We start from the raw sequence: 144,179 nt of genomic DNA, 5'->3' as shown, positions 1-144,179 counted from the left end.
CACACATGGATCACGTCAACACATTTGTGTGTGTGTGTGTGGAGAGGGGGGGGGGGGTGTTCAAATCACCACAGGGTTTTTATTTCAGCTGTTCAGAACTAAAGTCAAGTAACACATGCACAAAAGGTAATACGGTTGTTTAGCTCTGGGGAAGAGGCGTCCCCGGGGGAGTGAGACTGGGGCTGAACAGGCGGTCCAGTCTGGTCACACAGCCTCTGCCTAGTCTATATTTAGGTAGACCTATGTGGGGGGGGGATTAATCTCTATCCGCAACATTTGCATATCCTTCATTTTTCTGGTGTTCCAACTAGGATATTTGTTTATAGTCACCTTTCCCTGCTAGCTGCTGTATAAGAGATGTGTTAATGTTTTATCAGACAAAACGTGCCATGCTATATCACATTTCAAATGCACGTATTGAATCAAGGCTTGCTTTATTAAAAAAAAAAAGAAGAAAAAGATAATTGATTAAAAAGTTGCTTCTCTGAGTGTAAGGTTGCTCAGTGTAGATTTGTGCCTTCCGAAGATTGCGTTGCCATAATACATGTTCAAAAGTTTTCGAGAGGTGTTTCTTTCTATCAGCTTCAGTGTGATGATGTCAACGTGACCTAATTCAAAGATTGCTTGCTTTGGTAACGATCAATGATCAACAACTGATTTGATTTGGACAGCAACCTGCGATGCACAGTGAATCATTGTATTGCGATCACACCTCTCAGAGGTTTAGGCATACTCATTAATGGCAGCATAGTGAAATAGAGGGAAATGGAACAGAGTGAAGAAAGAACATACCAAAAATGGAGAGTTCAGGCAGAGCACCTGTGTATAAGCTTGGAGGAGGAGAGTGGAGGATAGTATCAACGTCAATGAACAAATGTATAGCTCTGTCAATTTTATGAATAACTCCAGTAAATCTTTTACTTTAGTAGTTTACTTTATTTTAGTACATTGTTTAGCCATCCTGTCATCTGCCAGCATATATTTTGTGTGACTTTGATGGTGTATTTATTTTTATACAGGCAAATATCATTTTCATTCCTAGTCCTCCAATTTTCTGATATACACTACTGGTCAACATTTTTAGAATACCTACTCATTCAAGGGTTTTTCTAGATTTTCTACATAGTAGAATAACAGTGAAGACATCAACACTATGGAATAACACATATGGAATCATGTAGTAACCAAAAAAAGTGTTAAACTAATCTAAATATTTTATATTTGAGATTTTTCAAATAACTACCCTTTGCCTTGATGACAGCTTTGCACATTCTTGGCATTCTCTCAACCAGCATCACCTGGAATACTTTTCCAACAGTCTTAAAGGAGTTCCCACATACACGGAGCAATCATTGGCTGCTTCTCCTTCACTCTGCGGTCCGACTCATCCCAAACCATCTCAATTTGGTTGAAGTCGGGGGATTGTGGAGGTCAGGTCATCTGATGCAGCACTCCATCACTTCCCTTCTTGGACAAATATCCCTTACACAACCTGGAGGTGTGTTGGGTCATTTTCCTGTTGAAAAAGAAATGATTGTCCCACTAAGCCCAAACCAGATGGGATGGCATATCGCTGCTGAAGGTTGTGGTAGCCATGCTGTCTAAGTGTGCCTTGAATTCTAAACAAATCACAGACAGTGTCACCAGAAAAGCACCCCCACACTACAACACCTCCTCCTCCGTGCTTCACAGTGGGAACCACACATGCGGGGATCATCCGTTCGCCCACACCGTATCTCACAAAGACACGGCAGTTGGAACCAAAAATCTCTAATTTGGACTCCAGACCAAAGGACACATTTCCACCAGTCTAATGTCAATTGCTCGTGTTTCTTGACCCAAGCAAGTCTCTTCTTATTATGGGTGTCCTTTAATAACGGTTTCTTAGCAGCAATTCAACCATGAAGGCCTGATTCACGCAGTCTCCTCTGAACAATTGACATTGAGATGTGTCTGTTACTTGAACTCTGTGAAGCATTTACTTGGGCTGTAATTTCTGAGGCTAGTAACTCTAATGAACTTATCCTCTGCAGTAGCGGCAACTCTGGGTCTTCCTTTCCTGTTTAGTTCCTAATGAGAGACAGTTTCATCATAGCGCTTAATGTTTTTTGCAACTGCACAGTTCATGAAATGTTCCGTATTGACTGACCTTCATGTCTTAAAGTAATGATGGACTGTCATTACTTTTTGCTTATTTGAGCTGTTCTTTCCATAATATGGACTTGGTCTTTTACCAAATAGGGCTATCTTCCGTATACCTACCCTACCTTGCCCCCTACCTTGTCACAGCACAACTGATTGGCTCAAATGCATTAAGAAGGAAATAAATTCCATAAATGAACTTTTAAGAAGGCACACCTGTTAATTAACATGCATTCCAGGTGACTACCTCATGAAACTGGTTGAGAAAATGCCAGGAGTTTGCAAAGCTGTCATCAAGGCAAAAGGTGGCTATTTGAAATAAACATTTAAAATACATTTATTTTGATTTGGTTACTTTTTTGGTTACTACATGATTCCATATGTGTTATTTCATAGTTTTGATGTCTTCACTATTATTCCACAATGTAGAAAATAGTAAAAATAAAGAAAAACCCTTGAATGAGTAGGTGTTCCAAAACTTTTGACCGACAGTGTAGACTAACTTTTCTTATTGATCGTGGAACAGATAAGATTGATGCTGGTTTTTAACTACATTGTTTTGTCTGGAAAAGGGAAGTTTCCATTGGAGATGCTGGGGGTGTCTGAATAAAAGAAAAACAGAGAGAGACATGGGATGCATAGTGCACCGCTAAATGTGCATCCCAAATGGCACCCTATTCCCTACATAGTGTTCTACTTTTGAACAGAGCCCTATGGGCCCTGTTCAAAAGGCGTGGACTACATATGGAATAGGGTGCCATTTGGGATGCATCCATACCTATACACTATCTGTGAATACTTGTGCAGACCACATAAAGACTACTAATAGTAGAGAAGGAAAGTGGAGGCTTGTTATGGTACTGACTTCTGCTTTTTCTTTGTTTGCATGTGACCTTTTCTATACTGTACCTTCTCAAGTTATTGACAGCGACTGTGATCTTCTTCAGGAACTTCATAACAACTGGTTTCCTTTTCCATTTGGTTTTGCTGTATTCTGTCGTTCAGCACACACATGCTCCATTTGACTGGATAGACCTGTTAAAACGTACATTTGTGTCAATGCTTGTATATCTTTGCTGGTAATAAAATCCTTATATTCACCAAAAAAAAACTGTCTGGTGGAAATAAGGATATCTTTTCAACAGTACTGTAAAACACCAAAAGTGGGATATGGGTTTGTCTCAGTGCAACAAAAAAAAGTGGAAATTGGTTACAAATCAATATTCAATAATCAATGGCGACAACAATACCACCTGGCCTTAATTATCTAAAAAGGGAAAGCACGTACCACCATTATCTCAAGATCACGGCAAAAAAAGCACTATGATTAAGTGTAAGAAAACTGGGAGAGAACCATAGGTCAAAAGCCCTGGGGCAAGATTACTCTCATTGTATGGATCCTCTCAATACAGCCTACTACCTAAACCCATAAGAAGAGCTAACAATGAGGAGAGTCAATCAACGGCCGTGAATTATTTGAGTATTCATTATGAAACTTCTAAATATTAGAAGGAGGCTATTGTTTAATTGAATCCTTCATGTATTGCTTGAGCCTCACTTCCTCTGGATGGAATTCAATAATTCTGTCTGTCCGTCCGTTTGTCCGCCCCCCCCCTCTCTCTCTCTCCCTCTCCATCCTTCTTTCTCTCTCTCCATCCTTCTTTCTCTCTCTCTCTCTATCAGTCTTTCTTTCTTTCTTTCTCTCTCTCTCTCTCTCTCTCTCTCTCTCTCTCCCCATCCTTCTCTCTCTCTCTCATCCTTCTTTCTTTCTCTCTTACTCACATGCTCACATACTACTGTTTAGTTCGAGCTGCGATGCATTCCCATTCAGGGACCAAATGGTTTTATTTGTCATGCTCCGGCAACGTTGGTGCCCAATGCGCCCGCCGCTCTCTCAAGCCTCACTGACGACAGTTAATGGAGGGCCGCTGTCACTCCTTTGTTTCACGCTGACAGGAGGAAAACAAAGCACTTTCCTTCAAAAACCATCATTGGCCACATCGATATTGATTTCCTGGCAAGGGAACACTTATCTATATATTGCCCTCAGTTATGTAGCCATTGCCCTCTACTCTAAACAGTGGTAGATAGGCCCTGAAATAAAGATGCAATTGGACCTGTGTCCATTTTTTTTGTATTGCTCCTCAATGGGGGCAATAGAGTCAATCGTAAGTAAAAAGCTTTTTCTTTCAAAATATTAACATTTGACCCATAGTCAGCCTCTAAACTTTTAGGAATTGTATTTGTTTGACCATGTGGTGACAGTTTTTATATTTGGATAAAGAGATGTTGAGTTCACAGTTCCATAGCGATACATATTCTGTCATGTGAATACACTTTTTCTCAGTCGCTTTGGTGCATTTTCCACATCATCCCTAACATGTGCAAAATAATAAGTGCATTTCTCAGAACAATTTGTACAAACTGCAATATACAATAGATATGTTTCTAAAGCTAGTCAGTCACTAAAAAGCCTTAGTACATCTCTCAAAAGTAAATATTCATGCCAATGATCATGTCAGTGTCATCAGAATGAGAAGTCATGGAGTCATTGTTCACGAACAAGGCCGTCAAAATGTTTCGGCATGTTGTCAATGTAACTGTGTACTTTGACAGTATTACCTGATGTAAACTTAGGCTACAGTTTGGATGACAGTTACTGTACTGAAAATGCACAAGGCTGCACTTCTATGGCATATGTCAATTTCAACAGTACTATTTACATATTACTGTATGTGGGTTATTGATTGAAAGAGACTGGACAACCCAAGGGGCACAAAGGAAAAAAAACTAAATTAGAAAGAAACACAGGAAACCACCCCTAAGGCACAACTTTGCCCGCAGCACTGTTGTGCTGTCTCTACACATCCAGACGTTCCTGTCTGTCGGCCCACATATTCTCATCCACATCACACCGGATATTTTCCCTTCCAATGCAACGTGGAAAGAATCTTTTGGAATGCCTTATCCATCCTCTGCAGGCGTCTACTGTGATGTCCTCACATGCTGCATCCATTGCAGCCAGCAGGGTCATCTGTGTGTGTGGCTGACGATCGTACACCTTCCACCTCCATGCTGAAAAGAACTCCTCAATTGGGTTAAGGAATGGTGAATAAGATGGGAGGAATTCTATGAGCATCCTCGGGTGGGTCACAAACCATTGCCTTATGATGTTTGATCGATGGAAACTCACATTATCACAAATGACCACATACTTTGGCAAATCCTCTCTAAACAGACCCTTCTCATCATCAGGGATGAGAGCCCTGTAGATCGTCTCTAAAAAGTTGAGTAGATGCTGGGTGTTGTATGGCCCTATAAGGGGGATATGGGTTAGGACACCATGCTCCGAAATAGCAGCACACATGGTGATATTTCCTCTCCGTTGGCCTGGCAAATCCACAGTAGCTCTGTGACCGATGATATTCCGACCCCGCCTTCTGCATTTGGTCAGGTTGAAGCCAGCCTCATCCATGTATACAAAGTTGTGAGAGGGTTCACTTGATTCCAACTTCATTATACGCTATATCCCAGAACACACAGTTGAATTTGTTTTGGTAAGGAAGAGTGACATAAAATGTACATATATTGCATGTTCCTTCCACAGCAATGGAAATGTGTGCAGTTTATGCTTACTGTACTATGTATCACTATAAAATGTTGCTGTAAAGTAGTTACATAGATATATGTTTTACCTGTACATACTGGTACCGTAGCTCCTTAACTCTGTCCTCATTCCTTTGCAATGGTACACGGCACAGCTGTTTCATACTCATCTGGTTTCTATGCAGCACCCTGTCGATGGTTGAGATGCTAACCGTATGGATGTTTTCAAAGACATTGTTGTCTTCTATAATGGTCCTTTGTATTTCCCTGAGTCTCATGGCATTGTTTGCTCGGACCATGGTGCAAATAGCCTCCTCCTGTTGAGGTGTGAAAAGGCGTCCTCTGCCACCGGTTTGAGGTAATCTTGCAGTCCTATGTGGGGAAAAATGCAGTGATGCATCGCACACTTTCACATAGACAAAAACTATGCAAAAATTACTGTAAAACATACAGGTGGGTGCATGTAAGGTGCAGTATGTATCTGTATAGAGTATATTTCTGTATGCTGTGAAATACAAGTGGACTACTGTAATATAAAGCATTGTAGGAAGTATACAGTATACTGCTTATATACAGTAACAGTGCACTGTACATTGGTGGACAGACCTGTTCTCTCTTCGAAACGTTTGAACTATTGAGGACACGGTTGATCTCCCAATATTCAGCTGCACCCTTCGACCCGCCTCAGCCATTGTAAGGCCATGATTGACAACATGGTCTACAATAGTGGCCCTTATGTCATCAGATATGCACCTATGACCTCTTCTGCCTCTTCCTCTGTTTTGCCTTCCACCACGCATCCTTGCTCCTCTTCTTCTTCCTCCTCTTGGCTGTTGACCCTGTTCGTTTCCTGTTCCATCCATTATTGGAAAATTGCAACTCTGTGTTGTGGTCTGTCTATATATGCTTGTCAATTGATTCTTCATGAGATGCACCTTTGAGCAATTTAGACAACTGGTTGATTGTTGGTTGAACTAACACTTTACATTCCTTCATGAGTAAGGGTCAATTTCACCAGCACGATTCATCAATTCACGTTTTTGTACAAAAGGTCTAATAGAAATGTGTAAAACTATGCTTGACAGTTTATGACAAATAGTTCAACAATTTTGCATGTAATGGCTTATGCAAGGAACTAATGCCTAGATGTTTTGAGAGGTAAGACTATTCAACAGAGAACCATCTACTATATTTTGATCAAAATGACATGAGCAATTGATAATGTGGAAAAAAGCTGACACTAGTACATTATCAATTGCAATTTGTTCAAAGTAATAAAAAATTACTTTAATGATGTGCACAAGTGACTAGATGATTTGGAATTTGTACAAGTAGTATCAAGAATTGCACTTTTGATCTAAGAAATGCACCAAAGCGACTGAGAAAAACTGTAAATGACCTGTGTTGAGGTACGACTGCTACCACAGAAACAACTGCATTCACTGTGTATGATACAGTATGCACAGTAGGACTGCGTTTTCAATAGCTAACTGCATTGCGTTGCCATTCACACTAAAACGACACTCATTTGCAAGACGCCTCAAAGCCAGAGTGAGTGGAGGCAAATTAAGATGTCTTACACTTCCATCTGCGCTCCTCAAGATGTACAGGACATATAAGCTGCCCAACCCCTCCTCTTTCCTCTGATGGACGGCAAAAACTGGAGCATTTGGGTTTTGAGCTGTGTGTGTGTGTGCGTGCGTGCGTGCGTCTGTGCGTGCGTGCGTGCGTGCGTGTGTGTGCGTGCGTGCGTCTGTGTGTGCCACAGTCAAGTCCCATTTTCTCTTCAGCTGTTGGGAATTAAAAAGGAGGGATCAAGGGATGAGGGAGGTAATCCACCTGAAAGGGATAGAGCGAGAGAATGAGAGAGGGAGAGCAGAAAAAGAGAGAGAGAGCTAAAGAGAGAGAGGAAGATAAGAGAGAGAGGGCAGAAAAAGGAGAGAAAGTGGCGAGCGAAAGGGGGAGAGAGGGAAAAAGCGAAAGACAGGCAATGACAGGCAATGATAGGCAATGACAGACAGACAGACAGACAGACAGACAGACAGGGATGGAAAGAGACAACACCAATGCACACACCTTGCCTTCCCAGACAAAAGATTATTGTATCTTATTATTTTCCCCTTAATTTCCCAGTCAGATGCTATATGGGAGCCGTTGGCCCAAGATGGCCGTTGCTTCTTCACTCTGCTAGGTCCACAGATGAGGGTGGCTAAACAGAGTATTAGCTTCCCACTCAAAGGCTTTACCCTTATCCTTCAGGTTGCTAATTCGACCCCCTGGCATCTGACCTGGGCCCTTCAGGCCTGTTTTTCAAGGCTTTGGGGCAGATTTAGAAAGAATTGGGGATAATGTGTCTTTAGTGTATTTAGGCTTGAACACATGTGCCCAAAAGCTGGTGGTCTATCAAACAGTGAGTGATCGAGAGCCCTTATGTCTTGGAGCTCCCTTGATGGAGTTGTCGTGGTGATAGAGGGGGTCAGAGGGATTGACGAGAGGAGGAGGTGTAGTGTGTTTACCCGTTTCGAGGGCTAAGCCGTGGAAAGCTGGCACGCTGGTCATCTAGATCGGTGTGCCTGCAACGGTGTGTCTTCGAGTGGCAATTACGTAATGCAAAGAAGCACACATATTCACCGAATATCAAGCAACTTGACCTATCCAAGAAAACTAAACCGACTCATTGTATGATCAAATATCCATATATTTTTTAAATGTTTACATTTGTGAAAATATGTACATAAAAACAAATAAATTAAATTCACACTAAACAGATGCAGAATCAGAGTAGGAGATCGATCATTGAATTTGATAGGGATGGTGTAATAGAGACTGAAATGTCAGTGAAGTATGGACTTCTCAAGGCCAATGAAGCCGATTGTTACCTGAATCTGGGTTATAAGTGTATGTTGTCCAGAAGATGGCGATAGTGGACTACATAAACCTTTACAATTGTTCACAAACTGTTCTCTTTCGATCACTACCATGGTCATGCATATGTTTTCATAGTTATTCTTGTTAGAAACATTTCAATTTGGCCCTATCCATATAGGCCAATTTCCACGAGTGTAAGGGGTTAATACTGATTGGCCAGATGTTGTTACCTCTTGAAGAAGAAACAGGAAGTTGATGCCTATGGCCTCAATGCTTGGATTTATGGACCCTTTGCCTAGCTCACATGAAACAATACTGTAGTGGATGATGGTAAAAAATAGTATTTACTGTAGTATACTGTAATATTTACAGTTAATTATAGTATATATACTGTAGTAAATAAAACTGTAGCATATACTATAGTAATTAATGTATTGTTTTTGCAGTTTTTAATATACTGTAGTATTTACTGTAGTGTTTTTACAGACTGTAGTATTTACTGTAGTGTTTTTGGCAGACAACTGTAGTATTTACTATAGTGTTTTTGCTTTATTGCCTTTGACATAGAAGTGTAGGCTTTGTTCTTGAGGAAACTTACTGGAGAAGTACTAAAACAGCATGTGTTCCATATACTGTAGGTAGGTAGGTAGGTAGGACTGGGGTCTGAACAAATAGATCAGCGATTCTGCTCTCTTCAATAACCTGTAGGGAACACAAAATGGTCTATAATTTTGGCATGTAGGTTTCTTACTTATGGGTGGCACAAATTGTCATATGGGAGAGGGGAATATGCAGAGTATATGCTAATTAAATACTATAGTATTTACTATAGTTCAAAATGTGTAGTGCTTTTGCGGACTGAAGTGTTTTTGTAGACATTACTACAACAATCTACACAGTGTTTCTTTTTTGCGTATGCCGCTGTTGTTTTTACAGTATACTACAACATTCTATAGTAAGTACTACACAGTATCGAAGGATACATATAGTGCGTAGTATAGTATTCTACAGTATACTACAGTTTACTATAGAAATCTATAGTAAGTACTACACAATATCGAAGGATACTACAGTGCGTAGTATAGTATTCTACAGTATACTACAGTTAACTATAGAATTCTATAGTAAGTACTGTAGTATTCTATAGTAAACTGTGGAAGTAAACACATGGAAGCTCTAAGGCTTCCCTGTTTCCCACAGTAAGTATCAGTACATTGGTCCATTTCTACTGTATCTCAGATCAAATGGTGAAATAATTGTAACTCAGTTCATACCTTGGTCAAGTGCCATTTCTTTCTGTCTCCCATGCTGTTTTTTTTTAAAGCCTAAATCTTCTCATTTAGATTTCCTAACTTAACTGGAATTGAAATACACCTCAATGGTGTATACACCCCAATGGTGTAGATAGCCAGCCGTATGTAGTGCCAGTAGCACGGTAACATGTTAGACAAGTACTCACTATTTCACATAAATTCCATTATATTTCATTCATAGTCTTCATATCTTGTATAATTGTACATAGCCCTACTATGTTGGTACATACTGTATGCTACTGCCATGCTGAAGGAAATAGTTCATTTGAAACCTGAAGGGTAAGAGACCCAGTAGTAAATATGCAAACCTCTTGTAGGCTTCTCTTTACATATGGTGTGTGCCGTGAGCGACAGCTACAAGCCAGCATCTCCCCCTTTGAATATGCATTTCCCATTATACGCTTGGATGGTCTTAAAACAGATCGATTCATCTCAAGAGAGATGTTTAAGCAGAGGTGCACGTTTGTGGATGCAAATGCATGGCGAATCTTCCTTTGATTATGCAAAGTGAGAGCCACCATACGCACATCTTTCAGGGAGGTGTTATACCAATGCAAATATGAAGGCCTGTTGCATTACATGGTAATTAAGAGTTGGTGTTGTCAGGCCACTCGGTTATCTCCACTAGTGAATTGGCTTCGGAGCTTCATTGTGAATATTTAATGAAAGTAATGTGAAAGGGCTCATATTGGTTCTTGGTACACCATTGCTATCCCAGTCATGTGAACCGTCACCCTTTTATACTGTCGAATAGGTGCTGTCATTGGTGATGTGTGTGTACGCCTTTGTATCTCCTTCATGTTTTTAGGTGTGGTATTATGAAAGTTCAAGTTAAGAAGTAAAGATACTTTAAAGGTAAGATATAAATAACATAATTCAGCATTGTACTAATCGGATGAATATATTTTAGAATATAAAAACCCAAGTGGCAGTGGGGACATTTCTATAAATTTCTACTTAGTATATTTACGGCTGTGTAAGATGCTCTATCCCCATTGCAGGCAAGGTAATAAGCCAAATGCAACCTTTTTGTCATCAGGTATCAAGTCATTTTGCGTTGATAATGGCGCAATATGCATATTGCGGATAGATTGCATATCGGATGGTCTTATTTAAAATCAGCTTCATGATGCGAATGAGCTTGAATCAATTGACATTGCGGAGCTTGGGAACATGCATTGGTGCAACGTTTAACCATTTGTTAGACCAGCCTAAGTAAACATTTCAAAGACATGAACATAGATTGAACATACACTGACTTCATAGATTTCGTATAACTTCATATTCCTCATCGTAACGTGATCCTTCTCGCCAAAAAAATGAAGCCAATGTGAAGTAGACTTATGCAGAGGAGGTCTATATATGAAAAGGCTGTACTGTATGATACATACTACTAGCAGTGACAGAAATGAGCACTGTAAGCATACACACACACACACACACACACACACACACACACACACACACACAGCCTAATCTCAATTTTGACCAACTCTCTAAAATGGAGTGCCTATGGTAACGGAGATACAGCGGAATAGAAAGGATACTGAGTTTATCTGACAATAACTTGTTTATCTTTTGAAGCGCCTTCAAGTAGATAGTAGCAATAAGTGTTGCATGATTGCTTATCACCCACCTGGACTATAATTGAACCAATTGCATGGTAGATACTCATGTGCGCAGACAAAGTTGACAATGTATTAGCATCTACTGTAAACCTGATTGCTGGGTTTGTGACACTTGTGCAGACAGATACGCTTGTTGCTATCCATTGCAAGGTTGTTCTCTCTCTTTCGTATCTTCTCGCTTAGGAGATCATTCTAGTTTTACTTTTTACCAACATGTTATAGAATAACGTGCGGTGTCAATTATTTTCATTATAATTTGTGAGATGCAGTTACTTCTGCAAGTGGTTTACAAAATTCCCCGCGACCTCAGGTCATTTAATTGCCTTAGCTTTGATGGACCTCATTTGCGTCGTACCTACGAGGCACGTTTCAAATGATGTTCTTTGTGTAGTGTAGCTGTGTGCGAAGTATCCAACAGACACTAGAGACATGATCTACCATGATGTTGTTGTGGGCTTCGGTTTCTCAGCCAAAACTAGCAGGTGGAATCTCTGCTATCTTTTGGCCAGACCATACCCCTGGTATGCAATTTAACCCGTTTATTTTCTTTGTTAAGAAAAATAACAATATGCAAAATAGACGAGGTGCAAAAGGTCACTTCCTCACACGCTCTCACACACGTGCGGCTCTCACACACATGTGCAAGCTGCTTACGGCTGTGGTAATACAAGCTGCTTACGGCTGTGGCATGATTTCCCCTTGATGTGTGCTCTTTGCCTTCACTGACATACAACTAAACCACTAACGACTGACGCCAAGATAGTCGTTGCTGAGAATAAAATAAACAGACATGACACCGTTGGCAGCAAAACACTCCTTTGTTTGCACTCTTGGTTCATACGTTAATATCCCATGAACAATAGCGTGACAGACACCATTAAAAGACACCGGTTACTTAAAGTGTTATAACAGTGAATTTTGACAACTGCATGCTTTTTTCTTAAACAAAAAAATGTCTCAAGGCCTTTTTCCGAGACCCCTTTCTTTCGTTAAACTCTTTGGAAATGTATGGCGTCTCACTTTCCAATGTGGTCGGTGACGTTGTGAGGTCATTACAGGCAGGTGAACAGGTCACTGTCAGACTCCGTTTCCTATCATGACACATAACATCCAGTGTGGTCACGTGCCTTCAGATCAGATGTTTGTATCTAATTAAGCAGCCTTCCCCTTCGATGCCTTTTAGCATCTTTAAGCCCATATCTGATCTTGATCAAGATCTTTATCAAGATGACATGCTTATTTTGTGAAAGAATAGAGAGGAACCTAAGACCTGAGAAAATGTTGTGTTGCAAAGATGGATACAGAAGTTACAGTGTCGTTCACTCCATCGGTACAAGTCGTCCACCGAACATACATCAGCCGTCTTACAAAAGTCTACCTCTCACACACTCCCAGTGTCTAAAACAATTCGACATAGCAAAACAGAAAAACACAGAATGATGAAGAAAAGACATTGACAAAAAACACCTAGATTGGTATCAATCGTAAATTGAAGCCACCTCATTCTTCATAAGTACCAATACACTTCCTATTTATCAAGTAACACCTTTCAGGTAGATGTACTTCATTTATCTGGTATAAATGGAACTGTCCCTTTGATATTATTTTATATTTTTTATAATAAATATGGAGAATCAAGTGGGAGCCAAAGGAACATCAGGTGAAGGACACACTGACTGTTTGTCGCCTTGGTAGGTAGTGCTTCCTTCTACAGTGCAGCTCTCTAGAGATGGCACCTCCATCAAAGCAAAGGATTTGACATTTGCACGTTAGTAGTATTCTAAAGCACAAGCAGACAGCAGCCCGCCTTTTGTTCCTGCATGTTCCACACAACCCCAGCCTACCCTCCCACTTTCATTCCTCCACCCAGCCATCTATCCATCACCCATACATCTCTCCATCCATTCCTAGGATAATTCTCCTCATCTCCTCAGTCATTGTTTACCGCGACTCGAGTACATCCTCTTCTTTCTTTCTTTCTTTTCCTCCCAAACGCGTCTACTGGGTCTTCCTTGCGGCTGCGGCGGCTTCTGCTTTAGCTGCGGCGGCCTTCTTGGTCTTGTCAATGTAGGCCTCGTGGAAGAACTGGCAGAAGAGCACAAAGTAGCTGAGGTACATGAGCGAGGACCACACAATGTTCTGCACGTGCGACGGGCACTCCTGACCCTGCTGCATCCACGAGTACACCAGGTAGTTCACCACGCAGCCCACCAGCATCTGGGTGATCTGCGTGAGCGTGATGAACATGGCGAATTTCCTTGAGACCTTGAAGCCGACCGCCCTCAGGGCGTAGTAAGAGTACATGACGGCGTGGACCAGGTAGTTCATGGTCATGAACCAGCCGCCGCCGGCCACCATGTCCTTGTAAGAATACCAGGAGTACAGCAGAACAGTCATGTGATGGTACCAGTGGAGAAAGATGAGTTTCTGCTTCCGCAGCACGATGAACAGGGTGTCACCTGCATGGTGGGTGTGGAGAGAGAGAGAGAGAGAGAGAGAGAGAGATGGAATAATGAGGGAAGGACAGAGAAAGTATACAAAAAGTGAGAGACATTGAGAGAGAGAAAGAGTTAGAAAAGGGGAAGGAAATTGACATTTCACCGTTACAAATTGAAAGGAACAAAAGCTCAGACCTTCCATTTCAGGTAACACTTATTACTAGCACTGAGTTCTACTTCGGTGTTATCTTCTAATACTCATGTTCTTGGCACATCAATATTGTAAGATCATGATGACAACATTTAGGCGTGATAAGACGAAGTGAGGACTCAAATACATCTTTACTGTGCTCTACAACTTGGCTTTATATTTGTCTTTATAAGTGAATACTGCATATCTGGTCCTGTTTAATACATCTAGGTCCGAATTTAATCACAGATGAAATGCACTGTGGGTTCACTCACAATCTTTATGCTGTAGGTGTACTTTCACGTCAACATATAATAACAATGTCTGCGAACAGATCAGTCTCAAGGGTGTATCGGTTTTAAAGGTTTGGGGAAAAAAATTAAACTTTGCTCTGCAAAACGGGGCCCACCATACCTGACTAATTGGTGAACCCACTGCTTGAAAGTGGAAAACTACCAGAGGATTCAGAGTTAGCTCTGTGCCCCCGTCTGTGTGTGTAAGAGTGTGTGTTTGTACAGCATCTCTCTCTCTCTCTGCTCTCTCTCTCTCTGCTCTCGTTCTCTCTCTGCTCTCTCTCTCTCTGCTCTCTCTCTCTCTCTCTGCTCTCTTTCTCTCTCTGCTCTTTATCTCTCTGCCTCCCATATGCCTCTGTGACAGCAAGCAGTGATTTGGCTAAGTGGCTGCTATGTTCCATTTGCAGGCCTCAATGTGCTGGTCACGGGCCAGCAGGTTTGGCTCCACCCAACCAAAGCTCTAGAACCAAGTTAAGGGTAGGGGCTTCTATCCCCCTCCATGTGCCCCTGAGAGGGAGCTCCTGCTATGGGCTCGTACTCAGAGCTGACAGGGTGTGGAGCCCCAGTGACCGCAGGACTGGGCAAATACAAAAGGGCTACACAGGAATAAAATGTATTCCCAGACAGTCTTTGCGGACGAGTGAAAGGTCATCCAAACTTTCCCCCGTTGGGGTGAGAGGGCACGCCTGTCGCTGAGGCAATTGAGGACAGAAAAGATCATCGAAGACGTCATTTGTTTCTTGTGCTACTGTGTGTGAAATGTCTGACATGGCAGCATTTTCATGCCTACAGATCCGTGTGCCGATCCTCGGGTGGGTTATTTCAGCCACATGGGGGCAGAGATATTTCATGTAAATTATTAACATATTTTCATATGTCTAATACCACAAAGTCTCATAAACCACAATGGACACAAAAAGGCATTCACATGTAAAACACTTTATTACAGATAATGGTAGTAGTAGTAGTAGTAGTATACTAGTAGTAGTAGTAGTATACTAGTATTGGTAGTAGTAGAAGTCAGTCATCTTACCCAATTCTGGTGCTTTACTGAGCACAAAGGCGTAGGCCCAGAACTTGCTGACCGGCCCGTTGTAGAAGCTCTGATCACACACTGACTGCTTGAGCCCTTTAGTCATCAGAATGTATGTCATGTAACTCCCAGTGCGGACAGCACCAAATATGCTGGACATGAGAGAGACAGACAGAGAAAACAGTTAGCAGAATACACTAAGTTAAGCCCAAGAACCCTGGAATACGGTCACTCCTGCCACAGCAAAGTTTGTACAGCATCGTTGTTTACACAACTACTGCCTATGCACACACGTGAACATTTTGCAGCACGAGGACTTCTACACAGTGAGTTCTTTACTCAAAACTATCCGGAACATAACTTTAAAATTGACCTGATAGTTATATATAGCTATTTAATGCTATACAACATGCTTACAGCATGTGCATTGACTGTGTTACGTTCCCCAATAAGAAACCAAAAATCATCACTCAACAGAAATAGGGAACTAACAAATGACCCGACTGACAACCAGAACGAAACAGGTGAGGTTTTAAAATGGGTTCTAAAAGGCATCACTAGGGGTACTTACTGACTGGGTGCTTGCCAAGCCAACTCAAGTAAGGTCCTAACAAACACTCACCATGGACGTCCACTAGATTTGCCTGACAGCAGACAAACTAATGGAAAGGAAAGCCCACAACAACTTAGGTAAGGGAGTGCAAATAAACGTGGAGCAAACCAAACAGGGGAGACACGAGATAAAAACTTAAAGAGGAAGAGCTAAACAGCGGTGTCGCTCTTCCGACGTCGCTCATGCCAAGTTGAGAACTCCGCCAGCCACTCTGCAAGCACAGGTGAAACTACCGACTGACTAATGAGGCGACAGGTGCAACACATCCTGACCAATGAGGACAATTCAAATCAGGGCAAGCCACACCCAAACAGAGCCAACCTCGAAATTGAAATCGAGCAACAACAAAATAACGAAAGCCCATAACAACTGGACCGGTGTTGAAAATATCTGTTGCCTCTTACCTGAATACTGCGAGAGTGAGGGACCACAGTGCCAACGGTTTCCTCAGCTCAAACTTCTCCCTTCGTTTCATCACACGGCGACCGCCTAGTATGAAGGCAGCATAGAGGGCTGAGAAGAGGAAAGACTTCTTCCTGTAAAGGATGGAGTTTTGTGAACATTACACATTCGGCACTCACTGCTACCTGTGGTAAATATTTTCAGAACTCTATGTCTTCAACTGCATTGTTGGTTAAGGGCTTGTAAGTAAGCATTTCACGGTAAGGCCTACACCTGTTGTATTCGGCGAACGTGACGAATAAAATGTGATTTGATGAGATATTTGGGGAAAAACCCTAGGCCTTGCAAAAAAACGTAAATGGCAATAACTCCCCTTCTCCATTCTGCACCATCAGCTTCGTATGGTGGCAACAGCACTGTTTATTGCTCTTTTCAGCTGACGAGGTCTACAAGAACCAGGAGAGAAGTGCACTATTTTGCGTAGCTTCCCTGTGAAAAATGGTTGAAGAGAGGAAAAAGGAGAAAGCTCATTTAGGGTAATTACGATCAAAGTTTAGATTGAGGAAGAAAATGTGGCTTGTCATTATGCTTGAGTTCTCTAACTATGATAGCAAAGGCGTCGCCTCTCAGCTTATCTGCCATCCCCCTAGGCAGATTGGAGTTGTTTTTGGAGTTGTCGATTCAATGCAGGAGAGATATGACCTAAAAAGTCCACCTTCTTTGCTCTGCCCATCCTTATAACACAAGTTCAACACAAGTTCCCAGAACCAATTCCCAGAAGCATTATAACCACGAACATTATAACCACGAACATCCTCTTTCCATGAACCAGATGTACATTTAGGAAGTAGATGGGAAGTTTACCTTTGCGCACTAGCTTTTATGGATTTATGGATAGATCCATTTGCTTTGAAGGGAAGGAAGAACTGTTTCCTGACCAACAAAAAAGGCTCTGTAAACAAAATAAACCTTTATTTAACTAGGCAAGTCAGTTAAGAACAAATTCTTATTTTCAATGACAGCCTAGGAACAGTGGGTTAACTGCCTGTTCAGGGTCAGAATGACAGATTTGTACCTTGTCAGCCCGGGGATTTGAACTTGCAACATTTCAGTTACTAGTCCAACACTCTAACCACTAGGCTACCCTGCCACCCCAACCTAACACTATAGACATGTAATAGATCCTAACTTCCTATAGGGACACTCCCTAACTAGCCTGTGTTGACCATGTGAATAATGTAATACTGACAGAATCACTGTAACACTTCTGAACAATCTTACATCAAAACAATATCCTGAAAGGACATTACTGTTATTGACGACATGTCACTCTTTGTGCAAAATGCAAAAAAATGAAAGCTTACAGGCTTGATAACTGATTGAACAAAGGACAAAGCAGTGCAGTTAAAGTCCAAATGAATCTGCTTTCACACAATGAGCGCAGAATGTCTTCGTTGTTTCGATGTAAATAAACAAGGGTGAAGAACGGAGCGACTCAGAGTAAGCACCCTACTTAGAGAGGCAGAGCCAATTCTAGATGAGCAACAATCCCCACATTCCTCACACGCTGTCTTCAGACTTTAAAAAAAGGGCAAAGGTCACAATGATAAATGGCCTTCAGTGTGATTCCTCATAACAGTACGAAGCTTCAGAGATGTGGATACTAGGAAGTAGAGGACCAAATACCCTTTTCACACTATCACACCGAACTCAAACCAAACTCTGCTGTTTCGGTTATTTCCTTCTCACATTGTCCAATCCAGCACAGTTCCTAGAAACCAGGTAACCAGGTCAGCTCAGTACAGCTTGGTTTGGTTCAGTTCGGTTTGTCTCAGTAGTGTGAAAAGCCCTACAGAGTACGGTGTGAATGAGGTACAATAACATAAGAGGAGGTATTGCTAATCGGAAAAACCCACGAATATCAGAGAAAACCTGAGGCACGGTCAAAGTCTACAAAGTCTCTCTCCTTGCTTGATCAGGTCAGCTGTGGCCAAGCTATGCCTCCAGGAATGGAAATTAATTTGAGATGTCCGTGTGAATTCACATCATGCCTCCACGACTCGTAGTAGCTGCAAGTGGCAAGGGCATTCAAGTCAGAGCTTCCATCAGGGCTGAATGTGTCTCTTGCTGCCTCTCTATACCTCGGTCAGAGTACATTGAAGATTCCCCAGTATGCTTATCACTGGTCAGTTTAGCATTTTCAACATGGTTAAGGTTATGATTGGGGGAGTATAAGCTGATCCTAGATCTGTGCCTCTTAAGCAAATTAGAACAGAGCAGCTCTGTCAGGGGATATGCAAATGCTGTCAGGGATATGCAATCATCTCTGAATGACAACATCAGAGAAGGTGTACTAATCCATCTTCACCTGAAACAAGATGTATGCACTGCACTTCAAACAATTCCCAAAAAATGTCACTTTCTTGGCACTGAACTCATTTCTTCATGACTGATTTATTTGCACTCTACTCCTTTCTGACAATATTGAACCACAAAGCGACATGAGACAGGATATATTTAGATGAAAACTCGTAGAACAACAAAAAAGTCTCTGCTTAAATGTAAATGCAATGCTATTTGGAAATCCCAAATTACAGGAAACTGTACACCATAAATGCTGTTCCTGACTAATAGTGATGGCACAACCCACTGGGCAAAAACTGGCAAAACTGGCAAAAACTGGCAAAAACTGGTTGAATCAACGTAAGTAAATGGTACGTAATGAAGCTGAATCGACGTGGAAAACTGATCCGATTTTTTAAGTCATAAACATAAGGGATTTTTTGTTGTTGTTACATCCAACTTTTAACTTAAATCCAATGACATTGTGAAACGTTTTGTTAATTTCACATTGAATTTCCATTAGTTGACAACTCAACCAGTGGTAGACATTTTTCTTCATTAGTATATTGCACCTCTCACATCCCTGAGAACTATCCAACAGAGCTTCTCTTTTTGCCAGTCATCATCAGAGTCCGTGGAGAGCCAGGCAGCTCCCATGCATTCCCTTATCGCTGGGTGAGACTCGCTGGGCGGTAGCCGAGTCTGTGTATCAAAGCCACTGCTGGAGCGAAGACAACATTAGGGGCTCATCTAATGCATTTCTGATAGAGCGAGCAAAGCAGTGGTGGGGATAGCATTCCGTCGTATGTCTGCATCATGCATCAGGTCATCCTGTCAAACAGAGCTAGCAAGTGGCGTGAACTATATATATATATATATATAAATATATAATAAAACGTTGATGACTTTTAATATTTAGGTCATATTAGAACTAATGACTGAACCTGGTTTTAATCATAATGTAGGATGGCACAACACTGTATCATAACGACAACCACGTACTGCAACTCTGTGCATTTACTTGTGGAAGAATATGTCCACTGGTTTGGGGCTTTATTGAAAAATCGGTGCAATAATGATCTTGTTCTGTGAATATTTAAACAGTATAAGAGGCCTTTTTTCAGAGCGAGAGACTAGCGAAAGTGTGAACAGATTTCGAAACAAATCTTAACTGAAGGCATAAATCACACCTGAGCGAGAGACTAGCGAAAGTGTGAACACATTTCGAAACAAATCTTAACTGAAGACATAAATCACACCTGAGCAAGATACTTCACAATGGCAGAAACTATTTGGCTCAATTTCTATAATACAAAGGAGTCTTTGTATTACGGGCAAGATCTGCACACACGGGCAAGATCTGCATACACCTTCCAAAGCAGTTCACAATAAGTGGCCCTTCCCCTCCCCCTAGCTGTGTTGGTCAAAGCTGCTAGCTAACCTGCTGTGTAACTTAGATCTGTATTAGCTGGAGCAGGAGATTTCTCCCCTTACGTAACACTGACTTTGCAGTGTGAGGATGAGTGTGTGTGTGTGTGTTCAGTCTTGGAGCTGTCCTCACAGTGAGGTGGCTAAGTTTAGGGTGAACTACCTTGTCCCCTGGCTATCTTTGATTGTTTGTAGGTTGGACAGTAGCAGAGCAATCAGTAGTGGTGTCAAGTCAGATCCCTGAGGTACGCCAAACTTTTGGTTCCGTAAACAAACTGATACATAAGGCCAAGCAATAAATAAGTCCTGAATATTACAGATTCAGTATTTCTTGCATTGAATAAAACCGAACCTTGTCCCCAGTATCAAATTTCTGGCCCATAGAGCCTGGTAACAGTGTTGGACTGTCTGGAACTTTGTGGGTGTGGATTTACTGAGTGACATGCTAATCAATTTGTATTCTGAGAAAATCACAGGACTATGAGGTGTGGCTCTAAATCGAGGCGGGAGAGAGTCGTCATTAATCAACACAGACACAAAGTCATAAACCCTGCCTATTTCTAAAATTTCTCTTCATAAAATCTGATTTTAAACCTAACCTTAACCACACTACTAACCTAATGCCTATACCTAAATTAAGCTTAAATTAACCCGTTTTAAATTTGTGGCTATGGAAGCTAGTGGAAACCGAGAGGGAGCGAGCCTCCGACAGTTGTATTAGATTATGAAAATCACATTAGCCATATTATTTTGGGTGAGCCCTATTGATTCTGAGTTCAGGCATATAATGTTGATATTGTATGTGAAATCTAATTCTAAGATGCGTACTTTCAGATTTTCCGAACTCACTTCCTTGCTTGAATTACTTGCACTGCTTGCGCTTTGAAGTCTACAAAGTAGGGGGAAGGTTCTAAAGGTTGCGCTATATAGTGATAGACTGAGACATCATCCAGTTGTTGCCGTTCCTGCCATAGACTCCCATTCAAGTTCCATTCTGTGGCGTTGTGAAACCAGACAGGTTGACAGAGAGAGAGCGATCTGTTGGACGTGATTATACAAAACCCAACACTAAAAAGTGTTACTTTATGTATACGGCAGTGTATTTAATGAAAATGGGAAGAAGAATGAGTTCCAAAATTATACGATTATTTAAAGTTGCACTACGCCGAAATCGCTCCGCCATTTCCTAGTTGCTGAAACTCGAATAGTTCACCTAATTTCAGTTTATGTGACAAAATAAGATAGTACAATGATTCTCTACCTAAACTGCTGTGAAATAAATAATATGCAGTGCCTTGCGAAAGTATTCGGCCCCCTTGAACTTTGCGACCTTTTGCCACATTTCAGGCTTCAAACATAAAGATATAAAACTGTATTTGTTTGTGAAGAATCAACAACAAGTGGGACACAATCATGAAGTGGAACGACATTTATTGGATATTTCAAACTTTTTTAACAAATCAAAAACTGAAAAATTGGGCGTGCAAAATTATTCAGCCCCCTTAAGTTAATACTTTGTAGCGCCACCTTTTGCTGCGATTACAGCTGTAAGTCGCTTGGGGTATGTCTCTATCAGTTTTGCACATCGAGAGACTGAATTTTCTTCCCATTCCTCCTTGCATAACAGCTCGAGCTCAGTGAGGTTGGATGGAGAGCATTTGTGAACAGCAGTTTTCAGTTCTTTCCACAGATTCTCGAATTGGATTCAGGTCTGGACTTTGACTTGAACATTCTAACACCTGGATATGTTTATTTTTGAACCATTCCATTGTAGATTTTGCTTTATGTTTTGGATCATTGTCTTGTTGGAAGACAAATCTCCGTCCCAGTCTCAGGTCTTTTGCAGACTCCATCAGGTTTTCTTCCAGAATGGTCCTGTATTTGGCTCCATCCATCTTCCCATCAATTTTAACCATCTTCCCTGTCCCTGCTGAAGAAAAGCAGGCCCAAACCATGATGCTGCCACCACCATGTTTGACAGTGGGGATGGTGTGTTCAGCTGTGTTGCTTTTACGCTAAACATAACGTTTTGCATTGTTGCCAAAAAGTTTAATTTTGGTTTCATCTGACCAGAGCACCTTCTTCCACATGTTTGGTGTGTCTCCCAGGTGGCTTGTGGCAAACTTTAAACAACACTTTTTATGGATATCTTTAAGAAATGGCTTTCTTCTTGCCACTTTTCCATAAAGGCCAGATTTGTGCAATATACGACTGATTGTTGTCCTATGGACAGAGTCTCCCACCTCAGCTGTAGATCTCTGCAGTTCATCCAGAGTGATCATGGGCCTCTTGGCTGCATCTCTGATCAGTCTTCTCCTTGTATGAGCTGAAAGTTTAGAGGGACGGCCAGGTCTTGGTAGATTTGCAGTGGTCTGATACTCCTTCCATTTCAATATTATCGCTTGCACAGTGCTCCTTGGGATGTTTAAAGCTTGGGAAATCTTTTTGTATCCAAATCCGGCTTTAAACTTCTTCACAACAGTATCTCGGACCTACCTGGTGTGTTCCTTGTTCTTCATGATGCTCTCTGCGCTTTTAACGGACCTCTGAGACTATCACAGTGCAGGTGCATTTATACGGAGACTTGATTACACACAGGTGGATTGTATTTATCATCATTAGTCATTTAGGTCAACATTGGATCATTCAGAGATCCTCACTGAACTTCTGGAGAGAGTTTGCTGCACTGAAAGTAAAGGGGCTGAATAATTTTGCAAGCCCAATTTTTCAGTTTTTGATTTGTTAAAAAAGTTTGAAATATCCAATAAATGTCGTTCCACTTCATGATTGTGTCCCACTTGTTGTTGAGTCTTCACAAAAAAATACAGTTTTCTATCTTTATGTTTGAAGCCTGAAATGTGGCAAAAGGTTGCAAAGTTCAAGGGGGCCGAATACTTTCGCAAGGCACTGTACTCTATCGTTCAAAAGTTTGGGGTCACTTAGAAATGTCCTTGTTTTGGCCCATTATCAGCAACCATCACTCCTGTGTTCCAATGGCACGTCATGGTAGCTAATCCAGGTTTCTCATTTTAAAAAGGCTTTGCAGTGTGATGGCCAGTTTGAGCCTGTAACGAACCCACAAATGCTAATACTCCAGATACTAAAATAGTCTAAATAAGGCCAGTTTTATAGCTTTTTTAATCAGAACAACAGTTCTCAGCTGTGGTAACATAATTGCCAAAGGGTTTTCTTATGATCAATTAGCCTTTTAAAATGATAAATTTAGATTAGCTACCACAATGTGCCATTGGAACACAGGAGTGATGGTTGCTGATAATGGGCCTCTGAACGCCTATATAGATAGTCCATTAAAATCTGACTTTTCCCGCTACAATGATCATTCACAACATTAACAATGTCTACACTGTATTTCTGATCAATTTCAATAAACAAAATGGTTGTTTCAGCTGTTTGAAGCTGGTGTACAAAACCGAAAATAGAAGCCGCAAAAACAAAACTTAAGAATGGGAAGCATAGAAATAGTGCACATAGAAAAGATCTACCGCTTCTTAGACTTGCATTCAAGTAGAATGATAGATCTATAACTAACATTTCTATGTGAATTTGGTTAGGTTGCCCCCAAAGGTTACATATTGCCACTTTAACATTTACACTGTTAGTTTCACTGCCTATTTCTGTTGAGCTGATAATAATTGTACAATAAGGCAAATTATTTACTTTTGCTCTGGCAAATAATAGTTTCAGCTTGTTAAGGGATTAAAGTGTAATGGTGAGTGACTGGTTTATTTATAGTAGGAAGAGAATGAAAGCTCTGCAAAGGTTTGAATTAGACCTATTCCCATTTTGCTTTGCAAAGGTTTGAATGAGACCTATTGCCATTGTGCCAAATGTAGATCACTAGGGAATAGAAGGATGCATGGTAGGTGGTGCAAATTAGATGCACATTGCACCTCATGGCCACTTGCACAAATGCAAAAACACATTTAATGTGACACACTGTTGGAATGAAAAGGGCTATGCCTCTGCAAAAGCTTTTGGTGAAATTGACTTGATGATGAAATGACTGCTCTTTCCTCTGTTAGCATCTTAACTCTCAGCTGGGACTGTGACAAGATGGCAGAGTCAAATTTGAGAGAGGGTTTTTCCCTTGAGAAACATTCACAGGGAGTCACCCAATATCTTCATCTGTCTCCCCAATTCAGATGAGCTGCTGGGTGAATCAACGTCAAGCCAGAGGTGTGCTCTGGGTCGACGCAGTCAGCAGCAATCATCATCTTTGCAGCCTGTCCTTCAGGGAAAAGCAGCATGCAAAACTTTACTCCCAGGAGTCGATACCATAACTCATTGGAGACCAGCTAGCTGGCCTAACCTTAGAGAAAGGTCCAATTCTAACCTTTGTCAGAGAGTCACAATCATTGATGATGTAGTATTAGCTACCGAGGGGAGAGGAGGCCGAATTAGCACATAATGTTCTGAAAACCATATGTTAGAGCTTGGTGAGAGAGTGGTAGTCCTGTAGTTATTTTGCATACAACATTCCCACAACTTTCTGGGAATGGTGCAGGATAGTTGCTTAGCTTTGGAACATTCTCAGCACAGTTCTCCAACTGCTTTGACATTGGGAATGTTCTCAAATTGTTCTAAGAAAGTCAAGAAACAATGATTTTCTGTTGGAATTTCAGTGCTTCAGCATAACATTTCCTACAGGTTTCCTCATGGTTCTATTTAAAGTAATGTTCTCAAATTTTTCAGAGAACGTCAAGAAACAATGTTCTTCTGTGGGAATTTCAGTACTTCCACAGAACATTCCATACAAGTTCCAATGTGGTTCTGATTAATGTCATATTTTAACTACATTCTGGGAATATTAAAACAATTGTCTGACTGAAGCACAGTTCTCAGAACATTCAGAGAATATATGGTTTCTCTTTAATGTCAGTTCCTGGCAATATTCTGAGAATGTTCTAAAAAAATGTAAATCTACACATTAACATCAATAAGCTTCATATTCCGTTCTCAGGACATGACGGAAACATTCCATAAAAATCATAAGGAAACGTTAGCAACGTTCAGACCATGTTTCTAAGAATGTTGTTTGGAAACATATAGTACATTCCGTTCTTAGCGTCAACCAAACTCGCTTTAGGTGTGTTGGCCATGCCCACCTATTGGCCACACCTGACCTTAATGAGTGCTTGTTTCCTTTGAAATAGGGTCTGTTTGAATAGACTAAAATGAACAACTTTGTATGCGTAAAAAAACATGACATGCCAGTTCCATCCTGGAGTTGCAATGGACTAATTCCCGGGATAGAGAACAGAAGATCATACATTTTAATCTCACTGATGCCGAGTCACAATATATATGTGTTTATATGTGTGTTTATATATATGTATGTTCATTACTAATGCCAAAACAAATTCATGTCCATGTTGTCCTACTGATATCTGTGCTTGGAGTTCAGAAAAGTTAATCCCAAGTAAGATAGCAAATAACATTTAAATGTAGTTCTTACAGTGTTAAGAAAACTTTAAATAATAACCATAACAAAACGATCACAACATTTAGAGAATGTTCTTAGAATGTTATTTATTAACCTTAAAATAACCAATCTCAGAGCTTTAATAAAACCTCACAGGAAAACTTTAAGGGAATCAGAGTAAAATGTTCTCAGAACCTCTCTGCAGCCTAAAAATGTACATTCCCAGAACAGGCAACATTTTCACATCTGTTCAGTTTTACGTTCAGTTTTACCGGTCAGTAAACGTATGGCTTTGCTCCCACAACAAATGTGAAAACAAAAACACATGTTCCCACAACTTCCAAGGAACTAAATGTGATAGCTGGGAGGTTCCTTACGAAATTTGAATGTGATGGCAAGATTATACTGGGTAACTGAGGACCAAAGACTTCGGCTGAATTCCAAAAGGAAGCATTGCCTGTTCCCTCTAGGAACTCCTGTAGATCTGAAACAATTGGACAGATAAGCAATACGATGCAAATTCCATCCAGGCTATCAGAAGGCAAGTAGACGCATATTGCTTACACCTACAGTTTCCAATCCCTTCAAATGTATAGGAGTTCCTAGGAGGTAGGGGTCCCTTTCTAATGAACCCATTGGGAGTGCATTTTCCACCCAGTGATTAGAGCTATAGGAATCCATAACAAAAGGCTGCAAATGTTCTTGGCAGCTGCACAAAGATTTAATAAGCAGACAAGTTGGACTGGATCAGTAACATGAGTAACATGAGACTGCAGGGGGAACAGTAATCTTCCTAAGACCTACAAGTCTGTTTTCATTAATGGGCACATCCTCAACAGTACAGCATACAGACAATACCATTTGTCTTGCACATTTAAACCTCAACTAACTTTTAATCAGAGCAACAAATCTATCATCATAATGCTCTGACAGAACCATCCAATATTTGAACAAAGAGCACAATAAATAGTGTATGTCCACGCAACAAGCTAACATAGTATCCCATCATGCTTTGTTGGGGTCTACAGCACTTCCTTCATAATTGCACAAAACAACTGATTCTACAATGACATGCAGTCACCCAAGAGGATGGTATCCAATTGCTTGGAAGCGCATTGAGGGTTTCAACGACTGAATAAACTACACAACTTAAGCAACCATCACTGACGCTGAGCAATTGGGACATCTGTGGGGAACTGAGTGAGAATGACTCAGCAGGTAAATGGAATATATGTGTATTTCAGTGGCAGGCAGCCACAGTGTGCTGGACATTGAGACCAGGCTTAATCTTAAAATGATCTGTAAGGTTGTTGTTTGGACACTTGCTGGCACAGAGCCGTACACTCATGTTTACAATTATGCTTATCCTATTGCAATTGAACGGTGATCTCGTGAAAATAATGTTTAATGTCATCATCTAAATGTCACAGTGCCAATTTGTTGGCTCACTGCAAGAGAAAACGTTCCTTAATCCATGAAATGTCTATATACTGTATTCCTGAGAAAGAATTATGCAAACAAAATATGACACCAGGGGCAGTTTACTTAGCCGGCCCAGAAGCCGTTGCAGTGATGCAAGCCTGGATTGGCCAGATGCCATTTTCAGAAATGCTGAGTCAACCATTACTCTTCTCTCCTGTTTGTATAATTGAGCACCCCAATAGCTGAGAGGCAGCAGAGAACAACCCTTGTTACAACATTGAGGCAAGGTTTGCATTAGCCTGATTGTTCGCAGTTGTTCACAAAAGAGCTTATCATCTGTCCTCCCTTTCCCCAGGGGTTTTGTTCTCGCTGGACTCAGGTGCACTTTCCATAAGTCCATATTAGTACTGGCTGCTACAGAGTCCATCCCTGCAACCATTTCATCACACAGTAGTCAATAGCCAGCTACTACAGCAGCCTAGCAGCCTACCATTAAACATTTCCTCTTTCCCATTGGTGTTTGGTAGGCCTCAACATACCGTGGCCCATTCAAGAAATGTGATGCGAGAAAATGTTTTTTTCCCACATAGTGAGAACACATTTCAATTACAGTGCCACAGAGTTGGAAAGTGTTGTTTTGAAGAGAACATGGATCAGAGCGTGTAATTAAGGTATTTGGTTTGATTGAATAGGGCCCCAAAGATTGATGGCAGTTCAAATGTGCCAAAAAGTCTATCACACATGCAGCAATGCATTGTTATTGTATCTGTATGGCAGAGAAAGAAACAGGTTGGTTAACATTAAATGCTTATTTTCCTCTCTATGAGTTTATGTTGAAGGGTTGCAACTATTACAACTACTTTTCCTACTCTAAAATCTCTCTCAAACCATGTTACATGTTCATAAACCTATTGTAGGCCTCTTTCTATTTAATTTTCTTTTGGGTGAATATGACTAACCACTCATGAATGATTATTTCCTCTTAGAACCATGCAATATTGTCTTGCCAGAGCAGACATCCCTGCTCCAAAGGCTTCCCAGAAGAGTCGGCACAGATCAGCTGCGATGTGATTGGCTAGCACTTTGTCAGCAGACATCATTCTATTGGTCAGTTGGTAGTACCAACTCATGGACAGCTCCTGCACAAATGTTTCCACTATTGGTCAGTTGGTAGTACCAACTCATGGACAGCTCCTGCACAAATGTTTCCACAAGCTTGATTCTGACAAGGATCACATTTGGACTCACCCAGGAACATTTCCATTTTAAATGAAGTGTCTCATTGCAACATAAATGTTTCTACTATAACAAATTACCACACATTATTTGAGCTACTTTATAGTTGTGTAGCCTACCCATAAACCAGCATGTGGCATTAGTGTCGGTTGCTGCTGTTGCTACGTTACAACTTTGATTTCTCCCTGTCCATTGAAGGTTTTTCAAACGGTATAAATACTATGAGCATCTGTTTGAAAGTCAATTTATAACCCATGCTCGCCCATTAAACTCAACTCCACGATTTACGATGGAGTTGAACAAAATAAAACACGACTGATTTCAGCACCCAAAGACCAGCAATTACACACAACATTGTTCTGTGTAATTGCGGGCTATTCTTTGGGTGCTGAAAAGGTTTTAATAAAACGCTCCGCCCACACTAGTCGCCGCTCAACTCCATCATAAATTGTGGAGCTGAGTTTATTCGGCTAAACCAAAGCATGAGTGGTAACCTCTTACAGGCTACAACACTGGTAAACTCAGTGGACGAATTGGACACTGGTGGCTATAAAAATGATCAATATGCATAATGGGGATTTATTTCCTGAAGTCACTTACCAATATTAAGAGGGTGGTGTGATTGCAGATTGAGCATAACCTGCTTATAAGATAAGGGATAAGATCTTAAACCATTTTTGGTGAGCATATGTCCAGAACATGAACATATAGCCGATCCAGGCAGTGCCATTATGTTTCATGTTTGGCTATAATTTGATCACCTTTTTTTTAGGAATGTGGTTGTAATGGTGAGCATCATAGACGTATCGCTCTGTTTCAAAGAATTAACACGTTTGTTTAGTTATTCTGACCGTTTGGAGAAACGTGCCTACCGACTCCAAGCCGGAGCGCGACGGACGGTAGGCTAAATATAATAGTAATAAAATAACCGTCTACCTCTGTCAGTACCCCGCCTACCAATGTCGGGTTTCTTTCATTCATAGCCTGCCAGTTGTCACACGAGCAACAGTATTGGGCAGCAGTGAACGTAAGATGCCTAAAAGCCTAATACTACTTCTCTTCACTGACAAATCACTGAGAGTCACATCAGAAGATGCTATGATCAGTCAGTTCACTGACACCAAGGGACCCTTCCTAGATTCATTGTAACTAATGCACAGCAGGCATATATGCATCATAGCAATGCTGTGAATATGGTAAACTACTGTGTGCGGACGATACTCGTAACTTCATAGGAGCTTTTATTATAGGATAGCCTATAAGCAGACCATAAACTATTTGCAAACTTGAAGTTAGCAGCATCCAGAAACATAGGCTATATTATTCTTATTGATGAAATTCCTGTTTCTACTTATAAGATTATGAGGATATTATGCTACATATACACCAACAATCATTCCAACATCAATATGATATTTCATTTAGCCTACCAGTTTTCTTGCATCCATCGTATGGCTTCGTCCTCGTTGAACTGTTTCTCAAATTCGTACTCTTGCAGAGCCAACACCGACATGTTCTCTGTGAGCTTTCCTATAAACGGAGACAAATGTATATTCTGACGATGTGTTATATTCAACTGAATTCTCTCTATCTCAGCAACACCCCTTTTCTCGCATTGCGCTTGCCACTGCCAGAAACTCCCAACTTAATGTGAATGTCCGGCTATATGCCTTCCACCTAGAGCCGGCATACGCCCTCTCCCACAAGGAGTTGGATTCAAGGTCCTAAAGCCCGTTGTAAGTTATCTTCTCCAAGTACAGTAGATCGTCACTGTAAGGCCTATATGGTCAGTCACTGAGACTGCACATCCTTTCTACAGCCTATTGGGAAATGTGCAGCAAAAATAAGTCTTCACATGAATCCAAGTTTCCATTCCTTCTAATAGTGCATCAACATTTGGTAACACTCCATATTCTGCATTAGAACACATTCCTAATGCTTTCTAATCCATGCATAACAGGTGCTAATAACACTGCATCTAAACATACATTACAACATCCAAAGAGCATTATTGCCAGTAAATTATAACAGTATGCTTCATAAGGTATTAAGCTTGACCGTAACTGTGGATGTTATAATACCCCGAATGAAATGCTCCACAGGGGTGTAACGACATCAGAATGCACACATGAGTTCTGTATTTTTGCAAGGTCTGCAACTTATAATGCCAGTGTTATACTGCCCTGTATGGAATGCTCCATAGGGATGTAACAACTTCACCAGTCCATGCAGGAACTCCGTATTCAGGTTCGGTCACCAAGGCAGAGTGTGGATGAGACCTTTACCACTTAACGAGCAAATGCACATTATGCCATCATAAGTGGTACAGTCTCATTCCACCCAACTCTGCCTTGAGGGCCAAACCTGAATAAGGAACTCCTGCATGGATTCCCAAGACGTTACACCCGTGTGGATAATTTCACACTGGGCATTTTAACACTCGCTTCATAAGTTGCCGGTTCTATTCTGCTCCTGGATGTCCCCTGAATTCGCTACATGAGTTGGAGTTATGTCCTATTAGCAGGGTGGTAGGCTGTGGAAAGAAGGCCGAAGGTTGCTGGAGTATCATTATGTATTGCTCCATCGGTTTGCACCTGCGTATGTTCGCAGTGGGCTGAACCTCTCTGAACTCGTGCAATCAAAGAGCGATGTTTCCCAAGACAAGAGTTGGCAGATCACTGGAGAGCAGCCTAATCAGAGTGTACCCTGGCAGCTATTATCTTGCCAATAAGTGGGCATGATTCTTTGGCCGGACTGGGTTTAACCTTAGCCTGGAAATAGGCCTGTCGATGTATTATCCGTTCCTATTGTAATACAATGATACTCACTCTTGATTTTCTTTCTTGAAGTGTAGCTTCACCCTTCACCAACCATATGAAAAGAAACACACACAGAGACAGAGGCACACATTCAGACATGCGGACTGAGCTTGAGTTGTCTACAGTACCTTTGACTTGATGATGTGACTGAATGGTTGCATTCGGACTTACCTCATCCAGTCATCCAATATGGAGTGGACTCCCACAACCTTGTCCTAGATTTGACAGGGGGAGGAAATATCACCTGATGTAGAAATAAATACTTTCATCATCAGTGTGTGATACAGAAGTACTATTTCTGTCTGCACATATTGCATTATCGTGTCTGTGTAACAGAGGGGGTTTCGTGAACCAAGCTCGCCTGATGAGTAACCTCACCTGAGACCTGAAGACTTGCATTAGCTTCCTGAGCTAATCCCTAGGCTTTGGTTCTGTGGGCTAACACAGTTTTGTGATCCGTATGATCCATACTATATTCTGGGATTCAGCGTGGTGTACTGATGCGCCTTCCCGCAACTGTGAAAATTGTCATTGTAAGTTTGAAGGATAGATGCGACCACAGGTGGCAGAGCTAAACCATACTCTTTTAATCCTAACGTCAACTGAACAATACAGATCCTGGAGGGTAGGGTATAACATAAACCCAGGGTCAAACACTGTAACAATAACATAACTGTTCTACTGTACAGCAGGCTGAGGCAGAGGTGGCAGAGCCGCTGAGGTGTCCAGCCAGGCGGCTGGTAGTGCTGCGGGGTTGGGCTTGTTAACCCCTGGGCCGGGAGGTGTTTGCACTTTGTGAAGACTGCTAGCATGTCAGCGTGAACCGTCTGAGAGATGGAATGTGACTGGTACAAGCTGCCGTCTCACCTGAACAGGGTTTGACCAGAAGGACTGGAGCTTGTTGATGAGGTTGGGCCATCTGATCCAGACCAAGTCAGAGGCGGCTATGACTGGTGGCCTAACCCACCGTGTTTTGTCAAAACGGTCTTTCATCCACTGCTGGTGGATGAATAGCTCCTGATAGCAAACATTCACCCTTGTGCGAGGTGGGCCCTGATGCCATTCTTGAGCGTCTGGTTGAAGAGCTCTACCTGGGCAGCAGCGGCTGGATTTAGGATCTGGTGGATCGGTTCAGTGTTGGAGTGGAGTGGGGAAATGACCTTGACTGAGAGGCGAAATCCCACAAAGTCAATGGCGGGACGAAGAAGAAACACTTTTCTCCATTGAGAGCGAGGTGGTGTTTTGTCAGTGCAGTGAACACACTGTTAAGGTGCTCATTATGGACCCTGGTGATGGGCCCGTGGACAACGATGTCATCTATTGTATGCAGTAATCATGCACATATAAACCTGAGTTATATTGTTAGCACTAAGGCGGTTTGCCCTAGTAGGATGTTCACCCTGCACTTCAGCTCAAACATAAATATTACTGGCTACCTCTGTCTACCTTTGTCTACCTCTGTTACACCTCCCAGTAAAGCAATAGAAACAATCAAGAACCCAATAGCATTTTCTAAAAATAGCCCAAATGAATATATGGTTCATGAAATTGGTGCATGAAATCGATATCTTGCTAGTAACAGATAGCATTCATATACTGACTATCTCTAAAACTCACTTAGATGTTACATTTGCTGATACAGTAGTAGCAATACATGGTTTCATCATCTTCAGAAGAGAGTGCCGGTGGTGAAAGTGTAAGCATTTATGTTCAGAGTCATATTTCTATAAATCTTATAGAGGATGTCACGTCAAATGCTGTGGAAGTAAAATGGCTACAGGTTCACCTGCATCACCTTACGCCCATTCTTGTGGGAAACTGCTATAGACCACCAAGTGCTGACAGTCAGTATCTGGATAATATGTGTGAAATGCTTGATAATGTATGTGATATCAGTTAATGATGGCACCGGAGGGGAGGGCTGCCGTCTTATCGGCGCCCAACCAACCATTACATTTTTTTTTTCATGTTGTTCGTAACTTGTTTTGTACATAATGTTGCTGTTACCGTCTCTTATAACCAAAAAGAGCTTCTGGACATGAGAACTGTGATTGCTCACCTCAAACTGGACTAAGAGTTCTTCTTCAATGAGTCGGACGGGAGGGATTACTACTACAGACACCCGACCAGGTCCAGATGATGATTCGCTGTAGAAGGAAACAGAGATTTTGTGGAAAAAGATCTGGGTGCCTTGTGAGGATCAGGCGACGAGTGGCTAATCTGCCCTTGCTTTCCGTCCTCCTAGCTAATGTTCAATCCCTGGAAAATAAATGGGACAAGCTGAAAGCACGTACATCCTACCAACGGGACATTAAAAACTGTAATATCTTATGTTTCACCGAGTCGTGGCTGAACGACGACATTGAGAACATACAGCTGGCAGGTTATACACTCCATCAGCAGGACAGAACAGCAAGCAGCAACTGGTAAGACACGGGGCGGGGGCCTATGCATATATGTGAATAACAGCTGGTGCATGATATATAAGGAAGTCTCAAGGTTTTGCTCTCCTGAAGTAGAATATCTCACGATAAGCTGTAGACCACACTATCTGCTTAGAGAGTTTTCATCTGTATTTTTCATAGCTGTCTACATACCACCACAGACTGATTCTGGCACTAAAACCGCACTCAATGAGCTGTACTCAGCCATAAGCAAACAGGAAAACGCTCATCTAGAGGCGGCGCTCCTAGTGGCTGGGACTTTAATGCAAGGAAACTTAAATCAGTTTTACCTCATTTCTATCAGCATGTTAAATGTGCAACCAGAGAAAAAAAATCTAGACACCTTGTCGTACAAAGCTCTCACGCACCCTTCATTTGGCCAATCTGTCCATAATTCTATCCTCCTGATTCCTGCTTACAAGCAAAAATTTAAGCAGGAAGCACCAGTGACTCCTCCTCTATACAAAAGTGGTCAGATGAAGCAGATGCTAAACTACAGGACTGCTTTGCTAGCACAGACTAGAACATGTTCTGGGATTCTTCCGATGGCATAGAGGAGTACACCACATCAGTCACTGGCTTTATCAATTAGTGCATTGAAGGACGTCGTCACCGCAATGACTGTACTTACAGTACATACCTCAAACCAGAAGCAATGCATTACAGGCAACATCCACACTGAGCTAAATGCTAGAGCTGCCGCTTTCAAGGAGCGGGACACTAACCCGGAAGCATATAAGAAATCCCGCTACGCCCTCCGACGAACCATCAAACAGGCAAAGTGTCAAAACAGGACTAAGATTGAATCGTACTTTACCGACTCCAACGCTTGTCGGATGTGGCAGGGCTTGCAAACTATTACCGACTAGAAAGGGAAGCACAGCCGAGAGCTGTCCAGTGACACAAGCCTATCAGACAAGCTAAATAACTCGCTTCGAGGCAAGTAACACTGAAATATGCATGAGAGCATCAGCTGTTCCGGACAACTGTATGATCATGCTTTCTGCAGCCGATGTGAACAAGACTTTCAAACAGCTCAACATTCACAAGGCTGCAGGGCCAGACGGATTACCAGGACCTGTACTCCGAGGATGTGCTAACCAACTGGCAAGTGTCTTCACTGACATTTTCAACCTCTCCCTGTCTGACTCTGTAATACCAACATGTTTCAAGCAGACCACCAAAGTCTCTGTGCCCAAGAACACTAAGGTAACCTGCCTAAATGACTACTGACCCGTAGCACTCACGTCTATAGCCATGAAATGCTTTGAAAGGCTGGTCATGGCTCAAATCAACACCATTATCCCAGAAACACTAGACCCACTCCAATTTGCATACCGCACCAACAGATCCACAGATGACGCAATCTCTATTGCACTCCACACTGCCCTTTCCCACCTGGACAAAAGGAACACCTATGTGAGAAGGCTATTCATTGACTACAGCTCAGCGTTCAACAGCATAGTGCCCTGAAAGCTCATCACTAAGCTAAGGACCCTGGGACTAAACACCTCCCTCTGTAACTGGATCCTGAACTTCCTGATGGGCCGCACCCAGGTGGTACGAGTAGGTAACAACTCATCTGTCCCTCAGGGGTGCGTGCTTAGTCCCCTTCTGTACTCCCTGCTCACTCATGACTGCATATCCAGGCACGACTCCTACACCATCATTAAGTTTGCTGATGACACATCACTCGTAGGCCTGATCACCGACAATGATGAGAGCCTATAGGGAGGAGGTCAGAGACCAGACCGTGTGGTGTAAGGACAACAACCTCTCCCTCAACGTGATCAAGACAAAGGAGCTGATTGTGGACTACAGGAAAAGGAGGACCAAGCACACCCCCATTCTCATCGATGGGGCTGTAGAGGCGCAGGTTGAGAGCTTCATGTTCCTTGGCGTCCACATCACCAACAAACTAACATAGTCCATACACACCGAGGAAGTTGTGAAGAGTGCACGACAAAACCTATTCCCCCTCAGGAGACTGAAAAGATTTGGCATTGGACCTCAGATCCTCAAAAGGTTTTACAGCTGCACCATCGAGAGCTTCCTGACAGGTTGCATCACTGCCTGGTATGGCAACTGCTCAGCCTTCGACCACAGGGCATTACAGAGGGTAGTGCGTACGGCCCACTACATCACCGCGGCCAAGCTTCCTGCCATCCAGGATCTCTATTCCAGGCGGTGTCAGAGGAAGGCCCTAAAATTTGTCAAAGACTCCATCCACCATAGACTGTTCTTTCTGCTATGGCACGGCAAGTGGTACCGGAGCGCCAAGTCTAGGTCCAGGAGGCTTCTAAAAAGCTTCTACCCCCAAGCTATAAGACTCCCGAACAGCTAATCAAATGTCTACGCAGACTATTTGCATTGCCCCTCCCCCCACCTCTGGAACTCTGCTACTCCTCTCTGTTATTATCTGTGCATAGTCACTTTAATAACTCTACCTGCATGTACATATTACCTCAATTACCTTGACACCGGTCCCCCTTCTAATTGACATTGACTCTGTATCGGTTCCCCCTGTATATAGCCATGCTATTGTTATTTACTGCTGCTTTTAATTTTTTTGTTATTCATACTTTTTTTGTGGTATTTTCTTAAAACTGCATTGTTGGTTAATGGCTTGTAAGTAAGCATTTCACTGTAAGGTCTACAACTGTTGTATTCAGTGCACGTGACAAATACAATTTGATTTGATCTTGATTTGATCAACATAGAGACATATTTATTGGCTTCATCAAACTGCCCACTCAAGAAAAACTTCAAACTGTAACCATTACCTGTAACCATTAACCGTAACCATTACTATTATCAGTCGACCTACAAGGGTATTTTCAAACAGCACCGGAATTAAATCATCCAATTCTATTGATCACATCTTTACTAATGCTGCAGAAATCTGCTCTAAAGCAGTATCAAAATCCATCGGATTGTAATGATCATAACATAGTAACCATATCTAGGAAAACCAAAGTTCCAAAGGCTAGGGCTAATATAGTGTATAAGAGGTCGTATAAGAAGTTTTGTCGTGATTCCCATGTTGAATATGTAACAATATTTGCTGGTTTGTTTTGTGTATTGAGTAGCAACCAGGCGCTGCACTTGACACATTTATGAAATTGCTTACTCCAGTTACTAATAAGCGTGCAACCATTGACTGTAAAAACGGTTAAATCCCCTTTGATTGATGAAAATGTAACATTTTACTGTTTAGGGAGGAGGCAAAAGGAATGACAAATAAGTCTGGCTGCACAGCCACTTGGTAAACGTACTGTAAATTGAGAAATCATTTGACTAAACTGAAGACAAAGATAAATCATACAAAGAATGATAGTAAAAAACTTTGGAGCAGCTTAAATGAAAATTTGGGAAAATAGGCAAACTCGGCTCCATCATTCATTGAATCAGATGGCTCATTCATCACAAAACCCACTGATATTGCCAACTACTTGAATGATTTTTTCATTGGCAAGATTAGCAAACTTAGGCATGACATGCCAACAACAAATTCTGTACCTACACGTCCATGCATGCCTTACGAAATTATGCAAGATCAGCATTGTAATGTTAAATTCCGTGAAGTGAGTGTGGAAGAGGTGAAATAATTATTGTTGTCTATCAACAATGACAAGTCACCTGGGTCTGACAACTCGGATAGAAAATGACTGAGGATGATAGCTGACGATATTGCCTCTCCTGTTTACCGTCTCTTCAATATAAGCCTACAGGAAAGTGTGTGCCCTCAGGCCTGGAGGGAAGAAAAATGAAAGTAGAAAATAATAGCAAAGCACCCTTTACTGGCTCAAGCAGCTGACCTGGGCTTGCTGTTGAGCTAGCTGTTGAGCGTAGTTTCCAGTCACAACTTGTGGACTTGCTTACGTGCTGCTATGCGGTTTGTTTCAAACGCTACTTTGCTACCTGGCAACTTTGCGGTTTTTACTTTTCAATTACCATTTTATTTTTTATTCCCTCGCTCAACTTTTTTCATTTAACTTTTTCACTCCGGACGCCTCATCTGGACATGGTTCTACAGGACCTCCACAAGCCGAAGCTAAGTAGTAACATTAACATTATGCCTTCTAATCGCAGTCACCGTGCTCATAATATACAGGAGAACGACCGCCTTATGGTGAGGATAGCCGTGCTGCAAGACCAGCTTCAGACGCAATCGTTAGGCAAGGGTAATTTAAGTGTAGGAAAGGACGAAACAGCATCTGTGCCACCAATAAGTACAGATAGTAGTATAAATCCCCTTGCACAGTTCGCCCACAATTTTCTCATGGCTTCTGGAAGGAAATGCTGTAGGAATGCTCAACCGGTGTCTCTCATTCAACCGACAGAAACCTTCAAACGGTTCTCCCCATTAAGCAACGAGTCGGAGTCAGAGACTGTGCCTTCTCTGCTCTCTCCTCCACCCATTACGGGGTCTGAGACGCCGAAGCCTCCCACCATTAGCTCTGACAAATTGAAAACCCTAGTCATTGGCGACTCCATTACCTGCAGTATTAAACTTAAAACGAATCATCCAGCGATCATGCACTGTTTACCAGGGGGCAGGGCTACCGACGTTAAGGCTCATCTGAAGATGGTGCTGGCTAAAGCTAAAACTGGCGAGTTTATAGAGATATTGTTATCCACGTCAGCACCAACGATGTTAGGATGAAACAGTCAGAGGTCACAAAGTGCAACATAGCTTCAGCGTGTAAATCATCTAGAAAAATGTGTTGCTTTCGAGTAATTGTCTCTGGCCCCCTCCCAGTTATGGGGAGTGATGAGCTCTACAGCAGTCTCTCACAACTCAATCGCTGGTTGAAAACTGTTTTCTGCCCCTTCCAAAAGATAGAATTTGTAGAAAATTGGCCCTCTTTCTGGGACACCCACAAACAGGATAAGTCTGGCCTGCTGAGAAGTGATGGACTCCATCCTAGCTGGAGGGATGCTCTCATCTTATCTATGAACATAGACAGGGCTCTAACTTCTTGCTCCACAATGAGATAGGGTGCAGGCCAGGCAGCAAGCTGTTAGCCAGCCTGCCAGCTTAGTAGAGAAACTAGCACTGTCAGTGTAGTCAGCTCAGCTATTCCCATTGAGACCGTGTCTGTGCCTCGATCTAGGTTGGGCAAAACTAAACATGGGGGTTTTCGCCTTAGCAATCTCACTGGAATAATTCCAGTCATTATTTAAAGAGATTTTGATATCTCACATCTCAAAATAGGGCTACTTAATGTTTGATCCCTCACTTCCAAGGCAGTTATAGTCAATTAACTAATCACTGATCATAATCTTGATGTGATTGGCCTGACTGAAACATAGCTTAAGCCTGATGAATGTACTGAGTTAAATGAGGCCTCTGCTCCTGGTTACACTAGTGACCATATCCCCTGCGCATCCCACAAAAGCAGAGGTGTTTCCAGGCCTCCTGGGCCATATACAGCGTTCCTCACGGAGTTCCCTGAATTTCTATCAGATCTTGTAGTCATGGCAGATAATATTCACATTTTTGGTGACTTTAATATTCACATGGAAAAGTCCACAGACCCACTCCAAAAGGCTTTCTGAGCCATCATTGACACATCATCACTTCAGCAGTGATAAATTCATGAAATTCTTTGACGAAAAGATCATGATAATTGGAAAGCAAATGACAGATTCCTCTTTAAAACTGGCAAACTCCCCATCTAATAAAAAAATATTTGAAACATACCTAACCTCTCTCTCGCCACAAAACAAAAGCCTGGTCGAGTTTGGAGGGTAAAAATAGGTGGTTGTTAGAAAACAGGGCTTAGATGAGAAGGGGCAGAAAGTCTAAAATGTTGACGAAATTGTCTCCAAATCTTCAAAGTAGAGAGCAAAATGGGGTTTACAGTATACTTTGAAGGACACAAGGAGAGTGGGGCACAAGTAAGAGCAGAAATAGAGGATGATTGGCAGGATATGTGCTTCTAATGAGGACCAGAGCATTACACCAGACCATAATACAGCAGTACATTTGGAAGTGCCAATCCTTCATCTTATCTCCTTCTTTAAAGTATTGCTCTACGTATCCTAGGTGATTGTGATTTGCCTGCCCAGATAAAATGACTGATGAGCCTATCCAACTTGGTAAAAAAAATGATTGCGGCAGAAAGATCAGAAGACATTGAAAAAGGTTTTCAAATTTAAGTTGTCTAAAAAGTGGCCCATAGTCGTATTATCTGATGGGGGTTCGGATTTGTAGAGGTTAGAATAAAATGACACAAAAGTTTGATTAATATTAGACTAATCACTTGTGAGATTACGGGAAGAGTCAAATACCTGAGAGAGAAGGTGGCTGGCCTTGTCACCATATTCGTAGTACGTCCCCGTTGTTCATTGCAAGCAACAGAAACTCTGCTTTATCAGTGGAAAACAGATTAAATTGAGTTAAATTTCAGCTTCTCTTTATATAATTCAGGGGATGGTGAAGTTGAATATTGGCGGTCTACTCTGACCTGTATTGAGTCCACCAGTTCTTGACGTTTCAGTTTAGTTTGACATAATGAGCAATGTAAGAAATTATTTGAAAGTCTCCCAAATAAGAGAGGGGAAGGTATTGTCATTTTTATTTATCTATGTTGGTTGAAATAAAGTCACAGAATTCTTTGTGACAATAGGTGTTAACTCTCCAATTCTACTATTTTTGCATTCGGAGTAAACGCTAATGTGGGGGAATGGTCCGAAATTACCATAACACAATATTCTGTAGTTTTAACTGAGGGGAGAAGGAGTCCATCTAAAAAAGAAAAAGTAGTAGTCTATGTGTGAGTAGGCTTGATGAACAAGAAAAAAGTAGGAGAATTCCTTTGTGACCAGGTGGAAGAAGCGCCATGGATCGACACAACCCATTTGGGACATGAATGTAGAAAGAGCTTGACATCCAGGAAAGAGTAAGTGTTCTGGGATTAGACTAGTCGAGTCTTGGCTTAATAACACAGTTAAAGTCCCGCTGAAGATGAGGCGGTGGGTGTCAAGATTAGGGAGAGACTAAAAAAGATATCATAAATCTAGTGTCATCCCAGTTAGGGGCGTAAACATTCGCAAGTGCTACAGGGGTCTGGAAAAAGGTGCCACTAACTATTGCATAAACGTCCTCCATGATCTAAAATGATCTGGTGAAAACTATACTTGTTTGTGAATCACTACTGTTGTGCCCCTGGCTTTGCCAGTAAAATTAGAATGAAAACCTGTCCAACCCATGCTCTTTGCGATCTAGTATGGTCGTTATCACGTACTGTAGGTGCGTTTATTGAAGAAATGCGAAATCAGTATTTAGGCTCTACAGATGTGAAAGTACTCTGGCGCCCTTAAATTTGTCACAACCGCGAATGTTCCACGTCGCCAGTCTGACTGGAAGCCCCAAAATACCATCCTGTCTTGTTGTTGAACTAGACATGAATACTTATAAGAGGAGGAGAGCGCAACGAGTGCGCTGAGAGTCGGGAAGCAAGTTCAGGGAGCGAGTGTTTTAATAAATGAAATCAACTAAATACAAAACAAGAAACACACATGACACTGAAACATAATCAATAACGCCTGGGGGAAGGAACCGAAGGGAATGACATGTATATCAAATACAATTGTATTTGTCACATGCAACAACAACCTTAAAGAGAAATGCTTACTTGCAAGCCCTTAACCAACGATGCAGTTTTAAGAAAATAACAAAACAGCGTTGCAGAAAAAACAAGAGATAAGAAAAGCAAATAATGAAAGAGCAGCAGTGAATAACAATAGCAGGGCTTTATACAGGGAAGGTAATCAGAGAGGTGATGGAGTCCAGGTGAGTCGGATGATGCACAGGTGCGCGTGACGATGGTGACAGGTGTGCGCCATAACGAGCAGCCTGGTGACCTAGAGGCCGGAGAGGGAGCACACGTGACATTGAGAGAGGAACAGCATGAAAAAAAAAACATCTGAATAAAAAAAATCTAATCCCTTAGAGAAACAGACACAGAGCACACAAATCTTTTGATAATGCCACATAACCCCAACCCCTAACATACTCAAAAATTAAAAATACAAGTGATAGTACAATACCATTTAAAGAAAACAAAAGGAAACGAGACAAGCAGCAGGAATTCTCTCTTACTCAGCATCAGTTTATTACCCTAACATGTGCAGGGTAATAAACTGATCTAGGAAAGAAGTTACATACACACTTGAAATTAAAAAATAAAATATGGCAGTAGGCAAGTCTACATTTTGGGTTTCGGTCACACTTTAAACAAAGAGCATAAACCTTCAGCTTCAGTTATTTAAAAATGTTAACAGCGATCTGTCATTTCAATGGCTGTAATATGAATGTAGTCCACTAGGTGTCACCACAGGCCTGAGTAATGAAAAACATTTGAAATTAACCAGCAGGCAATGAAAGGGGTTAGCCCCTGTCTTGGTAAATTGTTACAGACGTCCTTAGGGGGCTCTATCAGTGACCAACATCACCGATTAAGGCCAATGTAAACCACGGTAGTTCAGAATGTCCATAAAAAAAGGAGAATAAATAAATGGTATACATCAAGCAGACCCCCAATGAAAAATTTGCATATATATATACACACATACACACACACACACACACAGTTGAATTCGGAAGTTTACACCTTAGCCAAATACATTTCAACTCAATTTTTCACAATTCCTGACATTTAATCCTACTAAAAATTCCGTCTTAGGTCAGTTAGGATCACCACTTTATATTTACAATCTGAAATATCAGGAATAATAGTAGAAAGAATTATTTATTTCAGTGTTTATTTCTTTCATCACATTCCCAGTGGGTCAGAAGTTTACATACAATCAATTAGTATTTGGTAGCATTGCCTTTAAATAGTTTAACTTGGGTCAAACGTGTCGGGTAGCCTTCCACAAGCTTCCCACAATAAGTTGGGTGAATTTTGGACCAATCCTCCTGACAGAGCTGGTGTAACTGAGTCAGGTTTCTAGGCCTCCTTGCGCACACATGCTTTTTCAGTTCTGCCCACAAATTTTCTATAGTATTGAGGTCAGGGCTTTGTGATGCCACTCCAATACTTTGACTTTGTTGTTCTTAAGCCATTATGCCACAACTTTGGAAGTATGATTGGGGTGATTGTCCATTTGGAAGACGCATTTGCTACCAAGCTTTAACTTCCTGACTGATGTCTTGAGATGTTGCTTCAATATATGCACATAATTTTTCATCCTCATGATGCCATCTATTTTGTGAAGTGCACCAATCCCTCCAGCAGCAAAGCACCCTCACAACATGATGCTGCCACCCCCGCTCTTCACAGGTGTGATGGTGTTCTTCAGCTTGCAAGCCTTCCCCTTTTTCCTCCAAACATAACGATGGTCATTATGGCCAAACAGTTATATTTTTGTTTCATCAGAACAGATGAAAGTATGACCTTTGTCCCCATCTGCAGTTGTAAACCATAGTCTGTTTTTTTATGGTGTGTTTGTGGCAGTGGATTCTTCCTTGCTGAGCGGACTTTCAGGTTATGTCGATATAGGACTCGTTTTACTGTGGATATAGATACATTTGTACCTGTTTCCTCCAGTATCTTCACAAGGTCCTTTGTTGTTGTTCTGGGATTGATTTGCACTTTTTGCACCTAAGAACGCATCTCCTTCCTGAGCGGAAATATGGCTGCGTGGTTCCATGGTGTTTATACTTGCGTACTGTTGTTTGTACAGATGAACGTGGTACCTTCAGGCGTTTGGAAATTGCTCCCAAGGATGAACCAGACTTGTGGAGGTCTACAATTGTTTTTATGAGGTCTTGGCTGATTTCTTTTGATTTTCCCATGATGTCAAACAAAGAGGCACTGAGTTTGAAGGTAGGCCTCGAAATACATCCACAGGTACACCGCCAATTGACTCAAATGATGTCAATTAGACTAGCAGAAGCTTCTAAAGCCATGACATCATTTTCTGGAATTTTCCAAGCTGTTTAAAGGCACAGTCAACTTAGTGAATGTAAACTTCTGACCAACTGGAATTGTGATACAGTGAATATAAGTGAAATAATCTGTCTGTAAACAGTTGTTGGAAAAATGACTTGTGTCATGCACAAAGTAGATGTCCTAACCGACTTGCCAAAACTATAGTTTAAGAAGACATTTTTGGAGTGGTTGAAAAACGAGTTTTAATGACTCCAACCTAAAGTGTATGTAAACTTCCGACTTCAACTGTATATATCAGCAAAGTGTATCATTGTCAACAACACAAACTAGTTATCTGCTGCCTCAAACATACCTACTGTAGCCAGCAATATTTAATATAGGATTAATTCATTAGAAATGCATGTAGCCCAGTGTCCACACGGTCGCTAGGACTAACGTTACTCACATAATACAGGCAGGTCAAAAATCATCCCAATCCAGGCATTCAATATACTGTTGAAGTCAGAAGTTTACATACACTTAGGTTGGAGTCCTTAAAACTCGCTTTTCAACCACTCCATAAGGACGAGCTCATTTTCTTTGTATCGATGGAACCGCGCTATGATGGGACGCTGTTGGCCGCCTGGCTAAGGTTTTGGTGCAAGGCTGCGGTGGGCTCTATCGAGTTCAGGAAGATTGGGAAAAGCCTCATCGCCCAAATCCTCCTTGAACAGCTCCGACATGAGCAGGGTTGGAGATCCTGTCTCAGATCCCTCTTGGCAGTCCAATCACGTGGAAATTCTGGCATTTTGAACATGAAATCAAGTCCTCCACTTGTAGCTGCAGCGACTTGTTGGCGGCGGCCACATTGTCAATCCTGGTTTCCAGCGTAGTGAGTTGGTCGCTGTGGCCTGACAGCCCGATCTCAACTTCGGGCCGGTGTGGTAGTGTGAGATGCCACAGAAGTTCAGATGGTTCTCACGGTTGCCTGAATGGAAGCCAGAGCAGCCGCCAGTGAGTTATTCAGCAATTCGGTGAGTTCTTCTGCCAAACATTCACGTGATTTGTTATCGCCCGGATTGGCTATTGAAGCCTTCAATGAAGGTGGCATGCGAGCCATTTTAGCTGAAGTTGATTTGGTTGAGTTTTAATTTTTTCCCGTCGATATTCCAAAGCGTGTGACTGGTAATATAAATTAATTGTGTAAATGTTTATTTTATTTTTTTACTTTAGTTTATGTAGTAAATATTTTCTTAACTCTATTTCTTGAACTTCATTGTTGGTTACGGGCTTGTAAGTAATGTCACGTCCTGACCTTAGTTCCTTTTGTATGTCTCTGTTTTAGGTTGGTCAGGGCGTGAGTTGGGGTGGGCATTCTCTGTTTTGTGTTCTATGTTTTCTGTTGTGTGTCTGCACCAGCAAGAACTGTTTCGGTCGTTCTCTTTGTTATTTTGTTATTTCAGTGTTCATTTAATAAATATGGACACATACCAAGCTGCACCTTGGTCCTCTCCTTCCAACAGCCGTTACAAGTAAGCATTTCACGATAAGGCTATATTCGCCGCATGTGACAAATACATTTTTATTTAATTTTATTTCAATGTCACTATCTTCATGGTGATGTATCCTGAATAGGTTCACAAATGTAATATCCTCCTTTGCATGTTTTGGTGTTATTCTACACACTGGCTATTATTTTAATGAGCTACACACCCAAACATGACCAAATTTGGAAAATTGTTTTAAAAATGTGTATGTGCCTTAATTAAAAAATATATAGACTCTTACCTTTCATTTGACACCAAATTTGATGTGCTCCTATGAACTTCACATGTTAAGGGGCCTTTCCATGGAAATGCCCGTAACCATATCATCAGACCCCGGCCTTAAGAATAATCATGACCTAGCCTGCAACCTATATGACCCTCTGCCTGAGCTCATTACATTAAGGACCATGCAAAACTTGTTCTACGTGGTTTGTGTTTATTCTTTCCTTCGGGATAATATAAGTGCAAAGCACGCTTTTGCTTCAAGTGATCCTTAAAATGCTATTTTTTTTTAAAGAACAAGCTTTAGGGTCAACTCAAATGGGGAGAATCAAAAAGGCATTAAGTTGTGTTCATTTTGCTAGAGTCCAGGGGAGGATGAACTGATTGTGTGTGTGTGTGTGTGTGTGTGTGTGTGTGTGTGTGTGTGTGTGTGTGTGTGTGTGTGTGTGTGTGGCCCTTGACTCAGTTGAGTAGCCAGCTACTCTGGTTAGACATGCCAGGCATCTGATACTTTTTCTGTACAGCTGGGACAGGGGAACCCTCAAAGTTACTCTGGGGATAAGGAATTCATCAGGGTGTGAGAGAGGAGCTGTAGAAGGAAACATCAGCTAACACAAATGTATTCAGTTATTTTCTGATATCAAGAGAGAGCAAGAGAGAGAGAGGGTCAGGAGTGGATGGGGATGACACGAAAGAGAGAGGGGGAGAGAAAAAGGGAAAGATAAACGGAGAGAGAAAGGTCCCTTGATTTTCCAGCAAAAAGCGAGGGAAGGAAAAACTAAATAATGTGAGGTCGTATTACACTTGATGTGTTGCTTTTTCCCGCTCTGCTCGTGACCTGAACCATGATGGATGCTCAAGTGGACCACAGGGGAATCTACATGCAGTGTTTCCGTTATGCACTTGCGTTTGTTTGTTCTGAGCACCTCTTTGTGGATACTTGAGGTGGCACTAAAGATGGAATTGTACAGAGATCGTGCAGAACCGAAGATGTCATACTCAAAATGAGGGATAGGTTGAAAATTAGAGATTCAAGATTACACATTACTCAAACATGGAGAGTCAGAGAGAATTAATGTGATTGGTGTTATCTAATTTTAGAATCTTCTCCTGGATGTACAGAATATTGTTACTTAGCAGAATAATTCAAGTGCTGCCTTGACCACCCTCATAGCAACATGATTTACTTACTCCCCTCCAAAATATGTACTTAGGGTTAAGATGAGTCTTATTTTAATTGAATTTAGTATTTACTTTTTTGTGCCTTTTAATGTGTGGCCTTCAGAAAAAAAAAAAAACTAGCTATAAGTCAGCCTAGGTAGTGATTAGACATTACGGGCTTGTTTCTCAGACACAGGCCAAGCATCCAGTTCTTGAAGCGCTTTCAATGGACATTCTCTTTTGAATTCTTATAACAAATCTATGACACTCTACTATAACACACGTTTGTGTTGAATTTTTGTTCTAGGAAAACAAACCAGAACAGGAAATAAACCTTGACACGATGTGGATCCAACTCAGATTGAAACTAAAATGTAATATCTGCCTCCATCTAGCACCCTTTAAAGAAAAAGTTAAAACACTCCAAAACCTTCTGCGGTCCACATTAACTATGCCTGGGCGGATAGATGGGGTAGCACTTAGCTAGCTCAGCGGGGTTGCTTTTGGAAATCCTGCAGTCGTGTGAACTTTACTGAATAGTCTTTTATATGGACTCCAAATGGGTGCTTTATGTGTACTTTGGTTAGACCCTGTAATTGTGCAATCCCAGCTAAACTCCTCCAAGAAGATCCCCTTCCCAAGTCTGCAAGGCAATGAATGAATGGTATACAGCTTGTCTGCCTGTTCCATACGGCCATTGGTTTTTTTTCCAGTACAGTGCCATCTGCTGGTTGTAAATTAGCAGGGAACTTCAGGGAGCATAACAGGACTATTTACTCACCACAAACAGGATGGATAATATGGCCTTGTTCTCTATACAATTTACACAGTAAACTCTGCCATACGTCACAGAATTACTCTACTCCAAGTAAAATGTTCAGAATAAGGGGGACATTTTCAATAAACATGAGAACATGGTGTGTGATTGAACAAGGTAAACGACCGTGATCATTTCTCGTCGAGTTGAGCTTCAACCAAAAGACATCAGGTGCTGTCACGGGGTTGTGCTGTGTGAAAGTGGCAATATAATGTATCGGTTTAGAGAGGATAAAATACATTTTGCCTGACCTTTCTGCTTCACTACCCCGAAGGATACGAGATAAATTGCCAGAATGCATGTCCAACCGAGTGAGGCAACGTTTTCTGTGACCATGGCACACTGTTGTGACTCTGTAGATGAAATAGCCCGTAACATGAACAACATAGAAATGGTCATTTTACAATGTTGACAACGTGTGTGTATAATGCAAATCATTGATGGTGATTATGTGGTTGAATTCATTTCAAGGACAGTTAACTAAGGTATTTTCAAATGACCCATACACTGAAGCTCGCCGAACTTCTCAAATGACACGACTCATTACCCTGTTTTAATTGGTTTGACTAGTTTTGCTGCCCTCTTCTGGCTATATGAGTTCATCAACAGACTGAGCATGCTCCTCAAGGACGGGGGTTGTGTGTGTAGCTACTCCTAGTAATAAAAGTGGCCATATACATTTTTAAAGCATACAACCCTACTAAGAATGGAACTTTTTGCCCAACTTTTCTTCACAGCTCCAGAAAAAGGAAGGTTGGCGAAGTCATGGAGAAGGACGAGTGAGGAAAGAGAAGAAGAAAGCGGGAACCAACTCGAATGATGTCAAGGAAACCGGCCAGACCAATGTTTTCTGGAGCCCTTTGCTCCACTAGGAATAAGTCAAGTAGGCAAAGTGAAGTCCAGAAATGGGTCACAGACATACTTGGTTCAGCAATGAACATGTTAATGGGAAATGTCATAATAGGCCTAGGTAGGCCTGCCATAATAGGTAGGCCTGCCTACACCCATGTTAAGAGAACGCGTCTTTGTTAGGCCATTTCAGGAGAACCACATCGTTTTCTCCCTCGGAGAACACCAAAGCATTTGATCTGCGATTATGTGTTGTGTGTTGTGAGTTACATCCGTCTTCCATCCTTCCAATCCCGTGTGTCTCGCCTTACCTTTCTATTAATGACAGTGTGATCGTGACGCCTTCCATCCTGGATTACCGTGTCGCACACAGTGGTTCTCCCACTGCGCCCGGTAATGAGCAGGGATGTTGGAATGGAAGCGTGGGCAGATTACTTTTCGCCAGAGTTTATTAGAGTGAGAACGGGTTTGAACGTGCCTTCCTTATTAAAGATTATAATTGGCAGAGGAAGGGAGGTTGGAGGTGGCCAGTTGGCTGTTAAATGTTGTATGGTTGTATGGACATAAAACGGAATGCAAGGTACATTTACACTGATTATACAAAACATTAAGAACAACTGCTCTTTCCACGACATAGACTGACCAGGTGAATCCGGGTGAAAGGGGGGGGTGGGGGGGTGCAAATCAATATCTGGAAGGTGTTCCTAATGTTTTGTATAATCAGTGTATATGCTTGATATCTCAACCTGTCCGGCTCGTAGGTCTACCCGGGGATGGCCCTTTCACCAGTGTGCAATTTCACAGTAAACAATTAAAGGGAGTCATGTCAAGCTGGCCAGTTTAGGAGAGACTGCTATTCGTGGTTTAGTATTGCTGAGTGAGGAACTGTAGGGTGTCAATTGTTGGACCACAAAACTCACCTTTCAGCCACTTCAGAAAGTATAGACACCCCTTGACTTTTGCCCACTTTGTGTTACATTGTTTGATTGTCATTTTTTGTCAATGACATTTGTAAAAAATAAAACAAAAAACACTAATATCTTTATTACATAAGTATTCAAACCCATGAGTCAATAAATGTTAGAATCACCTTTGGCAGTGAATACAGCTGTGAGTCTAGAAAAAGCAGAAGGTGAGCCACAAAACGCTGGTTGACACGAACAAACAAGATAAACTAGCAACAGGCCAACAGAGAACAAAGGTATAAATACACAGGGGATAATGGGGGAAGATAGGTGACACCTGGAGGTGGGTGGAGACAATCACAAAGACAGGTGAAACAAATCCGGGTGTGACAGCAGCCACCACTGTGCTTGAAAATGTGGAGAGTGGTACTCAGTAATGTGTTGTATTGGCGTTGCCCCAAACATAACACTTTGTAGTCAGCACAAAAATGTAATTGCTTTGCCAGTTTTTGCAGTATTACTTTAGTGCCTTGTTGCAAACAGGATGGATGTTTTGGAGTATTTTTTATTCTGTACAAGCTTCCTTCTTTTCACTCTGTCAATTAGGTTAGCATTGTGAAGTACCTACGTGTTATTGACCCATCCTCACGTTTCTCCTATCACAGCCATTATTATCTGTAACTGTTTTAAAGTCACTATTGGCCTGGTGGTGAAATCGCTGAGTGGTTTCCTTTCTCTCCAGCATTGGAGTAAGGAAGGACGCCTGTATCTTTGTAGTGACTGGGTGTATTTATACACCATCCAAAGTGTAATTAATAACTTCACCATGCTCAAAGGGATATTACATTTCTGCTTTTTTTTTTTACCCATCTACCTATAGGTGACCTTCTTTGTGAGCCATTGGAACACCTCCCTGGTCTTTGTGGTTAAATCTGTGTTTGAAATGTACTACTCAACTGAGGGACCTTATAGATAATTGTATGTGTGGGGTACAGAGATGAGGTAGTCATGTTAAACACTGTTTCACACAGTGAGTCAATACAACTTATGTTGTGACATGTTAAGCACATTTTTACTCCTGAATTTATTTAGGCTTGCCAAAACAAAGAGGTTGAATACTACTGAAGACATTTCATCTTTTCATTTTTAATACATTTGTAAAAAAAAAAAAATCAACAAACAAAAAAACATTTCCACTTTGACATTATGGGGTATTGTGTGTAGGCCAGTGATAAAAAAAAAAAAACTATGTTTACTCCATTTTAAATCCAGCCTGTAACACCACAAAATGTGGAAAAAGTCAAGGGGTGTGAATACTTTTTGAAGGCACTGTCGTCCAGGTGTGATCATGTTAAGCGGGTTGAAATTATGTTTGCTTGTGAAAAGATGAACTATCCTTTAATAGTTGTGAGACAAACTCTCTGTAACGCTCCGATTTTGCACTTCCTGCTTTTCATAGAGCTGGGCAATAATGTAGGGGAAACTGAGACATGGGTTGGTTGTCACAGTTCTCCAGACCTGTGTCAAATACATTCAAGTACTCGAGGTGCAATTGATTTATGTTCACAATAAAACCAATGGAATACTGGAGTGCATACTCCAAGCTAAATCAAGCTTGCCTTAAATAATTTGAAGTATTTTAAAGTCACTTCAAGATTTTCTTTATCTCAATAGTTGTCTGATAGTACATCTGACAGTTGCTATATCTGAATTACCAAGTGGTCTAAACCAATATTAAGCCATATACACACCCTGTCGCGTTAATTGTTTTTAAACACATTTTTTAATGGAAATCTTTATTTATTGAGATAATCATCATCCTTACTAATAACAATCTAATCTAATTGCGTACATCATGCCATGACAAACCGTATACATTTTTGCATATGCATACTTTAATATACTGGTATAAAAACAGCAAAACATTTCTATATGATTAGATTAGTTATGCAGTATCACCAGACATTGTGTTTCACTGCAGTACGACCATGCTGTAGCGTAGAATCTAGATGGAGAGATGTGGAGCTGTGGTCCACGTAGCAGGTGTCTGTCAGAGGGCAGTGGGTACTATTGGAAATCCCAGTAGCTATGTCTCACTGCAGCCCCCGGTGGTAGTGGACATCCTGTGGATATCAGGCATAGAGAGGATGTTTCCACAGATCAATATTACTCAGTGGATTTCCTACATCAACTCCCTGAGATCCTACCATCTGTGACATATAGCTCGAGCACATAAGTCCCTGCTGGGCTGGGTTCCAATACTATCCATTGCTCCCTTCCCTCTCTCCTTGTTGATTCCCCTTGTTCTGATGATCGTAAAGATCTGGGTAGGTCTTTTCATTGACGGGGTGTAGTTTCTGACATGTAGCTTACAGTGATTTTCAGATCTGCAAGGGTAAGTAAACAATGTCAGGGCCTGGGGCAAGGGAACATGTTTTTGGTTTGGAATTGAGCCATAGACATAGAACACCACTCAACGCCTGTCAACCTCAACTGACTAAAGTGAGTGGGTCTGGTATGTCTCAGTTCAAATAAGGGTTGTATTTGAATTGTCTTCGAATTTCTCTAATGTATGTTTTTACCATTTATTTGTTGAAAGTAATAACATTAAAGGCAAGCTCGTGCATAGTTGATAATTACTTTTTAAAATCAATTTTACAATATTAGATTTTTGTCCTTCTAGGAAATGTATCCTTGATAAAATTCTAAATCACCATGTAAGTATGCCCTGTATTAAGGTAGTTGTCAGAGAATCTTTGGGCGGCTGACAGTAGGGGTAGAGGTAATAGCCAATGATATAATGTTACAGTAGGTGACAGAAAAAGGAACATTGAGGAGTGACGCGAGTGACACTGTTTGAAAAGAAAGCAGACAGACAGTGTAAAGTAAAGGTGCCTGAACATGACTCAGATGAGGCTGAGACTCAAGGCTTGTCAGGTTAACATGAAAGGACATGAAGAGGAAGATATTGCTAGTTACAGTAGGAGATGTGTTCATTGGACAATATGGCTCTAAGATAGGTTTTTTAGGCTTCTTATGGAGGGACACAACCGTTTTTTGTTCATAATGCATTGCTAATAAAGGCACTATAAATGTGCTTATAATGCATTATGAAACGGATATTCAAAGGAAGTGTGACCAGCTTTCTCACCTCAACCTCTATGCAAAATGTGTCTTTAAAAGTTTGTTTCGGGTTTAAAAACTCCTCACACCGTAAAGGCATAACTCCTCCCATCCACCAGCAAAGTCAATGTAATGTTATCCTTTTCCTGCTCGTCTGAACTGCTTAAATAATGTATGGATTACCATTTGTTTGGTCTTATCATGTACAGCAGACGTTAAAACATTCCCATGACATGTTAAACAAGTCTTTCTGTCTCTGTTTTCCCCCCCAGTGAAATGGATCACAGGTCATATAGCAACTACAGTACATCACGCTGACATAAGAAATACACATCTATCCATTCAGGCATTTATTCAGACGTTACCGTTGTTGTTTGAAGCCCCTGCTGTGGCCTGTATCAATCACACGGAAGCAGAGTGACACCACACGAGCAGGGTCCCTTTGTTTCAAGTGTCACAGGTCCTGTCTGGCCATGCAGTCCTATTTATGTTGATCTAAAAGGAAAAACGAAACCCAAATCAGCAATCTGAGACGCTTGATACGACAACTACTTCTCACAGTCTCACGTCAGAATTAGATGTTAATCCATGTTTCTCAAACATCACATTTCGAAGTTGTTCCAAACATCACATTTCGAAGTGGTTAAATTTAAATATAGGCATTAAATCAATTTTTTTAAAGTAAGGGTTACGTTTAGGCATTAACTCCAAAATTTTACGCTTAGGCATTAACTTTGAAGTGTTAAGGTAAAGGTTAAGGTTTGGGATAGGCTTAAAACAGCAATATCTAAAACAACTTTTTAACGCTGGATTCAAACTTGCAACCTTTTGAATCAGAGAAGCAGATGCTTACTCCCATTCACCATCCCCACCCACAACGCCCGAGGAAAACCAAAACCTGGTTGAAGGTAACATCGCTCACTGTTGCCCCGAGTGGCCGGTTTCCACGTCCTCTCCCGACGTCCTCAGACATGGATGGACGTTGAATACTGACTTCTATCACGGTGACCTGGCTGGTTACATATGGCCGGCCCAATGGCACCCAAAAGACACTTAGTGCACATTCCTAATAGGCAATTGCACATTACAATAGACGGGTTAGCTGACAAAGTCACCGAAATTATGAGCGTGTTTTGATGTGGCTGGAAGACGTTCCTTGTTTTGATTCTGAATGGTCAGATAGCCAGTAACAATGACAAGAAGCTGCCAAGTGGGGAATCGTAGGTGGCTCGTTTCAGCTCGTTGTATCTTGTAATTGATTCCATGTCTTGTTTTGGCGGATGTCATGTCTATGCTAATTTGGCTAAAATTCGCTAGCTAGCTAACCAACAACTGTAACAATGTATTTGAGAGAAAGCAAGTGCTCATTGTGCAAACATATTTATGTTTTCAAGAATCATTTGGGGACTAAATATAGTTTACATGTTGTCAACAGTCTAAGCCAACCCCATCTGTTTTACCTCACAGTTGCACACGCGTCGGTTTTGTTGCTAAACAACCAACCCGTCCATATATTTGTGACAAGACTGCTATAAAACCGAATACTCAATATAACAACACATGGCTGAAGAAAAGACTGTTAGAAAACAGGGCTGTTTATTTAAGTAATCCAGCCACGGATCATATCATGTTTCTATTCCAGGCACATTAGGGCCGTGGTACCGATCCTTTGAACACTTTCAAGGGTGAAGCCAACATGCTCAATGTGTAGCAATCGATTTGGAGCCAAAACATCAGAGATGTGGTGTTTTTTCTGCAGCCTTTAATATAACTTCACAGAGCAGGAAGTGTGTGAGTCATGAAATTTGCCCTGGTTATCTGCTTTCACACGCTCCGGCCAGCCGGCCAACGGCCCTCGGAAAAGGGACGCCTAGAGCTGTTTCAGCGTCACACAAACTTGCACGCTCCCAGCCTTCAAAGCATGAGCCTGTGACTGACACAAGCAGACTTATATACACACGCAAGCACACTCATATACACATGCACACACACAGGCGTGCACACACACAACACCACAGACACACACATACACATGCACATGCAAGCTAACAGACAGGCATACACACACACATCTAGGCATACACAGGCGCACACACACACAGGCGTGCACACACACACACAAGCACGCACGCAAACAGACAGACAGACACCAAGTGACTTTAGAACTCCTTCATAGTAAGGTTCTCACTTGTAAGGGGGGGGAATGTGTGGGGTCAGCTCATATGACCTCTTGCTGCAGCCCCTGTGTCAGGATTGGTCAGAAGCCTCCCACTGGCTCAAAGTGGTTTGGTCAACGTTTTTTTTGTGTGAGAAAGGAGAATAATTGGAATTGATCTGAATGAACAAGTTTGTCTGAGATTATTCATTGTCTATTCCTACTATCCAGACAATTCAAGAGGGCTTGCCATTCTCTTTGACATTTAACTGTTTATGACAATAGCAGCATGACTTGTATAATATACAGTAGAGCCATCAAAAGGAAGGTATGCACCTTTACATTGCTGAATGGGAATGCAGGACTGCTCAATAGTTATCTGTTTATTGTTAGCCAATTGAATTTATGGGAATATTGTATTTTACCAAAAAGTAGGCCTACTAATGTTAAGTAAGGTCGTCAATTACGCTATTGTAACATGCTAATTAATAGCCTTGACTTCAATGTAACAGTGTTGAAAGTGTTAATACATTCGTAGCTTTTTAAATACTGTAATTCAAATTGACACGTTGGTAAAAATCTAGGGAAGAATTGAAGTATTTTAATTCGCCACCGTTCCCTGTTCAAAATAGAATATTCGTCCGCTATAACTGGTTTGCACCCATATGAAAACATGCATTTCTAATTTGAAAACATAGGCTGTTGGTCATGAATTATTAATAATTATCCATTAATATGACAAAAACTATGCTTGATTTGTTTGGGAGGGTGGACAATTTCCTCCAATATCTCTGTGAAATCAGAAACGTTTGAAAACAAATTTCATTTAATATGAAATTGCTAAGCATGCATTTATTTAAACTTGTGCACCCGTGTATATGAAATGAAAAATTGCAAGGATATTTCGAGCATATTTGCACAGAACAGAAAGGCCTAAACAAGTTGACATGCATAACACATTCGTTAGAAAATAGCTTTCAGAAGATCCGAGTTGCATGTAATTGGTGTGTGTAATTGGACAATAAATAGACACCATATTGGTAAAATGCCTCACATGTTTGGCACACCATGACATGAATATTGAGAGCTTGTTAATTATTTAGATTAGAGTCAACGAGACAGGCACGGATGTGTGCTCTCACTTGCTTAATTTGAATTCCCAGTGGTGGAACAGAGGCGATTGGCTCTCTGCATTTTCTGTAACATCCTTATCATAAGGAACCCAACATGAGTTGATTATTTTAGATAAACGAATTGAATCAGCATTCCAATTATGTTTCGTGATAAGTAGGCTAAAATCACAATGGCAATAAAATAGGAGAACCACAAATAAACGGAAACATTTGCAAGGGTGTAACAAATCTTTGAAAAAAGGTAAAGAAAATGTTGCTTATTCTCTAAAGTCTATTCGAAGTTATTATATTGTTGCTGTTTGTGGTTGCCAGATAAACTTTGAAGTGGTGCTATAATAGGATCATAGGCCCAGCACAGTGGAAGGTGGAAGATGAGCTCTTGAAATAACAGTAACTTCATGAAACAAGTCGAGTTTATTTTTGAATGATTATCTACAACGATATAAAATGAATCTCAATCAAGACGGCAATCAAACGGAAGAGTTTTTAATATTATTTAGGACGATAGCTTCGCAGGAGGTAAAATTGGGCTGCATCAAAAGAAATGTGGTCAATTGATTTCCTTCCAAAATAAATAGAATCTTAAAAATGTTGCATAATTTTCACTTAAAAAATGTGGAATCTTTCGGTCACCGAAAACAAAATGCAAGAGGAAAGCAAGCACTTGTGTTCAATTAATCAAAATATAGGCATGTTGACCCTGTTAGAATTTCGTTATTTAGAAAACATTGAAATATATTTCTTACCGGGTAGTCCATGCTTTACAGAAGGAGAGGTCCGAAGTGTTGGGCGGATTCTTTGCAAGTGAGATGTCTCCCCCTGAAGACTTGTCTCTTCAGGCCCTCAGCGCCCAAATGTTGATTGGGTTGTGTATTGAGACGTAGACTGCGTATTCGCAAAGCTGCCAAGACTTATCCTTGTTACCCTATTGCTGTTTCACGTTACCTACTCAATCAAGCCCGAGATGATCTGAAATAGAAAATGTATGGCCTCCAGGTCTCTAGAAACACATTAGGTGGGCTCTTTTTATGGAAAAGTGTGTTTGCTGTGGCGCTCCAGCTGTTGGATTATGCTATTAGGGCAACATTTTCACCAGGCCTGTTAGGATCAACAAGAGGTCCATTATAGCATGCAATTTTAGATCATTTATTTTCCCCAATATTTTTTTCTGACTAGAATCATTTTCATAGCATGGGCCCATGAAAATCAATTTTCCCTCCAAAATTAGGTAAATTGTTTTTTTCTTTCATTGCATGGGCATGATGAATAACAAGTAAGTAAGTAACAAGTATAAACGTAACAATAGCTCACCTGAAAATATGAAATAATCCCACAAGCCTAAATAAAACTACCCCACACATTCCATTTGATTTAGAACGGAAGGCTATTTCCCTCGACATCTGCTGAAAGTTTTAAGGGGGATTTGTATTCTTAGTCAATGTGGCCAACAGTGATAACGTTTCAATTTTTCATCTGCGCCCTAAAATGAGCTTGAGCTCTGCCCTGAAGTCATGAAATCACACGTACCCGCCTCCTCCGTCCCCTAGCTATATACCTCTCTTTGTTTGTTTGTTCAAACTTGTGAATTATATTTTCTCGGTGCTGTGGAGTTGTTCTGATTTTCTATAAACGCACTGGTGCATTTGATGACGGACCACAGCACATCTTAAACGGGACTGTCTAGACAAAACTACAATTGTGGATCAAACGTGTCAACACAATGTATAAAAGAGGGTTGGCTATCTGAAAAAAAAATAGTAGGCTCGGCCACATAAAAAAAAACAAATGTAGGCACTTTTCAGCAAGGTATAACACTGTTATTGTCGTAGTCATAGTTGTCAAATTGTTATTGATATAATGATGATTATTGTTGTTATTGTTATCTAATTGAAAAGACAGGTTGTTGTGCATCTGCCCAACAAATAAGGTATAGTAAAAGTGCACATATTTACCATATTTACGCCTACGCCTAGAACATGACGTCATAGGCCTAGCTCTCAACGCTCAATAGGCTACAGAATAGTTTTGCAATAGTTTATCGTTGTGTTTATGAGAGATTCGTAGAACATTGCGCTGGTCAAAATACAATAGCCTAACCTTGTATTGGTATTATTGATTATGGTAATGTATTATGTATAATTACTGACATAGACGAATATGTTATGTAGGCCTACATCACATGATGTATCAAGAAACCCATCTTAAACTTCCAGTGCTAGGCTATATTTTGCATCTCTTTTCAGGAGTCGTGCCCTCGTGATTAGTATACGTCAGAGGTTAATGAGCTCGTGCCTTTGTTGTTCGTTCCAATTCCTGTTTGTTGATTCCAGTGTTATTTCAAGCACCAGTGATCACTCGGAGGCCTTGGCTAAGAGGCAGACATGTATTCAGCGGTTAATCTGACGGGGCATCTTGACTCATATGTGTATTGGAGAGGGCCATTGTTTTCGCTATAGATTAGCCGGGTTAGTAGCTCGCATAATCGAAACCCAACAGACACATAGACTCGACAAAACTCACACGAATACTTGGATCGGCACAAAATTCCTCAACAAAAGTTTTGAACAATGTATTTACTTCCATTAAATAAAACACAATAGTTTATTTTTTTGATGTTGAAAAAAACGAAACAAAATTCCATACCAAATAGTATACACAGAGCAAAACCAATGTCATTTTGCAGGAACCTTTGATGCGTCTTTTTATACCCAGGATTGCTACTCTAAATCGATATTCACACAGACATTTAATAATAAATTTATATGTTAGAAACACACAACTGGTGCGTTTAGTATGTACATTCCCTTGTTTGCAAGCAAAACATTATTCCTTTAGGGTTTTCCACATGCTTTGTTAAATTGAACCTTGAGAAGAGAGCAAGAGCATTCGCCTCAATAAACTGGAGATGATATTTAGATATATATACAACCTTTCAGTCAATTAACGTCCAAAATTCGAAACTTTCAAATAAACACGCTTCGAAAATAAAGTAGGTCTATCCTAAATTCTGCACTCGCGGGTGAAGAACAAAATTCTCATTAGCAAAAAAATGCCTAATAACTTCCGTTTAAATGTAAAGCTCCATCGCAGGGTTTAGCTCATTTCAGTGGTTTAGTCTTCTCGTGCCCTTTTGAAAAAGAAAAAAGGTAGTCTATCGTTCCTGTGACTGGGGTTTATGTATTCTCAGGTATTAGACTGGTCTATCCACGGCGTACTGGCAAGCGCTCAGATTTGAGGCCGGATTCTGAACACTGGTGTATCCAAAACTCGAGTGCTGCTTGGCTTTCAGTCTCAGGCTAGCCAGACTGGAGTTGCAAGTGTCCCTGTACACATAAGGGGGAGTCGGCGGGGCGTACGGGCAGGTTGGCGTGGGAACTCCCGAATTAAGAGAGGGGTTGCTGAGGTTGTTCAAGTTATTGAGGCTGTTAAGGCTTGAACCGGGCACGCCAGTGACCGCGGACGGCACCATGCTAGAGGTCATGCTCATTGAAGAAATTGAGTTCGGCGGGGAGAACATCGTCTGCGATGACAAAGGGTTGACATTCATGGAATTGAAAAAAGGGAAGCTTTTGGTCGACAGGGAAGCCGACGTTAGCCCTTTGGCGGCCCAGTTGTTATACGTGTAGCTGGGGTACATATCATCGTAGGGCTGCATAAGTCCATTGAACTGAGGACCGAAGCCGTTCTTGCATAGCTCAGCTTGTTGATTCCTTTCCCTTTTCCTCCATTTTGCTCGCCGGTTCTTGAACCAAACCTACAACAAACAAAAAGAGGAGTTCAGAATTTGATAATTATGTAGGCCTTTAGGCTACATGTAGGCCCCATGTGCTTTATTTTATAGCCAACGTAAATACGACTTGTTGGCTATCCTGTGCAATTCAGAAGAATTGATGGGTAGCCTAATTGGTCAGCAACCAAATGTCGTATTTTTTTTGTTCATGTGTGGCCATTAGATGTGTCTTAAATCAAAATCAGACATAGAACTGTAAATCAATTATATTCATTTTTCACAAATGACAAATCTTGACCTTGTCAGTTTGCAAAAATATACCCACAACTAAAAGTGTAAACACAGGATATGCTTTAAATATATAGAGTTGTTCTCAAACTTGTAATTACTTGACGTTATCAAAACAACTATTGTAACGTAATTTATTTCAAAGCGCAACGCTCCTTGTGATACAAGCCTATGTTGGATTGCAACAGGGCGCAATTGATTCCCTTTCTCTCATGCAAAACAATCCGGGTTGACTCCAATATAACCCCAACTACACATCCAGCGTTCCTAGCTGTCATTGAACCATCTTAATTTCGGAAGGTGTGTAAGCCTATTCCTCCATAGGCAAAGACAAACACGTCAGTGACCTTATATATACATCACGTGAGTGACAAACACAAAATACAAGCTTTGCACCTCTTCACATGAACGTAGTAACACGATTGGTGTCTGTCTGGGGCTAATGTCAAACCTAACCGCTAACAGTTTAGCCTGTAGTTATTATTTGTTTTCTACAACTAATAAACAACCGTGCTTGTCTTGTTATCGGGAATGTTAGATATCTAACAATACTGTGATGTTATTCGTAAATATAGTAAATGTGTGACATTGTTATATTTCAACCATTTCCATCGTATCCACTTCATTGATATTGACAGTAAAATCGTACTATTTTACAGTAAAACATATTTGTGTAAAGTGGATGGCCTATCATTTAACTTTTTATAAATAACAATAAATTATAGGCTTAGCCATCTAATGTTTGGTGTTTGGTGACTTGTTAATTTAGTCATATAATTTTAAAGAATAACCAGTCTGAGTATTTGCTTTAGGCAACCTATTATGTCCCAAGAAAACATGTTCTGGCCGCGCGCAATTAACGTTATGCTTGTATAATAATTGACGTCCTTGCCTCCACTCAATATGAGTGGCACAAATCACCCGAAACGATGCACATAAATAGTGTTGGTTTATTCCCAGGGGCCTTACCCGGACACGGGCCTCGGTGAGGTTGGTCCACACGGCTATCTCCTCTCTTGTAGACATGTCCGGATAGCGATTCCGCTGGAACGTGGCCTCCAGTTCCTGAAGTTGCTGGCTGGTAAAGTGAGTCCTCTGTCGGCGCTGTCGCTTCTTTTTAGAAGGGTCGTCTGAAGAGTCGTCATTTTTGCTCTGACCCTTTGAGTCTTTCTCTGTGGAGAGAGTAAACAAATACATCATATGGTCGGGTCAGTCACAGGCCGTGAAGTATCCTCGGTGATATCATCCTGGTGAAACTTGAACCCATTTTAAATCCTTTGAATCAAAAATCGAATCAAACTTGATTTGTCACATGCGCCGAATACTACAACCCTGAAATGTTTACTTTACAAGCCCTTAACCAACAGTTACTCTTATGCTAATACTACTCATAATGTTAGGATTCCTTATTTTGGAATGTTTATGCAGATACATTACAAAAAGGTCATATAAAACGTGACTCCAAAACAATGTCAGTAGGACATTGATTGTTTTGTTTTATTTGCACAATGTGCCAATGGTAATACTGTACAAATGGTTATTTAAAACGTGTATCTGTTTTGTCTTTCATCGAATAAAGGCTTACATTTCACACTTTAAAAGTATTACACGTATAAAGGTATGCGTAAAGACATTAAACATGATCACAACAAAAATAGAACTTCACCAGAGTCAAAGGTTATGTGAGTAATGAGAGCGTCAAGTTCGGTGACACTTATAACACAAATAAACCAATTACTGGCACAATCACAATCCGAATATCTGCATAGTCAAACAAAGTGACCCTCTGTCAGTCTTATATGTCCAATGACTATTTGCACTAGTAAAATAACATCTTCCTCGGTCTCAAAATGCCTTTGTTGAGAGGGGCTGTAATCAACAAAAAAACGACCATCCCCTCCTCTCAAAGTCATGTGCTGACAGTATGCACCACGGGATGATTCTTACCTACGGACTCTGGACTGGAGGTGTCCGATACCGTGTGTACCTCTAACCGGTGTTTGGAGTCCACAGACCGCTGCAACGGCTGCAAACTAGAGGCCATTGCTAGTGCCTTGTGTTGCGTGGAAGAGAGTTTATTCCCGGTTTGGTGGTGGTGGTGGTGGTGATGGTCTAAATTCAATGGATCCTTCATAGAGTTCATATGGATAGGAAAGCGCACGACTCACTGTCAGAGGCGGATTAAATTCTCTCAGTGCAAGCAAAAAAAAAGAGAGACGTCCGACGGATAGGAAAAAGTGGGAATCAGTGGTGTCAAGATTTATATCAACGCTTCTCCCTCGCAAATTAAAGTAAAACAAAAAAAAAACACCTTTGTTTGAATTGCTTAAAATCTATTTAGTAGAAACAGCATAATTCGCGTCGGAGAAAAAACCCCACAGCGTTTTGATTGAAGCAGGGGCAAATAGATAAATCGGGCTGATACTGCTTGCTGCGCGGAGAATCAGAGTGACAAGGACAGGTAGGTGATATTAGATCCAGAGGCATACACACACTACGCCGCTCGCTCTTCATTTCAGCTGTTCGCTGCGCCCTGGCTGTACCACTGTGCCTCTCTCCGATGCCTTTGACGTCACCGAGAGCACTCCCATTTTCTGACAGGCCGTCAATGTGGACATGAAGGTTTGCCCAGCCAACCCGCGCACGGGGAAATAAAATACGTCTGCCAATGTGTTCATGCGGGGTACATAGCTTTTTTTTCTTCCAAATAAAACCATGTCAAGAGAGACGGGACGCATGGGGTAGTGTACCGACGATGCACCGAATGCCCATTCTGCAGACCCCCAAGATGAAAACATATACAGTCTTCCTTCTTTCAATGAAAAGTCTATAGTACACCGTTATAAAACACCAGTATTGAAACGCACGTCACTCGCGTCGTGTGCATTATACTCTCAGACATTTACACGAGGATTTTAATGGAAAACATACCCAACTAGGGAAATTGCATCTAACATTCAAGTCATACCAACAGGGGGTCATGATGCATTTATTTGGTCAAAATTATGTTCTCCCCATTGAAGAAACCTTGCAACAGAGATCACCTGATGAACTGACCTTTCATAAACAGTCATCTCCGAGCAATGCGCAAAAGAGCAAGGCTATATTTATATGATGGGGAAACCAGGATGCGCTGACCCCACTGCCGATAGTTCACAGAACGGATGTTGACATTTTTCAAGTTGTTGGCCATTTCGAGCATAACAGATAAATGATGACCAGACAAATCAATCGTATCAGAAGTCAAGTGACACAATCTAGTCACACATTCAACCTTATTAGTCACCAAACAATTGGGCAAAAATGCAAGGTCCTTGGTTACCAAAAGTCGGTCCTGGGGACCCCAAGGGGTGCACGTTATGTTTTTTGCCCTAGCACTACACAGCTGATTCAAAAACTCAACTCATCATTAGGCTTTGGTTGTTTGAATCAGCTGTGTAGAGCTAGGGCAAACAAAATTGCACCGATTCGGGTCCCCATGACCGAGTTTTGGGAAACACCGGTTTAGGTCATTCGATTTCCTCGAAATTACTCATTTTTATCTCGGTGCTTAGCTGGGTATCCTGTGCGCTTAGACCTTTCAGCTGTTCTCAGGAAGTCGACTTGTAGTGCTTTTTAATCTAATAAAATTCTCATTTGCCTAATAATTTGGAATAAGGACTTTTAATGACTTCGAGCTGATTTCCCATTGCAGATAAATGGCCGTATGCATGGGGGATATTCTCTATGCAGGCGTTTGACAGTAGTTGATATGGGACTAGTATTCTTCCCCTTAGGCATGTGCGTTAATACTGTAAATGCCAACAGCATTCAAATGTCCATGGAATAAAAATTAAATTAATATGTAACATGATAGAAAATTATTTGATTGTCAGCCTCCACATATCATATAATAGATTAAATGTATTATAGTCCGTTGAATGCATTGTTAATGGCAATACTAATAATACAAATAACTTTCTTCATAACTACAAAAAATGTATTCTAATTATTGCATGCATACTTTGTCTTTAATCTGAATGTAAACTGCATAATATATAGACATCACGCATCTTTTCTTCCCAATCTCCTGGATATCAGGATATGGGCGCTGCTAATACATTATTGGGCTAATCCCGTGAAAGCCCTTGATATACACCTCATTTGCACTCTTGTGGGAGAGCCGCGCGCGGACCATGGAGCGAGGGAGAGAGAGCTGTCAAAACCACGGGCATGGTTATGCCTCCATCCTCCCTATAGAGTTATAAAGAATAACCCTGCGCTGTGTGTTTAGCCACCCCACTGTACACAGCTGGACAATAATATATGCAGTCCTTGAATGAAGATGTGAATTTAGCCTGCATGTCTTCCTTACATCATGTATTTATTCAGTTTAGGTGAGTATTCTCACGCCTGTCTTTTCCTGGGCCCGAGTCAGGCATATCAGGTGGATTTTATTTGTTTAAATCCCCCTCATATGATTAGGTCAGAGGTTGGGTCTATCACAGGTCATTTGGTGCAATGCAATTCGCTTGGGTGTTATACGTTGTGATCTACAAGTGGTAAACTCATTTTATTTGAATGATGATGTAGTCTCGGGCCTTATTAAGCAATAACCTGCATTCTGTGTGTTAGCAAGGATTTTGTGAACAATTTAACTATTAGAATTCCCATTGGGCACAGAAGTCAACATCTATTCCGCGTTGGTTCAACGTAATTTCATTGAAATTAGGTAGAAACAACGTTTATGTACCCAGTATCTGCCCAGTGGGATATTACCCTGAATTACAGATTGTTTTAATGATACTACTACCACCACTACTAATACTACTAATACTACTACTTCTACTACTACTACTACTAATAATAATAATAATAATAATAATAACAATATACTATAAAAATAAAAATATTTAAATGGCATTGAAGACGACATTTTTCTGTAGGCTCTGCAAGCCAAGAAATGTTGATTGCTCAATTATTTGGCTGAAAGTAATACTAGATTTGCAGTGGATTATCGGTTTCCTCTTCATTTTTACCTTCAGAATGCGTTATCTCTCTTCTGTGGATTATCGCGCGCGATACGCCATAGAGGGCCATTAATTAGCAATTCAGTCAATATAAGGGAGACGACCAGGCTTTTTACATAGGATTAAGGGGACATCAGATTCCTCCATTAGTATATTCCTCCTCACGAATAAGCTTTCATTATACATTTAGTTTTCCCTGGAGTCAATCTGACAAGACCTGAATATATTAAGGCCGTTGTAAAACAGTTGAAAGGGATCGCCAATAATCAGGTGGCTCGAGTGTCTCTTCACTCCGGTGCCTACATGTGCAAGCCTCGTTGGCTCGTCTTTGCATTACCTCATATAATTATGTGTTTCTATTTATCTTATTACTGTTCATCAATGAGGGATCACAACGCCGTCCTTGCTCAAGTTGCTGCTATGGAGAAAAGTAGCCCCACGGGCTGATGCCTGCTTTGCCACTTGATTAGATCCAATATATCATGAATGAAAATAAAATGAGCTAAATTAAGAGTTGCCAAACTGGCAATTCGTTTTAGCACTTCAACAATATTCGTTTTATGTTATTCCCTAATTACACAATAAATGAAATCCACTCCAACCTTACTGACTTGGCCCAGAAAATACACTGTATTTTTCGTTATATGCAATGTAGCCTATGTGACTGTTGTTTATGTGAATATTGCTGTGTATGGATTTAAATGCTTCATCATATTTTGACATAACTGATATGAGCCACAACTTGATGCAAGATGCATTGATAGCCACACGAGTTGCAATAGAAATTACACTATGACACTTTTTAATGGTAGGTGGGGTATTGGACTACTTGGTAGGCCCTACTTCAAATGAAGAGGACAACATGACAACAACAAAAAAGTAGTCCATATATATTGCCGCGTGTTGTCTGTAACCCTTGGCAGCTTAACGAAAGCTGGATGCATGAAGATAGAATATATGCGTAGGTCTTTCCCTACTCTCTTTCCCAGTGGCGCACTACTGCACATCAATACTCGGCCACCAGGTGGCAATCTAAGACCGTATAAAAACCAATTTTCCTCAAAAGAACTGGACTGGTCATACACCTACATAGGCCTAGACGAGCGTTTCCCAAACTGGGTCCTCGAGATTAGTTGATTATTTGAATCCGCGGTGTAGTGCTAGTGCAAAAAAATTAAATAAAACGTGCAGCCTTTGAGGTCCCGAGGACCGAGTTTGGGAAACGCTGGCCTAGACAGATCTATGATATTTTAGGAACGAAAATTCATCTAATTTTCTGATATGCAAAGGAACCAAAACATTAAATGATGCTGTTATAATCTCAGCATCTGTTTTCTGCAGTGGGCGAAATTTCCCATTGAAGTGTTGTGGCACAGTAGTTACACATATATGCTCACCTATTTGTCCACAAGTTGACGCAAGCTTGCGGCAGTGGGAGTCCATTATCGCAATTAGGGGAACCGCTTCTGGAAAAGAAAAGAGACTGGATTTAGTATGATAATGCTGAACCGGTTGCATCGAATACACACAACCCCGTGTGCTCAAAATCACAACATTTTTCTTAATGTACAATCAAGACATTGCAGTATAGGGTTAAACACAATTGTCACATCTGTATGTTTCAATTGTAACACAATTGTCATACCTGTATCATTGTTGATAAGGCCTATAAGCACTCCGCTATTTTCCTCAAGTTTTGTCAAATGTCGAGCATTTGAATAGGCCTACTGATCATTGGTTTTGAACCCTATAACACAAGGAGCTCTTTAAATGCAGTTCCGACAGAAAAGCAATGCAACGGTTTACTGGGTGCTCTGTGACGGGGGGTTGGTGTAAATTGTTCCGGCGGCATGCAGCAGTTTGGGGCACTGGAAGTTGAGTGATTCCGCAGTAAAATCACGGGATTAGTGTCTGATTGAGATGTCTGTCGGTGGGATATTAAAAAATTCATTATCGCAGCTCTATACTAACTCGATATGAAGTAACACAGATGGGATTTTATTAGGCCAGGCTTCCCGACTGTTTGCTTATGATAATTTAAGATGGGAAATTTGCATGCAATCATGCTGTTAACCGTTTTCCCCATTCGTTCTCTTTCACTTTGGACCCGCCAGCGCCACACATAACTCCTACTCGCCTCACCTGCTACATAGTCTACATCTGTGATTTTATTCAAAAGGGTTAGACACTGGAGGTTAAGTTTTACATGGTGTGTACCTGGAGAACCCTGGTTTGAGTGGAGCAGGTTCTTGTGTATTTCGAAGTAAAATGAAAGATAGGGTGTCAGGTTGTAAGGTTACTGCAAATCCCTCATGTCATCTAATCAGCGGCAGTAATGAGCTTTCATTCAATATTTCAGGGGGCTCCCCCTCGCCCCTGACCCATCACATTGGGTTTGGAAATGGCATTGACAGGGAATAGCCATTTCCAAGAAGTCTCACATAGAAATATGCGGCAAGTGGCCTAGCAGGCCTAGCCTTTGGCCAGTAACCGAAAGGTCTAGGTGAAAAAGTCGATGTGCCCTTGAGCAAGGCACTTAACTTAAGCTAATTGCTCCTCTAAGTTGCTCTGGACAAGAGTGTCCACTAAGTGACAAAAATTTAAGAAATGTACATTTCGAAAATCCAAATAATATTCACTTGAATTTGGAATTTCCTGTACATTTTTTTTGCCTGAATAAAACGACATTGCCCTAAAAAGCAGCAATAGCTTTGTAAGCTCATAGACCTGTATGTGAGACATTTTAGAATTGATTGATACTATTCATTCGATTACTTTTACTTCCAAATAAATTACAACGTAATAACCGAGTAATAATTCAAATAGCCATGTAATACACGATTAGGGGGTCTAGTTACCTGGTTGTAGAAGTTGATATTCTACTAATTCCAATTGAACTTGCATGCATAGTTAGTGCACATTTGAGCTCCACCATTACAAATAATATAAATGACTATGTAAGTTTCTCGTTATGGCAAACACTTCACTAATACTAGGCACACTGCTCCTGCCTCTATTAGGCCTAATACTACCACCATAGACTAACACTACCACCATCAAGGAAAGCATAATAATAATAATAATAAATAGGTCAATTTAAAGTGGTTTATTGTGATACCATGAGTGTCTAATTATTTGAATGCTATTATTACATTCTGTCTATATTCGTTGTTAGCATAGTTGTGAGCCTAAATGATCCGTATTTGGGTATGTCATTAACGTGCCTTTTATTTGTGTAAAGGATGCATGCAAAATAAAAAACGGAACTAAAGAATCATTTTTTGGACTATTAGCCTACTATTATAGACATGGAAAGATAATATAAATAGCCCATAATATGTTTTATTGAAATCTGATCCAGTTTGAGATTTAGAGTTCAATCATAGCAATATCCGCAACGCAATTGATATGTAATCAGTCCAGTAGACCACAACAAATTGTTGAATGATAGTCAACAATAATCTTTATTAATACATTCTTTATTTCTTAAGGTTGCACCGTTCAATTCAACAGCACGAATTCAACAGCCTGTCTGTATTATGAAAATTAATAGCCATATATTTCGGCATTAATTTGAGGCGCGAGACCATGAAGTCAAATCCATTCCATGTTCCATTCAGTGCTAACGTTACATCATTATCATCAAGCGGACTTACAAGGTGAAACCTGCCACGAACTCACTTATCATGTCCCTTTATCTTACTGCGGTGCTGATGAAATTCACATCAGACTCTCACAGATTACGCCAAAAAGGCTAACCCGAGGTGGAACGAATTCCTTCACTTGCATTAACTCTCCGCAAAGAGTGGCCTTCGCACTTACCGTAGTCGAAGACACCAGCGCCTTACGCCCTTTCTTGTTTTATTCTTGTCTGGTTAAGAGGTAAATTCCACACCGATGGTTCTGCTTATCACCCTTCAGATAAGAACCTGAGACATCGAACTTCCAGGTCCAAAATATTAAAGTTTGCTGTCCGCCTCCCGAAGGAAAAAGTCTCAGCGCTACATAGATATCTTATCTTTCCCGCTTATCTGATCAAAACGCGATGCCACGTATGATTGTGTATTATATAAGCGCATACAACCATCTAGCTACAGTGCTTTTAGAAATTGCGAAGCAGGCGCTGTCATTTCAATAGGTCATTCTCTCTCCTTGGATCGTCTTCAGCCTCAACAACTTTTTTCTCCAGACAGACAGCCTAAGAGTGGCGCATTTTTTTTTCTCTCTCTCGAGCTTTGACAGAGTGCGTGGGTGTGTGTCTGCGTGAGTGTGTGTGTGTGTGTGTGTGTGTGCCTCAGTGGGTGTGTTCGTCTGCGTTTACGTGCATGTGTAGTTAAAGACAGTGTAAACTAAGAAACGCTCCATTTAGAACAACAACGAAATAAAAACTCGAATAAACGAATTGTAATATAATTGAGTAAAACGTCATTCATAACACATAGCCTACCATTTGTATGTTCTTGTTTTTAGGCCTACATTAATTAAGATACTAGAATATGGAAGGAATTCACAGTCTATATATGCTTGCATAGGCAAATAGATCTACATTTTTTTTACTCTAAAATTTCCATAAAAAATAATAACTATTTATATCCGTCGGTAAGATTAGTGCATTTGAAGCCTATGTTTATTTTTAGCACTATGTTATTTCAAAGTTAATATTTTATTTGCAGCCTACATAGGCTACAGGAAATTTGCTGGAAGAGAGCCTTAAACATGTTGAAATTGACCAGAAACCACTCTCAAACGCTATATATTCATGAGTTGATTAGATTTACTAACCAGCATCACAACAATACATTATACAAGTAGAATTTAGTTGAAAGGTGCAAATAAGATGATTGTGAATGTTCATATCATGATACAAAAAAAGAACTGCAATTTGAAACAGATTTACAGCGTCAGTGTTCACATTTCCTTGTGATGTCTTCAATGTTAATTTAAAACATTGACAAACTATTTGGCAGTTCAAAGTTACAATTTCTGATTCTTGGGAGTAACGTGAGTAATATTAGGCCTGCGTTTGAATTTACACATTTGTTTTGGGATATACTTATTTTTTATTCTTTGGAGAAGCGAACAGCTGGCTGGGATGCAAATGCTCTTTATAGATCCGTAAGATCCAGACTGATTTTCTATTCGCATCTTAAGTGAGCCAAGCGGACCGGACGTAGGCTACATTTCATGTGCCTAATCCTTCTTTTACATTTTTAGTCATACTCCCATTAAACAAGTAATTAATGCACACAACCACATGGGAATTTCGCTGCAACGAGGCATTAAAGCAAAACATGCACACGACAACGGCCTTATATCTGTTTTCCCACATTGTCCCTTTAATTTAGTAATGCGCGCAGAATACCATTACCCATAACATTTGAAACACTTTCCTAAAATGTAGGCCTATAGGCCTTGTGGGTAAAGTATGCATTCGACGTGCATGTCTGATGGAATATTGTAAATATATGATTATACCGATGCTATCTATCATTTGCGTGTTCTAAGGCGCCTGAGAATTGTGATAACAACGCAATCGGCAATTGGAGGAGGTTTATATGATCTATGGACACAGGAAATCAATTAGCCTCATTTATGAGAGTTGCATCCCTGATTTCTTCTGCGTCCAGTCATAGGCCCCAAAACATGTCTATAGATAAATTACGAGCACATTCGCAGAATAGTATGTACTAAGCCTGTAATGCATAATTGATAAGCAGATACATTTTCTGGTCTGTGACGCCCTATGTTAATATCAGGTCACTCAATTATCTGAAGATGACCTATACACACCGATTACATTTGATCTCCGTGTACAACGAACGCGCATGATTTCAAATCCCCCAACGCTGTTATCAAATATCAACCTGGCATGCATCCCTTTGGTACAGCAAGCCCAACCCCGCCTGTCATATCAGAAGGGGGAAAAACGGTGGCGTCTTGAGAGGCACGTTGTTCTACTAACCACGCTTACCTTCATCTGGAGAATAAAGATGTGAGCCTGCCTTCTCTTTCTCACGAAGAGAGGTGCATAGGAATGCCTGAAGTTCAGTAAAAAAGGCTGCTGCTAGTGCTATGAAATCGTTTGCCTCCGGGGCAACCCGGCGGCTTCTTTTCATTTCGAGCACTTATCGATTCGCTGTTGTCGTCTTTGGCGACGCAGAAGGACACTTGAAAGAATTTCTAATGGGGCTGTGATGTGAGAAGGGAGGTGACCTGACCAAGCGCGCTCTTCTGATTCTTAACGAGGACATCAACCACTTTGCACACATTCAGCTGCCGACAGCAATACTAGACCTATTGGACATTTCAAGGATTTACATGTGCACAGGCCTATTCTATGAAACTTGTAGACTTGCTCTCCATTTCATGTAGCGTATATGCATGCATTTTATATTCCACTAAATGCATGTCTAATATAGCTGCCATATAACCAAATAGTGGTCAAATAATATGGGATTGACAAGCAATCGCTGCACTAATCAAGTCCATTATAGTCTATTAATTGTGAATAAGGTATAATAAACATTGCAGTGCAAATTACATTTGTACAATCCTATTTTCTTTGTTGGATTTAGTTATAGCCTACATCAAACTGGTATCTTCCTAAATTATTTATGATTTGCTGTATGTTAGTAAATGCTTCCTTGACTGTGTTGTACTAGAGCAGAACAGACCTATCTCCCTATAGGCCTTGTTGCTGTGAGCCCAATAACTAGATTGTTCAGTGGGGTGGGGGTATAGAGGGTGAGTGATCACTGTCTATAGCACACATTTGTTACAGATAATTTATCACTTATTAAATTATCATTCATCTGTACTAGTATAGGCCTACAAAAACTCTTGCACCAAAATCAGAAGAGTTGAGATATTGACATATTTGGCATTGGATCACACATTTCCCTCCACAGTGTAATTAAAATTATGCCCCTGACACAAAGTGTGTATATTTCGAGAACACTTTCTTTCTTCTGACATGTTGGATAAATAGTTTGCCATAACCAATTATTTTTCTTGCCCCAGTTTCGAGTCATTAAAGTCAAATCCAGCGTAGACCACGAGGAATCAATTAAAGTACAGTTAAATTGGACTGAAAATGCCCCAAAGCTGAACTTTATTCAAATGTTTCTCAAAGTGAATACCTCTACCACTACCACTACCCTCACCTAAACCAATCAGATCTCTACTGTCAATGCATTCCATTCCAGGTTGACATAAACTTCTAAAATGTTCATTCCATCTCACACCAAAGAATCAAAAACACTAGACTATGCATGATGACAAACATATGGTCCACTATCAATCTATCTTGCAGCTTTAAATCTCTCTTTCAGTGGCAGGCTTTGGTAATGTGGACGTGAAGTCGATTACTCAGGAGTGTACGTCTGCCTGAGAAACTGGGCTGGCTTGTTTTCTGCATCAGCCCTCAAAACCACAAGCGATTGTCGCCTAACGCTATGTCTGGCCGGCGCTCTGTGGCCATGTAATAAAATTTGGAGTCAAATTGGTCTTTCAAAGCCACAAATCTTTAAACAAATCAGTTTATGTACTGCTAATACGTTAGACAGAAAGTAATGGCTTGGAAGTCACTTCAAGTCAGCTTTATTGTGGGTGTAACTCCTCGACCATCGCTACATTCGAGCGAGGGGAAGGAGGCAGGGACAGAGAGAGAGAGAGATAAAGGGAGAGAGAGAAAAATAGAGGGAGGGAGGGAGAGAGAAAGAGGGAGAAAGATAGATTAGAGACACTACTGTCAACCCCTTCAGCAGAAAAAAAAAACGATTTGTGTATCCATCAGTATTCTAAGACGCATTAATAACAAAAAGCCGCCTGTAAATTAACTAAATTAAAAGGATGACTCTTGGATAGCTCTTGAGCTTGTTGAACGGCTTTCTGCCTGATCCTTATTATAGCCAGGCTGTGTCACAACACCCAAAGGGGAAAGATCCAGCACGACAGTAGGCTAGGCTACTACTCAGTCCAGCTAAACACGAGTCTGTGGTTTGACTTTAATAGAGCTGGCCCATATAATAATTTACATGGTTGCCTGCACTCCCTCCTGCCTACAAGCTAATGCAGTGTATATTTAAAAAGTACTCAGCTGTTTTGCCTATACTACCTTCCTTGTAATTATCCTAGCCTTGAGTTCCCAGAGAAAATGCATCACTGATGTCATGGTGGTTTTGGACTTCAAATGGCTTCCAATGCCATCTCTGGTCAGGTTTAACAGGTATGGATTCCCCTTGACATCGGTCAGGCGGGAGTTCAAAGGTTCCAAAGAACAACGAAGAAGACACTAGCAAGTCAACCCATGCTTATAGAACACAGTGCAACATTTTCAGTCTAGCAAAATAATGATTGACACATAAAACACGGGCCTCGAGCATGGTGATCTTAATCACAGATACAAAGGGACCAATAAATTGCTCAAGCAGTTCACTGATCAATTCCAGGAAGAATCAATGGCGAACTACCGCTAACCTGCCGAAGGGGGAAATCGGCCAATAATTAAGTTGGTGTAATAAAATGGCCATGATGCTTCCATCTCATCAATAACATGTAAAACAGATCAACTACACAATAACTCCCCTGACCGTGTACCCAGGTGGATCGCAGGGCGCAATCGGAATCAGCTTAGCCTTAATTGGTCTACTGCGGCAGAGAGAGAGACTGTGAGCGTAAGAGAGAGAGAGAGAGAGAGAGAGAGAGATAATGGCAAGACAGATGTCAACAGTAGTAGAGGAGAGGGTAGGTCGAGAACGCTGATAGATAACAATAAATGTTAAATGTTCCGTATTGGGGTAGAATTGGTCTCCTTTTCATGGTACTACTCACCTGTGTTACATTGCATATGTGTGTACACAAACTAGTACAACAGAACCACCAAACATCAGAACCGCCTGATGCCCCATTGGCCCGCACTGATAAACATGATAACCGTCATGTTGATCATGCGTCGTCTTGGCGATGATCTCCACTCTGACTCTGTTGATCTGTCGATGAGCTATGTTTTCATCAGTACTGTATTCAAATGATAGTCAGTGAGACACAAATACAATTGATGTATAATTTATTTATTTATTTATTTACTCATTTAGCCCATATTTGACCAGGTACATTGACTGAGAACACATTCTCATTTACAGCAACGACCTGGGGAATAGTTACAGGGGACGGGGGGACGGGGGGACGGGGGGGTGATGAAACAATGGTAAAACAGTTCATATTAACATGGGATGAACAACACAGATCTATGTAGCGTTGTGGCCCTTTCCTCAAGTCAACGGAAGAAAAACTAATCCATGGGTGACGGACTGTCAGGGAAACGCGTGTGTGTGTTTGTTTGTGTGTGTGTGTGTGTGTGTGTGTGTGTGAGCGAGTGAGCGAAAGGGGCGCCTATAATCCAGTCCCTGTGTGAAACTGTTGACATTTGTGCTTTTTTTCCCCCTTCATTATGTGACTGAGGCTGTTTTGCGCTGGATTAGCTACAAATCTCCCATGCAGCACATTCAGCATGCCACTAGTAGTTTAACTTCATTAATAATGGATGAAGAGATTGTAATCCTCAAGCTAAAGGAGCAGGAGTAGCAAGACACTAGGAGACAGGAGCGGGTAGAGACTGAGGGAGTCACAGTTTTTCATCACCCAACACTATTCCGAATCGTTGACAAGCTGATAACCTTCCCAATCATCGTTGTCCACTTGTAATATCCAATCTCAAATCAATAACACTGTTTAGGGTGGAGTTTGCCGGGAACTCACAAAGGTTGGGGTGTTTAAGCCAATCCCGGGAGAGGGGAAAAAACAAAATAGGGGGTCGAGACTTTGGAAATCTCGGTGGTGCATATCCCGGTGTTTTCCATTGATTGTGTTTACTCAAGCTTCTCATTGACGACTATTATGGAAGACTGAGGAACTACCCTGCCCTAACAGCAGGATAAAGGGGATTAGCGTGCAACGCATTCACAATCTCTCCACAACCAGCAATGCTTTATATCAACATAATGGGATATACATGAGCCATGTAGCTGCGTATTGCACTTAAGGATGAGTATGTAATGGGGAATCACCCCAGACCTCAGTATCTGAAATGACGACATATCAATTATTGAGACGTGTTGTTGTCGCTGTGTTGTTTGGATGGGGGTTGGTTTGAGGTAGAATAGTTTGTTCTCCAACTATAGCTTTGTGTTGCTGGTGAACTCGCTGGCTACCAGGCCATCTGCACTGGTTCCTTATTGAGGGCTTTGCTTTGTGTTGCGGCTGCTGCCTCATTTGGACGCCTGTGGGCATCAAAGGGGAGAGGTTGGTAATCCCGAGGAGACTCTCCACAACCACCATCTTTAGTAATTATGTCACATTCTGCTTTAATGGAATAATTCTAGTAAAAGAGAGGAGAAAAGAGAGAAAAAAGAAGAACAGAGGCTTTGATCTTTTTTTCTAAACCTTTTCCCAGAGGAATCTGAAGAGTTAGAGATACTGCCGTTCCAGTACCTGATGTGCTTCTTCTTCACTTCTTTCTTTCTCTTAGTAACTAAGATGAGCTGTATGATATTATACCATGGGAATCTCATACAGTATCCATTAGATACATCAGACAAACGTATTTAACCTTTATTTAACCTTTATTTAACTAGGCAAGTCAGTTAAGAACAAAACCTTATTTACAATGATGGTCTACCAGGAAAAAAGTGTGTTAACTGCCCTGTTCAGGAGTAGAACGACAGATTCTTACTTTGTCAGCTCAGGGATTTGATCTAGCATCCTTTTGGTTACTGGCACAATGCTCTAACCACTAGGCTACCTCCCGCACCATATATAGAGTGGAATGAGGAGTAGATTAACGTTCCTTCTCTGTACCAAATAGGTATGGACTACTTTTTAAAAGGGACAAGGGTTAATCACCCAATGGCATAAATCTAACAGGGCAAGTTGTAACGAAGTGAATGCTGAATGCTTGACAGGGGCTCCAGTATGCCTTTGCTGTTTATAAACAGCTCTACGATTGCCATTGTCTACAATTAGAAGAGTAGAAAAGTACTACTGTAGCAAGTTTGGTCCAACATGTTAGTCATTATGCTATGAGGCCTAGACCTTTTGAGGACACAAGTAGCATCTTCCACTTTACACTAATTCATGTCCATATTCAAAAGTGTCATGGGTCTCCAGTTTGGGAGATTTATCTAAAATTATTATTGTTTATCACTTCCATTCAAACTGTTTTTAATGAAACATTACCTTTAAATCTACTAGGTCTTGCGTATCTGCTGTAGAGAACACGTCGAGAAATTAAAGGGAGGTTGCGCCTAGCGTGGAAGCTGCTTTCAAAGCTTCTACAAATGCCAGAGATAGAGAGGTTTTCCTTGGCACATCAAATGGACTTCACCAAAGACACAAACTTGCCCCTGGAACGCTTCTCGTTTTGAACATGTTCATGTCTATGTATAACCACATATGGGTAATCCTGTTTGTTCATGTCATTCTAAATGGAGCTCGATTGCACAGCGAGGCAACCTGTACCACTCTTGACGACTCGCAATGAAAAATAAAATCCTCTCCCCATGAGATTTCAAAACAAGCTTGCTGACCCATACTTTGTATTTGCATGTTGTTTGATCAAAATAATAGCAGAGAGGGAAGTTTGGCTTTGAATGAATGCCTGTGCTAAGGTAAACACAATCTATACTTCATGAAGAACATTGAAATTGTGACCTTGCAACAATGTTTCTATTAGGAAACAGCTCTGAAGCTAACAATACATTTAAAGAGGTATCTAACAAGGAACTTAGTGCAATGAAGGCTCTAGGAAACCTGGCCCACCCTGGTCAACTTATTAAAATTGCTCAGAATTTTAGTACAGCTCTTCATGTGCTAACCTTGAACCATTACAATTTTGCATCTACTGTCTGTATTAAGTTCTAGTATCTAATCAAACACTGTGAGAGCCAAGTGAGTCATATAAAATATCACACTATAGGCATCCACCACCTGTCTATTTTCAGGTTATCAAACTACATCAGAGTGGAAACAAGCCATTTCCAATTGCCCTGTCTTTGTTCAGCATCCAATGTCATGTATGCCCATTGCTGTTCCTTGCATTTTTTTTCCCAATGTCGTGCAATGCATTGTTACAGCTTGGATATTTTCCTACATTTTGCTATGAGCCTGTACAGGGCATAGTAAATACCAACAGGACAGCTTTGATATGTGAGGTGCCACATTGTGACAAATAAATGTGTAGTAGACTAAGCTTAGGCATTATCGTCACTTAATGGCAGATGCGTGTCTCGTAAATATTGCTTCAAATAAAGTTTCTGAGGACACGTTTTGACTGACACCTTGGTTTGCCACAGGGTTCGTGACCCTGGCATGCTTTGGAGGCTACGGGACAATACTAGAGTTTCATTGTAAACCCCCCATTAGCTTGTTTCAGCCCTGATGCCTCTGTGAACACCATTTTGTCATCCTGGTAGGTCTATAAAGCCTAAAGGAGGTGGTGGTGTCAGTAATGATGGCCCCCAGAGATGCTTTCCTGTCTACATACTTGCTATTGAAATACCAATGGGGTTAAGAATGGGAAGTTCATGAACACAGCTAGAACATTGGTCACTTAATTCTATGCTCCCCTTGATGACCGCTGCCTCCACCTTTTCCATTCAAGGTCAGTTACGTAAACAAAAACACATCGTAAGTTATGATAATGGGTTTCCGCTACAAACGCCAACGCAACTTTGTTTAGACTAATTATTAAAATATAGATTGTGTCGCTCTTTTGATTATTACATTACACAGTGACTAGGTTTTGTGTCATTGGAAGGCATTGGAAGGGCACTGCATTTTCCCAGAGCTATATTGGCATATCCCTTCACCTCTTCATATTTCTCACCCCTTGCTTCCTTCCTGGTAGTGCTTGAACAAGTCAGTAAATCAACCGTAAACAAAATGGTGTCCCCATTTCATGTCAGATACATCTCCCAATAGTCCCCTCCAAAATAAGCCACACCAAAGCAACAGCTTTGTCACGAATGGGGACATTTCTGTGGCCACGGTCTCTATATGATGCGAGTGCTAAGACAGAGAAGGCTGAGTACAAAGTTACATCTGGACCCCCTGGTTGGAGGGAAAGCCAGCTGATTGACTTGAGCTAAGCTGCCGCTGGACACCTTGTTGCTTTCCGTGTCTACGGGTCTATGTATCCTATCGCATGGCGATGTGTCAGCCAAGGCCACATGAGCCCTGGGCACATTCCACCCTTCTAGCGTTACAATTAATTGCAGGGCTGTCACGAACAATGTTTAGCTAACAGGAAACACATTGGGCCACAACGCAAAGTCCTAGATTGTTGACTGATGTCATTAGAAGTGTTAAATCTTGTTCCAGGTTGTTTCACTCCCCACCCCTCCCCTTCTGTCTGTAGGGTATGTTTCATAAGGAATAAAGCAGAGTCATGTCTGAAGACATTAGCGTTGTGTAATTCCAGGAGACACTCTGATGTTCCTTTAGATGGGTACACATACAGTATAGTTGCCGAATGGCATTTCATTAAAAATAGAATGATAATTGTTATCACTTGTGATATCAAATCTTGTACCTTAGACACCACAGGAATCGAAGCCAAAGACCAGGAAGACTTGTGAAGGGAGGGAGGAGATTGTTAATTACCAAAGTGGGGGTTACTGAGTTGATAAAAAAGCCTGAGAGCAGAGAGTGGTGAAGTGAAGCTGAAGCCTTTGCTCTATAACTGATAATAGCTGCTTGATAGATCATTTAAATTAGATCATCCTTCCTCCCTATGCACATGACTTCATTTTGCATGTCTGAGAGAGTAGACGTTTTCGGCTTGGCCATTTGTGGCCCTCCGAGGAACTCCTTTATGCATCCTCTTCCATCTATGTGTAATTAATAGGAAACGTGTCACAAAATAAATTTGATTATCACAATGAATCGCGTATTATTATTACATCACATTCCATTTGAATGAGTCTCAACTCCAGACGAACCTTTTGAAAGAACCTTCTATCTTGAAAAAAGTTATCTGAAGTTTACAGTGAGGAATATATGAAAGTCTCTACCCTGATGTTGTAGGCCAAATTGCGGAGAGGTTATATTGCTGATAAATATGGCTCAAGTGGTTTCCTTTAGGAAAATCAATCCCAAAGCCAGACAATGCATAGACAAACTAACTCATAGTTTCTGTACGTTGCCCAAGGGACTGCCCTAAATGAACCTAAAGTTATGTTCTATCATCCTGAAGTAAATGTAGCATGAATAATGAATGACCTAAAATTACCTGGTGACCCTCGCTATCCTGTTCTACCATCAATAGTGAGATGCTTTTCTTCAGCCATGGAAGGATAGCGGTGCATGGAGAAGGCTGCCTTTGAAGAATTGGAGATCACACTTTACATTCAGATACCCTTCATAGGGAGATTATACAGTTGAAGTCGGAAGTTTACATACACCTCAGCCGAATACATTTAAACTCAGTCTTTCACAATTTCTGACATTTATTCATAGTAAAAATTCTGTGTCTTAGGTCAGTTAGGATCACCACTTTTTTAAGAATGTGAAATGTCAGAATAATAGTAGAGAGAATTATTTACTTCAGCTTTTATTTATTTGATCACATTCCCAATGGATCAGAAAATTACATACACTCCATTAGTATTTGGTAGCATTGCCTTTAAATTGATTAACTTGGGTCAAACATTTCGGGTAGCCTTCCACAAGCTTCTCGCAATAAGTTGGGTGAATTTTGGCCTATTCCTTTGTGATGGCCACTCCAATACCTTGACTTTGTTGTCCTTAAGCCATTTTGCCACAACTTTGTAAGTATGCTTGGGGTCATTGTCCATTTGGAAGACCCATTTGCGACCAAGCTTTAACAAGACTGATGTTTTGAGATGCTGCTTCAATATATCCACATACTTTTCCCTACCCATGATGCCATCTATTTTGTGAAGTGCACCAGTCCCTCCTGCAGCAAAGCATCCCCACAACATGATGCTGACACCCCCGTGCTTCACAGTTGGGATGGTGTTCTTAGGCTTGCAAGCCTCCCCTTTTTCCTCCAAACATAACGATGGTCATTATGGCCAAACAGTTCTATTTTTGTTTCATCAGACCAGAGGACATTTATCTAAAAAGTACATTCTTTGTCCCCATGTGCAGTTGCCAACTTTATTCTGGCTTTTTTATGGTGGTTTTGGAGCAGTGGCTTCTTCCTTGCTGAGCGGCCTTTCAGGTTATGTCAGTATAGGACTCGTTTCACTGTGGGTATAGATACTTGTACCTGTTTCCTCCAGCATCTTCACAAGGGACTTCGCTATTGTTCTGGGATTGATTTTCACTTTTCGCAGCAAAGTACGTTCATCTCTAGGAGACAGAATGAGTCTCCTTCCAGAGCAGTATGATGGCTGCATGGTCCCATGGTGTTTATACTTGCACACTATTGTTTGTACAAGGTGAACTTGTCTCCCAGTGTCTGGTGGAAAGCCTGTGGTTAGCTCTATTCTTTTTTTTCTTCTGAAAAACTTCCCAGTCCCTATCTCCCATCATTGTAACACTTCTACTGCACTTATTATCCAGTAGAAGTGTTACAATGATGGGAGATAGGGACTAGGAAGTTTTTCTGACAATAACCTTAAACCTTAAACATAAGGCCAAATCTACACTGCAGTTGCTCACCAAGAAGAGAATGAATGTTCCTGAGTGGCCTAGTTACAATTTTGACTTAAATCTGCTTGAAAATGGCTGTATAGCAATGATCAACAACCAACTTGACAGAGCTTGAAGAATTTAAAAAATAATAATGAGCAAATATTATACAATCCAGATGGGCAAAACTCTTAGAGACTTACAACAAGTAGACTCACAGCTCTTAACACTGCCAAAGGTGTTTCTAACATGTTTAGACTGAGGGGGGTGAATACTTATCAAATCAAGATATATTAGTGTTTCACTTTTACATCAAAAAAGTATTTTGTATAGATTATGGACAAAAAATGTAATTATACACATACATTTGAAGACAACTTTGTAACACAATAAAATCTGAAGAAATCCCAGGGGGTTGACTACTTATGATATGCACTGTATTTCACCTTTGGGGGGGAAAAAAAGGGAATTCATTGATGTGTCCTTTTGACAAATTGACCTTTTCTGTAAAAATAAAAATTGGGATAGGTGAAAAGGAGTGTGTGCTAAGCCCGCCCCGAATGAGAAATGAGCTCCCCTAAATGCAACAAAAATCTAAATTTGGGGGGATTTCTAATTTAGCTGTTCTCATATTTGTTTAAAATGCAATGTTGTACTGCTATACTGCTAAATATGAAAATACATGTCATCCAAATTAAACTAACACCCCCGCCTCCCTGTCATGGTGTAAACCAGTGACAGTTGGTTCAGGTTCTTTCAATCTCATTCATTTCTCTGCTCCACCTGTCTGCCTCGCTCTCTGGCTGTCTGTCTTGAGCTTTCAATACCAAATTTGTAACATTGTATCAACTGGGTCCAGCCTGCTAGGGAACTGGCAACATTGTTTCAACTGCGCCCTCACAGTTTCCTGCACAAATGAGCTCGGGACAGACAGCTACATTTGCGTCCCATATATCAGCTCGGAATAGAGTTAATCATCTCTGTAAACAATGACTGTGGCACCATACTGTAAGTGACTTACACTGTATACCCCATGTGCGATGCTGGTGCCGTAGTGTGCTTACAGAAGTTGACATGGCCTAGGTCCAAGATCCCAGCAGAGAGAAGTGACTATCCTCCAGTGTGTTCAAGGCTTGGCCCCTACGAACCATCCCAGCCTTAACCTCCTCCTTGGTGCTCATGGGTACAACACCAGGCCTCCTGATGACTGAACTTGGAGGGCAGTTCAAATACCGACAGGTCACTGAAGGGGGCAATGTTAAGAGGTTCAAGGCTTTGCAGTCAATCCCACTCAACTTCTAGGATCTTTAAGGGAAATCGATCAACTCCTACAGTATATGACTCCATGACAGCTCCATGACAGTGGAGAGAAACACATCACAAAAGGGACAGCCGAAGCTTTGGAACTTGACCGTTTACAATAATTTACAATTATGTACAAAATGTGAAGACCAACAAGAAGGACGGTAACACTATCACTATTATTGAAGACAAAGAAATGGTAGGAATGACTGCACTAGATTAAGAATACACTCTGAAGAATTTGCCAGAAAGCCTCATAGAAAATGGCTGCCTTTTTTGTGTGCCTCAAATTAAATGAAGTGGGAACAGCTGCATGTATCAGTCTCTCCTGACACCCAATTAAATATCCATCCAATTACCTCACCACGCACGCACGCACGCACGCACGCACACACACACACACACACACACACACACACACACAGTCTTGCGCCGCTAACCTTGTGGGGACATACAATTCAGTCCCATTCAAAATCCTATTTTCCTTAACCCCTAACCCTAACCTTGCGGAACCTTCCGCCCGACGCATCAGAAGGTCACGAATGGGAGGGTGCAGAACTCACTAGGTCGCCAGCCAGCTCTGCTGCCCAGGACCAACAGTTTCCTGCTGACCCACTCCGTCACGGCTCCAGAACTCCAGAGCTTTGAGCTTCGAGAGCAGAGGCTACAGCCTTGCAACTCACAGCAGGGCAGAACAGTGGAGAGGAGCAGGGAGAGGGGCAGTGATAGTTGGGGGAGGGTGGCAGCTGTTCACCTCAGCCACACGTCAACTCCACTGTCCTCCCTCCCTCCATTGCTCAAAGTTCCCTCAAAGCACTTTAGAAGGTGAGAATTGCCAGCCCCACAACAATTGAAAACAGAGCTGGCGGATCAGCTGTAGCCATCAATCATACTTCAATCAATCACTGTCAACCCCCTCCTCACCACCAACCACGCGTTGCCCTCCACCCTCAGGCACGCAGCCCTCTAGAATGCTGGGTAATGAGGGATGGCACGGGCATCCAGGCATACTATTTATCCTCGTATTTGAGAGGGAAGGGACACCCTCAGTGTCTATATTTATATATATATGTATGTGTGTGTGTGTGTGTGTGTGTGTGTATGTGTGTGTGTGTGTGTGTGTGTGTGTGTGTGTGTGTGTGTGTGTGTGTGTGTGTGTGTGTGTGTGTGTGTGTGTGTGTGTGTGTGTGTGTGTGTGTGTGTGTGTATGTGCGTGTGCGTGTGCGTGTGCGTGTGCGTGTGCGTGTGTGCACTCCCAAGAGACTCTGCCAGTGTCATTCAGACGGGGAAATAAATCTAATCTGTGTGTAACGAAGGCACATGTCAAGTGCTTAGGAAATGTCACCAAAGACTTGACCATGAAGGAAGGCACTGCTGTATAAATCATTGCTATGAAAAATAATTCTAGTAACAGACTGGGGTATTTTGATTTGTGATAGAAGTGATGGAAGCATATACTTGAATCATAATGCTCCCTACCATGAATGACATATTCACATATACTGCATTTCTCACGGAGTTATGACAGTGTGCTATCTTTCTGCTTGGTTAGGATAAACAATTTTGCCCATGTGGGGACATGATAGAGTGGAGACACGTCTTCCATAGTGGTTTGGAAAAATGGACAATTAAGATGTACTTAAGATGATCCCAACTCTTTGTGTATTTGGAGGTTTTCATGGATTACTGGGTTGTAATTCTAAGGAGTGTCACTCTAATTCTAGAGCCTAAGAGAGTTCTATCTGAATGTGCACTTGGGGTGAATCTGCATCCACTAAAATGCAGGCGGCACATATCATCTTATGTCACAAAACGTTGGCGTTAATCTAATTGACAAACAGCAACTGCTGAAAGAGGGCCCGGTGTGGAATTGACGGTGAAGCTTCATTCTTGAAAATTGTACACAGCACAAATGGAAATTCCATCAGAAATGTCTAACCAACGTATGATTTATTGTGTCCCTATGCAGATGCCTTGCTACCAGGTGATGAAAACCGATGGCGATGGAGGAAACTCAAGTATATCATGTGGGACTTTGACATACTGCTATTGAGATCAGTGAACAGGAAAATACTATATAATATAGCATCTGCTAATTCAATAATGTTATGCTTAAGATTTATTAGACATCATTCGATTTAAGCATAAATACATTAGCCCGGTACATTTCCAAGCTGTGGCACATGTAGTCCAAGGTGAATGTTGTTCAAGAGTTACAGAAAGGTGTGCTGGTGCTACGACTGTGTGCACTGGGACCAGGTTCAAATGACCTGTTCAATCTTTTCAATACAAAGATGTGCTTGATTGGGCTTGCCTGGCAAAGTGGAATAAAGGGAATAGTCCTGCACGTGCAAGCCCACTGTCCTGGAACTCCAGGGAAACTGAAGCAAATGCTGAAGGTATCTGAACGTTTTTAAATTCTGCCATAGCCAAGGGAAATAGGGGTGCCGAGGGTGCTGCAGAACCCCCTGAAGTTAAATACATGATTTTTTAAAATAAGCGGTGCAATGGTGTTTAATATGCCTGTGTTATCGGACCTATATATCCATCTGCAGCACGGCAAAAACATTTTTCCGCCCCACTCTCTCCCGCCGTTCAAGAAAAGAAATCGCAGCACCCCACTCCCAAACTACTTCCTGTGGCTATGAATACTGCAGTTTCTGTGAAACATAAGAACATAAACAATGCAACAGACTATAATACCAGCTATTCATTGAATGACTGAACCAATGTTTCACCACAGTGCCCTTGTTGGGTCTGTGTAGTCTCTAAGATTGCAGTAGTGTCTACATGAGTAGCTCCAACATTGCCTTTATTTGAGTGTCATCCGTACCCTGCTAGTTCGGGGGATGATGATGTTCTGCCGTTACACCACTCCCAGTCACCCCCTGTACCATTACTAACCTCATTATCAAGGAATGCGTTTTAGTTCCTACCCGTTGCCTTTAGTTCCCTACCCATTGTATTCTCCCACTCTGCTATCACTTGTTGCCAGGACATGGAGCGCTAGCTATCTTTTTAATGAAATGAAATGGAATGGAAATGGATTCCTCTTATCTTTAATATGTTCTCCTTTCCAACCTCTTATTGTTGTCAACTTTTAAAAGGTACACGGGATGAGTTTCAGAGGCACATTTGATAGCCAGACAATCTTCTCTCCTGGAATCCATTAAGGAGCATATTAAATGGCTTCCTAGCAGTTTGATTTGTAGTTTGAGCGTTAACCGCCGAATATCGGTCTGAGATCCTTGTGAATTTAAAACCCCCAGAAGTGAGGGATTGTTTCAATGTAAATGGGGCATGAAAGCCGTTTTTATTAACTTTTGTTTGTGGTCTTGTCATGCTTGATTACAAATCCCCAGTCGCCTCTACATGTACTAGGTTGCTCCATGTGGTTTGCGGCATTGAAGTACACCCTGTATTCTATGAACAGTCAGACAAACACATATCACAATCCCCACATAGAACATTTGACATGTTTTCTTTGCAGGCGAAGTGCAATCTGTTCACTTCCAATTCCATCCTGGTTTGTTCGTCGATTTGTTGCAACAAAAAAAAAAGAAAAAAAGAAGAGGTGTAGTCTTTCCTTCGTACAGAAACGGGAGGCTCCGCGTCAACATGGGATCTATGTGTTGTGACAGGGGGATGACTATGTGCACAAACACAGGGCTAGTTTTTGTGGGGAGGTAACTAAGGCCGGCATGGTGTTGACACCTCCAGCTGTCTCCAGGGTGGAATAAAGATCTGACACCAGCAGCAGTATAGAGCTACAGACACCAGCTGGGCCTGGAGCCAGAGGAACGAGGAACTGTCTCTCTTCTCTCCCCTGTTCTTCTCCCATCCATCCCTCCCTCCCTCCTCTCTTTTATTCTCTTTGGTTCTTGGTCTCCTGTATACTCTGCTCCAGTCTTACCTCCTCCAAACTCTCTCCAGTCTTCTCTGTTATTTTCTCTTCTCCCTCCCTCTTCCCTCCTGTCCTTTCTTCCCATCTGCGTTTCGTTCTCCCTTTTCTCTTACTCCAGTGGTACCTGATCCAAACTCTCTCGACTCTGCTCTGCTATTTTCTCTCCTTCCTCCCTCCTTCTTCCCTCTGCTCCCTTCTCTCCTTCCTCTCTGCTTTTCAGTCTGCCTTCTCCTTCCTTAATCCTACTGTACCTCCTCCAATTCTCAAGACACACACAGACTCGGCCAACTTTACTTCACTCCTCTAACATTGCTATCAGTGATATGGTAGCTCTTTACTCCAGTGACCACTAAATTCCACCCTTCTCTTGGCCCATGTGACAGTCTGAGAACTTGACCAGTGAATGAGGAATCATATATAATACCGCTTTCAGTAGCCTAGTGTTATGGAAGTTTGAAACAGTGATGATAGGACATTTCAGTGGTACGAAACAGGAATTATGGGAGATATACCTACTGCAGATATGATTTTCTGCGCCCTCTGAACTTATGTTTCCAAGCTATCTTAATTTTGCTTCGCTCAAATGTATCTCCATTTATTGTTCCTCTGTAGTAGCTAGTTAGAAAGTGCATCATGCCACTAGGATTTAAAACGTCTACACTCTTAGAAAAAAAGGTGCTATCTAGAACCTAAAAGGGTTCTTTGGGTGTCCCCATAGGATAATATTTTTGAAGAACCATTTTGGTTCCAGGTAGAACCCTTTTGGTTCCAGGTAGAACCCTATTGGTTCCAGGTAGAACCCTTTTGAGTTCCATGTAGAACCCTTAACACATAGGGTTCTGCATGGAACCCAAAATAGTTCTACTTGGAACAGAAAAGGGTTCTCCTATGGGGACAGCCAAAGAACGCTTTCGGAACACTTTTTTCTAAGAGTGTACACAGTTAGCATACTGTTATGGAAAAGTACAGCATAACTCATGCATACTCTATGCTTTAGCCAAATGCACCATTACAACCTCTTCAGGAATGACTATTCTTTCAGCCTGAACCCACTTTGACACTGAAGAGTACAGCCAAATTAATATGTTAATTTGTCTTAAAATGTCTTAAGTACTTTGGCCCTTTTGACTTGCATATTAAAATATATTTCCAAGTTCCAATTCATGCTTTTGTAAGAAAAAAGGTTCAATGCAGAAGAAAACTCCAACTTAGCTGTGCTTTGTACATTCCCTTCCCGCAGTCGAAAGCTGCCAAAATAAACTGGTATAACACTGACATGTAACATATCAAATTGGACCAAAAATATCCTGTAACTTTTGCAGCCTGTAAGCAGTGGTGGAAAAAGCCCCCGACTGCCATACTTAAGTCAAATTAAAGATACCTTAATAGAAAATTACTCAAGTGAAAGTAACCCAGTTCAATAATACTTAAGTAAAGTGTTTGATTTTAAATATACTGAAGTATCAAAAGTAATTGCAATTTCAAAAGTTAATGCAAAAGTATAAATCGGTTCAAATTCCTTATATTAGGCAAACCAGACGACATGTCACGATTTTCTAGTTTTTAATTAAAAAAAAAAGATATTCATGGGCACACTCCAAAACGTAGGCATAATTTACAAATTAAACATTTGTGTTTAGTGAATCCGCCAGATCAGAGGCAGTACGGTTGACCAGGGATGTTCTCCTGATAAGTGCGTGAATTGGACCATTTTCCTGTCCTGTCAAGCATTCAAAATGTAACAAGTACTTTTGGGTGTCAGGGAAAATATATGGATCAAAAAGTACATCATTTTCTTTAGGAATGTAGTGAAGTAGAAGTAAAAATTGTATAGTAATAGTCAATATAAATAGTAAAGTAAAGTACAGATACCCCAAAAAACAACTTACTTTACTTAAAAAAAAAAACTTAAGTTGTACTTTAATTAAGTATTTCACACAGATGGCGGCTACCAACAAAAAGAGCAACTGTTTGAAACTGAAGAAAAACCTGTCAATTAGAAGCATTCACTCACAAACGATGCTAAGCATTTTCAAAAGTGTTGTAGAGTTGTAGCCATGTTTAAACTTGAGATGTCTGTAATTCTTGCCTTGAAACTGTGCGTTGCAAACCAGCACTCTCGCCGCGTGAAATTAGCCTTTGTGTCTTGCCGGGGAACATTCACGTTCCGGCAAAGAAAATGGTGTCACCACTGTTTGATTATAACCGAAAAACTGAACACAGCTATACTGCATGTGATAAATCATGCAGACAGAAAGAAAATACTGTATGGGCACATGTGCAGCCACACAGGTACACAATTCAAGACAATAACAGCATGTTTGTTACCTATATACTTTAAGCACTAATGTCCCAGGAAATAAATGATCAACCACATAGTTCATGGCCCTAGTTTATACAGCTAAAATGAAAAAGATGAAGATAAAAACAGAAACACATTTCACAGTTAAATGGGTGTCATAGGTAGGCCTACTGCACAAGTAGGCCCAGTCAATTTACTGCAGTGCCACGACCCACAAACTATAAAAGATGATTGTTATTTTAAGAATTTTAATTGAGAGAATCACTAGCCCAGTTTTGCTGGAATGTAAATCAACCCAGAAGAGTCTAGATGTGCAAGGAAAAGGGCAACATTTGCATTTACTCTTAACTGGTGCACCAAATAGTCCAATTAATTAGTCGTCTTTGGTGTGGTCACTGAAACCACATACAAGAAACATCCGATTTACTGACAGAGCTTTCGACACAAGGAATTTCCCCTCAGCTCTGTCTGTCTCTTACTTTACTCTCCCACTCTCCGCCCTTTACTCTCTGACAGATTAAATTACACATATGAAGACTGTATCAATGTAATGGGGAAAAAGTCAAACAACTTCATTTGAGGGGGTACTTTTACTTTTCTTGCTATAAAATGAAGGGGGAAAGGATTGCCTTCAGATGTCATTTGTTAGGGAAAATGCAGATGCTGTGGTAAACGATTGCAGAAGAAAAGAAGGACTAAGAGAGAGAAAAAGGAAAATAATGATAACAGACTGACGCGGTTCACAGCCAAATTTTTGTGGTCACTCGGCAGAATTACAGAAGCAAGAAATGTACCGTTTTTCAGCTCTTTTCCCCAATGTTTTCCCTTCCCTGGTCTTACACTCTTTTTTGGGGCCCCATATCCTCCTCTATCGCTGGTAGAGAACTCTGTGTTATGGTATAAACGGGGAATGAAGTAGGTGGAATTTCTTGCCGCTCTGATTCATTCGAGTTGGACGCTTTGTCGTCGGGATTTAGGCTGCGTTTGTCTTCCGAGGTGATGATCGCATTGTAACCCTACCAATATCCCAGCATGCTGTTGGGCTTTCTAGGAACAGAGGGATGTTTTCCCAACATGGCACCCTCTAGCCATAAAGTCACTACCTCGTTGACAATGGATGGAAAATTGTGTCAAATAATTTCAGAACCTTTTGACCTGCTTTGGTTTTATGTGCATTAGGGAGATGATTCTTTGATTTAAACCTCTTGGTGACGAGAAAGATGGGCCGTGGGCAAATGTTGGTAACCAATGGAGCGGGTTGCCTCTTCAGCTGCCTCCTAGCCCAGTGAGAGAGCAGCCCAGAGAGGTAGAAACCAAATACAGAAGGTTATCTCTCACCAGGGGTGGGTGGATAACTACCAAGTGAAATAATGTACACAAGGGTAACAATGTGGTAACAACACATGCAAAGTTATGACATGTATTCATTCAGCATTTATTGTCTTATAAGGAAACTGTGCTTTTGGAAGTACCATGATTTAACATGTTAAAATAGACTTGTCTGTTCATTCACCTGTGAATGAATAATAGACAAACCTGTTTCTTTATCTCCTAATTTTCCTGTCATTATTTTACTCATGGCTAACTCTCCATTTACATCTGCGGCCAGAGAGAGAGACAGAGATGACATGATGAGACTGAGGGATATGACTGTTGGCAATATGGACCTGGCTGGAGGAGCATCGAGACAAAATTAATAAATATAGTAAAGATTTGGCAACACGGACTTTAGACACAACAAAGTCTACAGTTCACTGGAGCTAAGTCAGGAAAAACTTGGAGAAATACTCCAACGTAACCCAACCAACGCGTCCACAAACGAAAACTCAAAACACATGGGTGGGGCACTTGCTGAAATTCCTTATGAAGATTTCAATTTCATTATTCATTAAAAGCACCATCTGTGGCTGAATACAACTTAGTAAAAAAAAAAGATATCAAATAAAAAAACTGGAAGTGCAAATGGAGTCTAGACTGGAAGCTACTGTAACAAAGATGGTGCCATTTGTTTTGAAGGGTGTCTGCACTCTTTCTAGAGTCCTTTGTTCTCAGCTGGGTTTGTGTTCTTTGGAGAGCGGCCCAACACCCAGATGTTTCTCTTTGAGCCACTGAAACTGATACTATTTTTCAAACCCACTCCGACTGCTCCACTCAACACCCACATAATGCTTCATTTTTATAAGTGGAATCAATATGGTCTTTGAGGTAATATTCTCCGGCATAATTTAGTTGGTGCTAGAATGGCATCTTTAAACTTGCTGAAAATTATATTTCCAAAGCAAAGCTATGCGTGGGAGGATCTGGTTTCCGAGAGGAAAAAATGCAACAAAAAAAAGAAGATCAATATGATTGAGAAACAAACAACATATCATTAATTCCTGTGCTTTGTTTGGCAAGCAAACACAAAAACACATTTCTCATTTGGGGCAGGATTTTCCCCCTTTCCGTTCTCATATTGCCTTGTGCCTTGGTGTTTTCCTCCTCTGCAATAGTAAATTAGTGCTGGGGCTAGAGGAGGTTTGCTCAGGGAGTGTAGTGATTCACTGACCTTGGTAATTAAAAGAGAAAGGCTGCTCATGGACAGGGTTGAACTTTACCACATTGTATTTACACAATTATTAGTTGGAAATAAGTAACAACTTCCACAGTGATGCACAGAGATAGCGAAGATCAAAACTCAATGAAAAAGAGGTGCATCAAAGACAAAAAGAATAATATACTACTCGATTAGTTTGGATCGTTAAACTTTAGGAACTTCCTACTTTCGCTATTCAATGCTCTCATGGTATGTTTGCATCCTTTCAACACTGGATGAATTTATAGATGCTACTGCGAAGTAAATCTCACTGAAATAAAGTGTGCCCAGGCTCTAGAAATATCGCCACAGCCAAAAATACCTCTGCCCTTCCAGGAAGTCTTTTCACTCGTTAAATCACCAAGAGCATTGGACCAAACTATCAGGACGGAGTGCACTACACAGCTTTTCTCTCTATGCAGTAGATCCTATGACACAATATCCAACAGTGCACACGAGACAAAAGTGTAATTCGTCACAACAGATGCCAGCCTCCCTCCTCCCTCCCTCCTGAAAAAAATGGCAATAGTGACACATTTACCTCACGGGGACCTTTTGAATTGTCGCTATAGCTCCACAAAAAAATAAAAAATGTGCCATTGATATACAATGTTGCACAAGTGGCTCCTATTTGCTTGTTGATCGGGCAAGGTTTAATTTCCTTATCTATACTTGTCATGAGACGGTCCCAGGGCCATTGAAACATACCAGATCCCCGAGAGAAATAAAGTGATGTCTTTTTTAGTAGGTCAATCCATATATGTTTCACAGTAAATAAAGGAGGCCTTTGTTTTAATATTTTCCAGAATTATCTCTGCTACAAATTGATTAATGCCTCTGATTTCAGCCCTTTTCCAACATACACATCATACATTTCTTTCAGGCATAGCTTCTTTGCAGATGGGGCATTACCTTTGTAAAGAAAACAAGCAACATGCATGTGGTGAGATGGATCACATCATGCGCATTCCTGATCGTTTTGGTTGGTTGACCTGACCGTAGTACTTTCATAGGGATGCTTTTTGACTTTAAATTTAGCTCCCTGTCGTAATCCCCGGCATTGTTCTATTAGTTGGGAACTATGTCAGACACGTCGCTGGATATAGGACGGCCAGGCTAGAACATAGAGGGGAGGACGCAGGGAGTCAAGTGCAGTCCAAGTTCGCCTCGCGCCACTGTGTCAACGACCAGACGTGGAGATGACTCACCACACAACGGGAATCGCAGGGGTCAGCGGTCAGGATCTCGGGTGTCCTTTGAGGGCAACAATAACCGATCAATGTCAAGAAAACAGACCAGAGAACAACTTAGACTAGCAGAGGAGTGGGATCACATGTACGCGGTGTTCAGTTTCTTGACTTTGGAAGTGGTCGAGAACAACTTGCACATGGTTGTTTAAGCTCTTGAGATTTACTAACGTGGCTACACAGTACAATTTGTCAGTATTTCCACATTTCCTCGGCTGTTGTTTCACCTTTGAGTGACGGAGAATCCCTTAACGTGATGCGGATACAAGGCAGCATGTTGAAGCGTTCTCTCTCCCTCTCTTTCTCTCTCGCTCTGTCTCTCGATCAATGTCTAAGTTTGTCAAAAGCTTATTTTTTTTCGAAATGTGACGTACACACATGTCTGTTGTTTATGGTACACAGGCACTTCCACTTAAACTGTGATTACAATGTATTGTTTTTGACATGGTCCCATGGCCAATTCATCTCTTATTTTGACTATGGTTTCCCAACAAGGGTAAAATTACACGTGTTGTCAGACATGTTGATGGCCGCTTGTAAAATTGACACACGTTTGCAAAGAGATACTGACATTTCCCATTTTGTTTGTCAGTCAAAAGGGTTACGTGGTGGTGGAGGAAATTAACTAACTCTGCAACACGGTATCAAAGGGGGAAACCCAATATCTATGCAGGCTACAGTGGAGAACCCCACCTGTTTAGGCAGGGAAGATGGAAGAGGGAAGAGGGAAGGGGGGTGGTGGGGTACTCCATCCATAGTGCCCATAATGTGCTTGATGGGGTTTCCATATTACCCACTCCTCCCACACCTTCCCAGACCAAAGAATCGCAGGTGGGTTCCAAATGGCTGTCCTAGCGCTACACCGGAACGACAGGTGGGCAAGTGCTTTCAATTTTTTTTTTTACGATGTCTGCCCTCTCCGCCTGTAGCATTTGGGAAATGCAACATGAGACGTCAGAAATGCCAGCTGTAAAAAAGGAGGTGGACAGAGGCGGACTAGGGGGAACTGTATACCTGGACTGTTAAGTTTATGGTTCTGGTCATAGTTACGTGATGTGGTTAGACCATTACTAGGGAACCCGAGAAAAGCTATTGCTTCGAGTGAAGTGTGAGATGTGATATGTTGGTTGTTTAAAGTGATCTGTAAAGAAGAAGTGAAATTAGACTAGTGATATTGTAATTATCATGGGCATGCTGTACGTAGACTGAGCATAAGTTCCTCAGTCCTTCATCACTCTGTGTAATAGATATAGATAATGTGTCCAGTGTGGTTCAGTCCAACAGCAGCCCCGTCACTTTGTTTAGAACAGAGCAGGCTGGTTGGTTCTCCGTTCCTGTCTCATCAACCACTGTTCGACCTATACTGTACAAACCCAGTAGTCTAATAATAATCAATAACTGGATAAATATGTGAAAAGGCCAACTCGATCACCAAAGAAAAGGCAGTCCCCGTGCATAACTGCAGCAACAGAGATATGCACTGTCGGGACGTATTCATTCGGCACTGTGGGGATGCATTCATCCTGTACTGTGGGGACGTATGTAGTGAACTGTATGTAGATTAGGCACTGTGTGGCAATTTTGATTACTGCCTAGTTGGTTTATGTTAGCTGTCAGTCGAACGGTGCAAAAGTTCAACAGAATCTCAACTTTTGACATTCATTCTGGGTGGTTAAGGGTTAAGGTTTAGGATAGGGTAAGCAGTAAAAATAAAACATTTAAAGGAGTGCATAACACTGGAATTGAACCTGCGGTCCTCATAGCTGTAGCTTGTTGTTTAAGCCTTTCCTCTTACCCCATTCACAATGCCCTAGCAAGCCATGAGCCTACTAGATATTAATAGGCACTAGCATTGCCCCTAGTGGACGGTAGGAAACTTGCAATGGAAATAATAATGACACCTGGGCATCGTAATCTGGTGCCTGCAGTTATGCACCCAGGAATCATATTCCGTACGAGGACGGCCTGGAAATGGCTCTGCCAAAATAAGTTATTTTCTACACTAAGCCCTGAGCCAGTCTTCAAAGTCTACAGTGCCTAAATTAGACTTGATTTAAAATAGGGTTCAGCAAGTAGAAGTCAGGTCAAAGTAATGATTCATGACAGTGAAAGTGATAGAAACCAGACATCACCGACAGAGAAGTTGATGAAAGCCCAAAAATGATCATGTCATCATTACTAACATGCAGTAAAACGATATTGGCCAGTATTCTTGGAATGAATGGAATCTCTCCCTTAAAAACGATTGCTGTAGACGGTACTTAGTCATTTAACTGAGGTTTGCTCAAGTTCCGACAACTGTGTTGAATCGTACTCAAGTTCCCTTATTAATGCAAACCATAGGACTGCTCAAGCAAGGGTAGAGTAAAATGTAGAAGCCTAGTAAGTGGTAGCTGCAGTATTTGTCAGCTAAAGGGTTGATACTTTACGCCATGGCCTCAAGACATGTGCAGGCAGCCAAAAGGCAGAAGGTACTGAACGCTTAAGTGAACAGCCAAAGCCAGGTAAAGCCCCATCCAAACCACTTGGAAAATATCACTTGTGAATTTCCACTCCCAAGTTGGGGAAAGTCCAACTGACCAGGGAACTAAGCATCTCCAAAACACCCTTAGGTTGATTACTACTTGACTTTACTGGTTTAATTACAAGACAACATCATTATAATATTATGGCCATACAAATGACATAATAAAGACAACATTATTTTGTAGCTAGGTGTTTATATTTCAAATGGGTCCTACCTTTTCATCATAGAATTTGATTCTGGTATATTGAATGCACAAAAACCAAAGCATGAAGATAAATATTTTTTATTTAAAATAATGTGCACAAGCGGTTTTGAGAACAAGTTGATTTTAGTATGTATATTTTATATTCATTCCATTTGAGGCTCATAATTGAGGAATCCTTTCTCAAAATGTGTCGCCATAGATTTCCCATTACATTTCAAAACGTTTCCACAGCACCTCTTTTTCTGTCCCATTGAACTCCGGACAAATGTTACAGGTTCATCATACACAACCCTATATGTTAACTAAATTACCATACGGAAGTGATAATTATTCTCGCTGCTCAAGGGGCCAACATATAATTAGATCAAAGTTAAGCTCCATCTCAAGCGGAATCTGTTTACCGTCCCGTCAATCTTTAGCTCTCCTTACTAACTACCTGCTATTCTGGACTTGACTGGAGATTTACACCTTTTCCATCATGGAACAGAGTAGAAGAAGATTTGGCAATGGCTAAACATCCGTCTTTTTTTTAGAAGCTTTAAATCCTCTCTGGTGGCTAACTGGGTGTGCATCCTCTATTTCTGGAGAAGAGGAGTGATGGGCTTCTAAAGAGTGTACAGCTCGTTTCACTCTTGATCAGGACCTATTAATAAAGGTCCCCAGGGTGTTTGTGCATGTGTATGTGTGTAGAGATAGTGTGTGTATGTGTATTGTCTGTAAGTGAAACTGTGTGTGTGTGTGTCTGTGTGTAGCATGTAGGAGAGGGCTGGTGAGACACGAACAGGGCAGCACAGGGGACAGACAGCTGGTGGGGTTCAGGATTCTGAAGGTTAAGAGCACAGTGCCCCCAACACACACACACACACACACAGACACACACACACACACACACACACACATGCGCCAACATACACACTTGTGCACACATATACACACGCATACAAACATGTTAGGAATAGAGAGTTTCGTAACAGGCACACACACACACGCCACGGCCTCTCGCCTAGACAGGTGGGTCGTGGTTCTGGTTTCACCACTGCCTTTTTTCAATACAAACTCACTCTGCAAGAGGAAGGGTACACTCAAAGCCCAAGCAATTCCTGCAAGAACTCCTCCAGAGTGTGGACCTGCAAGAGGCCGACCCATCTGTCCGTCAACAGGCTCTCACTCTCTCCCATTCTCGCTTCCCTTTTCGGTCCCCACCTCCCCTCCTTCTCTTCTCTCTTTTTCCCTCCCTCCCTTCGTCTCCCTCCCTATCACGCCAGCTGTGGTCTAGTACAAAAACTGATTTTCGGAGTGTTAACCATGATGTTCTTCCTACCCGGCAGCCGGATTTCATTTGCAGAGCACAGGGGGGCAATATCTAGGGTAATTCCCGGGTTTAGTGTCACTGATCTTCTCACAGCTCACCTCGGGAGAGAAATTAAAGCCCAGATAAGGCTCCATCTCTGCTTCCAGCTCTGTCTTCCCTAGGCTCACCAGGACCATTCCTTACAGAACTGTACTACCAGGGCTGTCTGAGATGACACCATGGTCCTGCTGTCCTACTGCATGTCCACCTTCCACTGGCATTTTAATCGGTCAGATCTAATCTCTGATTTATACAATGTACAGACATACACATACATACGCTGAGTGACTGATCAGGTGATGACAGGTGAATGGTATGGTCCCTTATTGATGTCAATTGTTAAATACACCTCGATCAGTGTGGATGAAGGGGAGGATACCGGTTAAAGAAGGATTTTTAAGCTTTAAGACCATTGAGACATGGATTAGGTATGTGTGCGATTCAGAGTGTGAATTTGCAAAACAAAACATTTATGTGCCTTTTGAACGGGGTATAGTAGTAGGTGCCATGAGCATCATGAACTGCAGCGCCGCTGGGTTTTTCACGCTCAACAGTTTCCTGTGTGTATCAAGAATGGTCCACCACCCAAAGGACATCCAGGAAATTTGACACATCTGTAGGAAGCATTGGAGTCAACATGGGCCAGCATCCCCGTGGAACACTTTCGACACCTTCTAGACTCCATGCCCCGATGAATTGAGGCTGTTCTGAGGGCAAAGGTGGGTGCAACTCAATATTAGGAAGGGGTTCCTAATGTTTTGTACACTCAGTGAACACTTCCCATACAAATGCTACACTTTACAATTGTAATCAAAAAAACACCTGAAATGATGACATTAAGGCAATAAAAGCAAGGTTTAGTACATACTAATGGAATATTTGATCTCAAAGTATCCTTACCGGATCACTTAATAATGGAATCGCTGACTAAATATCATTGTATATCATGTTTGATTTTAAGTTCTCACGAAGCTGTACAGTACGTGTCCTTTAGCTAATTGACACACACATTTTAGGTAACATTTTTCAAGTGCCAAACGCATTGAGTTTAACGTATTGCGATGACTTGGGCATTTAGATTGAGGTGATGGCTGCCGACATGTGGGTTGCAACGTCTTGTTCGCTGGGTAAAGGCCAGGCAGGGAAAGCAATAAAAGAGACTCCAATGATTTTAATTTCAGAAATAAACTCCAATGCTTTTAGTAGTACTTCTCCCCCTTTTCAAGCAGCAAACGACTTGCCTGGTATTTAATGAAAACCTTGTCAACTAGCCTTTTTAGGACTCCGGTAAATGTCATCTAGTGAAAATGTGACTTCATGAGAATCCTAATTTAATTTAAAAGCTGTTAAAATCGACAGCTTCCGCTTCAAAGGGCGGTGGAGGACATATTACACCTGATTGTGGCAATGTGGTGAAACATGAATGAAATGTCAGAAGATGTATTCATTTTCAAAATTCAATCAGAATGTGGCAGAGTGGCGCACTTTGGATATTGAGCTGAATATTAAAAATGAGACAAGGGCGTCATTTAGGGGAAAAAAAAAAGAAGCTTTTTCACCAGTACAGGCGCATCCTAGCTTTAAGGTTGGGGGTTCTGCCAGTGACATTGGTTGTCATCGCTCAAGTAGTGTGTCTGAGCCTTGTGGTGGGAGCAATTAAAACAGGAGGACTTGTTAACCATGTGCTTTGGCTTAACACAGTGGAAGTGGAAAGACAAGTTACAGAATAGGACACAGAAGAGGGCACAGTCATGTGCTTTATGGCGTTCTCTAAACACGATACAGGTGGCCAAGCGAAAACACACATGCACATACCCACACACACACACACCACACACACTTAAATCCCTATATAGTAAATCCTTCCAACCGATTAAGGCTTCCACCTCTGCCTAATTGTTTAGTACGCATTATCATCACTTCTTCTCATACTAATCTCAATATTTTTCCAATCTGGCACAAAGTATGCCTGTTGGTTGGTTTGACATTTTCAAGCCAAGAGCCTCAATGTGTTTTCAATTGGAAGGAGATATGAGGTCCCATTATGTGACATGCTTCCCTTTGAAATCATGTGCCAGCCTGAGGAAAACATAAGAAAATATTTGCCACCAAGCACGTTCAAATTCCCTCTTGAGAAAGCCACAGCTTCACATGAGAAGCATTACTGGGAGGGAGGCCTCTGAAAAACATGTTTTTGGAATTAAAATATTATGGGCACGTTCAAACCAGATCAATTCTCTCATTGGCTCTTTCACAACATTTGCATATTGTTGGATGGAAGAGGTTGATTGGTTGTGGTGTCTTGAGATCGAGGTTGCTCGGTGGGAGACGGGTGGTAGAAAAATGCACGCACGCACGCACGCACGCATGCGCACACACACACACACACACACACACACACACACACACACACACACACACACACACACACACACACACACACACACACACACACACACACACACGCACACACAGACACACACACACACACACACACACACACACACACACACACACACACACACACACACACACACACACACACACACACACACACACACACACACACACACACAGTGTATGGTAGAAAGCTGCTGAGGAAAGCAGCCTCACCAGGAGAACAGAGAAGACTGTGTCGACACATGAGGCAAAACAAACAGTCTGACTTCTAAGCTTTGGCATGCAGGGTGACTGGGACCTCGGTTTCGCAGCTTTCCTACAAGATGCCTTTAGTCTTGTTTTTTACCCTGTTTTCCTCCTTTTTCTCTGTGTATGTGTTTCATTAATCCCCAGGGAGAGGATGAGAGAGGGAAAGAGAGGGAAAGAGAGAGATAAAGAGATGTGGTTGTATTCATTCAGTAGGCCTCATACATTTTTGGAAATCATTTGTACAATCAAACACACTGACACACACGCACTCACTGGCACACGCAAACACAAGCACACACACACACACACACACACACACACACACACACACACACACACACACACACACACACACACACACACACACACACACACACACACACACACACACACACACACACACACACACACACAGAGAAGTGCATTCTCAACAGCCCACCTTTACAATACAGAGCGCAGCTCTGAATCATAAAGAGACAAAAATAACTCCATATTTTCACCACACGAGTCCTCACTTTTGCTGTCAATTCGCGATTACACAGACGTTGATGGCACCCAAGGACCACTCAACGTATTGCTCCTGCCTTTTCCCCCTTTTGAACCACTGCCATGTTAAGGAAACCCAATCCATTGTTTGAAGTGAACAGACAGATGGCCTTCTCGAGATTGTCCAATACTTTATGCAAACAGTGTCGTGTTTTGTTGAACCTGTCCTAGGTGTGACTTAATAAAGATGAAAACTCTAAAGTGCTGGTTCCCCCTCACCAGGGGACTGAATGAGAACCACATGCACAAATACAGCGCAGTGCTCAGCGTGAGTGTGTGTGTGTGTGTAAGAGAGAAAACAGTAATCACATAGGTTTCCTGTGAAAAACAATAACATTTGTTTTAAACCGATGGCATTCTTCTCGGGGAGACTCAGTAGCTCCCATGGTAATAAGTCCCAGACTTCCTGAGTACTGGGAACTAGCTAGCTTCATTGACTACTTCTAGGGCCAGTGGGAGGTCAGATTGGGAAGCTATAAGATACAATTTGTGAACATTTCATCAACCACACAATATTTACCAAACTCACAATAGACTGTACTCATGGCCAATGTATACACACACAGTAATATTGGAGGACAGTAATGTGGTAATGATCTATGAAAGACAATTTCTGTCAGCATAGAGTTGTTATCTCAGATGTAGCATTAGCAACAAGTACACTGTACAGAAAGATCTTAGACTTTAGAAATGTCTCTCCTTGACATTGTGATCAGTTGCAGTATATGTACGTACATGTAAAACCCACCATTTTGAAAGGCAGATCATTTCACAACATTCTTCCCTCTATATAACAAATGATGCCATGCGCACCCCAAGTGGCTCAGCTTAACCGTGATCAAGTGAAAGCTAGCAGGGAGCTCCCAGCGTGTCTGGTTCCCTAATGTACAGGGGCACTGGGGCGATGATATATCACACTGTTTTCATCACAAACCCATCAGGCTCCGCTTGCCTCAACTTTGGGGTTTCTGACCTAAGAGCTTCCCCCCTGTTGAGGTGATTTTACTTGGACAAATCTCTCCTCCTACCGGGGTCTCTTCACTGCAAGGGGAGCCATGGCAGACACTCATCTGCCTCCCATTACACTTCCCAAATTGAGAGCATACACGGTTGACGTGTTAATGGATACAAATGCAGCGCAGGGACATTTAGTGTCGGCCTGTTAAAGAGCAACTCCCCCCTAGCCCTTCAAACTGCTGGGGCAGTCAAAGCTCCGTGCTTAACCTTGCTACAATGCTACTAGCCACCTTATTGTTATTCTTCACAGCTCGGTACATGGTATTATCAGTGGTCGTTATGTCACGGGACTAGCAGACTTGGCAAACACATTTACATGTCAGTCGCATGTTGGAAAGCGTTAGTTCAATTGACATCACTTGATCAATTGAAGTTTTCCTTGCACCTTTCTTGTTGATGGTACTAAACCCTGTCCCACTAATGCCACTATTTTCACTCATTACAAATATGACACTGGATGGCAGAGTTAGTGATAAGGTATTGGAACCGCCATCTGTTGTAACATTGACCCTGTTTGCTAACCCCGGCCTTTGTCTTAAAATTGGTAGCATTTTAGTCCCATGTTACTTTACTGTACCTCTGAAACCTCCAAAATAACCAGATTAGATCAGATTAGTTATCGGAAACAAGCGGAGGTGGGTTACCTTTCGCTAGCTGTCAGTGGTGGCGAGTGCAGCGTGCAGTCAGTCAGTGTGGGCGAGTGTCTCTCACCGCAACAGAGAATACAAGTTGTTTGATACTGTTGACTAGCATGATGGGTGCCACTGTAATCCCACAGAGGATCATTCATGACCTCAACATTTAAATATAGAAGCACGGACACAAAACTCCTGCTATTCTGGAGGACGACAGGCAGACAGGCCTTCCAAAGTAGAATGCTACTTCTTATTCTTCAATTTGAGCACAGATTTTTTGTTGAGTGGTCACCTACTGAATGAGTCTTGGACATTATAATTCAAACTGTTTTAAAAAGTAGGCCTACAGCACCATGAACAAATTTTTGCATATACAGTAGGGGAGACTGGGGCATCTTGATATGTTTTTTACCTTCAGCGTCACTACGTCAAGGGAAATATAGTATTCTTTCTGACAAAGATATCAACATATATTTCAGGATGTTGTGTATCCCTGGAAATATTCATAATTCATGTAAACATAACCGTTTTGAAAACATAGCTTGTCACAAAAAAAAAGTTGTCTCTTGGCACAACTTACTCTGGCTATGGGGTAAATTGAGCATAGGGACAGGGTAAGTTGAGCTGCCTCGGGGTAAGTGGGTGATGGTGTTCTGAACAATGGGTGATGGTGCTGGTAGGTCAAAGCTTAATTCATGGAATGGGGGTGTGGTATAGGTAAAACGCTTTATTTAGGGGTCTGTAATAAATCATTTATTTACAAACAGTTTGCTAACCATTTATTAATCATTAGTAAATTTTAGTTAGCTAGTTATTCACACATGTATATATATTTGTATATATATTTCCTTAAATATCCTGTGTGTGTGTTTAATCTTTTACCAGGTACTGCTGGAATGTGTACTAATGGCATGACCATCTTTTTGTGAGAAATAGTATGCATATTATGCATAAAACTGACAAAATGTCATAATTTGTATGGGATATGGTGGCCATTGGCCAATGGCTATTGGCTCAACTTACACCAAGGCACTTTCATATTAAGTATAGGACCTAATATTGTAGCTTATAGAGACCCCAACTGATGTATAAAGCAATCTTATTGGTTGGTCCGGTGTGGCTGAGTTGGTAAAGCATGGCACTTGCAATGTCAAGATTGTGGGATCAATTCCCATGGTGGACCAGTATGAAAAAAAAAATGTTTGTATTCACTCACTACTTTAAGTTGCTCTGGGTAAGAGTGTATGCTAACATGTTTATTTACAAGCATTATGTAACCTATATCACAATTAATTAATTTGACTGTGTGAAAATATTTTTTTGGACCTAACTTGCTTAGCACATTTCCCATGTGGTTTCTTCCTTCAGACACCATGAAATTATTACCTCTTCCTAAATATTTGGTCACATGATCCATTTTGTTTATCAAACAAGGTGTGGCTCAACTAACCCCTTGGTTGCGGTCCAAACACTTAAAAGACACACCCTTGTCCACTTACCCTCACTTTATGCCCTTGGAGGAATCCCCGTCACCATCTTGGAGGGTGGTCCAAATGATTAGCCAAGCAAGGGAAGTATGCAAATTAAGCCCCTCAGCCCTCGTTTTTAGTTGGCTTTGCGAGTGTACAATTATGTTCACTCCGGGGCCTGACACTCCCCATAATTCAATTTGCCACGATTGTACATCCGCTAAGAAAAGTTACCGAAAACTTAAAAACAATATCAATGGAGAAATCAACATACAAGTGTAAGTAAAAATGAATGCAAATAAGATAGACATTTTGCTACTACGCAAAAGGTCAATATGTTATTGTTTGGTTATCTTTTGGAAATTTCCTTCTTCAGAAGTTCCAGCTAGGCAGGCTAACGTTAGTTAGCTAATTAATTTGCTAGCTATAATACAGGAGACAAATATTAATAATTATATATTTCATATACAGTTGAAGTTGGAAGTTTACATACACCATAGCCAAATACATTTAAACTCCGTTTTTTCACAATTCCTGACATTTAATCCCAGTAAAAATTCCCTGTCTTAGGTCAGTTAGGATCGACACTTTATTTAAATATGTGAAATGTCAGAATAATAGTAGAGAGAATGATTTAATTCAGCTTGTATTTCTTTCATCACATTCCCAGTGGGTCAGACGTTTACATACACTCAATTAGTATTTGGTAGCATTGCCTTTAAATTGATTAACTTGGGTCAAACATTTTGGGAGGCTTCCACAAGCTTCCCACAATAAGTTGGGTGAATTTTGGCACATTCCTCTTGACAGAGCTGGTGTAACTGAGTCAGGTTGTAGGCCTCCTTGCTCGCACAAGCTTTTTCAGTTCTGCCCACAAATTCTCTATGGGATTGACATCAGTGCTTTGTGTTGGCCACTCCAATACCTTTACTTTGTTGTCCTTAAGCCATTTTGCCACAACTTTGGAAGTGTGCTTGGGGTCATTGTCCATTTGGAAGACCCGTTTGCGACCAAGATTTAACTTGACTGATGTCTTGAGATGTTGCTTCAATATATCCACACAATTCCTCCCTCATGATGCCATCTATTTTGTGAAGTGCACCAGTCCCTCCTGCAGCAAAGCACCTCCACAATGGGATGGTTTTCTTCGGCTTGCAAGCATCCCCCATTTTCCTCCAAACATAGCAATGGTCATTATGGCCAAACAGTTCTATTTTTGATTCATCAGACCAGAGGATATTCCTCCAAAAATTATGATCTCTGTCCCCATGTGCAGTTTTAAACTGTAGTCTGGCTCTTTTATGGTGGTTTTGGAGCAGTGGCTTCTTCCTTGCTGAGCGGCCATTCAGGTTATGTCAATATAGGACTCGTTTTACTGTGGATAAAGATACTTTTGTACCTGCTTCCTCAAGCATCTGCACAAGGTCCTTTGCTGTTGTTCTGGGATTGATTTGCGCTTTTCGCACCAAAGTACGTTCATCTCTAGGAGAGCAGAACGCGTCTCCTTCCTGAGCGCTATGACGGCTTTGTGATCCTATGGTGTTTATACTTGTGTCCTATTGTTTGTACAGATGAACGTGGTGCCTTCAGGCATTTGGAAATTTAGGATGAACCAGACAATTTTCCAAACTGTTTAAAGGCACAGTCAACATAGTGTATGTAAACTTCTGACCCACTGGAATTGTGATACAGTGAATTGTAAGGGAAATAATTTGTCTGTAAACAATTGTTGGAAAAATTAATTGTGTCATGCACAAAGTAGATGTCCTAACCAACTTGCCAAAACTATAGTTTGTTAACAAGAAATTTGTGGAGTGGTTGAAAAACGAGTTTTAATGACTCCAACCTAAGTGTATGTAATCTTCTGACTTCAACTGTAAGTAGACATACACTCATAATTGACTGCAGCGCATATAAAGCACCCACAAGCTACCGGTGGCTGAAAACACAATCATCGTGGGATGAACAAGTGACTAATTTCCGGCCAAGGGTGGTCCATTTAAAAATCATTCCTTCCTCCCTTGCCCTGCAGGTATATACTCATCAGACGTCTTGATACGTCATCAGAAGTGTTCAGTTAATTTGAGGACTGAGTGGATAGGGTGTGTCTTGGACCGCAGCCCTTGGCTCAACTTAGCCCACTCTCCCTTGTATACATGTAAATGTTCTATATAAATAGATGTATTTTGTGATTTAGTTTTAAGGTGTTTCACTATAAACAGAGTGCACACCTGTGAAGATGAAATTACTGACACTAGGACATTATCCTAAACATAGATTTTTGCAATAAAACCAAACTACAACAGAAATACCTATCAGAAAAGGCATTATCAATAAGCAATTATTTACCCTCAGCTGTAGAGGGACCCCAGTCATATGAGTCTGGCCTGGTCATATGAGCAAGTAATGGATTCCTCATCATTAATTAACGCCCTCACTCATTTATTATTATGGGAATTTTTACAGAGGACTGCAATTATGGCCCTTGATCCGTCTGTATTACAACTGGAAATCTACCCCCACCCCAAACCCCCCACCACCAAATTACAGGGAAAAGCTGAGAAAAAGGCATGGGCGCATTGTGTAGGCCTAAAGGGACCGAGTGGTAAGGCCCACTGACGCATCACATCATTCAGTGAGCTGTCCAGTCTAACCAAAGAAAGATGTGCACCGCTAAACCTGCCAAGGCTTACTTTGATGCTCAAAAGTAAAAGTCTTCTGGATGGAGCATGATACCACCGAATGCAGTTAGGGGCGATATAGACAAATGTAACATATTTTGTCTTCTTTACACATCCTTTAACAACTGCTGTGTCAAAATGCTTGACTGTTGCCAAGAGAAAACATTTGAATATGTACCACATTTTATGCAGAAGACGAAGTTGAAATGAAAAAAAAAAAAATAGAGAAGGAATTAGGGACAGCCTATGGTCTAAATTGAATTAGCCCTGAGATGACTTGCAGTAAGAAATGGCAATTTCAATACTCTCAGAGAGAAAGAGTAGAAATGTGAAACACATGATTGTGAAAGAGAGTGCGGTTCCAGCGACGCTTTTTTTAATGTGCTGACTCCACTTACTAAGATGAGTCACGCATACATCAGTGCTGTGTTGTGGGATGAAAACCAATACCCCACAGCTCCTCAAAACACGCAGAGACACACTCTATGACGTGACTTTACACTGCAGTCTTTTGTCTTTCATGTTCCAATGATAACTAACCAGGCATAGAATCATCGTCATTCCACGTGTTTATAATCATTAAAACATATCTTTGTCAATTTAAATCCCCAACGTTATAGAGAGCTCCTCCAAATTTCCAAGTGTTTCAAAAATAAAGCGGAGTGTTAACGTGGAATGCTGAGTCAAGTGGAAGGGGAAAAAATAATCGTTAGCTATTAGCTAAGGACACTTGTACAGGACACGTAATCCCACTGTAAATCTGAAACTCAAACTAAAGGGTTTTTAATGCTTCAGATCTAAAATATGGAGCTTGCAGAGTTAGAGATCACGTTTCACCGAGGCGTGAGTAGCTCTGTCACTATTTTATAGACACAGAATCCCAACCTGCTGTGAATGTTGTTTTTTTTCCTTCAAGGAAAGTTACGCGCTCCTTACTGCTAGACGCTGACACTTGCAACTCATCAAATAAAATGATGTTCTGAGCAAATGCAAGTGGAATATGCTTTTATAGTTGGCACAATTTAATTGTCATCATAAAGTGATACCGTCAGTTATGATATAAGGATTTGGAAGGTTAAGTCTCCCATGACCTAATCAAGATGTCATTCTAGCTATGGACCATCATCCACATATAGTGAAAATATTTTCATTGTTTAAAATAGTCTAACGATTCAGAAACAAACATTTCAAGTTTTGATCACTATTGAATGATCTGATGGGTAAATGTATTAACTATTATATCGCTGGCTAAGAATGCTGCCCCAAAGAGATTTTGGATGTCTATTTTGATAATTGTCTTTAATTATTCCACAGTGACACTCCAAGCTTTTCATATCATTATGTATTTCAGATATGTGGCAGAGAACAGGACGTTGACAAACTGTAAATTCCTGTGCCCGTGTCTAGACCAAACTCAGCCTGGGTGGGGGGCATAGCACTGCAGACACATTGTACCTACTTCTGGGTGATGATGGGTTTAAAACTAGGTTATCCATCACCGACCTTCCTAAGTCTACAGGCCTCCAACTAATACCACATCCAAACGCATGGAAAGATGGAAAGTTTGACGAACATCCACACATACTGTACTACCCCGCCCAGAGAAGATGGCCATCAAAAGACGTCTCTCTACACTCAACAGTGTTTCATAATTGATAAAATACTACATGATAGACATGGCAGAATATATTATTGAGCTGGTTTCAGTTCTGTTCAGTTCTGCCTGACTTTTAACCAAATATATACTTCCCAAAACCCCACTATTTTTCAATTGCAGTGAGAGAGAAGATAAATCCCAGAGACTGGGCCAAAAGTACTTCTCAAATTTTAAATTAAGGAGACGACAGTGGCTTTCAAAGCAAACCATTATGATAGTTAACATAAAACCAATTAAAGGGCCAGCTGTGGGACTGATGTGAATAATAGTGTTTAATTTGTCTAATCTTAGCTGGAGCAGTGGGTGGTTGAGTGGGGGGCACTAGGGTGGTGGGAGTCCCTCAGGTTAGGCTGGTACCCTGCTGGCACTTGAAGAGATTGGGTTTTGCCATGGTGTGGTACAAATGCCATAAATGGTTGTCTGGCTGTGTTGTTGTTTTTTGTGCATGTCGTCCTCTGTCATTTGTATTTGGTGTGTTGTTCGGATACTTTTTGAACGCTGTGGACATGGAGAAGCTCTCTGGAAATGTAGTGCTCAGTTAAAAGGCTGCTACCGCTTGGCACGAGCCAAAAGGAGCTGATTGAGGAGCTTTTTCAAGGCCACTGTAATTTGCTCCCACACTATAAAATCTCTATAAATATATAATTTTGGAACTTGTTCATATATGTAGTTCGGAAACTATTTGTAAGTGTATTTATTGTGCCCGTATAAAAGTAGGCATTTATTAACAGTAGTTGTAATGGTTAACATCACAGCTGATTTGGCCTTGTTTTCGATTTGGTTAATAAAAAATGTTAGGGGCCATGACTAAATTCAAATGTGAATTGGTTTCGGGTGTGGTTTGATGTGGGCGTCTCTTGTGTGTGCTCGCAGATGGGAAGATTTAGACAAATTATTTTGCCAATTAGCTTCAGACGGCTGGTGTGCAATCACGGAAATTTGGTTTTACTTTGGATACCCTCTCTCTGGGGCTAGTTAAGGACCGCCAATAAATTACACAACGTAAATGAGACAATATTTTCATGTTGCACACCTTTCAGTTTTCTAATTAAATTCTTTAAAAAATGTCTAGTTATAATTTGTTTCAGGTTTTCTAATCAATGAAATTTGGAGCTATTGGAATTTTTACAAATTGCTGCATTGTGTAATTTACTGAAGCTCCCTAACTAGCCCAGTTGGGATATCCAAAGTCAACCCACATTTACCATCAGCTTTATGATTGGGTCGTGTGCAGCTGCACTCCGAATTGATGATTACTTGTGTGCTTGTAGCTGTGGGATGTCACCAGGATTGAAATAAAACCAACCTTAATTTACATTGTGAAGTCTCACAAAACTCTGTTTTGGACCAGAATTACTTTATGACCAAAATTATCCTATTTACACTTTGTAGTCAATTTTGACAGTAGAATAAATGTTTCTGACTCATATCAATGCCACATAGGCTGTTTTCCAAATGAGAAGTTGTTTTTTTGGGACAGTTGCTCTTGAAGAAATGTGCAAGTGTTCATCACATACAGCTTGTGGTTTACAGTTGAAGTCAGAAGTTTACATACACAGCCAAATACATTTAAACTAAGTTTTTCACAATTCCTGACATTTAATCCTAGTAACAATTCCCTGTCTTAGAAATGTCAGAATTATAGTAGAGAGAATGATTTATTTTAGCTTGTATTTCTTTCATCACATTCCCAGTGGGTCAGACGTTTACATACACTCAATTCGTATTTGGTAGCATTGCCTTTAAATTGTTTAACTTGAGTCAAACTTTATGGGAAACCTTCCACAAGCATCCCACAATAAGTTGGGTGAATTTTGTCCCGTTCATCCTGACAGAGCTGGTGTAACTGAGTCAGGTTTGTAGGCCTCCTTGCTCTCACTCGCTTTTTCAGTCCTGCCAACACATTTTCTATAGGATTGAGGTCAGGGCTTTGTGATGGCCACTCCAAGAGATGTTGCTTCAATATATCCACATAATTGAAATGAAATAATCTGTCTGTAAACAATTGTTGGAAAAATTACTTGTGTCATGCACTTAGTAGATGTCCTAACCGACGTGCCAAAACTATAGTTTGTTAATTAACAAGACATTTGTGGAGTGGTTGAAAAATGAGTTTGAATGACTCCAACCTAAGTGTATGTAAACTTCCGACTTCAACTGTAAGTGTCTAAATTTCCTCCATTTCATGTCCCAATTAAATAGAGTTTACTTTATTTTTCTGTAAATGCTAGCATTTAAAGACGGTCCTGCAGTGTAGGTAAATCTCCAGTGTCAATGTAAATAGTCCTGGTGGCCATTTGATTAATTGTTCAGCAGTCTTATGGCTTGAGGGTAGAAGCTGTTAAGGTACATTTTGGTCCTAGACTTGGCGCTCCGGTACCGCTAGCCATGCGGTACCAGAAAGAACAGTTTATGACTTGGTTGACTGGAGTCTATGACAATTTTTTGGGCTTTCCTCTGACACCACCTAGTATATAGGTCCTGGATGGCAGGAAGCTTGGCCCCAGTGATGTACTGGGCAGTAAGCACTACCCTCTGTAGCGCCTTACGGTCAGATGCCGAGCAGTTGCCATACCAGGCATTGATGCAACCGGTCAGGATGCTCTCGATGGTGCAGCTGTAGAACTTTTTGAGGATCTGGGGACCCATGCCAAATCTTTTCAGTCTCCTGTGGGGGAAAAGGTGTTGTTATGCCCTCTTCAGGACTCTCTTGGTGACATTAAACAGCAGTGTTTAATGGACACCTCCAACCACTGTTCAGCACTGTGGTAACCAGAACCTTCATCAACACCTCCAACCACTGTTCAGCACTGTGGTAACCAGAACCTTCATCAACACCTCCAGAGGAGGATTCAAACCGCTATGGATGGCACATACCCCTCCATTATTTCAAGAGGCCTTTGTCATAACCCCATCCCCCCACTACCACCACCACCACCACCACCCCAGCCCAGCGCAATTCTTCCTCCTCAATACCCCCTCTCTCTCCTTCAAAACAGGGCTCTCATTGACCTTCCCAGTGCCTCATTGTCCCAAAGTGAGTTTTGATTACTGGCTTAAGCTCTGAGAAGGCTCGCCTCGGTGGCCACATCTGATCTTTTATACTAATTTTGGATTAATGCAAGGTCTGCAACACTGCGTCAACACCGTTGCTGAGAAGGGCCCTGCCACACAGAGCTAAACATTAATCCCCCTTAATGCTGAGAGTCAACTCTGAGTCCTTATCAGAATTTGCCTTAATCTCTGCCTAGGCTGTACAAAACTCTCCACTGGTCTACGGTAAAAAGAAATACACCAGGGTACAGATAATGGCAAAGTGAACTGCTGCATGCAGAGAAATAGGAAATCCTTTTTTACCTTGGAGGAGTTGAATGAGTTGTTCTGGTTAGAAGAGCTGGAGTTGAGAGAAGATCTTCTGTACAGGGACTGGGTCACGACTTGAACTTTCTTTATTTTAATTGCCGCTGCTGTCTACATCTTCCTACTCATCCTAACGGTCTTCATACTCACCAGAGAGAATCTCTGACAAGGCCCGTGTCCTATCACAAGTTACACTTATGATAGCTATCCAATCAGCATCTGATTTGATTTGAAGAATCGCCTTCCTCCTGCCTAACTCCTTGCCAGACTGTTTTGAACAACTTTTCCCCTCTTTTGCTTTTTTTCCTGTCTTCCCTTTCAGAATGCACGTGTTCTGCTCTTCTGTGGGGGCTAGTCAGTGACTGGAAGAGAACCCTCTCTTGAAGACAGCCCTTGCCTGTAATTTTCTCAAAATGATTAAGCCTCTAGGAGGGAGCGGGTGACATGATCATCTTTTATTTCAGTGAATTCACAAGTCTGCTTTTGCTTACAATTTTTTTTATACATACTTTCTCAATCTTTAGTTATTGTGTGCGATGTTGCAATGTTGAGAGTCATTGTGCAATTTACAGCTTGTCCTGATTTTGTGTCAAATTGTACTCAGCAGACAATATAAATCAAGACCCATGCAGGAAACAGAACTTGATGCACAAGTGTGAAAAAAGGTATGCACATTTGGTTGGAAGTGTGTAAGTGTATGTTCAATTCAAGTCGCATATTTCTCCTAACATTGTTTATGTAGATTTGTACTTATTTTTTACCTTAAATGGTTGACCTTTGTAATAACACACACACACCTTCTCGCTAAAATGTATAAAATAAATGTAATTTAGTTGATACTCCCATCCAGGGTTGACTTATCAGAGCAATTAAGGTTAAGTGAACTGCTCGAAGATACTTTGACAGATTTTTCACCTAGTCGGTTAAGGGATTCAAATCAGCAATTGAGGGATTCAAAACAGCAACCTTTCGGTTACTGGCCAAACACTCTTAACCACTAGGTTACCTGCATCCCTACATATTGGGTTGCTATATAGCATGATATCATAATATAGACAGCTTAGCTTAAAAATATAAACACGTCTCCTAAAGTGGATAGGCTATAACATAACTGACCTCATACAAATAACATTCCTTAGTAAATTAAATACATGTTTAATTGATATTAACCTGGTCTTCATCAACAACAACGTATGGTCAGACTCAACATTACATATAGGCCAGAAGAGGCTACTCGAGCAACTACCAGTAGAAAGCCTATAATTACCGTTTAATTATTGCCAGTTACCAGTTACATCATAATAACCAATTTAATGGACATTGTAAAACAATATTAGCTCGTAAGTAGGCAATACAATACAGTGACCCTGTGACACTGCCCATGGAATGTAAAGTGTATGACCTAATGGTAACACTTTACAATAAGTCTCTGTTATGCCTGTACCAACACAGTTACCTTTTCTTGTAATTATACGTTTTTGGTGACTCATTATTAGTTTAGATTTAGTTACAATTGAAACAGCTAGTAACAATTCTAATGACCTTGTAGCTTGCACATGTTTAATGGTGCTGGATGCTCGAGTGTGATGTTGGTGCAATTGCAAATATGTTTAATTGCATTTGACAATGCAATTGGGGAATATATACAAGAAAGCTCAGGAAATATATTGGTTTTTGGACATATATTTAATTTGTTGTTGGCACAAAACAACCTCCATACTTACATTTTTTTTTTTTGCGGTACTGAGTTATCTTCAGACAAGTCCTGTGAACTATTGGGGGTTGTAGACCAAAACTGAGATTACCATCTTGTTTGTGAGAATATCCCCTTTGCATAGGGGGTCATATTAGTTTGTAGACAAAACGGTTTGGGCGCTACAGACAGAAGTTGGCACATCGGCGGTACCGACTTCAGACGAGTCCCGTGGGGCTTGTGGGGGTCATAGATAAAAACGGAGAATACCATTGTATTTGTGAGAAGCTAATCTTTACGTTTAGTGCTCTAACCGTTCAGACCCTGCAGATGTGTTCGTGAGAAGACCAATTTCCGGGATGTCTCATGCTCTGACAAACACTGCTGTAGCTCGGCCACCTTCCACTGCAGATGCGGAAGGCCGACATAGGCGGATGCAGTGGATTGAGACACAGCCCATGCTATCTTAAACCAACGGATTTTGATGGGGATTTTTTATTATGTTAGATTGACGCAAGGATTTAACAGCCTTTCATCCTTCAAATCAGATGAATCCAAACATTCCCCAGCCAAGCAAATCCAATGATCCATTTGAGGGGATGCCATAAGAAAATAATTTTTATTTCACTCACAATATGGGGAATATAACTCAGGGGTTATCTTCATACAATATAACAAGGCAGATAATGTGAATGTCAGTACAGTGTTGTTAAGAAACATGGAATTTATGATTCAAAAGTAATTTCTGTTTGTGAATTCAATAAAATAATATTTTGGATGAGTTCCCTGCTCCTGTTTCTAGCAGGAGGGTTTACTAAAGAAAATACAGGATCATTTCAAAGGGGAGGCGGGATTTCCTGCTAGGGAAAAGAGTGGCCGAGCCCTTTGGGTGAAAGAGCGCTACAGCGCGGCACCAAAGGGAATGCCAGCGGGCTAATCTCGCTGTAACCCGAGCACACAAACACCACCGCTAATACAACGTGGAGAAGGGAGGCTGTGTGACTGTGTGTCGAGCGGGCCCTGTGCATGTTAAGCTGGTAAAAGTAAACAATCAGCCTTGGAAAAACGGGGGCCGTGTAATTATAACGTTTTAAAGTAAACGCCATGGCAGAGAGTAAGCTCTTATAAAACAGAGAGCATGGAGTAGAAAAAGGTCTGGGAATGCCACACACATACCGGCATACTGAGGCCTTAACAGACTCACTGTTTAAAATGACTTTCGCTTTCACACGATCGGATAACACGCTGTTGTCTTTTTTAAAGAGTCTCTGTTGGCCAGTTCTCAGCTTTAATAAATTAATCGTTCTGAGGTTGGGGGTTGGAAGTTTTAATTGAACGCTTTCACTTTGGCTTCAAGGACTCCTTATGCTGAAATCCATCATTTCTGTTGGCAATGTTTTCTCACACATTCAGGCTCAATCGAGTTCCTTGTAATTATGGGTATGAAGAGATCAATGTTCGTGGATGATTTGGTTCCTATCTCTTTGGCCCATTATCTCAGTAGTATCCTTCCTGAATACTACCCTGTTCTCTACTGCCTTTTGCCCTTCCACAGACTCTGACTCACTAAATACTCTTTCCCTCCCTTTATGAGCTGTGAATTGACCACAAACCTAAGCTATCGTCCTTAATGTTGTACCTCTACCTCTTCTCATCCCTTTTCCGTGTCCTTCTCCCTTTTCAAGCCTCTGGGAAAGAAAGGGAAAAAACCCAAACCCAACTTTAAAATGGAAAAATCCCTTAATGCATTTCCGACCTTATCTAAAACACCTACATATCTGTCTCCAGTCTGCTGCCTTTGAAAGGATATTTCAGGCCTGGGATTGAGTGGGAAAAGCTCCCTTCACAGGCAGGGCTAGGGATGAGTTATAGGCATCTAAGAAACTGGGAATCTCAGGGGCCTGACCATGGCTTTAGCACACAGCTCCAACCAAGGTTAGGGTAGCAGCAGAAACAGAAGCAGTCCCCAGCTACTCAATAATTTGGAGAAATATACAGAGCCAGGGAGAAAGGAGAAGGGAAAGGCAATGTTAAACTTGCTGTTTCTGTCTGAGTAAAAACACACCTTATCTCTGTTCAAGCAAAAAGTAAAAAAATAAAATAAATAAATAACAATATTTAACCAGGAAGAAAATCCATTGGGACATAGGGTCTCTTTCGCAAGGGAGACCTAGCCAATAAAGCAGCAGCAGTCAATACAGCATTACAAAATGTAAGCATACAATACAAACTGCATGACAGCACTACAACAGGCCTACAGGAAACATGATACTCCTCATCAGCAATTTTGGCCATAGTTTTAAACTCACTAAAGGGCACTTGTACATCTAGGTCAGGAATGGGCAACTTTGATGGCGGTGGGTCCCACAAAGAAATCAGAGCTCATCCGACACCCACACCCACACATGTAGTCAGAGCAGGCCCTGTAGCTGTCTGCGCATGTAAGGTGGAATGGTGGGTTAGCGACTTGAAATGAGTCCAGTCTCTAACACAGAACAGGCTGCATACGTATACAATAAGTCACCATCATCAATTACAGAAAGAAAAGTGGCTTAAACAAGCAAGTGGGACGCAAGCCCAATTTCAGTTAAGCTTCCTTACAAAATGATCTACAGGAATTTTGTTGGACAGCTTATCGTCCAACCAAAGACCGAGGTATTGCAGGATGTCACCTTTTCACGGGTGTGCCCCCAGACGGCAAAATGCTAACCTCTGGCTGAGAGCGAGTTCTGGTGAATGTCATGCGTTTAACTTTTTTGAGCATTCAAGACTAGTTTGAGACCATATAGGGAGGTCTGAGGTCACTGAAAGGCAGTCAGAAGCTCTTGAACAGCCTGAACCAGAGAAGAAACATTTGCGTAGATCACAGTATTATCTGCATACAGATAAAATTTGGCTGGTTGCATTGCATTTTTCCAGGTCATTAACACAACTGGAGCTTAAATGGAGCCCTGGGGTACACCTAGTGATCTCAAATGTTGTTTTTTATCAAGTGCATTTATGATGTAATTTGCGGCTGCCATAGCTATTGAATCATTACACTGGTATGAATAAGGTCAGCAAATTACTGTTCTGATGTTTTGTGATTGAAGATACAGTGCATTCGGAAAGTATTCAGACTCCTTGATTTTTTCCCACATTTTGTTATATTACAGCCTTATTTGAAAATGGATTAATCATTTATTTTCTTCTCATTAATCTACACACAATAACCCATAATGACAAAGCAAAAACTGTTTTTTGAAAATGTTGCAATTTATTAAAATAAACACTTAAATATGACATTTACATAAGTATTCTGACCCTTTACTCAGTACTTTGTTGAAGCATCTTTGCCAGCGATTACAGCCTCGAGTCTTCTTTGGTATGACACTACAAGCTTGGCACACCTGTATTTGGAGAGCTTCTTCCATTCTTCTCTGCAGATCTTCTCAACCTCTGTCAGGTTGAATGGGGAGTGTCGCTACACGGCTATTTTCAGGTCTCTCCAGAGATGTTCGATCGGGTTCCAGTCCGGGCTCTGGCTGGGCCACTCAAGGACATTCATAAACTTGTCCCGAAGCCACTCCTGTATTCTCTTGGCTGTGTGCTTAGGGTCGTTGTCCTGTTGGAAGGTGAACCCCAGTCTGAGGTCCTGAGGGCTCTGGAGCAGGTTTTCATCAAGGACCTCTCTGTACTTTGCTCCGTTAATCTTTTCCTCCATTCTGACTAGTCTCCCAGTCCCTGCCGCTGAAAAACATCCCCACAGCATGATGCTGCCACCACCATGCATCACTGTAGGGATGGTGCCATGTTTTGCTCCCGAGTGTCGCAGTGGTCTAAGGCACTATATCTCAGTGCTAGAGACGTCACTACAAACCCTGGATCGATTCTAGGCTGTATCACAACCAGCCGTGAACTGGAGTTCCATAGGGCGACGCACAATTGGCCCAGAGTCATCCGGGTTAGGGTAGGCAGGGGGAGGCAATCGTTGTAAATAAGAATTTGTTCTTAACTGACTTGCGTAATTAAATAAAGGTTAAATAAATAAAAACTCCAGATGTGACGCTTGTCATCCAGGCCAAAGAGTTCAATCTTGTTTCTCATGGTCTGAGAGTCCTTTAGGTGCCTTTTGACAAACTCCAAGCGGGATTTCGTGTGCCTTTTACTGAGGAGTGGCTTCCGTCTTGTCACTCTACCATAAAGGCCTGATTGGTGGAGGGCTGCAGAGATGGTTGTCCTTCTGGAAGTTTCTTCCATCTCCACAGAGGAACTCTGGAGCTCTATCAGAGTGACCATCGGGATCTTGGTCACCTCCCTGACCAAGGCCCTTCCTCCCTGATTCCTCAGTTTGGCCCGGCAGCCAGCTCTAGGAAGAGCCTTGGTGGTTCCGAAATTCTTCCATTTAAGAATTATGTTTTGGTACCCTTCCCCAGATCTGTGCCTCGACTCAATCCTGCCTCGGGGCTCTACGGACAATTCCTTCGACCTCATGGCTTGGTTTTTGCTCTGACATGCACTGTCAACTGTGGGACCTCATATAGACAGAGGTGTGCCTTTCCAAATCATGTTCAATCAATAAAATCAAGTTGTAGAAACTAGAAACATATCAAGGATGAACAGAGGAAACAGGATGCGCCTGAACTCAATTTTGAGTCTCACAGCAAAGGGTCTGAATTCTTATGTAAATAAGGTATGTAAATAACAATGAGGCACATACAAATGCATGTATTAATACATGCATTACTACACTCTTGGCGCTAACTATGGGTCAAATCCTAATTTGAGAAAATTGCTTTACTCAAACTTTTGTATTAAAAGTGTGAGTTACATTCAAACATATAAAATATAATATGAAAATATAACTAAGCCTTATAAGTCAGGGCTATGAAATCTTACTTGCTTTCCTAAGATATCAGGACTATTCCCGTAGCCTTAGTGAAAATGTTGCATTAGGAAAGGTTTGGCAGTCCTTTCATGTCATCCTGCCCCTGTTCCCCTGCTTTTAGCACTCCTGCCCCTTAATATTAGTGTGACTATAACAGGCTGGACCGATCTGGCCTGGTAAATCATCCAGCAAAGGATAAAGTTCAAGTAGATAAAATCAAACAGATGTCAGTGGGAGGGTAGTCTTCATGACCCATAAAAGTGCTTTCATCAGAGAGCCGAATCATTTGTTTTGAATTATGACATTGTTATCAAAAGGGGCGGCAGTGGCCTGTTTGTGGGGGAATCGGATCTGTTTATGCGAAAAGAAGGGGAGAAATGCCCGATCCCAGCGGAACTTTGGGAAAGTGTGGTGAGAGTGACGGTTGACAGGCAGAGCCAACTGGGGGAACAGTTTGATTGACGGCTGTCATGTCTGGGTTTGTGTTTATGTTTGTGCAGTGGACTAGACATTGTGTTTTGTCTGGCTCTCGTCTACGCAACAAAGTCAACGTAAACATCAGTCCTCAGAGACAACTGAAGAGAGAGGAATGTGATTGTCACAATAGTTTTGTTGAATTTCATAGAATGTCATACTTGTGATGCGCAGATCAGCAATGCCTATATACGGTGTTTCCTGTGTTTCAAATGTAATTGTCTCGCAATTAAATTTGGGATAAGATCAAACACAAACTAAGATTCTGAAGTGATAAATTGAATCAATGTTGACTTTTTCTGTATCATCAGACACACATGGGACTTTTTTCTTTCAATTTTAGTCCTCTTGAAGATAATGCCATTGGCGGTCGCATATTCAGTGAAAGTTCAAGTCGAGGTTAAATATTTGCCTTATCTCGCAGATATTGTATGCTGTCATCAATATAAATGACAGCCTGGGCAACCAAATGTACCTTTGCACTTTTCTATAATGAAAAGCGCTATACAAGTTAATGAAATTAATATTGTTCATTGTTACCTTTTGTGAATCTTCCCCTGAATTCCTTTGATTTATGTTTTGGTAAAATATTGTATATTTTGCCTTACACTGAGGATAAGTCATTCGTGAGAGTGTGTTGTCTTTTTGAAATTCAAAGTGTCTGTGATATAGGAAATGTGAGGTTAGTGTTGGAGGTGGGGGGACTTCTAGAGTTAGCTTGCATACATGTGTTGCACTTCCATTTCAAACACTTACTATGTGCTTGAATTTATGACTTTCTTAATACTTCCTTTTAACACGTAACATAGCTCTTCATTTTATGTCAGTCTAAAGACATAAACTGGATTTTTGAAGCACACTGCAATGAAATAGAGTGAAACAAATAATTACCTCACAGAGACAAGCAACTGTAAGAGTGAAATCGGCTTCTTTTTCTCTTCTTTACTTCTTCTTCTTGACCTTGTAAGTCAGTCACGAAAGCATGTAAATCTATCCCCCTTTGAAAACTAACAGCTTCACTGGGAGTTTCACCTTGACCTTTTTATAGCGTGCTGAGGAAAACCATTGCATGTCTGCAACTGAAGCTACTTGAGAAACTTGCCATATCACTTCCTGGGCCTCCATACCATTGAGTAAAAAGCTTATAGAAGTAAAGTAGCTCTACATGAATTACATAATTCACTTATACAAGTGCAACAACTGATGTTCGTTATACCGGTCAATATGAACAACCTCTGAAATGCAGCACCAATTGCCATACAAAGGACACATCATGACTTAAAGATCACGCAAAAAAATGTTAACCTGTTCATTAGAAATGTTGAAACAAGACTGCATCTCTCAGCAGGCTATGTGTATTATTTTCACATTTAACACTAACTGCTTCATCAAACTCTTTTTCTATTTCCCACAGAAATGGTTCTGAATTGTCTGTTAAGGTTTTGTCTATGGTATTTAGTGAAGCAGGAGGTGTTTAAAAGCTGGAGGCAGGGCAGGGGGGTCTGAGAGTTTTTGATAAGGAGATCCAAGAGTGCTGTGCTCCCACTAGATTATTCTCCCATTCACAGTGTGGGGGCGGTAGACAGGTAGTCAGATAACTCCTCCCAGCAGTCATAAGGCTCTTTATAGCCTTCCCTCTCAATGCCTTATTGCCTCCTCTGGCACAAAATATCACTGGAATATCACTGACTGATATAGCTGTGTTACTGAAGTTAGATTATAGCTATTCATTTTTGGTCTTTCAACATACCCATAAACATTATGGAACATTCATTCGTTTTAAGACTCAAAAAAAGACAATGTCACAATTTGCACTCAAAGAATCTAGAAAAACATATTTTGCTGTAGGGAAATGTTAACTTGCACAGACAGGAGAAACTCATTTCTTAAACAACTGGTCACAGAGTATGGGAATTGCCTAGTGTAAACAAGGATTAAGTCAGGAAAAGCTATTGTTTCGGGGTAAATTCCTTGCCCATTGCAACAGAGGGGGTATTTTGCCAGGCAGTGGTTTACTTTGAAACACACAATAGTTCCCCAAAGGATGTAATTGCAGAGGCTTGTAATTACAAGCATAACACTAGTTCAAAAATCTGCCTCTTTGGGAGTTGTTAGTCAACACCCATTATCCCTGGGTGCTGCATTGATTAACCTGTGACACATTTCTTTAACACTCTGCAGGGTAAGTAGAACTGACTGGCTACGGTTCCAACTTTTTCGGGTTCTGTAGTCCACTGAAACTGAGTGTGCGCATATTAGGATGACATTCTGCACATGTGTATATTCTCTACATGACGTGTGGAGAACATGCTGCTCAGGTGGATGGTGCCTGTTTTATAAAGTTAGGTAAAAGCTGAATCAATGTCTGTAAGACCACATATTGATTGCGTTCAACATAACAGAACCGAATACAATAGCATAGCATAACATTACTCTAAGACAAAAAACACTCAATTTTTCTCTCATATGGCCAAAACGTGCCACTAGGCAAAATACACAGGGATGCTACAGTTTGATAGCACCATCTGCTCTAAAATTTGCTGTGTCCATAATTCAAACAACACTGTAGGCTACTTTGAAACAACACTGTGTGATTCAATAAGATCTTAATCCATGTCCTCATGAAATTGGTTGAGATCAAATGGTTGGTGTGCAGATGCCGCATGGACATTTCATCTGTAAAACTTGAAGAATGATCATTCACAATTGAATGCTGTGGTGTTTATCCAGTTCTGATGTAAAAATACTATCATTACGTGATCTTGCAGCACAGGAGCAAAAGTTTTGGGATCTTAAGTCCAGTGGACTAAAAAGTTGGATCCGCAGCCACGGCCTAAATAGAAACTGATAGGAAGGAACCTTCAAGGTAACATATGATGGAGAATTCCCTTATGGTCTGTGTGCTTTTTTTAATATGTTTAACACATGGAAGTATTTTCCAAATTGTGAATACAGAAGTACTCTGTAATATGGGAGTAAAAGTTTTTTGTTATTATTGGGTAATTACATTTTCACATTGACCACAAATGAGGCATTATAGACTCTCAGACATCACCCTATTCTTAACATGCCCATTGAGTGTCGTATCCACCAGATGTGTAATCTGTGATGTGTGCTCCTCCTAGGTGGGCATGTGTGAAGTCAGCGCTCCTCATGCGACTCCTGCATCGCTGACTCCATAAGAGACTGAGAACTCAGTTGAGATTAGTTGATATTACACGTTGACATTTAGCAGTTACAGGTGATGCTCGGCAGAGAGAGGAAAAGGACAGCCAACCTTCATATCTGCCAGAAGCGATGCACATAATGAACTTGCTTGGGTTTGCCACTGGACGCCCCAGTTATTGATAGTCGGCCGAAGGTAGTTCCAGTTTTTTCTCCCCGGGTTCCGGCACCAGTACGGCAGTGTTTACATACTGTATTTCTCAGTGTTTGCACTGTGGAAGAGGGCCATGGTGGAATTTTTTATTGACATCAAATGTTTAATGGGTAAGCAGCAACATAGCCTCTGGTTGCTGATGGAATGATGACAAAAGACTTACGCGTGACACTGAGTAGCTTCCTGTGGTAAAATGACAATAATATGACAATAATAGCCAATGACTGCTATGTTGTGGTGCAGGAAAGGATGACTGAAGGCTGTGAAAGCATTATTGTGTTGGATAATGCTTCATAAAAGACACACAATTAGACTAATGCAGTTTAGCCTGGAGTTTATTAATATATATATTTTTGTCACACTTGATTTAGCTCACCCTGCATGCTGCACAGGCACCGTTTCACACTCGCATTTATTCGTTTTACATACAGATATACTTGTCTTGTTACATTTTCCACGCCTTTGGTCCATAGTAGAGCCAAGATATTACAGACGCAACCCCATTGCAGGAGTGTTCTTACAATGCAGGACATTTGTAGTGTATTTGTGGTTTAAGAAGGCTTCTAAGATTGGAATTTGCACTTTGAAACTTCAGACTTGATTTTCCCTTATTATAAATATATTAACCTCTCCAGAAAGGTCCATTAATTATTATCCACATAATAATTTCAACAATTTTATTGCTGTAGCAAACTGGCTCAAAATTAAGATCCTACATCTGCACCTTGCATGTCGTCGATCTTTCAGCTAGCGTGGGTAGCACAGTACACAAAGCTAGTGTCTCTGTTCCCTGACAGCAGATTTGCAAAAGAGATTAATTGAGATCCATCAACAGATCTCAGCCAACCTCCGTTTCTATTAAAGGATTTAACAACCAGAGAGTGCAGGATATTTCTGCATTATGATATATGGAGCCTGAGTGAGATGTCGCATTAAGCCAGTTGGACAGTTTTGTTACCAAGAGTGTCCCGATATGTAAAGGTGAGACTGTACACCCCTGTCTCTTTCATGGTTTAAATGGAGAGGCAGCAAAATATGGAGATTTTACTTCACCTTAACTGATAATAACAAGGTAACTTGTGGGCTTTTTAGAACGAGACATGGTTGAATATCTCTCTAGCTGGCCATTGTTGGCCCTGTCTGTTTGTCTCTAGTTCATGGCTGATAGAATCTCATTTAAAATCAGACTCCATTCTCTATGATTGGAAAATACTCTGACCCTTGTCCTTGTGACCTTGGTCAATTGCCCTTCATTCTCTGTCTCTTCTCCCCCCGTTCTGTACGATAAACTAGCCAACCAATTTGGTTTCCTTTAGACAGTTTACCTGAGTTTTTCAGACACTATCGATCAATTGTTTGGTCTTTGAGCTTTGCCAACCAAACAGTATCTTGTGGAATTTACTCGACAGATGTGTCTTTAAAAGACAGAAAGGCCTTCAAAGAAGTGGACTTTCGGAAGACTTTAAACTTGTACAGTGCTGGATGTTGAATGAAGAAATGATCAGTGGTAGGAATGTTGCGATGTTAGATCACATTCAAGTAGGTTCCACGATTAACTTCAAGGCCCTCAAAAAAGAAACCTCAATCAGTATTTAAGTGGTTGATGACTTTAAAAGCAAGGAGTATGAACTTGCCTGACATGTAAATGGTTATCTCTTGACCACAAGTTAGAACAAAATAAACATTTGATCTTGTAGTGCCTTTACCTTAGTACTGCGTCAGTCATTTTGGCTTTCCAAACTCATGCCAGATATTCCCAAGGATTGTTCATTTCATGACAAAAGTTGATTTCTCTGCTAGAGATGGTGGTCATCCTGAGTCCTGACCTTTCTGATATACCCAGTAATGAGTACATGGCAGCCACCTCCCTGGTACTGCCCAGATCACTACCCCGATCACTGTCATGATTGGTTGGACACAGAGAGACAGCTGCACTTGTAGGCTTAAATTCCAGTGGCAGCACACTACACTTAGAACGGATGAGAAAACATAAATCACATTTCTTGAAAACAGCCACACAGTGGTCAAGTTAGACAGACATAAGTGATTGGGGACACATGCAGCATACATTCACGGAGTGAAAGTAGTGATATGCAATTTGTTGAGTGAACGTCCTGTCCATGTGGGCCAATGACATCCATTTTTGGATGCTTTGCCCCTTGTGATGTCATGCCCTCTGGATTTGATTGGTCAGCACAGTTTCCACAGAAACTCATGGAATGTCTGTGCCGCTGTGGTAGACCTTTATTCTGGGCCGGTACCCAGTACCAGCTTAGGTTTGGCAAATGAAGCTCAGATTTTACACTGGTGTTCAAGAGCAGCAATTTTATTTCAGAAGAGAATCCAAAAGCAGGCATAAATGTATCATACGTGAAATTGCACATGGATACTGGAAGATTAATACTCTGAATCGGAAAGTGCTGTAATGTAATCCCAAAATCCTTTTCAGCTTCTTCATAATGCATAATTGAGAGAGATGTATGTTTTGGATATTGTATCAATGACTGACTGACTGAGCTCATGAATTCAAACCCAGGCCAGCAAGCTGAGTTCTGAATTACCAATCTGCCAGAACATCATGGCTTCCTCAATTTGTTATTTTCATGTCGGATATTCTGAGGTGAATAATAAAAAAAAAGATGCAAATGATTTTCACCAACTTCTTCAAATTAACATTCAGGAACATCTGTGTTGCCTACATTAAAGGTCATGCTATCGTGGAAAACTATTACCATCACCCTGTTGCACATTCCTCCTTATTATTACTACAATGGGGGTTCCACCTTTTCATTTTAATCATTCCCGTAGATATTAAACTGCGCCTGCAGCTGGGGGCTATATAGCATAGGGATTTACAGTGGGATTTGCATCTTCCTGTCTGCAAGTTCAAATCTCTGTGTCTTCACAGATCAAATTATCATAACCTTCATCGGGCAGAATTGCATTATGAAAATACGGACCCGAGAAATAAAAAGGCCGTCGGCGATTCCCATCGTGTGCCCATCCATGTCTCTGAAATATGGTAGTTCTACTCGATGGTAAACGCCTGTGATGTTGTTCTGGTACGCACGGCAGTGTAAGTCTGTGTCATAGCGAGATGCAGTTATTGTGGATAAGGTTGCAAGAGCGCTCAGTGTGTTTTATTGAAGTGACGCCTGACGGATTATATTTCAAGAGAGGCAGAGAAATTTAAGATAGTAATTTGAATGGGTTGAATATTATTAGTACTCGTTCATGTTGATAAATCATTGCAAATGTAAACACAAAATCTTGTAAAAGACATAAAAGCACAATCATGCATTGTTGCCAATCAATTTGTATTTTATTTTATATATAATACTTTGTTTCATAAAAACATTTATGAAAGCTAATATACACTAGCAGATTTAAGGCCTATATACAGACTTCAACGAAGAACTTGAGGCGCCATTGAATTTTTCATACTGGTGAACTTTCACCTATATAACGAGCATTATTTACCTAACTTGATACATCATCAAGGAGTCTACATACCCATCGCGTGACTGGCTATGATGCCATAAGGCTGAAAGTAAATGAATGTGACGTGGAGCACCCTGAGAAAGTCTATAAAAGCTGAAACTTTTATTATTATTTATTTTATTTTGGGAGTGTAAGCTGAGAGCGGCCGGGGCAGGTCAGCACAATCTCCAAATTGTTCGGCACCTCACGCACCGATATATCGTCCTGGGGAGAGCAAAGTACACACCTATAGGGGTACCGTTATATTTCCCGATTAAACCAGGGCCAGGTTAGTGTGGGAAAAAGCTTATTTTTTTCTCTCTTGCTGCTCGGGAGCAGGTCAAATCCTCTACTCGGTGCCCCAGGCTATTTTTCCTCTCCTCTTTTTCAGACTACCTCCACACCAATTGAGCAAAATACCATTCAGGAGAGAAAAAAATAGGACTGCTCCTCTGTTTCTACTTTAGAATTTGTTTAACACTCTAGGGTATAAATAATTTAGATCAATATATATGGAAGTTTAAGATGTTCTTTTGAAGCTGGTTCATTGTGAGGAAATTTAAGTGTGGTGCAGGGAAATTAGACACACGTACGTGTGAACACACACACACACAAACACACACACACACACACACACACACACACACACACACACACACACACACACACACACACACACACACACACACACACACACACACACACACACACAGTAATCTCTATTGAATTTCAGAAAATTATTTTAAAAGGTGGTTTATCATTCTAATATATCTCTGTATGCATATAGTCCTTGTTCATTAATTTGTCAGAGCCTGATTCACCTCTTAGTTTTCCAGTTTGCATATTTTTACATCTTTCAATTCTTTGAATTTTATACTGAAAATAACAATGATTTGTATAGATAGAAAAGTATAAAATGATCTAAACAATCTCAGATATGAAACTTGATAAAATGTTCACTCACTCATTGTTTTCCCAATATTTCTTGCATCACTACATGTATTAAATATATGACTTTAAGATAATTAATTTCCCTTTAACTTATACAGATAAAAGTGCACCATAAAATTACATACACAAGGTCTAGGTTTATAATATCAGATAAGAAATGATGTTTCCAAATATAATATAGGTTGATTTCCCAGACATGGAAATTAGTAATTGTGGGGTCAATGCAATATAAGATACATACTTATGTTTCAATGCGGATTCATGTGTGAACTTTTAGAAGATAGGTTTTTCATATTACAGTAATACGTCAATTGTGAAGTTCTGGCAATTCTGAACTATATTCTTAAATAAAACACATTGCAAGTTAGGCTATTGCAAATTATTGCATAGTTGGATTTGTTTCAACATACAGTACATCCATCTTTTGGTTTCAGTGATATGTCATTGCGTATTCAATAAATCCAATTAAGCAAGACAAACACATTTACAATCATTAAAATTGTCTTAACTAATACAGTTACACTTACTTATTTTCCTGTCTTAACTTTTTTTTTTTTCAGTTTCCCCGTAAAATGTATCATTTAAAATGGTTTCTTGACTATTGGATGTTCCAAGTTGAATTGTCATGAATTCAAATTGCAAAATGTGTTGTGTATATGTGGCACTAGGTGTGAGGCATATTTCCATTACCGTTCTCTTTATTTATCATAGCATAGCTTCAGACCCCTTGACTTTTTTCACATTTGTGTTACAGCCTGAATATCCCATAATGTCCAAGAGGTATTATGTTTTTCAAATGATGAGTCAATATGTTTCCAACCCCTTTGTTATGGCAAGCTTAAATCAGTTCAGAAGTAACAATTTTCTTAAAAAGTCACATGATAAGTTGCATGGACTCACTTGATTTTTTTTAATGACTACCTCATCTCTGTACCCCACACATACAAATATCTGTAAGGTCCCTCAGTCGATCAGTGATTTTCAAACACAAATTCAACCACAAATACCAGGGAGCTTTTCCAAAGCCTCGAAAAGAAGGGCACATATTGGTAGATGGGTAAAAAACAGAAAGACGTTGAATATCCCTTTAAGCATGGTGAAGTTATCAATTCAAATCAAATCAAATGTATTTGGCGCACGTGACAAATACATTTGATTTGATTTGAATTGATAACAGATGATAACAGATGAAGACCTTACCGTGAAATGCTTACTTACTTACCCTTAACCAACAACACAGTGTTAAGAAAATACCTTAAAAAAGTAAGAGATAAGAATAACAAATAATTAAAGAGCAGCAGTAAATAACAATAGCGGGGTTATATACAGGGGGTACCGGTACAGAATCAATGTGCAGGGCTTCCGGTGTCGAGGTAATTGAGATCATATGTACATGTCGGTAGAGCTATTAAAGTGACTATGCCAAGATAATAACAGAGAGTAGCAGAAGTGTAGGGGGGGGTGCATAGGTAGCGACTTGATTAGATTTTCAGGAGTCTCATGGCTTGCGGGTAGAATCTGTTTAGAAGCCTCTTGGACCTAGACTTGGCGCTCTGGTACCGCTTGCTGTGTGGTAGCAGAGAAAACAGTCTATGACAAGGGTGGCTGGAGTCTTTGAAATTTTTAGGGGCTTCCTCTGACACTGCCTGGTATAGAGGTCTTGGATGGCAGGAAGCCTGGCCCCGGTGATGTATTGGGCCATATGCATTACCCTCTGTAGTGCCTTGCGGTCAGAGGCCAAGCAGTTGCCATACCGGGCTGTGATGCAACTCATCAGGATGCTCTCGATGGTGCAGTTGTAGAACTTTTTGAGGATCTGGGGACCCATGTGAAAATCTTTTCAGTCTCCTGAGGGGGAAACAGTGTTGTCATGCCCTCTTCACGACTGTCTTGGTGTGCTTGGACAATGTTAGTTTGTTGGTGATGTGGATGCCAAGGAACTTGAAGCCCTCAACCTGCTCCACCATGAGAATGGGGGAGTGCTCGGTCCTCCTTTTCCTGTAGTCCACAATCATCTCATTTTTCTTGATTACATTGAGGGAGAGGTTGTTGTACTTGCACCACACGTTCAGGTCTCTGACCTCCTCCATATTGGCTCTCATCACTGTCGGTGATCAGGAATACCACTGTTGTGATCGGGAGGGAACTGAGCACGTAACCCCTGAGGGGCCCCACGTGTTGAGGATCAGTGTGGGGAACGTGTTGTTACCTACCCTTACTACCTGGGGACGGCCCATCAGGAAGTTCAGGATCCAGTTGCAGAGGGAGGTGTTTAGTCCCAGGGTCCATAGCTTAGTGATGAGCTTTGATGGCACTATGGTGTGGAACGTTGAGCTGTAGTCAATGAATAGCATTCTCACATAGGTGTTCCTTTTATCCAGGTGTGAAAGGGCAGTGTGGAGTGCGACAGAGATTGCATCATCTGTGGATCTGTTGGTGCGGTATGCAAATTGGAGTGGGTCTAGGGTTTCTGGGATAATGGTGTTGATGTGAGCCATGAGCAGCCTTTCAAAGCATTTAATGGCTACAGACGTGAGTGCTACGGGTCGGTAGTCATTTAGGCAAGTCACCTTAGGGTTGTTGGGCACAGGGACAGTGGTGGTCTGCTTGAAACATGTTGGTATTACAGACTCAGACAGGGAGAGGTTGAAAATGTCAGTGAAGACACTTGCCAGTTGGTCAGCGCAAGCTTGGAGTACACATCCTGGTAATCCTTCTGGCCCTGCAGCTTTGACAATGTTGACCTGTTTAAAGGTATTACTCACATCGGCTGCGGAGAGCGTGATCACACATTCGTGCGGAACAGCTGATGCTCTCAAGCATGTTTCTGTGTTACTTGCCTCGAAGCGAGCTAATACGTTATTTAGCTCGTCTGGTTGGCTCGTGCCACTGGGCAGCTCTCGGCTGTGTTTCCCTTTGTAGTCGGTAATAGTTTGCAGGCCCTGCCACATCCGACGAGAGTCGGAGCCGGTGTAGTACAATTCAATCTTAGTCCTGTATTGATGCTTTGCCTGTTTGATAGTTCATCGGAGGGCATAGCGGGATTTCTTATACGTTTCCGGGTTAGAGTTCTGCTCCTTGAAAGCGACAACTCCACCCTTTAGCTCAGTGTCAATGTCGCCTGTAATCCATGTCTTCTGGTCGGGGTATGTATGTACAGTCACTGTGGGGACAAGGTCCTTGATGCACTTATTGATAAAGCCAGTGACTGATGCGGTGTGCTCCTCAATGCCATCGGAAGAATCCCGGAACATATTCCAGTCTGTGCTCGCAAAACAGTCCTGTAGTTTAGCATCTGCTTCATCTGACCACTTTTTTATAGACCGAGTCACTTTTTTATAGACCGAGTGCTTCCTGCTTTAATTTTTGCTTGTAAACAGGAATAAGGAGGATAGAATTATGGTCAGATTTGCCAAATGGAGGGCGAGGGAGAGCTTTGTACGCGTCTCTGTGTGGAGTAAAGGTGGTCTAGAAATGTTTTGCCCTCTGGTTGCACATTTAACATGCTGATAGAAATCATGTAAAACTGATCGCCGCCTCTGGATGAGCATTTTCCTGTTTGCTTATGGCGGTATACAGCTCATTGAGTGTGGTTTTAGTGCCAGCATTGACCTGTGGTGGTATGTAGACAGCTATGAAAAATACAGATGAAAACTCTCTAGGTAGATTGTGTGGTCTGCAGCTTATCATGAGATACTCTACTCCAGGCGAGCAAAACCTCAAGACTTTCTTAGATATCGTGCACCAGCTGTTGTTCACATAAATGCATAGGCCCCCGACGTGTTTTTCCAGAGGCTGCTGTTCTGTCCTGCTGATAGTGTATAACCCACCAGCTTTATATTCTTAATGTCGTCATTCAGCCACGAATCGGTGAAACATAAGATAGTACAGTTTTTAATGTCCCGTTGGTAGGATAAACGTGGTTTCAGTTCGTCCCATTTATTTTGCAGCGATTGAACGTTAGCTAGCAGGACGGAAGGCAAGCGCCGATTAGCCACTTGTCGCCTGATCCTTACAAGGCACCCTGATCTGTTTCCGCAAACCTCTGTTTCCTTCTCCAGCGAATAACGAGTATCTGGGCCTGGTCGGGTGTCTGTAGTAGTAATCCCTCCCGCCCGACTCAGTGAAGAACTCTTAGTCCAGTTTGAGGTGAGCAATCACAGTTCTGATGTCCAAAAGCTCTTTTTGGTTATAAGAGACGGTAGCAGCAACATTATGTACAAAACAAGTTACGAACAATGCTAAATAACAAACAAAATAGCATGGTTGGTTAAGAACCGATAAAACAGCAGCCTCCCCCTCCGGCGCCTTCATTAGTATTGGGTTGAGGTCAGGTGATTGTGGAGGCCAGGTCATCTGATGCAGTACTCCATCACTCTCCTTCTTGGTCAAATAGCCCTTACACAGCCTGGAGGTGTGTTGGGTCATTGTCCTGTTGAAACAAATGATAGTCCCACTAAGCGCAAACCAGATGGGATGGCTTCTTGCTGCAGAATGCTGTGGTAGCCATGCTGGTTAAGTGTGCCTTGCATTCTAAATGCATGACAGATAGTGTCACCAGCAAGCACCACACCATCACACCTCCTCCTCCATGCTTCATGGTGGGAACCACACATGCGGACATCATCAGTTCACCTACTCTTCATCTCACAAAGGCACAGTGGTGAAACCAAACATCTCTCATTTGGACTAATCAGACCAAAGGACAGATTCCAACCAGTCTAATGTCCATTGTTCGTGTTTCTTAGCCCATGCAAGTCTCTTCTTCTTATTGGTGTCCTTTAGTAGTGGTTTCATACAGTCTCATCTGAACAGTTGATGTTGAGATGTGTCTGTTACTTGAACTCTGTGAAGCATTTATTTGGGCTGCAAGTTCTGAGACAGGGAACTCTTATAAAGTTATCCTCTGCAGCTGAGGTAACTCTGAGACTTCCTTTCCTGGGGTGGTCCTCATGAAGCCAGTTACATCTTAGCGCTTGATGGTTTTTGCGACTACACTTTAAGAAATTTCTTGAAATGTTCCACATCGAACGACCTTCATGTCTTAAAGTAATGATGGACTGCCATTTCTCTTTGCTTATTTGAGCTGTTCTTGCCATAATATGGACTTGGTCTTTTACCAAATAGGGCTGTCTTCTGTATACCACCCCTACCTTGTAACAACACAACTGATTGGCTCACATTACGAAGGAAAGACTTTCCAAAAATGTACTTTTAACAAGGCACACCTGTTAATTGAAATGCATTCCAGGTGACTACCTCATGAAGTTGGTTGAGAGAATGCCAAGACTCTGCAAAGCTGCCATCAAGCCAAAGGGTGGCTACTTTGTAGAATCTCAAATATATTTGTTTAACACTTTTTTTGCTTACCACATGATTCCATATGTGTTATTTCATCGTTATGATGTCTTCACTATTATTCTACACTATAGAAATTGACTGGTACTGTATGTAAATTAGATATTTCTGCATTTCATCTTCAATACTTTTGCAAAAATGTCAAAAAACATGATTCACTGTCATTATGGGGTATTGTGTGTAGATGGGTGAGACACTTTTTAAAAATCCATTTTGAACACAAGAAAATGGGGAATAAATCAAGGGGCGCGAATACTTTCTGAAAGCACTGTATATTTTGAACCATGGCATGTGTACAGCCATGAGTTGCTGAGCGATTCCCAGTTCATAATGACATGAGTCCATTACACTGGTTAAGAACCCCACCCTTTAGACGTCACCTTGGTGGCTATATCACTCTCTGGTCCACTCCAGTCCACACACCTACTGTACTATACTGTAAAATGGTACTATACTGTAAGTATACTGTGTGGATCAGTTGGTAGAGCATGTTACTTGCAATGCTAGGGCTGTTATTTCGATTCCCACAGGGAACCAGTATGAAAAGGTAAGAAAATATATTCAATCCCTACTGTAAGTCGCTCTGGAGACGAGCATCTGCTCAATGACTCAAATGTAAATGTATACAGATGCATAGGAAAACCACCAGGGGCCATCATAAGAAGAAATGAGGCTGATATACATCTTACTGATGCAATGGAGGAGCTCTAGTCCATGGGTTCTGATGGAGGGCTGCAGCTGTCTGTGGCTGCACTGGAGGGAAGTTATCAGAGAGGCATGGGTGAACTCACGTAGGCATCGTAGGGACGGCTTTATGAGGAAGAGACACACATGCATGTACACACACACACACACACACTCAGTCTGTGAAATGACGTAAGAAAGTTAAGGCTGCTTAATACCAAGACAATGAGAGATTCTGCAGTAGGGGCTGACGTGATTTTACCAGGATTATCGGATGGGTAGCACTTTACATGACATCCAGCGTCATAACACGTTATGACACGGTCATGAACATGTCATAACATGTCATAACACTGTGATGACACATATTTTTAGATCTGTTGTGACACCTACATAAGGGTATAAAACCCCACAAAACCTACCACGGTAGTTATTTTATGGCTGGTTATGATCCCATTTCAAATATTTATATATTATTATATATTTTGATTTTGATTGACCATATTCAAATGTGACCCGTTTCAGGAAACTAGGCGTATGTCACGTGTCACTACTTCACAGGAGAGCCATTTGAAGATAAACTTTTTTTTTTTACCAAAATTATTTTTGGGGGTAGAAATGCTTTCTCGAACATGTAAACTTTCATGTGCCTTAAAAACAAATGTGTATGGAATCTTTAAATGCAAATAAAATTGTCATATTATGAGCCTAGTTGGTTTAGCACTGGAAAAAGACAGCAACCCTCCTCCTGTACTTCCTGTTCACCCATGACTGCGTGGCTATGCACGCCTCCAACTCAATCATCAAGTTTGCAGACGACACAGTGTGGTGCCAGGACAATAACCTCTCACCCAACGTCAACAAAACAAAAATCTCACAGAATTTTATCTAGAATTGTATTTTAAGGTATCACCGCCTTGTACGGCAACTGCACAGCTCACAACCGGAGGGCTCTCCAGAGGGTGGTGCGGTCTGCCCAATGCATAATTCGGGGCAAACTACTTGCTCTCCAGGACAACTACAGCACCCAATGTCACAGGAAGGCCAAAAAGATTATCAAGGACAACAACCACCTGAGCCACTGCCTGGTCACCCCGCTATCATCCAGAAGGTGAGGTCAGTACAGGCGCATCAAAGCTGGGACAGCCATCACTAGCACATTAGAGGTTGCTGCCCTGCAGACATAGACTAGAAATCCCTGGCCACTTTAATATTTGGAACACTAGTCACTTTATTAGTAATGTTTACATACATGTATTTTGCATTACTCATTTCATATGTACATACTGTATTCTATCCTATTCTACTGCATCATAGTCTATGCCACTCTGACATTGCTCGTCCAAGTATTAATATATTCTTAATTACATTCCTTTACTTTAGAATGTGTGTGTTGTCAGATATTACTTGTTAGACATCACTGCACTGTTAGAAACACATGCAATTCACTACAACCGCAATAACATCTGTTATTAAACACGTGTATGTGACAAATAAAATGTGTCTTGATTCAAAACTCATTTTCAAATGAAAAGACATTTCTTGGCAGGGAAAAAATGTATATATAAAAAAAGAGAGTTTTGACTCTCTTATGTGGGTGTCATAACTAACCATAAAATATTGCAATATGTGTCACATCAGTTGTAAATATATGGGTCATGACAGTGTTATGACAATATTATGACAGTTTATGACAGGTTACGTCAGCTCTTATGACATGTTATGACATGGTTATAACTGTGTCATAATGTGTTATGACGCTGAGTGTCAAGTGTTACCGTTGGATGAGACAAGAACAGAGCAGTTATTGCACTGAATTGAATATAATTTTATAATGCATTTCACTAAATCACAATGACCAGTGACTTGATCTCCAGTAAGACAATAGCACTGCATTGTCGTTTACCCATTTTCACAGTAACAGGGAGTGTTACCCTACCTAAAATACACTGATGGAGCAATAAAACTAACATCTTGATGTCATCCTAACCCAAATCCCTTGTCTTCTTCACGTTGTAACTCAATGCCAGAGGCTACCTGTCAATCAACCGACTTAACGTTGATTCCTAAAGGTGTGATTATTGCCTTGCTTAGCCGCAGAGATGTAACACTAAAAAATGTTACAGGAATGGACCAGTAGTTTTATAATGGTCCGTTTTATAATGTCAATCCTGTCAATGCCTGTGTACTGTGCATAGTACTGTGTGTGGGCACCTAATCCAGTGGGATCATCATGCCTATTCAGTTGCCCAGCTGTGCTCGGGGCCCGCCCAAGTTGGACTTACCATTGTGGGCATGGTGTGTGGGCAATGTGTGCCTCCTCCCTCCGCCCTAAACTATAGCGGGGATCCCTCTTGTGCCCTGGGCGAGCTAAATATGAGGTTGGCACAATGCCAGGTGGGTGCTACCAACGTATAGAGAGTGGATGTCATTTTGGCTAGTGTATAGTATGAATAGTATCATGGTTGACCTGAGGTGACATGGGGCAAACCAGATTTCACTGAGTAGGTTGGCAATGCTCATTTGATGTCCATATGTCACATCCGTGTCAAAATGCCCACTTTTCGTAATACAGTGATGGACAACCATACATTTCTGATTGATTTGTGAAACTTGAAACTGAGGTCCACCTAATCCACATGACTTTAGGCCTACTGTGGTCTAAATGTATCTATGTATATTCAATAACATCATAATGTGTAATAAATATTTTAGATGAAGCAATACTGTGTTCTAATACCCACACAACGCAGGTTAAGGGCACGCTGCTATATCGGTGACATAACATACCTCCAAAAGTATGGGACAACCAATGCAGGATCAAATATGGAGAAAGAATAAAGAACTCAACAAATCCCATTGAAGTGCAAAGGACCATCATTGGGAATGAAAGTTTTAGAAAGAAAGTAAATGGTACACCGAGGTAAGATTTACAGTACATTTAGGTGGGATGTCAATTTTAATGTTACTTTAACCTGTCACCTACATTTTTGAACACAAAATTGCGTGTGCTTGTTCATCCACGTGCATGCTTTTTAGGAGCTGGTGGGCATTTTGTGGTCATATTTTAGCATCAACAGAGAAATTGTGGTGAACAAATACAGTTCCGTGATAACAGATCACATTACTGTGAGGTAAATCTCAAAAGCAAAATAAAAATGTTGGATAAGCTAGTACACAATTTCATGCCTGAAATCTATAATGCCTGGTCTCTGACAGTGAGTGCTCTTTGACATGGGCCTTACAGTATGTGATAATATCACCTGCAAAGGAAAACAATATACCCAGCGGGCCAGCTAGGAGCCAAAATAGAGATACTATTCCCAGGAGCTTTGCCACGGATTCCAGGAAGTCTCTGGAGTTAGTCGCAAGGTTATCCAGAGGGCAGCCAGTATCAGTGTTTAATTTCTAGGACACTAGCATGGATAGCAACGGGCCAATATACTGTATCTTTACATCTTTACATCTGGAGATAACAATGGAAAGGGTGAGGTAAATAGAGAAAGGTGAAGAAAAACAGAGCTCAATACTAAGAGTAAAATGAAATGGGGATGTTAAGCATTGAAGCAAGATGGAGTTCCGTAATTTAAGTAAAGAGGAAAATGTTTCATAACTGCGGTCCACAACAGCAACAAAAACCGTACTTAGAGAATCCGAAGACATTTCATGGAACCAGTGTGGTCCACCTGGGATAGTGAGCATGAGGATTTTTGAACCGAGTCCAAAGGCAAGTTCAGCCAAACACACAAACTGTTATTAAACTTCCTGTTTTGAGCTACTGGGAACACACACACACACACACACACACACACACACACACACACACACACACACACACACACACACACACACACACACACACACACACACACACACACACACACACACACACATTCTCAGTAAACATGACTGGCAATGTTGTAAATGCCTGTTACAAGCTGCTATAGTAAGTATGTGTATAGTGCCCTTTAATAATAAAAAACATTTGAAAATAACAAAAATGCTGTGGTGATGGCAAAGGCCATCCTCCAAGGTCAATACTGGGATAGACCCAGCAATTTGGAAACAATTCCAATACACAACTACACACAAACACCCTACTCTCCTAAATACAATTTCTTAACACTTCCACCTATTTTCTCCTCATGTTAATATACTCCAAACTCACCTCCAATTTTCACAGCATAAACAAGCAAACTTAGGGCCCGTTCAGATTCACTAAACTTGTTACCAACGCCGATATCATACGTCACTAGATCTATCCAGTTGAAGTCGGAAGTTTACATACACTTAAGTTGGAGTCATTAAAACTCGTTTTTCAACCACTCCACAAATTTCTTGTTAATAACAAACTACAGTGATGGAAAAAAATAGTTGATCCCCTGCTGATTTTGTACATTTGCCCACTGACAAAGAAATAATCAGTCTATAATTTTAATGGTAGGTTTATTTGAACAGTGAGAGACTGAATAACAACAAATAAATCCAGAAAAACGCATGTCAAAAATGTTATAAATTGATTTGCATTTATTGAGGGAAATAAATATTTGACCCCTCTCAATCAGAAAGATTTCTGGCTCCCAGGTGTCTTTTATACAGGTAACGAGCTGAGATTAGGAGCACACTCTTAAAGGGAGTGCTCCTAGTCTCAGTTTGCTACCTGTATAAAAGACGCCTGTCCACAGAAGCAATCAATCAATCAGATTCCAAACTCTCCACCATGGCCAAGACCAAAGAGCTCACCAAGGATGTCAGGGCAAGATTGTAGACCTACACAAGGCTGTAATGGGCTACAAGACCATCGCCAAGCAGCATGGTGAGAAGGTGACAGCAGTTGGTGCGATTATTCGCAAATGGAAGAAACACAAATTAACTGTCAATCTCCCTCGTCCTGGGGCTTCATGCAAGATCTCACCTCGTGGAGTTGCAATGATCATGAGAACGGTGAGGAATTATCCCAGAACTACACGGGAGGATCTTGTCAATGATCTCAAGGCAGCTGGGACCATAGTCACCATTAAAACAATTGGTAACACAATACGCCGTGAAGGACCGAAATCCTGCAGCGCCCGCAAGGCCCCCCTGCTCAAGAAAGCACATATACATGTCCGTCTGAAGTTTGCCAATGAACATCTGAAGGATTCAGAGGACAACTGGGTGAAAGAATTGTGGTCAGATGAGACCAAAATGGAGCTCTTTGGCATCAACTCAACTCGCCGTGTTTGGAGGAGGAGGTATGCTGCCTATGACCCCAAGAACACCATCCCCACCGTCAAACATGTCGGTGTAAACATTATGTTTTGGGGGTGTTTTTCTGCTAAGGGGACAGGACAACTTCACCGCATCAAAGGGACGATGGACGAGTCCATGTACTGTCAAATCTTGGGTGAAAACCTCCTTCCCTCTGCCAGGGCATTGAAAATGGGTCGTGGATGGGTATTCCAGCATGACAATGACCCAAAAACACAGCCAAGGCAACAAAGGAGTGGCTCAAGAAGAAGCACATTAAGGTCCTGGAATGGCCTAGCCAGTCTCCAGACCTTAATCCCATAGAAAATCTGTGGAGGGAGCTTAAGGTTCGAGTTGCCAAACGTCAGCCTCAAAACCTTAATGACTTGGAGAAGATCTGCAAAGAGGAGTGGGACAAAATCCCTCCTGAGATGTGTGCAAACCTGGTGGCCAACTACAAGAAACGTCTGACCTTTGTGATTGCCAACAAGGGTTTTGCCAACAAGTACTAAATCATGTTTGCAGAGGGGGTCAAATACTTATTTCCTTCATTAAAATGCAAATCAATTCATAACATTTTTGACATGTGTTTTTCTGGATTTTTGTTGTTGTTATTCTGTCTCTCACTGTTCAAATAAACCTAGCATTAAAATTATAGACGGTTCATTTCTTTGTCAGTGGGCAAACGTACAAAATCTAACCCCCCCGGTTAGGACATACTTTGTGCATGACACGAGCAATTTTTCCTACAATTGTTTACAGACAGATTATTTCACTTATAATGCACTGTATCACACTTCCAGTGGGTCAGAAGTTTACATACACTAAGTTGATGGTGCCTTTAAACAGTTTAGAAAATTCCAGAAAATGATTTAATGGCTTTAGAAACTAATGATAGGCTAATTGACATCATTTAAGTCAATTGGAGGTGTACCTGTGGATGTATTTCAAGGACTACCTACAAACTCAGTGCCTCTGCTTGACATCATGAGAAAATCAAAAGAAATCAGCCATGACCTCCACAAGTCTCTTTAATCCTTGGGATAAATTTCCAAACACATGAAGGTACCAGTTTCATCTTTACAAACAATAGTATGCAAGTATAAACACCATTGGACCACGCAGCCGTAATACCGATCAAAAATGAACGTACTTCAGTGCGAAGAGTGCAAATGAACGTACTTCGGTGCGAAGAGTGCAAATCAATCCCAGAGCAACAGCAAAGGACCTTGTGAAGATGCTGGAGGAAACAGGTACAAAAGTATCTATATCCACAGTAAAATGAGTCCTATATCAACATAACCTGAAAGGCTGCTCAGCAAGGAAGAAGCCACTGCTCCAAAACCACCACAAAAAGCCAGACTACGGGTTGAAACTGCACATGGGGACAAAGGTCGTAGTTTTTGGAGGAATATCCTCTGGTCTGATGAATCAAAAACAGAACTGTTTGGCCATAATGACCATCGTTATGTTTGGAAGAAAAAGGGTGTATGTAAACTTCCGACTTCAACTGTATTTAGCTACACTTACTGTGGTTTCGGCGATGCTACACCTGCACACCTCTAGTAAATCTCACTGTTGACAGTTTGGAAGAATGCTATGTGAGCAATTTCTCATCTAAACCATTACACACTTCATTAATATTACATGATACAGATACATCAATTCACAAACACGTGCAGACAATTTATTTTATTTTATATGTATTCAGACAGCACAGCTAGCTGTGAAAAACAATTAGCGACAGCTCTCCATTTAAAATATGCATGAATATTATCATACAGTATTATATGCATTATACAGTGCTAGGTAGAAAGCTAAAAAAAAATGTAGGCTATGCATCACATAATTGATTTACATTGCTAGTTAATGTTAACTAGGTATAGCTAGATAGCTAAACCAGCCATCTAGATTATATTACAACTTCAGCTATTTACCTCAAAACAAACCAGGCTTTATTTGATCCCATAATGCAAATCGTTACAATCATTACATGTGATATAGCTAGCAAAGCAAATTGTGCCTGATAACGTTAGCTATATGTTTACAGAGTAGGGAGTTATCGAGTTTGGTAGCACTTAGGTTTACAATGTTGATATATGGGTAACATCAAGAAGATACTGAAGCTAAATATTGATGTGAATTGTGATTAATTTTCCTGGTTGTTATGTAGAAACTATTATTTGTCAATAATAAAGGCTAATAAGCAGAAGTTATGTCGTATTTAAGGCCATTTGACTTCTTCTCAGCAGCTTATCAAGAATGTACTTGGAACTTTCGAAGAAAGACGGTTTATTTAACAGATACGTTTGAGAAATTACATCATACTTATACTGTATGTGGGCCAACCTCATAATGTAGCTTTTTAAAATTTGCATTACTATTATTACAGTACCAGTCAAAAGTTTGGACAAACGTACACATTCAAGGGTTTTTCTACATTGTAGGATAATAGAGAAGACATAAAAACGGTGAAATAACACATATGGAATCATGTAGTAACCAAGAAAGTGTTAAACAAATCAAAATATATTTTTGATGACAGCTTTGCACACTCTTGTCATTCTCTCAGCAAGCTTCATGGGGAATGATTTTCCGACAGTCTTGAAGGAGTTCCCACATATGCTGAGCACTTGTAGGCTGCTTTTCCTTCACTCTGCAGTCTACCTCATTCCAAAACATCTCAATTGGGTTGAGGTCAGCTGATTGTGGAGGCCAGGTCATCTGATGCAGCACTCCATCACTCTCCTTGGTCAAATAGCCCGTGCACAGCCTGGAGGTGTGATTTGGTTCATTGTCCTGTTCAAAAACAAAATGATCGTCCTCCTAAGCCCAAACCAGATGGGATGGCGAATCGCTGCAGAATGCTGTGGTAGCAATGCTAGTTAAGTGTGCCGTGAATTCTAAATAAATCACAGACAGTGTCACCAGCAATGCACCCCACACCATCACACCTCCTCCTCCATTCTTCACGGTGGGAACCACACATGCGGAGATCATCCGTTCACCTACTATGCGTCTCACAAAGACACAGCGGTTGGAAACAAAATCTCAAATTTTGACTCATCAGACCAAAGGAGAGATTTCGATCAGTTTAACATGTATTGCTTGTGTTTCTTGGCCCAAGCAAGTCTCTTCTTATTTTTGGTGTCCTATAGTAGTGTTTTCTCTGCATCAATTTGACCATGAAGGACTGATTCACTCAGTCTTCTCTCAATAGTTGATGTTGAGATGTGTCTGTTACTTGAACTTATTTGGGCTGCAATCTGCAGCAGCGGTAACTCTGGGTCTTACTTCCTGTGACGGTCCTCATATGAGAGCCATTTTCATCATGCTTGATGGTTTTTGCAACTGCACTTGAAAAATCTTTCAAATTTCTTAAAATTTTCCGCATTGACTGACCTTCATGTCTTAAACTAATGATGGACTGTCATTTCTCTTCACTAATTTCAGCTGTTCTTGCCATAATATGGACTTGGACTTTTACAAAATAGGGATATGTTCTGTATGCCACCCATACCATGTCAAAACAAAACTGATTGGCTAAAATGCATTAAGAAGGAAATAAATTCCAGAAATTCACTTTTAACAAGGCACACCTGTTCATTGGCGAGCAAAACCCCTAACCCAGATGACGCTGGGCCAATTGTGAACCCGGGTCTGTAGTGACGCCTCAAGCACTGCGATGCAGTGCCTTAGACTGCTGCGCCACCCGTGCAGTCACCTTTTCTGTCTTTGCTTGTAGCTGGGTAATTACCTCGTCGTTGCCATTTTGTTTCCACATTACAACACTTGTGGACCAACTTAACTGTATGAGATGAAACATACGCAGCAATGAGGAAAGGTCCGTGCAGCATAGAGAGTCTCGCCATTTAATGTCAAGGCTTTCTTTGTACTGGATTTATTCACTGCAGTTATTACATCTCATCAAGCAATAGAAGACCAGAACAAGCAGCAGTGTGTCCTGTGTGAAATCAATACACATGCACCACAACACAACCCGGAACAGAACCGAAACCAGAGCACAGTAGCAAGTTCATTCACACAGGCGCAGACCAGCTACAATAACAACAAATGAAGTTCCATTAGTGAACCTAGTATCTTAATTAATTGTGTAAATATGTCAGAGGTGAAATAGCATGAAATTGAATTGGATGTACATAAGAGTACAGTTGCAAAGACTGTAACAGTAAGGTACACAGACGTTAGGTGAAACAATTAAGAAAGTAATTTACAGGGGAACATATTTTTGCTTTTGAATATAGCGTCAAGGCCCCGTAGGTCCACATAAACTATGGGGAAACGATAAAGGAATGAACAGTAATTTGAATATTAATTTCTTAATTACAGTGTTTCTTTCAACATGTCCTGCTGACAACATGTGAAATGGCCTTAAATACTGCAGAACTTCTACTTTTTAAAATTGTATTATTGATAGTTCGTCACTGATTAATAATTGTTTCTACATAATAGCCAGGAAAATTCATCACACTTTATATCAGTATTTGGCAGCTACATACACATTTTTTGGTCGTTATTACTGCGTTCTTACCGGGTGGTTGACGACTTATTTCCCTGTTGTTTTCTGTTACTTTCCAGATGTTACCCTGTTATTTCAGCACTGTAAACTAAAGCGCTATGGGAGTTCTTGTTGTCTTGCCTGCCAATGCTGTCTAAATTGGATTCAGTTTTGCCAGCTGTTTTCTTAAAGCCACGGCAACCATGCAACAGATTGTTACTACATTTGAAGGTAAAAGTGCAATAAAACATCTCTAATGTAAGTAAAATGTCTATACAATTCAGCTGGTTTTAAAAAAAAAAGTCCTCTGTTATTAAGATTTTTACTGTAGGAATATTTGGCTACACGAGACAATTCTGTTTACTTCCGACAGCTCGGGAAGGGAGGTGACTCTTGAGCAAGACTTGCCTGCGAACTCCGCAGGTGGCTTAGGAGACGTCGCAAGTTTACATTACAGTAAGAGGTCTAGCTGAAGGTATTGAAAGTCTAGCTGAAGGTCTACCTCTAGAGCATCTCTAGTATTGGGAATACTCTCTTAAGGCCAGGGGTAACACAGTAACTATTTGGTATTTGGCCCTCAACCATAACTCTCCACATAGTCTAACCCCTTATAGCTTGGATTGGCTGCCTATATTGTAAAATGAAAGAAAGTAAAGGTAAGTAAAGTAAATGGATTTTCCTGTTGAATGTTATTACTTGAGGAATTGGTGCAGATGGCTATTGATCTGCCTCATCCTTGGCCATTACCTTTGGGATGGCAATCAGGGCCCCAGTCTGTTCACTGGGTAAACAAGCATTTTCTCCTCCTGCTTGCTGGAGCCTCCATAGAGATTGAGGGCAGTAAAGAGGTTTGGGAACACATTTCTGTCAGACCCAGTCTTCTACCGACGATTCTTCTAGGGTGATTGAAATGTGTCTGTCATTCCTGGGTGGCCCCAAAACAAACTATTGACTCTTCTCTCACTGTGTTGTGTACCATTTATACCAATGTGTGTATCGGCCTCGGTATGGGAGGTGTTTGTTAGAACCCAAATGCACACGCAGGAGGGAGACAATATTTACACCTACACAAGGTTAGACTTGAAATGCGTACATATACATTTTTAACATTATACACTGTTTAACCTCTGTCCTGATGAAAGATCCCAATGAGACTGAAGTATTATCTGTAACGTGTGAAGCTCACCCATACATCTTTGGAACACATCAGTGATTTCAGAAATTGTTTTTCTGCCAGGCACCTAAGTGGGATGTGCATGTGTTTTCCGGTCACTTTATTTGGATAGTCCCATATAGATAATATGCAAATGGTCGTACTATCAACAAACTATCTGTTTATTAGCAACTGCTTGCTAAGGTTACGTTTAGGGTTAGGTTTAAAATAAGGGTTATGGTTACGGTTAGGTGAGGGCTAGGGTAAGGGTTAAGTTTAGGCTTAAGATAAGCGTTACGATTAGGATTAGGGCTAGGGTTAGGGCTTAAAATGTTGTTGAATGTCGTCTACTGAACATCTACAAACCAATGACTTGGAACTATCCAAATATTGTATTGCTGTATTTTCTTTTTTATTAACAGTTGTACCATGCAATTCATTCTTCAGCAATCCTGGGTGACTACGGTGGATCTCTTTGGACATAGTCAGATCAGATGGAGACTAGATACAGCCTCTCTGTGCTCTAAATGTCATTCCAACATCATTATGTTGCTCTCGTGTCTGGCCAACGACCCATCACGCTTCTGACCTTGAGAAAATGGAAATGCAACAAAAGAGAGAGCATACATTCCTGCAGTGGATGTGGGATTCTGGGGAAGGAAGGAGTGGTGCAGCATCGTGAGAAACAGAGCATTGGAGGTCCAAGTCCGACATTTTTTTAAAATCTCAATATTAAGTACCTTACTGGGATTGTTTCTTTTTAACCCTTCTAATTGAAAACAAAAATAGCTTCTTAGCAAAGAGCATTTTCTCAGACAAGAACTGTCTGGGAGTGGTCTGAGTGGGGAGGGGAAAATGTAAAACTCGTTGTTATTGGCAGAGAGGTTTAGAACTCTCTTTCTTACTGGTCTATTAACTCATTTACTGCCTGGTGATGTCACCAAGTAATAAAATCAAATCAAATCAAATGTTATTTGTCACATACACATGGTTAGCAGATGTTAATGCGAGTGTAGCGAAATGCTTGTGCTTCTAGTTCCGACAATGCAGTAATAACCAACAAGTAATCTAGCTAACAATTCCAAAACTACTACCTTATAGACACAAGTGTAAGGGGATAAAGAATATGTACATAAAGATATATGAATGAGTGATGGTACAGAGCGGCATAGGCAAGATACAGTAGATGGTATTGAGTGCAGTATATACATATGAGATGAGTATGTAAACAAAGTGGCATAGTTGTGGCTAGTGATACATGTATTACATAAAGATGCAGTAGATGATATAGAGTACAGTATATACATATACATATGAGATGAATAATGTAGGGTATGTAAACATTATATTAGGTAGCATTGTTTAAAGTGGCTAGTGATATATTTGACATCAATTCCCATCAATTCCCATTATTAAAGTGGCTGGAGTTGAGTCAGTGTGTTGGCAGCAGCCACTCAATGTTAGTGGTGGCTGTTTAACAGTCTGATGGCCTTGAGATAGAAGCTGTTTTTCAGTCTCTCGGTCCCAGCTTTGATGCACCTGTACTGACCTCGCCTCATGGATGATAGCGGGGTGAACAGGCAGTGGCTCGGGTGGTTGTTGTCCTTGATGATCTTTATGGCCTTCCTGTGACATCGGGTGGTGTAGGTGTCCTGGAGGGCAGGTAGTTTGCCCCCGGTGATGCGTTGTGCATCGTTGTGTGAGGTTATTTTCCTGACACCACACTCCGAGGGCCCTCACCTCCTCCCTGTAGGCCGTCTCGTCGTTGTTGGTAATCAAGCCTACCACTGCTGTGTCGTCCGCAAACTTGATGATTGAGTTGGAGGCGTGCGTGGCCACGCAGTCGTGGGTGAACAGGGAGTACAGGAGAGGGCTCAGTAGGCCAAAACTCCATCAAACCAAAACAGGCTGAAATGTCAGGTGGTCTTTTCAAACAGCTCTTTCATTAAAAGGGCATTACTTTTCACAATTTCACAGTATTATTCCAACCTCATAGTGTGGAAATATATATTTATTTTTTTATTTTTTTTATTTTACCTTTATTTAACCAGGTAGGCAAGTTGAGAACAAGTTCTCATTTACAATTGCGACCTGGCCAAGATAAAGCAAAGCAGTTCGACAGATACAACGACACAGAGTTACACATGGAGTAAAACAAACATACAGTCAATAATACAGTATAAACAAGTCTATATACAATGTGAGCAAATGAGGTGAGAAGGGAGGTAAAGGCAAAAAAGGCCATGGTGGCAAGGTAAATACAATATAGCAAGTAAAACACTGGAATGGTAGTTTTGCAATGGAAGAATGTGCAAAGTAGAAATAAAAATAATGGGGTGCAAAGGAGCAAAATAAATAAATAAATTAAATACAGTTGGGAAAGAGGTAGTTGTTTGGGCTAAATTATAGGTGGGCTATGTACAGGTGCAGTAATCTGTGAGCTGCTCTGACAGTTGGTGCTTAAAGCTAGTGAGGGAGATAAGTGTTTCCAGTTTCAGAGATTTTTGTAGTTCGTTCCAGTCATTGGCAGCAGAGAACTGGAAAGAGAGGCGGCCAAAGAAAGAATTGGTTTTGGGGGTGACTAGAGAGATATACCTGCTGGAGCGTGTGCTACAGGTGGGAGATGCTATGGTGACCAGCGAGCTGAGATAAGGGGGGACTTTACCTAGCAGGGTCTTGTAGATGACATGGAGCCAGTGGGTTTGGCGACGAGTATGAAGCGAGGGCCAGCCAACGAGAGCGTACAGGTCGCAATGGTGGGTAGTATATGGGGCTTTGGTGACAAAACGGATTTCCCTGTGATAGACTGCATCCAATTTGTTGAGTA

General features: G+C 41.2%; 3 protein-coding genes and 1 long non-coding RNA gene across 7 annotated transcripts in view; 1 reads left to right on the top strand and 3 right to left on the bottom strand.

Moving 5' to 3' along the window:
• The window catches only part of LOC110505117 (pro-epidermal growth factor), a 21,252-nt gene extending 20,734 nt beyond the window's left edge, over window positions 1–518 (top strand). For both annotated transcript variants that reach the window (XM_021584105.3, XM_090219770.1), the window contains exon 24: window positions 1–518. This exon is cut by the window's left edge and continues 857 nt beyond it. The gene's annotated coding sequence lies outside the window, so the exon portion shown is untranslated.
• An 11,838-nt stretch (window positions 519–12,356) lies between these two features.
• LOC110505116 (very long chain fatty acid elongase 6) lies at window positions 12,357–30,054 on the bottom strand. The gene is made up of 4 exons (XM_021584104.3): window positions 29,829–30,054; window positions 16,529–16,660; window positions 15,512–15,663; window positions 12,357–14,016 (listed from the first exon to the last, which is right to left on the bottom strand). Exons 1-4 carry the CDS (start codon window positions 29,909–29,911, stop codon window positions 13,556–13,558), a joined length of 828 nt encoding a protein of 275 aa, XP_021439779.2. The 5' UTR covers window positions 29,912–30,054; the 3' UTR covers window positions 12,357–13,555.
• A 20,118-nt stretch (window positions 30,055–50,172) lies between these two features.
• On the bottom strand, window positions 50,173–57,377 carry LOC110504310 (uncharacterized). Its single transcript, XR_016492111.1, has 3 exons — window positions 56,204–57,377; window positions 52,535–52,664; window positions 50,173–51,169 (listed from the first exon to the last, which is right to left on the bottom strand). It is a non-coding gene; the product is annotated as an uncharacterized LOC110504310 (long non-coding RNA).
• Window positions 57,378–58,015: 638 nt separating this feature from the next.
• Window positions 58,016–110,044, bottom strand: LOC100136226 (pituitary homeobox 2). Of its 3 annotated transcripts, none has more exons than XM_021584103.3 (4): window positions 109,563–110,044; window positions 65,882–65,950; window positions 60,445–60,647; window positions 58,016–59,211 (listed from the first exon to the last, which is right to left on the bottom strand). In XM_021584103.3, the coding sequence occupies exons 2-4, from the start codon at window positions 65,925–65,927 to the stop codon at window positions 58,648–58,650; spliced, it is 813 nt and encodes a 270-aa protein (XP_021439778.1). In that variant the 5' UTR covers window positions 65,928–65,950; window positions 109,563–110,044; the 3' UTR covers window positions 58,016–58,647. The 3 variants fall into 3 exon arrangements, with proteins under 3 accessions (XP_021439778.1, XP_021439777.1, XP_021439776.1); XM_021584102.3 differs by lacking the exon at window positions 109,563–110,044 and adding an exon at window positions 68,307–68,793; XM_021584101.3 differs by lacking the exons at window positions 65,882–65,950; window positions 109,563–110,044 and adding an exon at window positions 61,423–62,114.
• Window positions 110,045–144,179: the final 34,135 nt, after the last annotated feature.

Source organism: Oncorhynchus mykiss, chromosome 25 (assembly GCF_057628025.1).
Source record: "Oncorhynchus mykiss isolate SJ-2025 chromosome 25, ASM5762802v1, whole genome shotgun sequence".
NCBI classification, from domain to species: domain Eukaryota; kingdom Metazoa; phylum Chordata; class Actinopteri; order Salmoniformes; family Salmonidae; genus Oncorhynchus; species Oncorhynchus mykiss.
Note: the sequence above shows the minus strand (reverse complement) of the source record. Positions and strands in the feature narration are given on the sequence as shown.

Coding starts and splice junctions, on each gene's coding strand:
- LOC110505116 (XM_021584104.3), bottom strand. CDS start 29,911: ATGTCGGTGTTGGCTCTGCAAGAGTACGAATTTGAGAAACAGTTCAAC. Junction 16,661..29,828: donor CGATGGATGCAAGAAAACTG/GTAGGCTAAATG, acceptor CATCCTTTACAG/GAAGAAGTCTTTCCTCTTCT. Junction 15,664..16,528: donor CTCACTCTCGCAGTATTCAG/GTAAGAGGCAAC, acceptor TCTCATGTCCAG/CATATTTGGTGCTGTCCGCA.
- LOC100136226 (XM_021584101.3), bottom strand. CDS start 61,618: ATGAACTCTATGAAGGATCCATTGAATTTAGACCATCACCACCACCAC. Junction 60,648..61,422: donor CTCCAGTCCAGAGTCCGTAG/GTAAGAATCATC, acceptor CTCTCTCCACAG/AGAAAGACTCAAAGGGTCAG. Junction 59,212..60,444: donor TCACCGAGGCCCGTGTCCGG/GTAAGGCCCCTG, acceptor TGTTTGTTGTAG/GTTTGGTTCAAGAACCGGCG.